This window comes from Tachysurus fulvidraco, chromosome 7, assembly GCF_022655615.1.
Source record: "Tachysurus fulvidraco isolate hzauxx_2018 chromosome 7, HZAU_PFXX_2.0, whole genome shotgun sequence".
NCBI lineage: Eukaryota > Metazoa > Chordata > Actinopteri > Siluriformes > Bagridae > Tachysurus > Tachysurus fulvidraco.
The window spans coordinates 10952489-11089783 of NC_062524.1; the positions used below are offsets into that span (position 1 = coordinate 10952489).

Genomic DNA, 137295 nt, shown 5'->3' on the forward strand with positions numbered 1-137295 from the left:
TCATAGCTGTGAATTATGAATGCAGCAGTTATATGGCATCAATATCGGATAAATACTGCTTTATTTACTGTTCGCATATATATTATTGTTTTGATGGACCATTCTGGATCATAATAACTGGGCAAATGGGCATTTTGAAGAAGTTTGACAAGGGCCAAATTATTAGGGCTAGATGTCTGGGCCAGAGCAACTCCAAAACTGTGGCTCTTGTGGGATGTTCCCAGTCTGCAGTGGTCTGTATCTATCAAAAGTGGTTCAACACTGGTGAACCGGTGACAGGGTTGTGGGCGGCCAAGGCTCAGTGAAGCGCATGGGGAGCAAAGGCTTGCCTGTGTGTTTTCCGATCCAACAGACAAGTTACTATAGTTCAAAGTGCTGAAGAAGTTAATGCTGGTTCTAATGGAAAGGTGTCAGAATACACAGTTTTACAGTTTGTTGTGCACATAACTGAAGACCAGTCTGGGTGCCCATGCTGACTCCTGTCCACTGCTGAAAGCACTAACAAGGGGCAAAGTTTCTTAGTATTTGGGTCAACCCAATTTTGCTTTAAAGCCAGTGTGCACTTGAAGTTGCATGAAGCTCAAAATTTGAGGTAAAACCTTCCGATCCATTTTAGATCAATTTCATCACATGTTCTCTGCCGACACGCTTTGTTAGAAAAGCTCAGACTTACGGTAAAGAAAAATCTGGTCTTTTGTACAAATCAGTTAACATGCTCAATACAACACATTTACTTACATTTATATAAAGACCTAGCAATAACCTTCATTTTTAAAATCCTTTGTAATGTGCAGTAGCAGTAGTACAAGTGAGAGTTGTACAATTTTTTTCTATTATTCAATGGGCTGTAAAGAATGTTGATCCTAATCATATCTTATTAAAAGAAGACATATCCTACCTATTCTAACATGCTTTGAATCGATCAATATGTTCCCATTTGTGGCGCTTTTGCTCCTACCATCTTTACAGTGTACTTCTTTTGGCTTGTTAATAAACAAAGCTGCTTCAAAGCTTTTTACCCTAAAAGCCATCTTTCAGGGTGGCCGTATTAGCATCAGCGGACGAGTGTCTGTAATTAGGCTGTGCTGCTCCTCCCAACACGCACATTCATGCTGTTCAAAAGAGCTCTCGTGTCTCTACCCACTCAGTGTTATTTATCATCACACACACCAACACAACGTGATCTGTTGCACTATGAATTGACCAAATGTGGCAAATAGGTATAGAGAATAAATCGCTGTTAATCACTAATGTTTAGCTATTGGTCTTGATCAGAAGGTGTGATGTGCAGCAGCATTTTCTTTCCCTAAAGATGGTGATGAGTCTAATGATGTATGCTACAAAAGAGAAAACACTGACATGCTTCATGCTGAAGTCTCTCGAATATAAATTACAGCTCAAAAAAAAAAACAGATAGATTAGACATTATTATTATTATTATTATTATTATTATTATTATTATTATTATTATTATTATTATTATAACGAGAAATGAAAAAGATTTTTTAAGTATACCAGTAATGGTAGTACAGAGTAATACTGCATGTCACAATGTTTTATTTAGTTACATTCATCCAGAAAATGTTCTTCACATAAAAGAACACAGAAGTACTTAATATTCCCCAAAAATATAAACTATAACGTCAGATGGAAAATGATTATTCATGCTTAAAGACATGATTAAAGAACCATGGACCAAAAGGTTCTTTAAGGAAAGTGATTGGCTTTTTAGTGAACTGACAGAACCTTTACTGGCACCTTTGCTATTATCCACCATAGGGTTGGAAGCAGTTCAGAAAATTTGTGACATTAAGACAATAGCTTTTTTGCAAAAACGCATCAGCAGCAGATGGTAAAACATATAACACACTGGAGGGGGCTGATTGATCCATCAGTGATGCTGCTCAGCATGAGATGAGACTCCTCTGTGAAACACATACACACACCAGACAGACTTTCTCAAATCTGTCATATCCGTTAAAAATCAGAGACCCGTGGGGGCATCCAGCCAGACAAACAGACACACAAACACAGCACCATAAGGGCTTTTGCTCACTGGAGTCTGTTTTTCGCCATCACACTGGCCTAACCCCAGACAATTTCGGTGGCTCTGTTCACTCCTGCTGTGGACTAGACAGCCAGACAGCAGACAGTCAATTCATTTATTCCTTTCAAATATGCACGGATGGACAGAATGAATGCCCTTTTTCTTGGATGTCAGCATGAAGCTTTTGGAACCTGTAAAAGTGCAGCCTGTCTTATTCACTTCCAAATCTGGAGCTTGTTGTGATGATGATTTAAGACATCAAGTGTTTCATAAGAGTGTTTTGTTGATTCAAAACAACCATTTCCTTTTCACACAGACCTAGTTTAAAAATTTCTAAGAGCCTTTGGCCAAATATCAGATTTACCTAATGGGACTCTAGGTATGTTGCTAATGATCCTCACAATTTGTAATTCTTTCAAAATAATGGACCTGAATGCAGTGACCATACTTTCAAAAAGCTCCTCATCAGTACACAATTGTCAAAGTGTATATTGATAATCACACTCTCCAGTGTCACCCAAATGAGGATGAGGTTCACTTTTGAGTCTGGTTCCTCTCAAGGTTTCTTCCTCTTCCATGTAAGGCAGTTTTTCCTCACCACAGTCACCTCAGGCTTTATCATTGGGGATAAATACAAACACATTTAAATATAAGTCTAATTTTAATCTTGAATTTTTGTATTATATTAATCTTTGTATAATATAATTTTTGTTGTATTATGTTTCTTATGTTCTGTAAAGCTGCTTTGAGACAATGTCCATTGTTAAAACTCTACAAATACATTTGAATTAAATTGAATTACATTTCTCATTTAATCCTGTCATACATTTATAATGGGGGGTTTAAAAATTCTACACAACCTCGGTCCAATAGGTTTCTGTTATTAATCATTATAAATTATATACAATCTTTTCCCCACATTTAATATGATAGCGCAAGCAACAAGACTGAAGTAAAAGTAAAAAGGTTAACATTTTATTGTAGAAAAAAAAACATGTTCACATCACATGATTCTGTGATGTGAACATGATTTTATTGTAGAAAAAAAAAACATGTTCACATCACATGATTCTGTTTAACCCCAAATAAAGACGATTTCTTGGTTTTATCTGACTTCTGAAGCCACGCTAAGAGAGCATGTACAGGATCTCTGTTGAAATGGATCAATCAAGAGAGAGTTCCTGAAGCATCAGATGTACCAAGGAACAGAGTGAAGGCCGTCATTAACAAGTGGAGAAAATGGAGCACAGCGGTAACATCACCAAGAACAAGATGTCCTTCCAAATTTGACAAAAGGACATGGAAGGCTGCCAAGAGACCTACGGCAACATGAAAGAGCTGCAGGAATATCTGGCAAGGACTGTTTACTGTCTGATCTATGGACTAGGATGGATAGATGGCCCTTAAACGGTCACCTAAATCAGCCCAAAACATGCAGTCTGATGAGACAAAAAAGATTTTTGCTTGTAATTCGGCACAAAAACCAGACATACTATTAGCCAAAAAACCACCATAAAACAGTGAAGCATGGTGGTGGCAGCATGATGGGAGCATGAGCTGCTCCTATTTAGCTAGCTAATCAAGATAAAGGGAATCATTGATATCTCCAAAACCAATTAATTTGAACACAAACTCTGTAAAAGACCTCTTTTAGACAGCTGAAAAGAAGGAGAAAATTCACACAAGCACAATTATAATAGTAACTTAATCCTTAAAGGCGAATGTTTAAATGTTAATCCGTTCAGACAATTTATATCAGCATAAATGAGTGAATTTAAATGAGCATTTCCAACATTGAATAATTCCTGTGTATTTACAGTATTACAACCCCATTATCACATCTATGGAACGCTTTTCTTTTTTTTTCTTTCTTTTTTTTTTTTTAATGAAAATCATTAAGCATTGATCACAGGAACATCAATGCTGGTTTGCATTTTGGTACGACAAATCCTTTAATAAGCTGTGTGTGTGTGTGTGTGTGTGTTTTAAAGATTAGAGATGTGTGAAAAATCTAATTAAAGACAAGTAGTCAGAACAAACAAACTAAACACAGACGATTTGAATTGAATTTGTATGTTGTGCTTCTTTACTATCACTGGCTCGTTTCTGCTGAAGTGTGATGGTGTGATGGTGTGTGTGTGTGTGTGTCTTTGTATCATTTCCCCCTGATGAGAGCCTCTTGTATTTCAGTGTCTTTTTGTCATGCTTTTGTTGATGTCGTGTGGTGTTTGTTGCTTTGCCTAACATCGCCTTGCTCAGTCGGTACATTCTGCTGTTTATTCATTCACACACTTTGTTATTTGTATGCCGTCCACAATAAAAACCCGCACTCGCATCCGCCGCCTCTGAAAATCCCTGACACAAAGCCATTTGGCATCTTTACATGCTAAATGCTGGAAATTATTTTTTTTCATTTAGATTTCTGGCATTTGGAACAGCCTTCTCCACAGAGACATAGGGCCCTTTTACACCTGGTCACTTCGTGCGTTTTCTCGGATCAGATAGCTATCCGATTTGTTAAAACTGTTCCATTTACATTAGGCCACATAAATGCGTCTTGGCGAATCGGATATCAATCTGATCTTTCTACTCCCGCCCAAAATGCAAATATATTTTACCTCATTTCTGGGGTAATTGAAATGGAACACGCTTTGGTGTGTGCGGTTGCTACAAAAAACAGCATTTACTGTACGATCGGATTTATATCCGTCTCGAAACCGTTTTGGAGGGCAATTAGACCTGGTCTTTTTACCTTCGGATAGCTATCTGATCACAGAAAATGCATGAAGTGACCAGGTGTAAAAAGCCCCTTATATACCTGTACGTCTCATTTGTACAACTCAGCAGTGGAGTGTTAAGGGCCTTGCTTACGGGCCCAGGGGTAGCAGCTTAGCAGTGCTACTGTAGAAATTGTAGTATTCCAAAATCACAACCATTGAGCCACCACAGAATTGCCTCTCCTGTGAAAACCACAGTACAAAAAAAACACACTATGATTAATCAAATGGCTTAAATCAAAACACATCCTTTATTTAATTTGTCTTATTATATTTGGAGTATGGCATGCAAAAAAATTTTTTATTTATTTTTTTTAATGCATAATGCAAGCGACTAAACGATTTCAGGGAGTTTGGAATCATTCAGAAAAGTGAGGACTGAAAGAATTTACAGGATTCTGCCTTTTGCTAATATGTCCTCATGTGTGGATGTGGTAGCCTAGTGGTTAAGCTGTTTGACTATCAATCAGAAGGCCACCAAGGTCCAGGAGTGGTATTTACATTTACAGCATTTGGCAGATGCCTTTATCCTGGTTTTATATAACTGAGCAATTGAGGTTTAAGGGACTTGCTCGGGGACCCAGGTCCACCAAGCTGCCACTGCTGGGACCATGAGAAAGGCCCATAAACCCACAACTGCTCAGTTGTGTAAGTCAGTATAAGGGTATCTGCCAAATGCTGTAAATGTAAATCCCACTCACCCCAGCCTAAGCATAACAATCTTATCCTCCATGTGATTTAATCATCATAGGTTCATCCAGCTGTTTCAGGACAACCTTAACAACTGTTCTCAGACCAAGTAGCGACACTGATGGATTACAGTGGACCATCAAGGACAAAAGGAGTTTCAGGTGCCCGGTAACCTACAGTAGAGAGCGTAATCTCATTAAAATTACAAGCTTGAAGTCATGATTCTGATGGCATTTAAGGTTTAGGTTTTAAATGTTTTGGTTTTAATTTAACTCCACTGAACAGAAGCTGTTTGTATCACAGGAGACTGCAATAAAGATTTCTTCATCTCTGCACCAAGAAAGACCGGCGTCTTTAAACAGGAGCCTACTGTGAAATCCAAGGAGAAAATCTTCTACTATGTACTGTAGATACTCTGTAGATGCCTACTGTACAGGATTATTCAAATCCTCGTCTGTGAAAAGACATCATGTTCGCATCACAACTCGCATTTGATCACGAACACACAGACTATAGGGTGCTTCATATCTGTGCAGCATCTTTGAACTGAGGTGTATTTAAAGCATAGAGGACATTTTCTCCTTAGCAAATACTTACACTTAAAAGTGCAGTCAGCAGCCCAACCCATAGCGTTCGAACTGTATTACATTAGAATAAAATTTCGTATTAGCAGTCACGCTCTCAATCGATATGCTTCCTGACGTGTACTGTATTTCTTTCAGGTCTATAGAGAATAATCTATGCATTATAGTCCGTTACAGATTCTATACTGGCTTCCAAACCTTGGTCTCTTGGATATTTCTCTCTCATCTCTCAGGTTATTTTATTGCCAGATGGATGCTTGATGAATATTTCTCTTACTTCTGCTAGCTGTAACTCGTTCTAAAAGATTTATAATAAATAAATAAATAAATAATCCATCCACACAATTCCTTTTATCTGTGAGTCTGGTAATTAATAAATCATAAATCATGACTAAATCACGCGTATGAACAAGTTAGCCGAATCTACCTAGGAAATGTTCTCGGATGCACGTGTCGCTGTATACACTGGAGTGAGTGCTGGTTAGAGAATTAGTCATTAGACAGAAAAATGGCTTTGTGTAGCCTATAGCTGAGACATCACTCAAACATCATGGGCAAAAAAAAAAGACTAAATGATCTTAGAAAGCATGCTTGCTGTATAGAGCACCATTAGGAAAGAGAGATAGAGAACATAGCTATGAATCACACATTTATTCATTTGTGTGTAACGTATTGTCCTATTTATTCAGCAGGAATTTGATGTTCAGTACAGACCTTTTGTTCCTCGTGCTCTGAACCGTGGGGCAGATTTGGGTGATGTCCCTACCAATATTTTTAGCAATATAAAATCTTATTTCCCTAGAAATACAAAACCTAGATATAAAGATATAATGAACATTTGATGGTGTCGGTGGGAATTTATGTGAAATTTATGATTTCACATAAATTGAAATCACACTTATTTATATATTGCTCAAAAGCTCCTAGTTACACAATTCCACCTGAATATAAACAGTTATAGAAAAGACATTATTTAGAAATCACACTATCCGGGTGTAACCAGTGCGGTTGCGATGCCCAGTGGGACTTATGTGGTAACACAGTCGTAGACAGCTTCGAACCACCAGTTAAAAACTATCACTTCTGCATTGTGTTGAAAAACCTGACACAAACAGATACTGTACTGAAGGGATTTGCTCATCTGAACCTTTTATTCTGTGGCCTTCTTCTCCCATACTATCACACAAAGGAAAGGGTAAATTTAAGTAGAGGGGAAAAAAACATAGGTAACAAACACACAGATTAGCAGCGTCTTTAATCGAACTGCCTTCGAAATGTTCTGCCTCAAATACTGTAGCTTCATTTCCATGTGCCTCAATTTTCCAGACTTGGTAAAAGGGTAAAACATATCTTAAACAGGGTGAAATTACTTTTATGAAGGTACTGAACTCTCTGAAATAGGATTATTAAGAGCAAGAATGAAACCTTACCACTTCCATACAATCACACAATAAAAAGGGAAAAGGTGGAGCTAAGACAGGAAATTAAATACAGCCATAATTTATATAATTTAAGGGAAAGCACACATTCAGACATTCACATTTTGTGTGGATTCTAGGCACATTTAGCAATATAATTTCTATACCAGTCACCCAGGTGCGGATGGGATCTGTCTGGAGTCTGCGCTATACAAATAAAAATTGAATATATTGTATGTGAGTGATGGAAGGAGAACTGCTTAACTCCTTAAAGACATACTGTGTCTTCTGGAAGCAGTGACACAAAGATCTGTTCATTTGTAATGAAGCTCTGTAGCTGTAGCTCTTTAGCTTCAAATCAGCACGTCTGCTGGGATGATGACATTTTTCTGGAGATGCTGAAGGCACTGGATGGTGTTGCTGTTGTCATGTCAACGCCTTTTGTTTGCCGATTATGAGATCTGAAGCCTGTTTCTTGGTTGCCTAGCGTGAACTCGTTCGGACCTGTTTGCCTGTCTGTCATTTCAATTACAGCCTTGCTTACAACTGCAGCTGTGTCTGCTGCCTTACATTCAATTCAATTCAATTCAATTCAAGTTTATGTGTATAGCAGCAGAAGGTAAACATAAGGAATGATAAAAGAAATAACAAATAATTACGAATAATAATACATCCATTTATAGGAGTCCCTCCATCTCTGTGGTCTCTACTCCAGTGCTCCAAAGAGGAGCTGCAGACTAATATTGAACCTAGCATTTATAGTGTACAATATGTCTTCCAAGCATGGACCAGGGCCACTACTTTATGTGATCTGGTCTCTGTTTGAGTGGCATCTATCTGAAACAGAGAGATGTCCATTATGTTGGGGTTTTCAGGTTAACAGGTGATGATGTTCTTTTGGCTTTATGTTGACCTCTGACAAACACAAGCTTTTCACGGTGTGAAACGACAAGAGTGAAAAGCACCAAGTCCATACTGTAGTTCTCTCAGGGTCTTCAAAACATCCACAAAAGGCACAAAAATTTATTTCTTCAGGTTTATTAGGTATATACGATTTATAAGACAATAATTATAAATGTGTATAATGACAATGTGCAGTTGCAAAGGATAGACATTCTGTGGCAATTTGGTCTCTATCTATCTATCTATCTATCTATCTATCTATCTATCTATCTATCTATCTATCTATCTATCTATCTATCTATCTATCTATCTATCTATCTATCTATTCTATCTATCTATCTATCTATCTATCTATCTATCTATCTATCTATCTATCTATCTACTGGAGAGAGTGAGAGAGAGAGAGAGAGAGAGAGAGAGAGAGAGAGAGAGAGAGAGAGAGAGAGAGAGAGAGAGAGATTGCTTTGCAAAAATATATTTCAGAAACTTTAAGGATTAAAAATAATGAATCTGTGAGACACATTTAGTGGAACACAGCCAGTGAATAAATCCTCTAATTAGATTGCTGTACAATTAGAAATCTCTGTTTTCATTAAATCTACTGTAGGACTAGTTTTTCATTTCCAGTAGAACATTTAATGAGTACAAGGATTCTTTCTGCCATATTTAAAAGAACTTACCATGTAAAGATGAGACAGAGATAAAAAAAAAAAACAATGCTCCAGATAACTAACTGCAATTCTACTGCAATGTTGTTGATGTTGTTATTGTTTTTAAATCAGGGATGCCGCTAAACACTGTGATTTTGATTGAAATATAATTATTCTACCGATGAAGGGATATTATACGTACACTACATTAATTCAGTAGCTAATATGAATAAAATTGTAGAGATCTGGCAACCGTGTCATATTTCACATCAAATGCTTGATAAGTTGACTGTGTTAGTAAATATGTTATAAAATATTCGAATTATATAAAGGAAAGCAAAAATAATTCCAAAAGTTCTAAAAAATAAATGAATAAATTAGCAAATATTTAAATTAATTAGCTCATTTAAATAATCAGATTGTAATAATGACAAAACAAAATGTAATAATAATAATAATAATAATAATAATAATAATAATAATAATAATAATAATAATAATAATAATAATAATAATAATTCATTAATTCATTTTCTACCGCTTATCCGAACTTCTCAGGTCACGGGGAGCCTGTGCCTATCCCAGGCGTCATCGGGCATCGAGGCAGGATACACCCTGGACGGAGTGCCAACCCATCACAGGGCACACACACTCTCATTCACTCACACACTCACACACTATGGACAATTTTTTCAGAGATGCAAATCAACCTACCATGCATGTCTTTGGACTTGGGGAGGAAACCGGAGTACCCGGAGGAAACCCCAGAGGCATACAAACGGGGAGGACATCCAAACTCCACACACTCAAGGCGAAGACGGGAATCTAACCCCGAACCCTGGAGGTGTGAGGCAAACGTGCTAAACACTAAGTCACCATGCCCCCCCATAATAATAATAATAATAATAATAATAATAATAATAATAATAATAATAATAATAATAATAATAATAATAATAATAATAATAAAATCTACATATAAAAATCTATAACAAAATCTGTTGCATAGCCAAAGTCCGAGAGACACAAATTCACTTCCTGATCAGAGGCTTCACAGGAGATGAATTTTACAAAATGTGAAGGAGGAATAACATTAAAAACAAACAAATAAATAAACAAACAAAAACCTTTTTGACAATAGGTAGTAGGTTTGATATGTTGTGTTGAACTCATCTTGACACAGAAAATCCAGGGATGGTGGCGTTTAAATACGTTTTGCCACACGGTTCAAAATTTATGACTATAAATGTACATCCATATTAGACCTTGTGAAGAACTGGGGCTGTTCTGGTCCTAGCCAGTATTAGCGTGCTGTATGTAGTAACGTTTCATCTATATCCTCCATGGGAGAGGAGATTTTATAAAAATAAATAATAAAAATAAATAAGTAATAATAATAAAGATGGCACTGCTTTCATGGGACCAGACTGCAGTATCTAGTTCTATCTGCACGCATGGAGAAATAATTTGACGCGTTTGATCAGTAAACGTTTGGCTGGTCTCACAGCAAACAGATCAGAAACTAAAGAGAACTGGCATAGCTGTAGTGATGCTTTCCTTGGGGGATGTGGCTTATGTAGCGAGTATAATTAACTGAATTTGGAACTGTGCAGCAAAAAGTTTTCTTTTCATCTCATGGGAACACACTTGGTCAAAGCTTTGACAAAGACACTTTCGTTGTATATTCATTTCTGGATCTTTTGTTGTTGTTGTTTTGTTTGTTTTTTCTTTTTCATGCATGCAGTCACTTTTACTTGAGGAAATCCTTGACCGCTTAGAAACAACCATGACTGCACTTGTCATTACTCCTTACATCTAGAAAGTTTTATTCCATAAAAACCTCCTGTGTGGTGAAGGAGATGAAGGAGACCCAGCTGAAGAAATGTAGAGAAGGATAACGGGGGAAAAAATGATAAATCCACGAGACACAATTAAACCACCTATTAAACCGAATATTTAAAATGAGATAATTAGTCCCTCTGCTAAAAACAAAACAAAAAAAAACATATTGTCACATCCATGGTTGTCCTGGTCTCACCCAGTAACCACCTGCACTTCCTCCTTCCCAGTCGCTTTCTTTCTAATTATTCCACCTGAGTTTGATTAGTATGTCATGGTTCATCCCTGTTTGTTCCAGGCTTTTAGACTTTTATTATATTTTCCTTTTCTGATGATGATTTTTGCCTAATTGCAGTTGTACCTCATATTCTGACCTGTTCTGTTATCCCCTTCCAGATAAATGAACGCAGCGTGATTCCGTTTTAAAATAAATTCTTACATAGATAGATACAGCGTGTTCTTATCTGGAATATGAACATAACGATAAAGGGATATTGTCTCAGAGTTGGACATCTAATATTCTAATAATCAAATTCTAATACCTGCTCGACTAATTGCAGAGCTTTTAATTTTAATTAAGTTAAGTCATGGCGCATTGCAAGATCCTAAATTCCCTACAACATATTTCAAATATTTCACGATCATATGAAATACTTCTGTAAAAATGACATGGGTGCAGTGGAGATAGAATCCATATACAGAGCTTTAATCAGTAATCTGAGCATACAAATCCAAATGGTGAGACAGCAAGAACAAACAGGTAGAATCCGAAACACAAAAAGAGCAATCAGTGTGGCAACAAATCCAAATAGACGCAAAGACAAAAGCACAAAACAGGAAAACCTGGTCACACACGGAAAGTAAAGGAGAATGGTGCATACAAACGGATTGGTGATGAAGGTCAACAAGCAAAACTGTGAGTCTGTGGTACAGTATATAAGCCGCACAGACAGGAAGTGAAGCCTCATGTATTTGGGCTAGTAGGAGAAAGTGCCCTTGATGTCAATAAGAAATATTTCAGCAACTAATATGACTAAGATCTGGCAACTCTGGGCTGTTCTGAGAGTAAAACTGGGTAAAGCCGTCACTTCTTCATGAAAACCTCTTTGTGAAGCCATCACTTCTTCATGAAAACCTCTTCATGAAGCCATCACTTCTTCATGAAACCTCATCTTCCATAGATGACCTGGAGGAAACGTTATGTTATATACAGAATGGAGATTTCATGAAGAAATGATGGCACTGCATTTGGACTGAATTATCTAGTTATATCTGCATGCTAAAAGTTTGGCTAATTGCACAGCAAGCAGATGAGAAAATATAGAGACCTGGCAAAGCTATAGTGTGGCTTATGTAGCGAGTTTAATGACCTGAAACTTTGGAAGTTTTCTTCTCATCTCACGGGAACACATTTGCTCTTTCAACGTCACAGTAAAGCGATCATATGTTTCCCAAGGCAATGACAAACAAACAGCGTTGACAAAGATGTTCCACAGCTGTTTGGTTAAATGTGTTTCATTTTTTATTTTTTTTATTTTTTAATTTCAATCCATGCAGTTACTTTCACTTGAAGAGAATCTTGACTGATTCTAATTAGTCCAGAACTAAGAGCATTGTTTTATACGTATCACCTAGAAAAATGTCTCATGACCCTTTTGTGTAACATGATGATAAATAACGAGAGAGAAGGTGAAAGTGCGGAGGCGAAAGGAAACATCTTTCCCGTATTATTTAATCTGCAGATGGAGATTAAGAAAACATCTTTGATTAAAAAAACAACATGTGCACCAGACTATGAGACTTATTTTCTCATCTTTTCATTTAGCCAGAGATGGAAATTTAGAAGGAGATGGAATCTGCTTCATCCGCTTTCTGATTAGACCAAGACGAAATAAAGGGGCCTTTCATTTATTCTATGATTAGTGCTTCAGTACATTTATACAAGTATTCCATTTTCCTCCTCTGCTTTTCACTGGTGCTTTAGAGAATCTCATCTCCATCCCTTAATGTTGCTTCATTGTCATTTTTCAGCTGCTTTACAAAATCCTGTCAGTTCCCAAATCCCACCATATCCATTTATTTCGTCTACCTTTTTATAATTAAAGGCTATGCAGAAATCGTTATTCAACAAATATTACAAAAGAATATTGATGTATTCTGTTTATATAAGCTTGGTTCAAGGGGGAAAAAGTATAACCAAATTCAGTTTGGATAAATTTGTCCCTGCATAAACATTTTCGCTTTATTCTTCAAATTGAAACTCCAATTTTATTTGTCACATGCACAATCATGCACAGTAGGACATGTAGAGATTGTGGTGTCTGTGCCAGAAAGGAGAATACAAATGGAATAAAAATAGTTACACTTAAGTTAGAAATAGAATAATCTGAATTTATAGAATTAATTGAATATACTGTACAGATCCCTTCATCCATTCACCTATCCATACATGCATGCACTTTTTTGTCCATCTGTCCATCCATCCATACATCTATCCATTGATCTTTCCATCCATCCACGCATCCATACATCCATCCATCTATCCATCCATCAATCCATCCATCTTTCTGCTTATTCAACCATCAATCCATTCATCCATCTTTCTGCCCTTCCATCCATCCATCCATCCATCCATCCATCCATCTGACCACTGATCTGTCCTTCCATACATTTACCTTTCTGTCTATCTATCTATCCATCCATCCATCTATCCATCCATCCATACATCTATCCATTTATCTTTCCATCCATCCATGCATCCATCCATCTGCTTATTCAACGATCAATCCATTCATCCATCTTTCTGCCTTTTTGGTCTATCCATCCATCCATCCAGACATCCATCCATCCATCCATCCATCCATCCATCCATCCATCCATCCATCCATCCATCCATCCATCTATCCTTCCATCTGACCACTGATCTGTCCTTCCATACATTTACTTTTCTATCTATCTATCTATCTATCTATCTATCTATCTATCTATCTATCTATCTATCTATCTATCTATCTATCTATCTATCTATCCATCCATCCATCCATCCATCCATCCATCCATCCCAGATCTCATTCTATCTAGCCACCTCATCTAGTAGCTCCACAGGGATACCCAGCACTCTGAGACAAGAGACATAATCTCTCTATCTAGTACATATTCTGCCTCTGGGGTCTTCTCAATTTAGGACAAGCCTTGAAACATCTCTCAAAGGATTTAAATACCACATGGAGATGACTATGGACTGAAATTATGATGAAGTTTTGCATGTAAATTCATATACTTTACTATACTTACAAAATTAATCAGGCACTGTTTGTTTTTTTTTCTCCAGAGGCACTAACACATAAGGCAGACGTCTCGCCCACACAAAGCAAAAGGAAAAGAGAGCAAAGGGAGGTCCAGAAAAGTTCCTAGTAGTAAGTATGTTGTCCTGGTTAAGATTACGAAAGGCCTTCAGGAAAAAGCTCCTCATCATTCTCTCTGTTGACCTTCAAGGAAAAGACAGGATTCAATGACTGAGAAGATCCCATTGTTTGGTGGCTGTGATCCTTCACTATCTTCCTGGCCTCCGTCCAGCACCACTCGCAGTAGCTTCAGTATATTTTTAATGCTGCTCCAGCTTTTCTGGTTCATTCATTAACTTCACTGAGGCAACAGAACTTAAGGATTAAAGCCAGTGATGTTCATTGGCCATGTCAGAATGCTTGCAAAGCCCTTTTTTAGCAACCTGCAACCTAGCAGGCTAAAACTGTATGTGTTATTATATATACATTATAATGGACACCTGATCATGAAGCACAAACACACAGAATGTGCATTATTTTATGGACATCCCATTCAAGATGTATTCCCTCTCTCAGTCTATGAAGTCTTTCCACTAGATGTTGTTGTGTGTCTATGGATTTGTGTTCATTCAGCTACAAGAGCATCAGTGAGATCAGACACTGATGCTGTAAGAATGAGGAGGTCTGGGGTTCAGTCTGTGTTCCAGTTCATCACAAAGGTGTTCAGTGGTGTTGAGTCAGAGTCAGGGCTCAGTGCAGGACACTCGAGTTCTTCACTCCAACCTTCACACAGCGTGTCTTCATGGAGCTCTGTGCTTTGTGTACAGGGACTTGTCATGATGGGACAGGGTTTGGGCTAGGACAATTAATTCCTAGATAGATATCATATAGAAAATATGGGTACATATAAATATGTTATAGAAATACCTCACATTGATACAAGAATATTTAAGGAAACTGAAGTGTGTAACTGATGAATGGAAACATTTCATAACAGAAAATCATCTGATCACTGAATATAAGGATGAAAAACATTTTCTTCATGATAAAATAGAACACTTTCTTAACTTTGTATTATAGATATTATGTTCTATTTTGTCCATAACATATGGCCTGAGATTTTGTCATAGCATTTTGATTGTTAGCAATGGAGCAAACTTGCACTGGTAATATGGTTTACTTCTATTAGACATTTCAGTCATAACTACAGCAACATGGTTCAACATTGTGCTGTTCAGGGACGTGACCGCTCAGTGACCCTGCCGTCTCTCTACACTCGTCCCACACAGACACAGGATTGTACCAGCCTGAGAGTTTGTGCTGAGGGCCTCTCTCTTAGGGATTTGATCAGTAAGAACTTTACTGGCTTGTTATAGGAAACTAATCAACAGCCAGGTGGTGAGAAACAGACAGATTTATTAGAAATTACAATATGAATGATTTGTTTTGTTCCCACACACACGTTATTGCAGGGTAAGTGGGCACTCTGTACTTTTGAACAGCCCTCATGGCTCAGAACATTCATTGTACGATTAGAAAGAGCCCTGCAGTTCACAATCCATTAAACAGCTTCCACTTACACATGTCCTTTCATCCATCCCTTCATCCATCCATGCATCTTTCAGGTTATCTGTCCATCCTTCCATTCATTCATATTTCTGTCCATCCATCCATCCATCCATCCATCCATCCATCCATCCATCTTTCTGTTCTGTCCATCTCTCTGTCTGTCCATCTGTGTCTGTCAGTCCATCCATCCATCCATCCATCCATCCATCCATCCATCCATCCATCCATCCATCCATCCATCCATTCATCGCTAATTGTTCTGTCCATCCACCTGTTCATCCATCCCTCCATCTGTCTATTCATCCATCCTTCCATATTTCTGTCCATCTTTCCACCCATCCATCCTTCTAGCCATTCATCTATCCTTTCTGCTTTCTGTCTATCCATCCATTCAGCCATCCATCCATCCATCATCTTCTGCTTATCAGGGTTTTGTTGCAGAGATGTCCAGATCTCCCTCTCCACTAGCCACCTCCTCTAGCACTCCCAGGCCAGATAAGACATATAATCTCTCTGTCTAGTCCATATTCTCCTTCTGAGGTCTTCTCAATGTAGGACCTGCCCTGAAAAAACACCTCTCAAAGGAAGCTTATTTAATGTAAATACCACTTAGAAAGCACGGACATGACTTTGGACTGCAATTGACATGAAGTTTTTCTCTAATGTCTTTTCTATCAGTATCTCAATTCTAACCTAGTAGGAACAACTCAGCCTTTTTCATCTAAACGTTGCATGTAAATTCATATCGTTGAAAATAACGTGTAAACCAGTAAGCTTTTTTTTATACAGAGGCACTAACACTTAAGGCAGACGTCTCGCCCACACAAAACTCTCACCTCACCCTGTTTACTCCCACTGTCTGTCTCCCACAAGCACAGGTAGTTGGCCAGATGCTTGCTCACCACACAGAAGGAGAAAGCTCTACTATAACACATTTAATATTCTCTGTTCCTTTATTAGGAACACAGTGGAAAGTTTGGAGGAACATTTATCATTTATTTACTTTTCTTGTTCTGGGCTGACGGGAGTGAGAGGAAGCTCATGCTTGTACTTTATCACCACCTCTTTCACCCACAAGGCATTTTATATTCCCTGAACTGATGATCACTAGTGCAATAGATCCAAACATGGAACAGTCAAAGCTGATAGACAAGAGAAGAAATGTGATAGAATTTAATAAATATAAATAATTTTTATTTTATTTGATTTATTTTTAGTTAGTTTTGTTTTCTTACAGCTGAGCACATGATAACATGGATCTCTGATCTCATCAATTGCAAATGAGCTTGAGCATAAAGAACAACGACTCCAGCTTGTTAATTAAAATTTCAAAAGCTTTAAAGTGGTGCGAGCCCAAGCACAAGCACGAGCAGGAGCACAACTACACACTGTAACTCAAGTGTTCAAAGACTCACACTCATAAAAAAATATATGTGCAACACACTGAGCACGTATTGACTTGAAACGATGGTTGTAGCAGAGAAACGATTTATAATCACTCTGTCTGATGTCACTTAGAAGATAATAAGCTCTATTTTCTCTCTCTATGGTTGCTCTCGAGATGTCTTCCTCAGGTTCCTCCTGTTAGGATTTAGATCTAGAGGAAATCTACCATCAGGTTTCTTCGTGACAGCGTCTGTGGTTGAAAATGTAACCGAAATCAAATTAAACTGAATTGAATTTGCTAACAGAAGAGGTTCAATTGAATACTGAGAGATAGAAGAGACTGAGAGCTTCAGTCTCGTGCAGAGATTAATCTCTGCATCCGGTTTCATCTGGGAACAGATCGGCCGCAGGAGAACGGGTTTATTTCGAGTTGGATGGAGGAAGCTTAAACTAGAGCTCCCTCAACAGACTGAGCAGAGCATAACTTCTCACGAGCAGGACTTCAGCTTCACATGTTCATCACCTGCTGGAAAAATGTGCTGTGTGTTTAAACCAGTGCTTCTTAAAGATTTCCCAGCTAGAGACAGACAGAAATAAACAACTAAACTACATCAACTAACTAAATAATTAAAATAAAATAAACAAACATTAATAATAAAGTGAATGCATTAATTAATAAATAATTAAATAAAGATAAAAAAAAAATTGGAAAAAAAAGTTACACAGTAAAGATTTATTTTATGATTGTTCAAAATATTAAACAATTATCCACATGTAAAGTCTTTTTTTATTGCCTTTTTATTCATGGACTTTCCACCAAGGTCTAAGTCAATATTAACAGCTGAAAAGCTTTGCATTTAACCTGTTTAATTTTATCCACATCAGATAAGAATAACTACAACAACGAAATAATACAGTAAACATAATGACGAGGAGATGTGATCTCTATGGTTTTAACAAAATGAAACAACCCAGCGTTTTCTTCTCAGATATAACTTTATTTATTAAAATGCACTTGAGAGTTGAGAAGAATTCAGAATAAAGTACAGCTCATTTCCACTGGTTTTAGATGCACCTTTGTTTTGAGGTGATACCAGTGACCTGTCGCATTCAGACCTCACTAACCGCTTACCTTAAAACGTTTTTTTTTTCTGCTTTGTCACTGTATTTATTTTACAAACGTTAATGAGTCAAGAACAGCGAGTGATTTTCCTTCTGATGTTTGATTTACATTATTGACACAAGGCAACAGCGGCTTTATTGGACTGCTTTCGCTTTATAACCTCTGGATCACGGAACACCCTTTAAGGGAATATAGAGTTTGTTCAAACACAAAAAGCAATACAGATGCATCAGGTAAGTTAATAATAAACTAATCTAAACTCTGTGTGGATGATGATGACCATGTGTTTTTAGCAAGGTGCTGAGGGCACGCCACTTTATTTATATAAGGGGAGCTGAGCCATTACATATAGACCTGCAAAACAGGTCTTGGGCTATTCTCTTTCCACTAACATTGAAATCTGAAATAGTACTACGAAGTCCCTCATCTGGCACAAGAAACTGCTCCAGCCTGGCTGCAACGCAGGTCATGTAATGTGACGTTACGCATGCGTTAAAGTAAATAACATCACAGATATTAGTGGAAAAGCTGTCATTAAAGGTAGAGACTCCGAGGTTTGAGAAATGCTTCAGAGCGGGGGGTGGGGGTGGGGGGGTTTTCTTGTCAATATAGGCAGAGATAGTGTATGAATGTGTGGGCAGAGCTATCAGTACATTGGTGGGACCCATTTGGGTTAGGGGCGTGTTTGTTTTGGTGATATCAAACATCAACATTAGCTTTAAAACATCGGAGACCCCACCTTTAAGTAGAAGTCTAACAGACAAGTTAACAGAAGAGTAAATTTGTCCACCAGAGGGCACAAAAACTCAGCCATACTCATTCAAATACACAACAGGACACAACAATGTACCGTATCTGAAATTAAGTTTTAATCAATTCATGAAGTGAACATTTCTCAGTCTTTTATTTCACCATAAAAAATGACTAGAATAAAAGTTTTACGGAGTACCATTTCACTCTACACTGTTATTATATCTTTTTTTTTTACCTTGTATCTTTTAGTAATACCGTAAATACAATAAAAACATCTTTTAAACATTTGGAAGACATAATTACACAATAATCAAAATCTACAGTGTATATCTGTACAAAAGAGGCAACAAACGGCCTTGAAAACAGTGTCATAAAATTAACTCAGGACAAAAAAAAAAGCATATAAATGTACAAAAAAAAGTGTGCATCATTGTGTCATTTGTCGGTTCACTACCAGTTTGTGCTTGTAACAACAATTTTATAAGATCACTTTAGACTAAAGATCTGTGTTGTATTTAAGCTCATTTCAACTCAGGAGAAGAAGTGTCGTCACGCTGCTGTATGGCAGCAAGCAAAGGAAATGAACATGACAGTGTTGTACAAATCTGAAATTAAAGAAAAGAACAGTACAATGCACATTGAGAGAAGACGGTACCCTTAAGCATTAATCCTGAGATTCATACAGATGTGTGTGATAAACAGAAGTAGGAAATAGAATGTCTTTATTACTTTATTTACAGGCTCTTTCTATTGATTCGTTTGAAATTGTGTGCACCAGTTTGTCAGCATTTATAAGGCAGAGGGTTAGAGCATGTGAGCACACACAGGCTCAAAGTGACACCTACACACCCTCCGACACACACCCACACACATTCACCCACCCACAACACAACTACCCATTCATCCACCCACCCACCCACCGACAAACACAGGTCCAAAGTGACAGACACACCGAGAGAAACCCCGTCATAATCTGTCACACACACACACACACACACTGACACACACGCACTGACGTATACACGCACAGACACACTTGTGGGCACACACGTGAACTTTAGCTCATACGTTCACTAGTCACACTGTGAGGATATAACTTGTATGTTTATGTGTACAGGACTGTTCATTACTCAATGATCAAGTTATGATGATTTAGTTAGTACAGACCCGTCTTTAAACATTACTAATGCTGCTCATTCGACATGTGCCTTGATGTGAACCTCGAACACTGCGGATCCAAGGACCGGATCCAAGGAGCACAGGCACACTGAGCTATAGAGCGAGCTCTGCTCTCTCTGTACGTGAGATTTAGTGCTGCGTGCTCTCAGTTTCAGAATCAAAGGTTCAGCTTAGGCCACAGGTTGGCCTTTATATGTTGTAATAAGATACACAGATCTAATGTTTACTCCTGTATCGTGTCATTCTATTTAGTTATTATTGTTCTACCTAAAAAAAAAAAAAAAAAAAAAAAAAACCTGGAATTTCTTATACTGTATAGCCTGTGCATGGTTGTTAACTAAAGTGCAGTTGAATGCATTTTTGTTTTTGAATCTAACCACAATAATAAAACAGTCTAAAACTAAAATAAGAAAACTAGTCAACCATTTTTTAAAATCATTAGTTGACTGGTAAAAATGAATGGTAATGCAAGCCCTAACCCACAATACGTTGATGCCACCGTCACATTTTGTTCATAGCACAAAGATCACACCTCACCATAAATAAAAAGAAATCGATATGTTGTAAATAAATTCCAGATTGTGAAAAAGGACAGTGTTGCTTGTGTCTGTGCATCAATGTAACCATGAATCAAGGCTGTTGGGGCGGTGAGGTGAGCAGACCGAGAGACTGATGTGGCGTCAGCGCACCAGAGCTCTGTGCAGCTTCCTGCGTGCTGCCTTAAGTCCTAGCACCAACTGATATAAAGTCAGAGTCCATGGTAGCGTAGATCCTAGTAGATTGGCACTGCACACCAATCCTCAACAGACAAAAACGACACACAACAGCAACAGTTTGTATGGCTTCCATAGCTTCCTTGGATTTCCAATGTTTTGTACTTTCCACGTTCTCGTGTCTCCGACGCTGTCGGCTAAGGCCGATGAAACCTGGAGGACGAGATAAGAAGACACACAGGAGACTGTTTAAAAACAGAATTACATGAGTGCTGCATGGTTAATGGTGCATGGTGTGGCTTTTGATGCAACTCTCCTGTGGATTGTGTGCATTCTGCAGAATCAGGCATCAAAATGCATCTGATATTCAAGCACACTGCTGACTTCACAACAATCCCACTGACTACTGAGCTGCACAACATCTCTGTTAGTCTCTCTAGGATCCAGACTCCAGGGCGTGTATTCATAAAGAGTCTAAGATTGATCTGAGAGAGCTCCTAATTTAGCTTAAACGTTACTAACTAGGAATCTTATCTTAAGAGTGATTCAGGACCTCAGATCAACTCTGAGCACAGAAAATACAACAACTTTTATCTTAGAGAGGGGGCGGGGCTTAATCTGTTACTAGGTATGACACATTGTGTTGAAGACTGTGATTGGTTGTCTAATAAAAAGGAGCGTTTTTAAAATCTGGTCTATTATAAGCCTTCACTTTGTCTCTATGTTAAGATGTTTGAGACTATTTCGTGAGGGATTACGTTCATAACCGATCATATTAGAGATGTTGTAACATCTGTATGTTATAAATGTAATTAATGTCACGTAAATGTAAGCATCAACACAGCACAGAAATGTCACAGTCAAATTACATCAGTTCTGCTGCTATAGCGGCAGAATAAATGTACAGTCTACAGTCGTGTGAGAAAATTAAGACACCCGATGAAAGCCTGTGTTTTTTTTAAATAGTTCAACATTTGATCTTCATTTTAACAATATTGGAGGATTAAAGTAACATAATTAAACAAATAAAAGCAAAAATAATTTATCTATAAAAAGTTCTTGTAAAGAAAAAGTAAAAACACCTCCACATAGATTTGTACTTAAAATGAAAGAAAAAAAAGCGTCTCACATCAAGTGCAAATTATTAGAACATTGTTACAGAGCATTTTGAAGAAGGCTTGAATTATTTAAACCTGGTTTATGCTTAAATGTTGAAGTGAGAGATCTCAACATGGTGAGATCCAAAGAGCTCTCTGAGGCCATCAGAAAGAAGATTGTTGATGATTATGAGTCTGGGATATAAAAAGATCTCAAAAGAATTTGTAATCAGCCATTCTACTGTCCAGGAAACATTTACAAGTAGAAAACATTTAAAACATCTGCCAACATGACCAGGTCAGGACAGCCAAGCAAATTCACCCCAAGAGCAGGCAGTAAGATGCTTAAAGAAGTCTCCAAAAACTCTGCTTGAGCAGAACTGGACCCTGCAAGATGACAACCATCTAAAACATAATAGTAAATCCATCAAAAGCACTATTTGGACGGGACTAGTTCTACATGGGGACGTAGGGGTAAAGTAATTATTACCAGAGCTTCTCTGTGATTTTTAGTCCCGTCCGAATGTGCCATCTCGGTAATCATTACAGACAATGTCAGTAAAGATTACGGTGACTTTTACCTTCTGTAAAAAGGTCCGGAAAAATTACCTCAGGTAATGCTAATCCCGTCCGAATAGACCCACTGTAAATATGTACGGTAAAATTCCATCATTTCCTGTTTAAAAGTAGTTTTTGGCACGTTTTTCAAGCATGGAGGCGCCAAGTTGTCTGTTTGCGCACGTGATAACAGGAAGCCACGTCATACGCACATGACGACAAGGAGGTTACTGTGGTGCGTAAAGTGAGTTACCCCTCCCACTTCTGCTAGTTTTACTGAGATGTCTTGTCCCGTACGAATTGGCCAATTAATATTACAGACGTCCTGAGGTAAAATTGCATTACTCCACGTCCCCACGTAGAACTAATCCAGTCCGAATAGTGCTAAAGACTGGCTGAATTCTGGAGAGACCTAGTCAAAGCTCAGATCTAAATCTTATTGAGATCCTGTGTGGTGATGTGAAACAGCCTGTGGATGTAAGAAACCCCTCAAACATCACACAGCTGAAAAAAAAAAAAGAATTCTGCTTTGAGGAGTGGGGGAAACTTTCTTCCAGCTGATGTCAGAAACTGGTTGATGGCTACAAGAAACATCTCACTGAGGTTATTTCAGCCGAAGAGGGAAACACTGGCTATTAGGGCACAGGGTGTACTAACTTTTTAAGTGATTTTTTTTGTTGTTTACGTGCAATAACATCACTTTCATCTACAGGTATAAATTAAAACAGGATCAGAAATTGACATGTTGACATTTCTTAATAAAGACTGAATATTTAATGGGGTTTCCTAATTTTTTTCACACGACTGTATATAGATGTACAATTTCTGTGCTGTGTCTGAGATGTTATCTCTAATCAAACTGCTGACAAAAATAATCCCTACACGATCTAATCTGTATCTTATTAACTCACTATCATTATTAAATATTGTATATGACACATTTCTTCTCCCTCGTCACCTTTCAGCCATTTTCTCCTCTGATAAAGAAACTCTTAATCCTCTTAAATGTCCTCCTCACTTCTCCTAACCCTGCTGTTTGACCTTCTGAGCTCTTTTAATGGTTAAGATGTTCTTAGTATCTCATCACTAGTAGAAGGTCTTTAGACAAAGAATTGTCATGAATATGAGTGCAAGAGTTCCCTGTTGTATTACACACAGACTGAACAGAAATGCAGGTGTAGATGTTTCACCTGGTGTATATCCGGCTGTCCTCATGGACCTCCATCTCTGAACTCTTAAACTCATTCAGCTCCTTTCTGATGGCAGCCTGCAGGGGCAAAAACAGAAGGCAAACATCCTGAGTGAACAAATTGACATGCAAACTAGGCGACATTCATATTCATGCTCAGGGATCAGTGGAGCGTGTGAGTAAGTCATAATCTATGCTAGTGTGCAACACAGAGCTACGATATCAGCCACAGCTTCTCTCATATCTTGTGGTCCAACGCTTATTCAGATCCACTCACACACCATTAGCCCCTACCTACATTAGTGACTATTTACTGATTTAATACACAGAAAAATCCAATTAAATCAGACATTATGTTGAAAAATGTACATCATAGAAGAAAGCAGCAGAGAGCAGGGCTGCAGCATAGGCAGCTAGTTAGCTCTGACTATCTGCAAACAAAGCCTGGGATGTTACATGTAAATCCATCCATCCACTTTCTCTACTGTTTATTCCACATGGGACCCTGGGGTCTATTACAGCTGACACAGGACACAAGGCAAGCAACATACAGAGCACATTCTCTCTCTATCTCTAATGCGCACACACAGACACACAGACACAAACCCAGAGACACAGACACACACACACACCCAGAGACACCCAGACACACACACACAGCCTCACACACAGAGACAGCCACAGCCTCACACACAGCCACACACAGCCACACACACACACTCACAGCCACACACACACACTCACAGCCACACACACACACTCACAGCCACACACACACACTCACAGCCACACACACACACACACACACACAGCCACACACACACAGCCACACCACACACAGCCACAGCCACACCACACACAGCCACACCCACACACACACAGCCACACACACACAGCCACACCACACACAGCCACACCACACACACTCACAGCCACACCACACACACTCACAGCCACACCACACACACTCACAGCCACACCACACACACTCACAGCCACACCACACACACTCACAGCCACACACACACACACACAGCCACACACACACACACACAGCCACACACACACACACACAGCCACAACCACACACACACAGCCACAACCACACACACAGCCACAACCACACACACAGCCACACCACACACACACACAGCCACAACCACACACACAGCCACACCACACACAGCCACACCACACACAGCCACACCACACACACAGCCACACCACACACACACACAGCCACACCCACACACACACAGCCACACACACACACACACAGCCACACACACACACACACACAGCCACACACACACACACACAGCCACACACACACACACACAGCCACACACACAGCCACACACACACACACACACAGCCACACACACACAGCCACACACAGCCACACACACACAGCCACACACACACACACACACAGCCACACACACACACACACACAGCCACACACACACACACACACAGCCACACACACACAGCCACACACACACACACACAGCCACACACACACACACACAGCCACACACACACACACACAGCCACACACACACACACACACACACACACACACACATCCACACACACTCACACACACATCCACACACACTCACACACACATCCACACACTCACAAACACACACACATCCACACACACACACACACACACAACCACACACACACACACAGACCCCCAAACACACACACACACACAGACCCACACACACACACAGAGACCCACACACACACACAGAGACCCACACACACACACAGAGACCCACACACACACACAGAGACCCACACACACACACACAGCCCCACACACACACACACAGCCCCACACACACACACAGCCCCACACACACACACACAGCCCCACACACACACACACAGCCCCACACACACACACACACAGCCCCACACACACACACAGCCCCACACACACACACACACACACACACACACACACACACACACACACACACAGCCCCACACACACACACACACACACACACACACACACACACACAGCCCCACACACACACACACACACACCCCCACACACACACACACACACACACCCCCACACACACACACACACACACAGCCCCACACACACACACACACACACAGCCCCACACACACACACACACACACAGCCCCACACACACACACACACACACAGCCCCACACACACACACACACAGCCCCACACACACACACACACAGCCCCACACACACACACACAGCCCCACACACACACACACAGCCCCACACACACACACAGCCACACACACACACACAGCCACACACACACACACAGCCACACACACACACACACACAGCCACACACACACACACACACACAGCCACACACACACACACACACACACAGCCACACACACACAACAATCTATAGATGCCAGTCAGCCTACAACATGTCTTTGGACTGGTGGAAAAAACCTGGAAGTCGGGAAACTGGTAGAACTCGTAGAAGTCGGAAAACTCGCTGGACATTATTAACTATTAGGTATTTACCTATACCTAGCTACTGAACTATGTCATTGGATCTGTAGTGCAACAGTATAGAATGTGGAATAGCTCAAATCTGTGTGTGCAAATCTCTGCTCTTTCTATGTAATATATGTGATATATACGATGCGAGCTCTTTCATTATTTTGGCCCGTGATTGTTTTGAAAATACCAGACAAGTCTCCAATTTCTGTCTGGAATGTTCCTGTGGGGTAGAAAGCACTTGAGCATGCACAGAGATGCTGCAGAGCTTATTTTTACCCCTCTTCCTTTTTCCCCAGGCACTCTGAAGGTACTAAATGTGCATTAAAGAGCACAATGTCACCGTCAGTCTTCAGAAGCACCTGATTTGACATGATTTTACTGCACATTATATCACTCATCTCTCTGAACCTTTAGTGCAACTGAGCTCCACAATCAGTTAACCCAGATGTCCTGTTGCCTTAGGAGTGAATCGGATGTACACTGGCATACACACAAAGAAAAGCAGGTCTAAAGCTACACACATCCTCACACACAAGAACACCTGCTACACTACATCCTACATAAAGAACAGTGCACTGGTCACACACAATTAGGAGTAAGACTGGATGAGAAATGAGATCCCTAGATGAACTGGATCTGGCTCTGATTAGGACTAAGCTGTGTAGAATCCCTGGACAATTACGATGCGTCGTTGTGTACCTTGTCAGCGGGTGTGAGTTTAGTCCAGGGTTTTTCTGCACGCCGGTCGTAGTCTTCAGCATGTGTGCACTCCACATACTCGTGGAAACGGAGAATCTTTCTGGCCTGGAGCTCTGCTACTGTGGGCCTTTGAGACAACTGCAGGAACAAAATATATAAATGAATGCACTGTCTTCTAGCAGTACACATAAAGGAAAGAGGGGGGGGGATCTAACCTTTCTTGTAAGTCTGCGTTTGATCTCGCTTCGCTCAGCTCGTCTGTCTGCCTCATTCTTGGCTAAAACAAGAAGCAAACAAATGGTTTATTTGAGGAAAACGTGCATGCTCTCACACACACGCACACTCGAACTCACACACACTTGCGCATGCACGCACTTGTACTCTACACGTTCACACACTCGAACTCGTACACACATGCACATACACACAAATGCGCACTCATACACTCGTACACACTCACACAGACTCCCTCTCACACACACACACCAAAAGAACTCTACAGAGATTCATCTGAAGCTGTGGAGGTGTTCTACAGAGAGTAAAAAGAGTGTGAGGACACAAAAAGCGTTTCGTGAGGGGAGTGTGTGTGAATACTGACCTAGCAGAATGTTTCTTTGCTCAAGTTCTTGTTGCGTTGGCCTCTGACTCAATCGCCTGAAACCAGACGATGATAAACCATTAATATGTTAACACATCTTCATGCTTAATTAGCTGCAACAGTGTAATAGTGCTGATAGGTAAACAAACACACGTGCAGACACACTTTACATACATACCGTGTGAGGGTGGAGCCAATCTTGCTACGCATCGCCTCCCACTGCTCCCGGTTCCTCCAGGTGCTGTTCTCTTGCCCCTGCTTCTCCTCCTTTTCCTGCTGTTTCTCCAGCTTTAGAGCCAGAGTGTCCTTCCGTTTCACTTTGCCTGCCAGACCGGCTAGAAGACACAAAAACATTTTAGGAAAAAAGAATAAACATTTTTGATCAAACTTTACTGCAAAGCTTATAGCATTATGTTATACTCGATCCCTTCAGTCCGTCATTCATTTACAGATGGTGCAGATTTTCTGATATTCAGGTCATTAACTACGGTCATCTAGACCTGTATCTGTAAGAAGTCTCTCTGCTTATCTACGGGTGTTTTCACACCTATCAGTCTGAATTACAGTAAAAGTGATAATCTTCCAAATATCCAGAAGACTACAACTATATCTACTGAAACCGTTAGAGTGGAATTAATGTCATACTCATGGGCACATCTTCGTCGTCATCATCCTCTTCCTCCTCTCTGTAGAGAATGGGTCCATCTGAGTCGTTGTCGCCCTCTTGCTCACTGTCAGTGTCCTCGAAGATGACCATGGTGTCTCCCACTAACCCCCGCCTGCTCCCGGCCTCCAGCTCCGGCTGGAAGGTCTGATGTGGTGTAGGGTGCAGCTTTTGTAGCTCTTCCTCCATGTCGAAATCATCATCCTCAGGCCTGAGAGTACCAGCAAGAAAGTGTTTAAATGTGTAAGGGATAAAATGCTGCTTGCGTGTGTGTGTGTGCTTCTGCTTCAGTACAATAGCTAGTGCATTGTGTCGTGATTTATATTTGTGTGGATGTTTATGAATTAAGTTAATAAAGATGTCTCACAGTCTGAGTGGCTCGATGGTGACAGGAAGCGAACGTCGTCCGCTCGTCTCGACTACGATCTCAGGTGGTGTCTCAAACAGCAGAGAGTGAGCTCTCTGGTTGCCTTCTGGGCTGGGGTGGACTGGTCCAGGGCTGGTAAGTGCACGCTGGATCAGGATGTGCAGAGGTATGGATGGAGGCTGGCTCGGCGGCTCAGTGGTGGGGCTCGGAGGATCAACGTTGATGCCAGGTGGAGACGGAGGGATATGGGAAGGTGGAGGAGACACCACTGTAGCTGTATAGCTAGGGTGTTTGCTATCCTCTGACTGGGAGGGGGGAGGGTTAGGGGAAGAACTTCTGGCAGAAGGCTCACCCTGATTGGATGAGATGTCCCCCGAGTTGCGTTTGTTGATCGGCGTCATCCTAGCTGGCGGAATGGGAGGAGAGCGCTTTGCAGAAACCGGGTTTGAGACTACCAGGGGTTGGGGTGCATCTCCTGTGACAAAGCAAATAGAAACCAAATAAAGTTTTCTCATATTAGACATTTTAATGGAAGGAAAGAAAATATGACTTGATGCTGATGCCATTAGGGCTGCAACGGATAGTCACCACAAAGCATTTCATTGCAGCAGATCTGTGAAAATACTACAAATGAAATGCCTCTACACATCGACTTCTTATTACTGAAAGATTTATGGGCAGAGGAATATCTAATCTTTTATTTCAAATTCAAGATTTGTACAAAGTCTTATGATTTGTTGCAGCCCTATCTGACATCATAAATACTGTTAAACCATTACCGCTACATAATTAAGAATGTACACGTTAGTACCTAGGACGCTGCAGTAATGATTTGTGAAGTAAATCTACTGGTTTACACTTCAGTCAGTGTCAAGTACAGAAGATTAAATTAGAAGCCAAGATTTTTTTCCCCTCAACCTATTTTTAGTTTCATGGGGGTTGATGATTGGAATCATCACACACAAACAAATACACACAAATACATTAAGTGTAGTGATGAGCGGAATTATGGGTGGATTTTTAGCTGGGATGATCATGGAGTGTTAGTTGAGTCTCATGTCTTATTCCAGTGCAAAAGAAATTCCTGGCATCTCTCCTCTATAACCTTTCGGCTAAATCGAACGTAAATGATGGCACCTTTTTAAAACAGAATGAATTTAGGAGAGGAAACCATGACTTATAAGAACTTCTTCTGTGCTTTGGAACAGGACCATAGAGACAAACTATAAGCTTGATCTGAGTCTGGATAGGAGTAATGCACTGTCATGAAGAGCCTCGATGGCAGGGGCACCTGGATAAGGCTGAGGGTGATGGGGATAGCTGGGTAGAGAGGGGAAAGTACCATGTTCATTCTGTCGTCTCTTGCTGGTCCAGTACAGAGGAGTCTGAGCTTTACCGTGCCTGGGTAATGTTGTGGCTACAGGGAATACATCAAGGCAGTTCATTAAGTTTGGTGCCTCACACTACTCATTTACAGGTAACAGGCTCTTCACAAAGGTTCACATTATATTTGTATTTTCAACCAATTTGTCAAAGACTGATCAAACTCCCCTATCATCCAGGTAATCCTCTCACAACACATGATCACCTCCATATGACAACGACCATCAGCAGCAGATGACCCTCTCAACTGCTCACCACAGACAGTTCTTCACATCTGACCAGGTGAAGAGTCCAGCTGTCTTACAGTCGAACAGCTAATAAAGTTACAACCAGGGTTCTTGTTCTTGGGTACAGAAACCAAAGCAACAAGACAATTTCAACTAGCTGTCTTGTAAGGCTTTACACATTTGAGCACTTTTCACAGACTGTCAGACATGAAGGACTATCTGAGGTGCACAGCCAGTTAAAAGGTTCTTGTTGCTTTGGTTACTGTTTGTAGGGAAGAGCCAGTTAAAAGGTTCTTGTTGCTTTGGTTACTGTTTGTAGGGAAGAGCCAGATAAAAGGTTCTTGTTGCTTTGGTGTTTGTAGGGAAGAGCCAGATAAAAGGTTCTTGTTGCTTTGGTTACTGTTTGTAGGGAAGAGCCAGTTAAAAGGTTCTTGTTGCTTTGGTTACTGTTTGTAGGGAAGAGCCAGATAAAAGGTTCTTGTTGCTTTGGTTACTGTTTGTAGGGAAGAGCCAGATAAAAGGTTCTTGTTGCTTTGGTGTTTGTAGGGAAGAGCCAGATAAAAGGTTCTTGTTGCTTTGGTTACTGTTTGTAGGGAAGAGCCAGTTAAAAGGTTCTTGTTGCTTTGGTTACTGTTTGTAGGGAAGAGCCAGATAAAAGGTTCTTGTTGCTTTGGTTACTGTTTGTAGGGAAGAGCCAGATAAAAGGTTCTTTGTTGCTTTGGTTACTGTTTGTAGGGAAGAGCCAGATAAAAGGTTCTTGTTGCTTCAGTTCCTGACTGTGGAGAACAGCCAGATAAAAGTTTCTTATTGTTTTGCCTAACGTACCCAAAACGCCATATAACTAGCTATATTGTAAGATCTCCTACAGCTGAACTAATTTCACCTTGTCAGACGTAAAGGACTGTCTTTGGTGAGCAGACATAATAAGGGTCTTTTATGCTTTGGTTCCTGTACCCAAGAACAAGAACCCTAGGGTTCTGAAATCTACGCACCTCCCAGTTGACAACGTCCCTTCAAAGACTCATTCTAGGTCACCTCGGGCAGATGTGGTCATGGCAACAGTGCCTTACGGTTTGCATACCAACCACACATGGGGGTGGAGTGTATGCTCAGCTGCAGATCACAGGGAACGTTGTGAGTGTCACAAAGTGACTTCTCAAGTGCTTCTGGCACGATATTTCCCACAGTGACCAGGGTGATACTGCCCTTGAGTAAAGGATCACTGACTACCAGACATGGAACTGCATGCCTTATCAGAAGGTGAAGCATGAGCACTTCACAGGGACTGTTCTTTGCTTCCTTCCTTTTCACCTTGTACACCTCTGACTTCAGGTATAACTCAGAGATATGCCATCTATTACAGTGGTGTCTCTACTCTGGTGGAACACGTTCACGGCAACATGTTATTTAATAAAAACCCACCAGACTCTGTACAGAAGATACATTTTTTCTAACATTAGACCTCGATAGAATCAGAACTCTAATTAGGACAGAATTCCTTTACAAGTTGGCAGATTTCTGAGATTTGGGGTAAAACATGTCAAGTTCACAGGCAACGATTGTCGTCAATCTGAACGAATTAATTCTGACTTCTTTGCAGATCACCATTAGCAGGTGTTTATAAACAATGTGTAAGACAGCTCTCAGAGATCATTCATCTGCACAAACCTGGCAGAGACTGTACTTGCCGCACCCTCACACACACACACACCTGTATTGTTCTCTCTGCAGATGGTTAACTATGGGTGCCGCTGAAATTCCTCGCAGAAATATGCATGTGCCTTGAGCAAGCATTTCCAGTTCTGAAGAGTCAATCGTATGTCCTGAAGAGTCAGGAAGCTGCATTCTCTGTACTGTACATCTATACTGTATAACACTTACGCTCTTTTCTATTTCTCTGATGTTTGCTTAAAGATTAAGAATCTGTACTTACAGGAACCAGATGAGCGTTCGAATGAATACAAACTACACTGAACATGCACAAAACAAAGAGCTGGAGGTTTTAAAAGACTGGGAGGAACACGAGTACGTATTTATCCTGTCAGGACTAGCATGCAAGACTACCTAGGGTTAATGCTGGTATATTTCAGCTCCTAACCTATTACAGCTGCTTTCAAGTCAGTTTTAACAAACATTAAGGAAAATATGTGGCTCAAGTGAACACAGTTATCCAGACACTTATTTAGTAAACACAAGGTGTAAAAGGTTAAGCCTGGATCATATTACGTCCTCCCAAATTTCTCACAAGAACACAGCATTAAGAACGTAATTGCTCCAAAGTCCAGAAATTTATGCCATGTCATAAAACAAACATCAGCTGTAGGTTTCTGAGCAATCCCTGAGGGAACGAAGCATAAAGCAGACATGGCTCACCTTGCAGTGATAACGTACTGTTACGGTTGGTGGGTTTGGGAGGGGGAACCGGTGGCATTTTAGCATGTACTGGGGCATCAGGTGCGGTGGAAGGAGCAGCAGGAGTAGGAACAGGAGCAGGAGCAGGAGCTGGGGCAGGAATAGCAGGATGATCCAAGACAGCAGGTGGGTTGTCCTGGTTTCGTATCAAAACGACTGGCAAGGAACTATGTCGAGACGAGTCGTCCACCAACAGAGAGACAGTGCGAGGAGGGGGCTTAGCAATGGGTGGAGCTGAAGATGAGGATGATGATGACAGTGAGGAGGAGGAAGAAGATGAAGATGAAGCCTGACCAGATTCGGTGGAGGACATCAGCCATTTTGGGGGAAGTATGGCCTGTTTGGCTGTAGGCTGCTGCTCCTTTAACTCGGGGACAGGAGTGAAGCGCACACCCACAGATCCTAGCAGAGTTAAAACACAAACACGAACACAGACACACGACAAAAATTAGTGACCAAAAATATTTTTGACTGTGCATCAATTCATTAGGTTTGTTTGGCACGACTGAGTGAAAATATACATCAAACGTACTTGCTTCTCATGGCAAAGCTCATTATTAAGATTATTATTAATTAACACCAAATTATGGGGCAACTCATACAATCTGGAAACCTTGAGGATGTTATATGGTTAAAGACAACAGCTGAAGCCAGAGACTTTTTTGGGGGGTTATTTTTAAACAATTACTTCTAAAATTGTAGTTTGTTTGCCTGATCAAGAGGTCCATTTTGCACCATGCAATAGATTTTTATGACAATGCTGACTTTCCAAATACAAAAACACAATCTGAAGATCAATTGAAAAATGTACATGTCTGTGTATGTATATTCATATATTCTACTCTGTATTACTGCCTGGCTTGTTAGATGATGCATCTTTGCTCCTTTGCCAGTGGAATGTGATTATTATCATCTCCTGCAAAATAAAAGAATCAGGTGCTGTGCGGTGCTTTACCTGTGCGTGCCCTGGGGTCATCCTGTGTTTGTATGTATCGTGGCAGTGTGCTCCTTTGGTCAACTTCGGAGACGGGTCGGATTTTCTGGACCACGTCAGACGAGCTGCTTTGCACACGGCTCCTCATATCCATCTCAGACTGAGGCCTGATCAGCTTTGGCATCTCAGGCTTCCTCACATCTTTCCTCGTAAAGTCCTCTTTTCTGTCTTGCGCCTCGTTCCTTTCAGATAACTCTCTTCTTTCCTTGTCATCTTTCCTTTCTCGGTCATCTCTTCTCTCGCTTTCAGGCCTCCTGTCTCGGTCGTCCCGCCGAAGAGTTTCTTCCTTTCGATTGTGATCGTCCCTCCTTTCTTTTAACTCTCTCCTTTCCCTGTCCTCTCTCCTTTCTCTTTCATCCCGATCGTCCTTTTTTTGGTCCCTGTCCGCTCTCGCGTCTTTCTCTACTCTGCCGTCTCTCTTCTCTTCTCTCTTCTCCTTTCGTTCTCGTTCTTCCCTCCACTCTGCTCTGGAATCCCGTTCTTCTCGCCTATCTCGCCTCTCCCGGTCTTCTTTGTCGTCCCTTCTCCCTCGTTCCTCTCTATCGTCCCTGCGGTCTCGGTTTTCGTCCCTCCGTTCACGGTACCTTGCCTCATCTCGCTCTCGTTTCTCAGAGTCTGACGGGATGCGCGTGCGAGCGTCCACGTCTAGAGGCTGCCGGTTACGGGTCACATCTGATGGTATTCGGCTTCGTCGCTCAGGTTCTGGTACCAAACCACTCTTTCGGTCCTCGCCGTGTGACCTGCTCTTGACCTCTGATCCTGCGTTGGGCCCCTGGTCACCGGCTACAGGCAGCGTATGTCCGTTGTTTACGGAGGGCGCTTTCACATTATGACTCTCTGCAACACACAGAGTGCATATTAAACACATATTCCTGGCAGATTCTACAGCACAAACAATTACAATTAGTGGATACATATGCAAAATAAAACAAAAAAACCTTAAATCCATAGAATGTCTCTTTAGTGAAACTGCACGGCTAAAGCGGTTATTATACAGAAGTACCAAAGTAATTAGTCCCTCCAGTGTCTTGTGATTTTGCAGAAATGAAAACTGAACCAAAACAAACTCTGATCTTCTGAGGGTACCTCTGAATAAATATTGGCACCCCTGTGTCATCCTTCTATTCGCAAAACCAGAATGTGTCATGTCGCTAGGGACCTAGTCTCCAGATAGTTGGTGATGTTGATCTCTGCTTTGGTAAGTTTTAGAAATAACAGATATTTATAATATATATACAAATATACTAGATTATTTAAATTGCATTTAAGTCAGTGTATGCATTGTTCCGAGCATATTCCCATGGTTGTAAGTTTGATGACAACATGGGGGTTAGATGTGCAGTGTTCTTGTATGGGTTCCTGAATGGGTATACGTCTTGATTGATGGTTGTTGTCTTGTTCTGATTTTTGGGGATGTTCCCCCTGGGAATGTACCCCTGTGTTTAATCCAACGCTTGTAACAATCCCAAGGTTAGAAAACAGTTTTCCCCTCATACTCGTGAGCGACCCTTATCCACAACCTGCAGACACAGTTTGCCCTCTGATCTTTAGAGGTGCCAAGCTTTACGCCTCCTTGCCTAAACTTTTACAAATGAGAATGCTATGATGGAGCGCTAGTGTTGGTACGCGTGCACTTTTTATTGTCTTTATGTTGTTTTCCTCTCCTTTCCTCTTACACCATTTGTGCTTCATGTATTTTGGGTGTTCGGAATGAAAGGACATCAAATGATGAAACTCTCGAATCTTGAATCTATAGATCTAATCTTCGCCATCAATGATCTTATGGTCTGTAAAGCTGCTCTACCATTCTCAGAGATCTCCTTTAGTACTCCTTTGTCTATCAGCTCCTGCCGGGGTCTTCTCGTCGAGATCTTCCTCTCCAGAACTGAACACAGATGATAAAGGAGATGAATAAGACAAGAGAAAGAGAGAGAAAGAGAAAGAGAGAGAAAGAGAGGACACAATTTTTAAACATGTAAAAAAAACTTCTCTTCTTTAACTTGCTTGTAAAGAGGAACAAAAATGAAATACATGGAACTTGATGCCCTGATAACCCTCGCTGCATTAAACATGTTCTGACTGCAATCTTGTAAGTCTAGCGTGCATCATCGTCCCTCCCATAACAGAAAGATGTAATGTTAGGAATGTAATATATTTCCCGGGGAAGACTTACCATGAAACAATGTTAGATAGGAAAAGAAGTAACACGGTGACTGTCGTTAAAGATGCAAAATACAGAGCAACAAACTACATGAGGGATTATAATCGATGAACAATATAAGCGCTGCAGAAACTACGCTATGAAATCTGAGAAGATGCACGATGATGAGAAGCTGCACACTAAGAGAGTATATATAATGCTGATGTATCCCCTGGGAATACAGACACACAACAGTCTGTAGCATTTACACAGAATAGTAAACCCTCCTGTGAGTAGAGGATCTGCAGACTGAAACACCTTGTTGATGATGGAATTATTTGAGCTGACAGGAAATCTTTAGTATCTTACATGCAATGGAAAGCAGAAAAGCGGTTGAGCTACAACAGCCGAAGACTACATCAGGTTTCACTCGAGTCAGCCACGAACAGATCATGGTCTCCGTGTCACCGGTCACCGTGTCCCTAGGATGCTGGGACCAATCTAATCACTCTCCTGTGATCTCTCTCATCAACAAGGTGTTTCATTCTCCCGACCCTTCACAAGTCTACAGACTGTTGGGTGTGGAAAGCAAAAGAAACCAGCAGCTTATGAAATACTTAAAGCAGGCCATCTAGCACCAGCAACTGTGCCACGATCTAAGTCACAGACATCAGACTTTTTCCCTCACGGGGATGTTTGATGTGATTGTTCACTGAACATCTTGACCTGGATGAGTTCATGACAGTGCTGCTGGCACATGATTAAATAAATAGATTCATTTATGGAATAGTGGATGGTGAGTATATAATGACAATGTATACCAAGTGAGTGTGAATTTGTTTCAATATGAATAGAAGATATAAGGAACAGCAAAGGCAGCAAGATAGACATTGCAAACATTTCTATCTAGTTTTATCCTAATGATCACTGCTGAAACAACCGGTCTTCGGTGATGGCTGACCGACTTGGTCATCCACACACAGAAAAGAGTACCCTAGTACCCACATGATCCGCAAGCTCAATATTGAGAATAAATGTTAAATTTTAAATAAATACAAAGAAACAGTGCGTGATTTTTTTTCTTATCCTATTTATTCATGAATAATCACTGCCAGGCTAGATAGTAAAGGAAAGCGATTACAACTTATTTTACATGTAAACATCATCGATACCAAAGTATATTTGAAATGTCAAAGGTATCACAATTTATCTATTTATCACACTTACTTTCTTTTCTTTCTTTTTACTTTTCACAACATTTTCTTTATGTTCTTCTAAGAAGTAAGGATTTGTTTTACACCGATTCAGACACTGATGGGCAGACCAATTGCTTTAACCATTCATTATAATGAATCGGCTCAAAGGAGTCATTAGGTCGCGAATCGGACTTTAGGGGACGTGTTGTGTGGGAATCCTGGCTGTTAGGACATCGCAAAAGATTTGTCAACACACACGCACACAAAACACTTCATACCTGGATAGATTTTTTTTTGTGTTTATTTAAAGTTATGTCAGCTGCATGTGTGGAATGCTTGTCACAAGTTGTAAGAGAAGATAAGGCAACTTTTTTTTGACTGCAATTCACACACAGCGGTAATTCGGCAAAAATATTCTCCGAATGCTCCATGGATTCGGTCTTCCGACCTTTAGGATCAGTTGATTTTGATGAGAGGCAGAGAGCAAAGACAGAGAGTTGCTGTGCTCGTTCTCTCCGTCACGCCGTTAATAGCCTGCTTCACTCACAAAACCCAATTACAACATCAAATATGGCTTTGGCAAGACAAAAAATCGTTTTGGCGGCCGTCAAAAAATTTTCAAATGTAGGAAAAACCGTGGGATAGAAACAAAACGGTTCTGAACAGGATCACCTTTAAATGCCATGAACGTGATTAGCATACGACTGAAAAGAATGAAATTATAGAATCAAATTTTTAGGAACATTTTCACAAATTTTTATAGAAAAAGTCAGAGAAAATTGAAGAGAAACTCTATATACAAAACAATCAATTATAAGAAATAAAATAAAATCGATCCCAGGAGACTATGAGCACAAGGTGTTCCCTGAATACACATCACAACACAAATCTTTGGATTGGGGTTGGAAACCAGAGAAACCAGAGGAAACCCCCAAACCACTTGGAGAACAAGCAAAACTCCACACACACAGAATCAATCCCCCAGCCCCTGAGGTGTGAGGCAACCGTGTTTGCCACTAAGCCACTATACTGAAAGCAAGTAAAACCTAAGGGTTTAAACAGTTAGAAATCCATACCCTCTGACGTCTCCTTAAACTTCTCGCTGCTTTCCTTCTTCTTTCTCCATTTCCAGGGTTTGAAGATCTTGCCCAGGTTGGAGAACTTCCCCTTCTGTTTGGATGGAGGTGTCTCTCTGCCGGTGTCTGGTTTGTCGTTCCCTATTGTGCTGTTCTGGTCATCGCTGTCATCATCTAGAAAGAAAAAAATGCGAGAAAGGGAAAATTATCAATAATCAAATAGCACAGTTTATCTCTATAAGCCTGTAGAAAGGAATGTACCGGAGGAAGTGCGTGTTTTGAGTCTAATCACATCTTCACTGAGTGCCGCTGATTGTAATCCTGACTGGGGTTCATCTAAAGCCATGTTCACCCTGTGGCTGTACAGTACCATGAGATTAATCATAGTGAAGGAAGTTGCTTCGCCTTGCTAATAGAAGCCCTAACACCAACCTCTGAATAAAACTCGCATCTTGAGGTTATACAGATCAAAAGAAAATATCAGGATAGAACACCGCAAACCATAGCTGAAAAGCTTCACCAGTGCCTTTTTGTATCCTAATGTCCCGCATGTATGAGTCAAATCAAGGAGCTTTTATGGGTCATTTCAACCATATATGGCAGACGCAGTACAGTCGGGTTTCTACAGTACCATTGCACTACATAAAACAACACAGTGCAGGACTAGAGACACTGCAGACAGACAATACGATACACTAGAAGTCTTTATTATCGTCACATATACAGCACAGTGGAATTCTTTCCTTTGCCTATCCCAAATAAGGAGGTTGGGGCTGGAGCGGAGAGGTAGTTATGATACAGCACCCCTGGAGCAGGGAGTGTTAAGAGTCTTGCTCAGTTGCCCAACAGGAGACTTAACCACATGAGACCCTTAACCACTTGAGGAGTGTTCAACAGAGAGTGGTCACTCTGTGTTCTCCTGAAATCAACAATCTCTTTAGCTTTATCAACATTCAGAGAAAGGTTATTGGCTCTACACCAGCCTGTTAGCCGTTTCACCTCCTCTCTGTATGCTGATGAGACCCACCACGGTCATGTCATCTGTGAACTTGATGACATGGTTCGAGCTGTGCATTGCTACACAGTCATAGGTCAGCAGAGTGAACAGCAGTGGACTGAGCACGCAGACCTGAGGAGCCCCAATGCTCATTGTCGTGGTGCTAAAGATGCTGTTCCCGAGCTAGACTGATTACAGTCTCAGAGTCAAGAAGTCCAGGATCCAGTTGCAGAACACACAGACCTGAGGAGTGTAAATGAATGTTTTATAGTTTTTTTGGATTGCTTACACACTAAAATTAAAAGTAGTACACTATTAGCAAAACCTTACACTCAAGAGGCAAAACATCAGCCCATATTTGCACAACTATAAGCACATTGTCAACCTCACACTTGTTGCAAAACTCTACACACAGTGATTTGCAAAACACTAAACACACTTAACATACATTGTTAATGTAAAGCGTGTAAAGCGTCAGAGAAAGAGTAATACGAGGAGGAGAACGAGCAGAACGAGAAGGAGGAGGAGGAAGGCGACGAAGAGGAATCAGAGGAAGAGGAAGAGATGGAGGCCATGCTGGAGGTAGAGGTAGAGCAAGAGGAAGACAAGAAGGTGCTCAAAGAGGACCGAATCTGACAAATGAGATCCGCGCAACACTTGTTGACCACGTTGTCAACCACGGCCTGACGCTGAGGGAGGCTGGACTGCGAGTACAGCCAAATCTAAGCCGATACACGGTGGCAAGTGTGATAACATTTCGACTGGAAAATAGGTACAGTGTATTGTAAAAATATCATCATATCAACATCATATCTACACTGAACTACACAATTTTGCATGACATTGTTCCTCAGAGAGTTTTACGAATGGATGAAGAGGAGATCCAGCATGAGTTCATATACGTAGATGAGGCTGTTTTCAACCTGATGAGAACACGAAGGAGGAGAAGAAACATCATTGACCTCAGGGCTATAGTCAATGTCCCAGGGCAATGTGGGGGTAATATACTATAACACTCTGTGCAGCCATTACACAGAATGGAGTCGGTGGAAGGTATATGATCTCCGTCTCCAGGCTGAGGTACCCCTCATCCAAGCCATGAAGGAGGCCTGTGACCAGATGGAGGTAGCAGCAATGCAAGGATGGATTCGTCATTCACAACGTTTCTTGCTAATGACAACATTGCCTTTTTTTTACAGTAAACTTACAGTACATGTGAACATTTTGGGCGTGTTGACAAATAAATGAGTTTCTTCAGTCTGCAACATTGGTCTTGTGTAGTGTTTGGTGAATTTACATTATATTTGTACTTTATTGATGGTAGCCTACTCTAATCATAGGGAAGTAGAAGTGCTAAAAGTGTTTTAGGTTTATCACAGCAGAGTGTAACTCGTGCAAACAGAGTATAGTAATGTGAAACGTGTGTGTTTCATATGGTAACAAAGTGTGGTTTTTAAACAGAAGTGTATAGTTTTTACAAGAGTGTTTAATTATGCAAGGGATCTGTAGCGTTTTGCTAATTGTGTGTGTGGTTGTGCTAATTGTGTGTAGTGTTTTGAAAACACGGGCCCTGTTTTGAAAATCGTACTTAAGCAATCCAAAAAAACTGTAACATAGCTATGTTTCTATATTATGTTAACAACCACTTTTAATCAAAGTTAATTAGGTTTCTGTTAGGCTTGTGAGACTATGTGCTATTTTGTACGTACAACCTTTCACCACCATTGCTGATAATATAACTTGTGGCTTTAGAAATAAAGTAACATCATCATCATCAGCAAAAAAAAAAGATGTGCGGCCAGACAAAATATTTAATGCATGCTGTGTAAAAGTTACGATGTTACAGTGAAAACAAAGCTGTTTACAGGTTGCTAGTGCTTCTCTGTGTGTGTATGTGTCTGTGTGTGTGTAAGAAGATCCTTTATGAATTCCTACCTGGTGAAGTCACACTGATAAACAACACATTGTTTCAACTTCTTCATTTAAACCTTGTTCATCTCTTGTGAGTGAAAACATTCCCAACTTTATCTGTTTGGCAGCACGGACAAGGGAAGATAAGCTGCGTCAGAGAAACAGGCTTAGTTGCTCTGCCCTGCAGTCAGACAATTCGTGTAGGACAAAAGACGTAAAGACGAAAAAGCACAAAACACGTCGTCTGGAAAAAAAGACGCTTAAAATGTCCATCCTGATCGTTTCAATTGTCCCAATCTGAGTCTCCACACAGCTAAAAAAAAAAAAAAAGACTAACTCAAGTATTTATGACTTTATTAGGACCAGTTCAGGTGTTTTGTCTACTGTAGATGGGGCAGACAAACCAATTTTCGAGAAAATGTTGGGAAAAAAGCATGCAGTCTAAACATCGGAGCACTTTAGATATTGAGAGAGTGACAGTACAAGTGTGTAGTAGTGGGAAGAGGCCAGTTGTCTCTCTTACAACTTTGGCAATGGAGCCAAAATTAAAAACAACAGCAAATTAGTCATAACATCTCTCTTGAATCCCAGACCAGTTTGCTCTCTCTCTCTCTCTGCTTAAAAGAGAGTTTTGTTAAAGAAGCCAATGAACACGGATTTTTTGTAACTTTATATTGCTAACATATCAAACATTGCTTTAAATTAGAATAAAGCTAGTCTGTCTATATAATAAAGTATTTTCTGCTCTTTCTGATCAGCTGTAATTGGACATGAAGTCACTATTGTGTAAATACAATGCATTTTTATTGTGCCCTGTCCATTTTTTTAATTTTCAAGTTTATCCTTTGATTAAATTTGCCCTTGTCTTCAGAGTGACGCAGAAGAAAAGCGCATGCAGAAAGCAATGATGTATTTCTGTAGTCAACTCAAAAAGTTAGCAGATCCCTGCTTCCCTCGAAAAAAGCCAACCAGTTTTGAACAACTTTTAAGGATTTTAAGCCTAAATGTGACTTTCACTATATTTAAAAATGTCTTCCCTGTTAATGATCCATTGTGCTTCTGTGGGTAAACCTGAACAAAAAAAGTTTCTGGAAGTTTGCAAGAGAAAGTTACTACTACAAACATAATGAAGCTGTTGTTTTTCTGTTCATCGTGATTACGTTTTACGTCCCGGACGTCTTCTGCAGTCCCGTTTACGGATGTATTTTGTCAAACTGTGAGTACATCTTGTTAAAATACCTTGAGCTTGTTTTAAACACAAACCCGTTTTTAAAAGTCCTGACCTCAGGGTGATAAAAGTCTGAGTGCTAAAATGTCAGCACATTTCCAGGTTTCAAGACTCAAGACATGGAAAGTTGCGACCTTGACAATGCCGTAAGTAGCTTGATAATCCAGGAGAGATCTATAGGCGGTACTCTCTAGGAGGGAGAAATGGCATTATTCTGTCTAGACAATCATGAGCTCTTGGGAGATGTGTATTACACCACCCCAGTGAGGAAGCCTGTGGTAGCTTTTTGGTAGCCTCTGGGATTTGGCCCGAGAGACTACATTAGGGAGAAAAGTCAAGCTTGTATTCATTGTGCTAAAACAAATAGAAAATCTAACAAATGTTCGCTGCAGGACATCTACAGGATCGAGATTTGGAATGAAGACAGAGCTTTAACATGTGGTTTCTCTTTTTTCTTCTTGCCATGTGTGTGATACACTGTACAGCCACAAAGGGCTTCAAAACTGAAGAGGACTGTGGAAGGATTGCGGTGCTGCTTGACTGGGCAGTGTAGTATGCAAGCTGTGCCATTCACTCTGCAAAGGGCATTTGCTTCAAATAAATAAATAATTTACGAAAGAGGGGGTGGAGAGAGAGAGAGAGAGAGAGAGAGAGAGACCAAACTGGTCTGGGATTCAAGATAATGCAAGTCTTGCATAACCACTCTAGTGAGGTGTGTGTAGGAAAAATACACTGGAAATGGAGTTGTTTCAGTGTGTACCTGACTCAAACATTCTTCAGGAAGTGTAGTAAAACATGCACACACAAGCTCTCACTGTGAGAAAAGCATTTCATTTTATTTTATGTTGAATACTGAATGAGGAAGTTTGGCTGGTGGTTCAACGGAAGGAAACCCTGCGCTCGTCGCTGTGGCTCGGGTTTGATTTTACCCAGCCGCTTACCTAGTGCCAGTCCCAAGCCCAAATAAAATGGGTGGGTTGTGTTACCTGTTTGAGGAGCAGCCAAAAGAAGAAAGAAAATAAGACTGAACGAGGAAGAAGTTTCCTGGACGCACAACACTGCCTTAACACAACTTTACTTTCTAACAGAATGGATTAGTCATCGAGCAGGTCGGCCTACATCTTTATGGCTACGTGGTCAATAATCAATGTACTGCGCAGGCACTGGATCAGGTGTAGTGTGTATAAACCGCTGACAGAGCAAAGACTCTGCGTTAAGGTGTGTGGAAGGTGTGAAGTCAGAGACTACAGCGCAGCCTGTGTTTCCATGGCACTATTATAGGATCTGTGTTACAACAGAGAGCGTGGCATGTGAGTAAAGGAGTATCAGAGTTCAAGCAGAAGAGAACGTTCAGGGAGCCTTAATCAAGTGAGGACAGAGACATGTGCAGATGACATGACTGTTACACACACTTACACACACACACACACACACTCTCTCTCTCTCTCTCTCTCTCTCTCTCTCTCTCTCATTCTCGCTCTCAGGCACACAAGCCTGTAAAAGAAACACACACACACACACACACACACACACACACACACACAATTGGAAGTGGGAATTACACACAAGTCTAGAAGAGGGACACACACACATCATTAAAGAGAGAGCACACACACATATATAAGCTTGAAAAACAAAAACGCACACACTCCTGGAAGTGAGTAATACACACATCATTGAAGAGAGAGATGTGCACACACACACACACACACACACACACACACACACACACACACACACACACACACACACAAATATGTGAGCTTGAATGTGACCGAAACACAAATACACACCCAAACCACACACAGCAAGCTGAACCCAGGAGAAATACAAACAAACATATGAGCTTGAAAGGCAAACACAAGCGCACACACACAGCGCTGGTTATTAATACAGTCTAGTAAAACTGCACTTCAGAGATTAAAGGCAGATTCACACAGGTATAACACACGGCTTACTGCACTGTTCACATCCTCCGTACTGTCAAAGCAAATAAGAGACATACGAATCCAGGCATCTGAAGACACAAGACTCCACTCAGAGTCTACATACAGACACTGTTTATAAGGAAGTCATGGAGGTCTGAGCACAGATAAATCCTACATCCATGTTAATGTACGCTCCACACACACACACACACACACATCATAAAGACTCTCTGGTGTGTGTTAGTTACACAAACATACATCGCTTGTCAGGTGCAAATCAATTCTAATGACTACAGGTGTTCTGAGGGAAAAGGACTTAACAGACCAAAGCTTTCCAGTGGATGAAGTTTCCGTTTATTTGTATAAAGCTTTCTACATCTGACGTTGTCTCGGTGCAGCTTTACAGGAGCATAGAAACAGAATAGAAATTTTAAAGCTTAAAATCTATCCCTAATGAGCAAGCCTGAGAACATAAATGTAAATAATGTCCTTTCTACAGCAGTTTGTAGTCCAGTGGAATTGTGGAACCAAGAGCTCCTGAGGAACTAACAGGTCAGCGTCATTTCTGAGTTCACCACAAACACAACACTAAATCCTTCCAATGTTCACTGGTGAAGCTGGCCTCAGATAACCAATAGGTCATGGGCTGTCCACGCAGATCAATCCCAGCAGAGTCTCCGTCATGAGACGACACTCCATCCAGATCTTGGGATTTGTTTTTTGGTAGCTTCGCCCCTCTTCCTGTGCTGCGAGTGTTGAGTGCATGCAGCGTCCAACAACCCGGTGCAACATCTGTGTGCCTGAAGTGCATTTCATCTTGGAAGGAAACATTTCAGTGTGAACGCACTGCTTACTCTGTTTATACTCCAAACTGACAGAGTAGTGCATAAGTATAGGATTTAGGGTGCACTTTATGCGTGAACACGTCTGTGCACACTTTTCCGGCTAATACTGCCCACGAAGTCACCCTGCAAACATTTACATTTACATTTACAGCATTTAGCAGACACCCTTATCCAGAGTGACTTACAACTGAGCAACTGAGGGTTAAGGGCCTTGCTCAGGGGCCCAGCAGTGGCAGCTTGGTGGACCTAGGGTTCGAACCTGTGACCTTCTGATCAGTAGCCCAACACCTTAACCACTGAGCTACCACATCCCCGGATGTGGGATGAGTGCGCAACACGATGACGGAGCCAGTGATGTGTTAGTATCCGTATTGTCCTGAGGTGTGCTTCCTCTCAAGAGTGAATTGGTAGGTGGCATAAGACTCAATAATGATCAATAAGAATTATTCCTCTTAATTACTGAATAAATAAGAAGTTACAGAGGTCATAAAATTATACTGATGCTGAATGATTTTAAGAGAACCTATAAAAAGTTTTTACCTACATTCGTACCACAGCGCTGCTGAAATTTTGGTTTGGTCAGCAGTTGAATTTGTCAGGTTCACAGCCGTTTCTGTAACGCCTCCCGCCCTTGGGTTTCGCACCCCGCGTTCCTGTTCGCTCGTGTTGTTTGCGGTTTGTCCGGGCTTCTTGTGGCGGCTGGCCCGCTTGTCGGCTGGCGGCTGCGACTCGCGCAGGGTCTCTCGCGGCCACCTTAGGCATATATATGCTTGTGTTGTCTGGGTCTCCCCTGCATGTTTTTCGTGTTCCACAGGTTACCACCTTTTTGGTAGCAATTTCGTGATTCAGTATACTTATCTCCACTCTTTCCGTACCATTAATCTGGCCACACGTCTTCCCTTCTTACATGACCATTATTACCAACGACCATTCTTCCCCCTACCTGCCTCTGCTCCTCCGCTCCTCTCAGACACCTCCTCCCTCTTAGCCCGTCCTGTATTCTCCTCTGATCTCCTACTCCCCCACAACCCTACATAATAATTCCACGGCCCGCCCCTTTTGTCCCATCACAAGGCACAACTCAGCGACCACTCCACCTAACTCTCTCTCTCAAGCCCTCTCTCGCCATTCGACACAAGGGCATATTGGTGTCGGACTAACGCCCTCGGCCAGTTTTTTGTTCGGGTCCATACTTCCGCACCGATCCACGAGCCGGCAGAGGACCTGCTGGCCGACGGCACCCACAAAACCCACACCTAACCTTCAACATCATTCCGCTAGGATTTCCTATATGACCCGTGGCTAACCTTACCAACCGCACAGTTGACGCCCACGACAGCGGCAGACCGAGACCTTCCCCCCACCCCCAGACCGCAGGACTCCTCCCCCGTGCACGACACGCCCCCCACGGCACACGCTATCATCCTATCCATCCTGCCAATAGAGTGATGTCTTACTGACGAACGAATAAAAAATATACATAAAGAGATACATGCGGATAAGAGAAGGAGGAGAAAAGGAGGAGGAAAGAAAGATGGACTCAGTGTCATCAATAAAGAAAGTGGTAATTATGATTAATCAAAGCCTGGGAGGTTATTATTACTCTCTGTGTAACAAGACGAGGACAGTGATAACGAGAGAAACTCTGTGTACAGAACAGCTTAAGAACACACTTAAGATACTAGTGTGTGCAGGAACAGTTGGACGGAGCAGCTCAGAGGGTGTAAAAATGTTTTTAAATGACAATACAAGAGATGAATACTACATTGTGTGCTGCATTCCACATCGTCAGTCAGCTAATCACTGTGTGTGTGTGTGTGTGTGTGTGTGTGTGTGTGTGTGTGTGTGTGTGTGTGTGTGTGTCTCACCTGTACTAAGAGTAGAGTGGTGTGTGTGAGCCTGAGTGCTAGCTCCCTGGCCCATGCTCCCAGGCCTGAGGCAGGGAGGGTAAAAACACGGTCTGCTTCTTATCCTCTCTCCTTTTCTGTAGCCAGCGATTGAACTTTAACAGTAACCCAAGCCTCTTGGCTTGCTCGCCGTCCTCTGTTTCCTTATCTGTCGTGCCTTCATACACAGCACAACTCCCTCTCTCTCTCTCTCTCTCTCTCTCACTGTGTTGGTCCCTCCCTCAGAGCACCTCTGACTTAGTAAATAAGTTACTCCACAAGCTTGAGGTATTCCAGCAGGCTCAGATGCCTGTCATTCCCGCGCTGGAGTTTTTTCTTTTCTTTTTTCAGTGCCTAAGTTCCTTTAGGCAGCGTAACAGCCACGGGAATAAACGCAGACTTGCCATAAGTGCAGCGAACGACCCTCGAGACATCACGCGTCGCGCTACATGGACGAGGTAACCCAAGAGCTCGCTGCAAGATGAACTGCGGCTGAGGTGGAATTTGCAGGCAGCAGGAAGTGACATCAGACGAGCATCTGATTACACCGAGAGGCACAGCGAATGGCAGGTGTGTGAGAAAAATGCCTCCCCTGTGGCCAGTGCGATGGTGCACATTCCTAAATGCTTTTATGAGCTGATATCATCGTTTAATGTTTTACTGCAGCTGTGGGTTTTTCGTTATAGTTTAGTAATATGAGAGAATTGCTGAGAGGTGCCAATACTTTGCAAGGTTCTGTATATGTAAAAATAAATAAACGTACAGAAGGCTTTAGTCAGAAAAGCCGGTCCCAGGTCCCAGTCGATATGATCGGCCTGATGTTTCACTGTGCACATAAATGCAAAAGGACGCTATATGAAGAGAATAAACTGTACCAAAGTGACGCTAGACTAAGCCGACCATCTGACTCCTAAATAAATCACTGTAACATTATCCTGTGTGTTGATATTGTGGAAGTGATTCATCAGCACATGCCTAATGACAACCTTATTATAAACAGCAGCTTATTATCGTTCTCTTAGTCACCTGATCAAAAACAGCTAAAGTAAACCGACATGACCATGAACTGTGTGCGCGAAACATTATGTAAAGAATGATCATCAGGTGAAGACAAATTCAGGAGTTATCGCTGTTCTGTTAGTTATACGCTGGGATAATAACAGAAACCAGGAAGCTTTTTATTTTCCATTTTCTCTAAAAGATAATAATAAATGAATGAATAAATAAAATGAATAGAGCTGGGGTTCAGTTTGAGTTTTGTACAGCCAACGTGATTTGATCGTCATGTAATTCGTTTACTCCATGTGGTCACCTGAGCTCAGGATCAAACCCGAGGCTCTGAGGCTGTATCCTGAACCACTCCACCTCATTAGCATGCTCGTGGTATCCTTCTTCTAGACATAGTTCTTCCAAACAAGTGTAATGTAAGCTAATGTAGTGTGTGTGTGTGTGTGTGTGTGTGTGTTTTTTTGCTCTTTACATCGCCAATTCATCTGTTAAATTTACCTCTGGACTGTGAACCAATCATTTGACTACAGACTTTTGTGCCTTTTCTCCCGACCTGGTGAGCGGAGTCAAAAAGATTCAGTCAAAGCTTTGATAAGAAACTATCTAATATATAGTCATGAACCAAGCATGAAAAATTAAAAGCGTTAAATATATAAAGCATCGTCATCATTCAGTCATGGAAGCTGCTTATCCGGGTGTCTGTAAATAAGCTGGACTTTCTTCACCACCCTCATAATAAAAATAAATCTGACAAATAAATTCATCGCATTTTCTATTTTAAAAGTACTACTGAGTCGATTAAGTCGAAGTGCGATTAAGTTTGGAACAAACAAAATGTTTTGGGAGAAAATGGAACGATTATGATCTAATGCTAAAAAGAATTTCTCAAAACTTTACATAGAGATTTGGAAGGTCAGGAAAGTGTGCTGTGTGTCTCGTGCCAGCCAGAGACACCGCTGTTTACACACACTTAATCTTCCTAAAACAATTAGATGTGCACTTGATGAAGTTCAAATCATTCGATCGATCCTTGAAACTCATTTTCTGGTTTTTTTTTTCCCCAAAATTGAACACAGGTCAGTACAGTGGTGATGATGATGATGAGGCTCATGTGTACACTACCAGTCAAAGGTTTTTGGACACCCCGTTTTCTCCATATATATTCTACAAAACAAACATTTTTGATCTGCTATTTGAAATGAAATAAATTCTTGAACATAATTCTTGAACTTTTCCAAACATAAAGTATGGCCTAATTTGTGGCCTAATGGTTAGAGAGTTTGACTCCTAACCCTAAGGTTGTGGGTTCGAGTCTCGGGCTGGCGATACCATGACTGAGGTGCCCTTGAGCAAGGCACTGAACCCCCCAACTGCTCCCCAGGTGCCACGGCATAAATGGCTGCCCACTGCTCTGTGTGTGTGTGTTCACTGCTGTGTGTGTGCACTTTGGATGGGTTAAATGCAGAGAACGAATTCTGAGTATGGGTCACCGTACTTAGCTGTATTAATATGGTGAATGTTGTGGTGAATATAAAGTGGTGAATTTTCATGTGGTGAATATCATGTGGTCATTATGAAGTGGTGAATATCATGTGGTCGGTATGAAGTGGTGAATATCATGTGGTCAATATGAAGTGGTGAATATCATGAGGTCAGTATGAAGTGGTGAATATCATGAGGTCAATATGAAGTGGTGAATATCATGAGGTCAGTATGAAGTGGTGAATATCATGTGGTCATTATGAAGTGGTGAATATCATGTGGTCAGTATGAAGTGGTGAATATCATGAGGTCAATATGAAGTGGTGAATATCATGTGGTCAGTATTAAGTGGTGAATATCATGTGGTCATTATGGTGGTGAATATCATGTGGTCAAATTTAAGATTTTCTGTACAGCATAGCAGAGAAATGCTGGTGCACTCGGTACCGTAGCTGAGCCCTGATGTGTTACGCCATATTAGCTCTCCATTAGGCTTGTGATTATTGCTCCAGTCCATATGCTGTACGGTGTTGAGATAAAGAGCGTGTCGGAGTTCAGCTCCTTCAGGATCGATTGCTCTGATTAACATTCAGCTTCACGGACTCTCTGAACAGCACGGAAACGTAATCAAGCATCAGCAGCTCAGAATCTGAGCACTACCCGTCTTTTCCCTTTCAATAAACACCTCAAATATATATGTTCCATTTTAGAACAGAAGCAATATTGTCACTTTTTTCTTGTTTTAAAAACATTATTATGAGCTGATATCAATCTTTTAATGCAGCTGTGGGTTTGTTGCACTGTTTGACTTTTGTGACGTTATTATAACGTCTGGATCAGATGTCCGTTCAGCAAATAAGTTAAACTGGAACTCAGTGCCATAAACAGTCATGTGTGCAAATAATGGGTCATGTGACCCGTCTCTTTTTGTTTATATATGTCTATATCTATATATGCACACAGACACACACACATTCAGTATTTCAGTGTTAATTGTAGATGGTAAGTTATACTTCAGTAATATGAGATAATACTTCACAAGGTTCTGTATATGTAAAAATAAATAAAATAAAATAAATAAAAACAGTGGACTTGATACAGCTTGATATAATCTAAAACAAACATTCTTTTGAACATTTTGATTATTTACATTATTTTACATATTCTCAAAATAAAGCTTGAAATACCACAATATTTTCTCAAAATATTAAAAAGTATACATTTAGTTTTAGTGTTTTTTAAGGCCCTAAAAAGCTTTATATAATCCAGAGAACAAAAAATACCATCTAATGTACACAAACTCTCGGGATCAGAAGGCAGATAAATCTAAAAGCAGTTCTATATTATAACTGAAGTGTTTAAAGTATTAGAACAATGACAAGAAGATACACAACTAAATAAAAGCACCATGCAGGATGAGCCTCACTACAGCCACATGACGTCAGTGTTTAAGGACACAGAGCGTCACCTCGGACACACAGTGAGAGGAGGAAGGTGAGTGTGCAGATTAAAAAAAAAAGTGTCATAATTTATCTGGGAAGAAACTGTTAGTTCATGAAAGAAGACTTCAGTTCTTGTTTAAAAGCTCCCTCTAAAGCACAACCTGGTAACTGCAGATTCAGCTACACGTGCACTCTCTCTCACTCACACGCGCGCTCTCTCTCACTCACACGCGCGCTCTCTCTCACTCACACGCGCGCTCTCTCTCACTCACGCGCGCTCTCTCCGTCTCACACACGTGCACTCTCTCTCACTCACACACGCGCGCTCTCTCTCACTCACACATGCGCACTCTCTCTCACTCACACATGCGCACTCTCTCTCACTCACACATGCGCACTCTCTCTCACTCACACACGCGCACTCTCACTCACACACACTCTCTCTCACTCACACATGCGCACTCTCTCTCACTCACACACGCGCACTCTCTCTCACTCACACACGCGCACTCTCTCTCACTCACACATGCGCACTCTCTCTCACTCACACACGCGCGCTCTCTCTCACTCACACACGCGCGCTCTCTCTCACTCACACGCGCGCGCTCTCTCTCTCACACACGCGCGCGCTCTCTCTCTCTCACACGCGCGCACTCTCTCTCTCACACGCGCGCTCTCTCTCACTCACACACGCGCGCTCTCTCTCACACGCGCGCTCTCTCACTCTCACACGCGCGCTCTCTCTCACTCACACGCGCGCACTCTCTCTCTCACACGCGCGCACTCTCTCTCTCTCACGCGCGCGCACTCTCTCTCTCTCTCACGCGCGCTCTCTCTCTCTCACACACGCGCGCACTCTCTCTCTCACACACGCGCGCACTCTCTCTCTCACACGCGCGCACTCTCTCTCTCACACACGCGCGCACTCTCTCTCTCACACACGCGCGCACTCTCTCTCTCACACACGCGCGCACTCTCTCTCTCACACACGCGCGCACTCTCTCTCTCACACGCGCGCACACTCACACAGAGAGAGCAAGTGCGCGTGTGAGAGAGAGAGAGTGCGCGTGTGTGAAAGAGAGAGTGCGCATGTGTGATAGAGACAGAGTGAGAGAGAGTGCGCGCGCGTGTGTGAGTGTGCGCGCGCGTGTGTGAGTGTGCGCGTGTGTGAGTGTGCGCGTGTGTGATTGTGCGCGCGCACACTCACACATGCGCGCGCACACTCACGCGCGCGCACACTCACACACGCGCTCACTCACACACGCGCGCGCACACTCACACACGCGCGCGCACTCTCTCTCACTCTGTCTCTCTCTCACACAAACACGCACTCTCTCTCACACACACACGCGCGCACACTCTCTCATACACACGTACTCTCTCACACGCACACTCACACACACGCACACTCACACACACGCACGGGCGCACTCACACACGCACGGGCGCACTCACACACGCACGGGCGCACTCGCACGGGCGCACTCACACACGCGCGCGCGCACTCACACACGCGCGCGCACTCACACACGCGCGCACACTCACACGCGCGCACACTCACACACGCGCGCACACTCACACGCACATGCGCACTCTCTCACACGCACACACAAGCACTCTCATACACACACACTCTCTCTCACACACACACACACACGCACGCGCACACTCTCTCACACGCACGCGCACACTCTCTCACACGCACGCGCACACTCTCTCACACGCACGCGCACACTCTCTCACACGCACGCGCACACTCTCTCACACGCACGCGCACACTCTCTCACACGCACGCGCACACTCTCTCACACGCACGCGCACACTCTCTCACACGCACGCGCACACTCTCTCACACGCGCACACTCTCTCACACGCGCACACTCTCTCACACGCGCACACTCTCTCACACGCACACTCTCACAAACACGCGCACACACACACGCGCACACTCACACACACGCGAACACTCACACACACGCGCACACTCACACACACGCGCACACTCACACACACGCGCACACTCACACACACGCGCACACTCACACACACGTGCACACTCACACACACGTGCACACTCACACACACGTGCACACTCACACACACGTGCACACTCACACACACGTGCACACTCACACACACGTGCACACTCACACACACACGCACACTCACACACACACACGTGCACACTCACACACACACACGAGCACACTCACACACACACACACACACATGCGCACACTCTCACACACATGCGCACACTCTCTCACACACATGCGCACACTCTCTCACACACATGCGCACACTCTCTCACACACACACACACACATGCGCACACTCTCTCACACACACACACACACACACATGCGCACACTCTCTCACACACACACACATGCGCACACTCTCTCTCACACACACACAGACACACGCACACTCACACACACGCGCACACTCTCACACACACACACGCGCACACTCTCACACACACGCGCACACACACACGCGCACACACACACGCGCGAGAAAAAGAGATGTATTGCTATCTTTAGTATTTCTATTAATAATAAAAATTAGCTTACATATCGAATAGTGCAAAAGTATTAGATAAACATTCAGTTACAATATTTGATTTAGAGCACTATTAAAAGACATACAACAGATATGAGCAGTGCCACTAACCACATCACACCCTAAACAGAAACCATAAACAATGTTGTATTTAACAAGAGGCTTAAAAAGGAAACAAGAATGATAGAAATGAGCATTTAGCTATCAAGCTAGCTCTGAAAATGTAGGTTATGAGGAACAGAGATTTTGTTTCAGACTTAAAGCGTGTAAGAAAAAGGAAGAAGGTTACTCTCAGGTATAAACGACGACAACAACACGTAGCATGGTGTTTCACTGCTTCAGCACTCCCAGCTTAATTAATCGGGTGTGCTGTAACAAAGCACTCAGGCATGAAAGAACAAGAGTCATGTGACAGGTTCAAGTCTGCGAGTGGAAAAAAACACACAAGTTCATAACAACGTGAAAGACTTTCCTCAAACACTCAGCACTGAACCTCCTGAACAGGATTTCTCCTACCTGACATAGTTCCTTGGTCTACAGCATGATCCGCTTCATCCATCGAGTCAACAACATGAGACATAAGTACACACACACACCCCAAAGCACATACGCTCTACAGCACAGCACACCTGAAAGTGTGTAGGCTCCGCAACGTGAGATCAGGTATCGCCTACTCAGCAAGACGTCAGCGTCACATGATCATCTGTAACAAATCACGTCCCTCTCTAATGCATTTGAATTTTGATGAGGTCACCGAAGGCTGGAATTTTCACTTTGATAACTTGCAGCCAAGAAGGAAAAACCTAACTATATTCATTAATGAGTTTAAAGGTTTAGAAAAGAACTAGTCATGCTGAAGGACAAGAAGAATAAACACTGTCTTACCTCGCTTTTCCATTCCAGTATCACAGCAGCTCTGAGTTATCTAAAACAGAGAAGATGAAATTAGGGGAGAAGCAGAACAGCTTTATAAATAAGTTTCAGCACATTCTCCTATATTTTGAAGCAATGAACACAGAAATAAATGAATAAAACCATGAGCAAAAATGGCAATACCCATTTTACCGCTTAAATACTACTCACTAAACCTTAACCACTCAACTTACTACTGTGTCCACTATTGCTAGTATGGTTATAAATACTAATACAGCTATCATCAATATGCCATTATTTTAACTACTAAAGCTATTGTTACTTCAACCAATATTACTACTATAGCTACAACTATTACTATTTCAATTACTAGCACTTCCACTATTACTACTGAAGCAAATAGTACCATTCCATCCATTATTCTTACTATTACTACCGCACTTCTTCAGCCGTTACTACTACACAAATTACTCGAACTACTATTACATCCAACGTTACTACTGCTACAACTGTTATTACTCCAATCACTACTACTACTACAGCTGCTACCATTATCACTTCTACTAGTATTGTTATAGCGGTTACAACTACTTCAACTATTACGGCTACTACTCCAAAATGTATTCATTTAATCAATATCACTACTGTTAGTTAGCAATTGTAACATCTACGTACTACTATTTTACTACTTCTACAACAACTATTACTTCAACCACTACAGCTATTACTCATGTCGCTTCACTACTTTTACTATTACTTAAAAAAGTTAATACTTCGGCCACTAATACTGCTACTTCTAGTTAAAGCCATTACTGATCCTTCTTCTACAGTTCTTACTTCAACTGCTATTAGTACCACTGCAGTCATTGGTACGACTACTTAATCCAGTACTGGTATTACTTCTAACTTCTATCTACTACTACTGATAGTCATCAACTATTTCTATCACTATTATTCTATCTACTAGTAATACTACTACTGCTATTAGAACTACCATTACTGTTACTACTACAACTACTACCGCTATTAGAACAACCCCTGTTATTACTATACCAGCGGTGTCCAATCTTATCCACAAAGGGCCTTCTGCTTGGTTGGAATGAAAACCTGCACCCACGCCGGCCCTTTCCGGATAAGATTGGACACCGCTGTGCTACACCCATCACTGGTATTACTTCTAACTACTATTACTTCACCTATTACTCCTACAGTTATCACTATTATTACTGCTTCAAACTTTACTATAACTATTGGCTGTGGTAGCCTAGGGTTAAGGTGTTGGTCTACCAATGGAAAGGTTGTGAGTTCAAATTCCTGTTCCACCGAGATGCCACATTTGGGCCCCTGAGCAAGGCCCTTAACCCTAAATTGCTATAAATGTACTACTACTGTTATTAGAACAACCACTGTTACTAGTACAATCATTACAATTACTACATCACCTACTAAATACTAAACCAACTATTCGTACAACTAAACTACTTTAGTGATTACTTCAACTCCTATATACACTGCTATAATCTCCAGCTACAACTATTGCCATTATTAACTACTATTCCTCCAAACTACTAGAACAATGATATTTATTTATTTATTTTTATTAACGCCACTATAATGCTCGCTATCGTTGCAAAAACCCTTCCATTTGCACCGTACAGAAACAAATTGTATTCATATGCAAACATCTGTGGCAGAAGAGGAACGCAACACTTGTGGATGTGCTGATATTGGTGAATAATAATCTTTCTTCTGAGGGGTGTAACAGCTTCCTGCTCAGCCTCACATCACCTCAGCGCCGATTATACCAGTAAAAACAGCACACTCCTGTCATCTTATTGGCTGGGTATTAGTCTGTGGTTGTGTGTTGTGAGGAAGTGCAGTAGAAAGCTTTGCCTTTTGACCTTGTTTGAAGTCTCATCAGAGAGCTGATGGAAGAGCTGATAAACTGATGACTTGAAAGCAATGGGGGGGAAAAAGCAGAAGTGCAGTGCAGTGCAACCAGAAACTGAAGCTTGAGCTATAAAAAATAAGGGTGAATAAGACGAGGTATTTATATCCACTTAGCTGAAACTTGCACATTTAAAACTGCATGAAAATCTTCCAATGAAAACTGAAGCTTAAATCCAGAAGCCTAAAGGTGTTTACACTAAGACGTGGACATGTCCGACATGCAGCGGTGATGTCAGAGACACAGAGCCGAGGCAAGCAACAGAGTGACAAGTGACATGTATGCTGAGATTTTCTCAACTTACTAACCCTAAAATCCAGTCGATACATTCCTAGACCCTGGTTTACCTTCTTTTTTGTACATTTGTGGTGTCAAAAAAAAAAAGGACCAGACAAATACAGCGCACAACCGCTTTAGATAATGGCTGGTCTCAAGCTTTTTTTTTGGCCTGTTTAAGTTTGCTGTGTAGTTGACCAGGGGTTTGTTGACATCCGACTTTAAAAATAGAAGCATGACAGACATAGCAACGTTTTGCTATCTGATGCCGGCGAGCCGTTAATTAATTGTTGCTACGTACAGGGTTTCATGTGCTACGAAGCAGGGTTTCAGGGGCCACAGGCTGGTTAGCTTCTGCTAAGCATCTTCTAACACCACGTGGTAATAACATTTAATAACTCAGGCTCTACATCACAAACCTGAGACGTCCCGCTAAACTGGTTAAAAGCAGGGTTTAGGTTGACGAGAACCCAGGATTAAGCCCGGTGTGAAAAGTTTCACCTCTTGTGATTTTTTTAATGACCGTGCTTGCTGATACAGCTGTGCACACTCAGATCGGCCAGCTTTGCTCTCAATAACCTTAAAGAAGTTACTCAACACTTGTATACTTATGTGTTCTTACAGGTACATGTACTAAAAATACAGTGAGGAAAATAAGTATTTGAACACCCTGCCATTTTGCAAGTTCTCTCACTTAGAAATCATGGAGGGGTCTGAAATTGTCATCGTAGGTGCATGTCCACTGTGAGAGACATAATCTAAAAAAAAAATCCAGAAATCACAATGTATGATTTTTTAACTATATATTTGTATGATACAGCTGCAAATAAGTATTTGAACACCTGTCTATCAGCTAGAATTCTGACCCTCAAAGACCTGTTAGTCTGCCTATAAAATGTCCACCTTCACTCCATTTATTATCCTAAATTAGATGCACCTGTTTGAGGTCGTTAGCTGCATAAAAGACACCTGTCCACCCCATACAATCAGTAAGAATCCAACTACTAACATGGCCAAGAACAAAGAGCTGACGAAAAACACTAGAGACACAATTGTACACCTCCACAAGCCTGGAAAGGGCTACGGGGAAATTGCCAAGCAGCTTGGTGAAAAAAGGTCCACTGTTGGAGCAATCATTAGAAAATGGAAGAAGCTAAACATGACTGTCAATCTCCCTCGGACTGGGGCTCCATGCAAGGTCTCACCTCGTGGGGTCTCAATGATCCTAAGAAAGGTGAGAAATCAGCCCAGAACTACACAGGAGGAGCTGGTCAATGACCTGAAAAGAGCTGGGACCACCATTTCCAAGGTTACTGTTGGTAATACACAAAGACATCATGGTTTGAAATCATGCATGTCACCATTTGGATGATCCAGAGGAGAAAGGCATGTGGTCAGATGAGACCAAAATAGAACTTTTTGGTCATAATTCCACTAAACGTGTTTGGAGGAAGAAGAATGATGAGTACCATCCCAAGAACACCATCCCTACTGTGAAGCATGGGTGTGGTAGCATCATGCTTTGGGGTGTTTTTCTGCACATGGGACAGGGCAACTGCACTGTATTAAGGAGAGGATGACCGGGGCCATGTATTGCGAGATTTTGGTGAACAACCTCCTTCCCTCAGTTAGAGCATTGAAGATGGGTCGAGGCTGGGTCTTCCAACATGACAATGACCCAAAGCACACAGCAAGGATAACCAAGGAGTGGCTCTGTAAGAAGCATATCAAGGTTCTGGCGTGGCCTAGCCAGTCTCCAGACCTAAACCCAATAGAGAATATTTGGAGGGAGCTCAAACTCCGTGTTTCTCAGCAACAGGCCAGAAATCTGACTGTGAAGAGAGAAGATCTCTGTGGAGGAGTGGGACAAAATCCCTCCTGCAGTGTGTGCAAACCTGGTGAAAAACTACAGGAAACGTTTGACCTCTGTAATTGCAAACAAAGTCAACTGTACCAAATATTAACATTGATTTTCTCAGGCGTTCAAATACTTATTTGCAGCTGTATCATACAAATATATAGTTAAAACAATCATGCATTGTGATTTCTGGATTTTTTTTTTTAGATTATGTCTCTCACAGTGGACATGCACCTACGATGACAATTTCAGACCCCTCCATTAGTTCTAAGTGAGAGAACTTGCAAAATGGCAGGGTGTTCAAATACTTATTTTCCTCACTGTATACTCAAAGTTAGGTCTGGAAAACAATCCCGTACAAATTGTAGCTTGAGCACACTTAAAACACGTCCTGTTTTTCAGGAGCTGAAGCTTGTCAACAAATAAACAAACCCAAAAGCTAATTTAAAGTCAATAATATTGGAAAACAGGGTTTCCCGCAGTGCTTTTCAGTTAAGGCGGCCCGCCTAAGCTCGGAAGCCATACCGCCTTAACTAGGTTGCACTAAATTCCGCTGCACAAAAGGCCGTCTAGTGCATCTCGGAGAATAGCGCAGACACGCTTCACACCATGAGCGCGCACGCGTGCCACACAGCTGAAATGAGAGAAAGACGTGGTCCGTCACTGTCTACAGGATAAAAAAAATCACTAGCCAGTTGATAAAATACGTGTCCACAAAATTTGGAATGTTGTTTTGTTTCTTTCTTATTTATTATTATATGTTATTTAACTTTTATATTTAGTGTTAAATAAATAATTGTTAAATGTAGTACAGAGTCTGTGGTCTCTCTCACAAAGAAGCGCCGCCTCGCCTTAACTAACAAATGTTCTGCGGGAAACCCTGGGAAAATTGTGAATTTCACATTCAAATATGACCGTAAACGTGTCTAAAGAGTGTGTCACTCAGGTCTCTCATACTTTATTGTTCCTTAAGGACAGATTCCTGCAATCTCTAGCTAATGCGCTTTAAAAGGAGTGTTTGAATAGCGCTGTGCCACGCCTAGGGCACTTTATTCATGACTCACATGTTAGCCAGAGACAGAGCGCTGTGTACCCTGAGCAGGGGCGCTGTGTCACGCTGCACTTTGGAAAGCCGTTTCGAAACCTAATAGAAGCATGTGTGGCAGTCATTTCAGCCCCGTCCTCCAGTCTGTGGGGCATAGGGTTAAAGAGTAAAATGGCTCGACTGTTGAAAGGAACACTTGAACATAAGAGGAGGATTTGTCTGCTATTGTGTTTTGTTTGCAATGAACAGAAATCACAAATATTCAGTGTTTAATGTATTGAACTATTTCAGTGCTCTGTTCTTCAAACAGAATCAAAAGTATTACACTAGTTTCCATGTTAATGCTCTGGAGTTTCATTAAAAACAAAAATCTGTTCTTTTTAAACTTTTAGGAGTTTAGGAGTAAAAATCAGTTAAATAACCGTTTCATGTTTTCGGTTGTTTGGTATAATGTTTATTTTCTTTTGTCTGTTGTGTTTGTTTTCCTTTTGTTTATAATGATCGTTTTTGATTGCGGTTTGTTTTTCTTTTCGTTGTGTTACGCTTCCATTTGTTTCGTCGTCTTTTTGATTTTGCTTTTCATTTCTGTTGTTCGTTTTCTTTTTGTTTATTTTTTTCTTTCTCTTAGTTATTTCTCTGTTCTTTAGTGGTGGACTGTCTTTAGTTGTGTTTTGTAGTTTCCTTTTGTTTGGTTTTATTTTCCTCACTTTTTTTATTGTGCAATCGTTTGGTTTTGTTTGCTTGTCTTTTAATTATCGTCATTGTTTAGGTCCCGTTGGTTTTGTTTGGGTTCCTTTGTTTCTTTTCTTTAGTGTGATATTTGGTTTTGTCGTGTTGTGTTTGTGGGTAGTTCAGTCATTAGATTTATTTTTGTTTTGTTTGTTTTTCTTTGGTATTGTAGGTCTGATTCCTACAGACTAGGCCAGTAGAGTATTTTACTCTCTTTACTGTAAAAACTCACAGCATTATTATGGTATAAATTGCGGTAGTGGCCGTATTCAGCATTAGAGACTGTACAACTGTCCAATGGAGTTACAACAGGCGTGGATTTAATTAATCAATTCTATTATTGGAAAGAAATGCTGAATTTTCATCAACCGACTGCTCCAGACAGCCATGGACAGTAATCGTGGCAATCCCACATGAGGTTGCGTAATCTCCAACATGAACGGTCGAAACTAGGCTGCATCAATGACATCACACTTTCTGGTAGACAAATAAAACACAAGAAACCGAATCAATCCTGGCATCGTAAAACAAGTCTTAAGACTCATACGCTACATAAGCTACTAAAGATTCAAACATAGTATACAGAAACATTTAGAACAGGATCCAGGCTATTAACATAACCTACCTTATTACGGTTCTATATTTGTAACTTGACGATTATTTTTTTAAATTTAATGTTTACTCGTCACAGGAACTGAATTCTTTTTTTAAATTTACAATAAAACAAGCTTACACAAGACTTAATATCAGTAGATCTTTCTCTGCGAGTCAAGATGAGATGCCTCACCTCAGTGTCGCTAGCGATTGACACTTTTTCATGTGGTTTTTGCTCCTTCGTCATCACCATCCTCATCTTCTAACAACTAAGTTAAAGGTGGGGTCTCCGTTGTTTGAGAAATGCTTCAGAAAACTGCGTTGGGCCACCAAAAAAAAAAAACTAACGTGTAGCCAATGAGCAGAAAGGGGCGCGTCTTGTCAATATGGGCAGAGAGAGTGTTCATTGCGCATGTGTGACATTAGCAGAAAGCGGTTTTAACATAGACATGGAGAATAAAAAGAAAGAAAGAAAGCAAAGAAAGGCTTACGATAAGGCAAGAAGTAGGACCCGTGTTAATATAGGATCAGCTTTCCCGCGCTGGAGAAAACAAACTAAACGGAGATAAACCTTTCACGGTACAACACACAGTACTACAAAAAGTACTTCAATATTGTACAATACACAGCTTTAGCTTTCATTTCAGCTTAGGGTTTCAGCATTGTTAAAGTTTTACAGTGGATAGAATCAGTTATGGAACAAACTTTCAATAAGATTAGTCAAATGTTACGTTATTAACCAATTAGCGTACACTACCCCATCAGGGTTTCTCGCAACACTTTGCAGTTCAGGTGACCCGCCTAAGCTGGGAAACCCTATCGCCTTAACTAGGTCATTCAAAAAAAAAATTCCGCTGCACAAAAGGCCATCAAGTGCATCTCGAAGAACAGCGTGGACGCGCTTCACACCACGAGCGGGCACACGCGCCACACAGACGAAATGAGAGAGAGTCACTGTCTGGAGGATAACTAGCCAGTTGATAAAACGAGTGTCCGCAAAATTATGAATGTTGTTTTGCACTTTCATTTTTATTATTATATGTTATTTAATTTTTATATTTAGTGTTAAATAAATAATTGTTAAATGTAGTACAGAGTCTGTGGTCTATCTCACAAAGAAGCGCCGCCCTGCCCCCAGCCCCGCCGAACCCTACCGCCTTAACTAACAAATTTTCTGCGGGAAACCATGCCCATACTGATCACCGTTCTTTAAGACTTCTGGGCCTGGCTAGGTCACGGTTCAACTTGGCATATTTTCTAGTTATGATGGACATCTCCTTAGTAACTCGAGGACTAGCTGGACTGTGAATCTCCATCTTGCTCCAACCCAAGTGACTTGAACGAACCCACATCTCGTAAATACAAATTTCCCAGGAGGACGTGAACTCAGTCGGTTGTGAGATGATATTTCTCTAAATTTACGATTTGTCCATCCCTGTGGTTTGTTTCTGAGTGCAGGGAAAAGTTGAGTTGTTGTTTTGTGTACATCATATTGGAAGCTGAGTGTTTTTCCCCTGTAGTAACTCTGTGTATACTGAAAACACAGGAGAGTTATGGTATTGCTTTTGGTCTGTTACCTGAGGACAACGCAAGCTCACAGCACAGCACAACACAACACAAGCTCGTCTGTGGTGCGCTTTATCTCTCCAGCTAAAACCAATCGCTCTGGGAATGAGGAAACAGTCCAAGCAGTCCTTCATATGGAAGCCAACGCTTCCTGAAAGATGAAGGTGTGTCCCAAATTATATTCCAGTACAAATATTGTAAGTGTATAGTGTAGTGTTCATGCTGAAAACTCCAACAAGAGAAAAAAATGAGATGACACTGTCCTTTAAAAATTCACACAATAAACACATTGCGCAGTAAATCACAGTGCGAATGTGTAGTGTGATTTGGGAAGCAGCTTCTTGTCTAATTCCGATCACGGGTCCTGATCCCCAATTTGTGGGTACAGCTTCGAGTTGTGTTTGGACAGTGACTGCATTTTGTTTTGGTACGAATGCATGGATGAAACTGACATGAAATGACACAGAAGTGTGTTTAATTCGGACTTAAGCCGGTTAACAGTAAAAACAAACCCACAAATCACTGCTGCTTTCTCCACTACAGAGCTCATTAAGAGCTACGCAAAATTGTGTTTATTTATTTATTGTTTTAATATTAATGAAAAGCAATGCAGTTTGTGCAACTCTTCATATTCCCTCTTCACGATCACTTCCTCACATCTCCGGGGTTGTCTTTAATGGATTCGCAGCTCTATTTTAACTCGTTTCCTGCACGAACCGCCCGATACGCAGCTTTGCTAACTGTGACCTGTTCTGTGGGAGACAGACAGGACATCTGTTAAACCTGTTCTGCTGCAGTGAGCTATTTATGTCATCAACCACTGGAGCAGATGAGCCATTAGTGCGGTGTTCTCACGGAGCACCGCAACTTACACACACAATCACACAAGTTTAAACACGTCGAAATGCCCCGGAGAGCAAAGCAAGCCCACTTCATCCCGTGCAGAGATACGATCTAAGTGATACGGTCATACACCCTGAATGAATGGATCGAATGTGACTGAATAACATGCTGAACTCCTGTCAGGATGTTTACAGCAAATCTGTGCTCTCTATTCACTCGCTACCTTCTTAACCAGGACACCAGATTACTCACCTTTCTGCTCCTGCTTTTGGAACAGAAACCACAACAGTCGAGCTGAGGTGAAGGAGTAAAAATGTCGGCTCCAGAGAATTTCACACTGATGTGATTTTACGCCCAAAGACTAAGACCTGATCTTGTGCTGGGTTTCATTTTGCTGTTGCTTTATTACTTTTAGCTGAACCAAATGGACCAGGTGATTTTCTAACGCAGCTCGAGCTTGTCTAAAGCCAGGCTCGCACTGGGCGATTTTTCATAATCCTTGTCGATTGTTGCTTTCAGAAGGTGCGACCATGATCCCCATGTCACGCTGTAGGATCTTAGTTGTCGTCGTGTCACACTGTACCACAGTAAGGACGCGTCATAAGGGGATGCACACAAGAAGACTTGTCCGGGGTTTTACGTCATAAATCCGTGACACGTTCGGCTCCGCATTCTCTCTCTAAAATGGCAGGTAGCAGCAAACAAAAACAGTTTGTAGCAATTGGATTTTTGTCCTGCTGCACTGTCCACATGAATCGTTTCGACGTCTTCCCTGAGGTGGTTTGAAGTTGTCACGTTTGTCGTAAGAGATGTCACACTGCAGGTAAATGTCTGAACCCTTCAGACACTGCCAGAACTTCATCAGAGAAAAAACCATTAAGCCATGTCAAACCAGCCATAAGTGACTACAGATTTTACCCTGGGATTCTAGTGTGAGCCCGGCTGTGAGGAATAAATACAAAAATACGGTAAAGAAGATCGCTCACCAATCCGTGTGCTAAGCAACTAAACGCTGTGAGAAGCAAAGGAATTTTCGTGTGAGAGACGGGCTACATTGCTGCAGGACCAAAGTATAACAAAGCCCAAGGATAAAAGTTACAACAGTGTGGAATCTGAGCGGAAACTGCGCAGATAAACACACCTCTGTTTGAGACGGCTGACTTTACGAGTTGGTGTAACTCCCACAATGCCCCGGTGTTCATTCCACCCTGCAGGCAAAGCGAGTGAACACAAGCACGAGCAGAAACACTTCAGGAAGCCAAGTCGGTATTTAAATGATGCACAGGCCCTTCGCTGCGTGCTACAGCATGAACCAATGTCAGTGCGCGTGAACGTGGGGGGTTTGGGCTCTGAATCGACTCGGCGCGTTTTTTTAAAAGTAACAAATAAAACAAAGAAAAACGCGGAAATGGAAAGAAGGAGCTGGACTGACAGGTTTGGTGAAGTGACCCGATCCCGCTTTGGAATATTTACATAAGCACAGACAGGTGAAAGTACACACAGGGCTAGTAGACTACATGTGTTAGCATGAGCGCAGGGCAAAACAGAGAAGACTAAGACTCCGTCATGTTCTCTTCCTTCACAAGCACTAAAACAATCTCACTTAGTCCAATTTAAAGGAGTTAAAGCAACATACAATAATTTCTTACTGTATTTAATGTGATTTAACAGTTTTAGCAACTTTACTTACTGTTAAGGACAACAACATGAGAAAGCTGAGGGAAAAAATACAAAAATGTGTGTGTGTGTGTGTGTGTGTGTGTGTGTGTGTAAAGTGAATGTGAGACGTGAGTGTGTGTGTGTGTGTGCGTGTAAAGTGAATGTGAGATGCGAGTGTGTGTGTGTGTGTGTGTGTGTGTGTGTGTGTGTAAAGTGAATGTGAGAGAGGGAGAGAGAGAGTGTGTGTATGTGTGTGTATCTAACCCTAAGTCTATACTCTTCCACATCACGTCTCTCTATAACTCCACGCGTCTCGGGCCCCGGGCCCTGACTTACACTAAACTTTGCCATACTGTGTGTAGAATCATTACTCCATACTGTGTGTAGAATCATTACTCCATACTGTGTGTAGAATCATTACTCCATACTGTGTGTAGAATCATTACTCCATACTGTGTGTAGAATCATTACTCCATACTGTGTGTAGAATCATTACTCCATACTGTGTGTAGAATCATTACTCCATACTGTATACTGGGATAAAGTCATTATCACACTCAGACACGTGGTTACTCCCAGTTTCAGAACGACTGATAATGGAGTAGAACTGCACTCTTACTTGTGCTGATATATATATATATGTAGCATTTTAAACAGCTAATAAATATGGACTAAAGGCTAAGTTTTGTGGGCTGTTACGCCTATCTGGCCCCGCCCCCTTCTTTTCTTTTCCCCCTTCATACTGCATACAGCCTCATACATGAGCAGCAGCTGTTCTTCAGCTAAACTTTACATCAGGTGATCAGCGAGAACTGTCGTTTCTGTCGCTACTTAGCGCTGGAAGATTTTACGCTAGCACAGCTGCACCGCATTAACATCTCGTTCCGAAGGCTGCGGATGGAGGGAAGCGAGACGGCAAATCGGTACCGAGCTTTTCACACTAATCGCTGGAATCCTTCTATCTTGATGGGCGTGGCCTCTTACAGCTCGACTCCGCCCCCGTTCGATGGCAGGACACGAGAGCTGACAGGATGGAGTATAAAAATGCATTTAAATTATATGGCATCTTCGTAGGCGAGACTGAAGCTGCTTAGCAAGTTCAGCTGGGCTTCTCTTACGCCTTGCACAATAACTGGCAGAGATTATGAAATGGATTTTTTTTTTCGTGGCCTGAAATGGTTTTGTCGATGGTTTCAGTGTTCTGGGTGTTGTAGTGTAGACACGTGATGGCTTTTGATTACAAAAGTGCTTTCTCTCTCTGTGTACCGTGTGGCTGTAGTACAGACAGAACAAAATGAAAATTTTGTTCGAACACCAAATAAAATCTCTGCATCCACCCGCTACACTCTGAATCTGAAAGCTATTATTTCTGCAGAAGTGATGATTCTGACCTTGATGATGTTACATGATGCCTCTCAGAATACTGTCAGGTTTGCTTGATCACAAAAATCATGGAATCCTGTAAAGACTTGTACATTTACGGAGCATCTCGCACGGTAAAGACGATCCACAAACACGTTTGTCCGGCACGATCTGATCTTTTGTTTTCTTTCTGTGAACTCTTCTAAAGTGTTGAACATAATGATCAAAAATGGAATGGAAGACTCATAACGTTTAATTGTTACATGAAATTCTAAAAAAATTTAGGAATGTCAAAAAATACGAAGCACTAAGCGGACAATGCATGATTTAAGATCTTCTCTGAAACTAAAAACACGCAGCTGCATTTCGAATGAACAGCACATGTAGAGCATGAGAGCTTTTCTGTAATGATTAACTTTTCTTCTGCTGAGTTTAAGTTTGTTGGTGGTTTTTCCATGGCTCTGGGAATGCGCTGCGGAACTGCAACCACTTCCTGTCTAGATAAACATGATAAGAAAGACAGATACCCGGGACAGCCGTGTCCTTTGAGCCGTCTCTCGATCTACACTTTCAGCCACGTATCAGCACGTCGTTCGGAATAAGTCGCTTACCTTTGGTAGAAATCTGTCTTTAACCGGATACAGCGAGAGTCTGCTCCATATCTCTAGTTGTGTTTTTAAAGCAGAGTCTCAGGGAGCTCATCATCCAGCTTTAAACCTGTGTGCATCGGCACAGTTGGGCACGGAGCTTGTTCTGACTCGCTGGTGACACACACGAGGAACGTACAGGAATGTGCAGAACGAGGGGCTGGCTTTGGTTTCAATCCAAAACACCAATCTCGATGATTTGCGTGATTCCAGTTTGTCCCAGAAATCATCGCGCTGAAAGATGCTTGAGTGTTAAACTAGTATGTTCTTTCAATATTCGGTTTAGAGGGATGTTGTACTTGAGAGCATGCATTTAGATCTCAGAAGTACAAATTTGTGACGAGACGAGACCATACCGTAGTGAAGATTCCCGTTACGACTTGCTCTCACTTCAGGAGTGGATTTCTTTCCAAATAAAAATAAAATCCAAGTTGTATAGTTATGCACTATTCTACACCACTGTGTAGTATAAACAGTGTATACACCAAGTACCCGGAAGATGCACTTATTATCTTGATGCACTCAGCTCGTTTACATAGTAGATAAGGGGCGGGGCAACGAGGCACTGATGAGGCAGTGGATAAGAAAGATGTTAAAGATGTCGGACAACACACCAGTTAACGAGACTTCTTACAAATGCTCTTTAAATCAGCCCTCGGTATGTGATTTATTTTTCAACATTTTAAAGATTCTCCATATTCTGCTTATTCTAGAGTCATCGCATTACACGTGCTTGATGTCATCTGCAATCGACTGTCATTACTTGTACTTCCTGTTAATAAAACAGATACTACACGTATAAAATCCATACACTAGGTGCTGAAGTATATCGTGCATAGTGTAAACGCAGTTACGGTTGTGTGAGGTGGCTCACTGTTGATTACATTCCAAACAGCATCAAACCTCTGCGTGTTTCACTCTTCTGATACTACACAATTCCAATTTTTTTTTAAATTAACATTCAATGAGGAATCATTTATATTTATATTTATGTTGTGAGACATTTACACAAGTTCCTGCTATTATTTGTTACAGCAGATCTAAACCTCACCAGCCTCTCAGTTTTCTTTTCACTGTACATTAGCAGGACAAAAATATGCACCAGTGTTCCTATTGACCTATCGACCAATCACCGTCCACCAGTGTTCCTATTGACCAATCACCGCCCACCAGTGTACATTTCGGACAATCACTGACCACCAATGTTCCCTGAATTCAGTGTTCAATACCTAATCGCCAGTGTTCCCATAGACCCAATACCTAATCACCAGTGTTCCTATCGACCCAATACCTAATCGCCAGTGTTCCTATCGACCCAATACCTAATCACCAGTGTTCCTATGGACCAATACCTAATCACCAGTGTTCCTATGGACCAATACCTAATCACCAGTGTTCCTATCGACCCAATACCTAATCACCAGTGTTCCTATCGACCCAATACCTAATCGCCAGTGTTCCTATCGACCCAATACCTAATCACCAGTGTTCCCATAGACCCAATACCTAATCACCAGTGTTCCTATCGACCCAATACCTAATCGCCAGTGTTCCTATCGACCCAATACCTAATCACCAGTGTTCCTATGGACCAATACCTAATCACCAGTGTTCCTATGGACCAATACCTAATCACCAGTGTTCCTATGGACCCAATACCTAATCGCCAGTGTTCCTATGGACCAATACCTAATCGCCAGTGTTCCTATGGACCCAATACCTAATCACCAGTGTTCCTATGGACCCAATACCTAATCACCAGTGTTCCTATGGACCCAATACCTAATCACCAGTGTTCCTATGGACCCAATACCTAATCGCCAGTGTTCCTATCGACCCAATACCTAATCGCCAGTGTTCCTATCGACCCAATACCTAATCACCAGTGTTCCTACGGACCAATACCTAATCACCAGTGTTCCTATCGACCCTATACCTAATCGCCAGTGTTCCTATCGACCCTATACCTAATCGCCAGTGTTCCTATCGACCCAATACCTAATCGCCAGTGTTCCTATCGACCCAATACCCAATCGCCAGTGTTCCTATCGACCCAATAGCTAATCGCCAGTGTTCCTATGGACCCAATACCTAATCACCAGGGTTCCTATGGACCCAATACCTAATCACCAGTGTTCCTATGGACCCAATACCTAATCACCAGTGTTCCTATGGACCCAATACCTAATCACCAGTGTTCCTATGGACCCAATACCTAATCACCAGTGTTCCTATGGACCCAATACCTAATCACCAGTGTTCCTATGGACCCAATACCTAATCACCAGGGTTCCTATGGACCCAATACCTAATCACCAGGGTTCCTATGGACCCAATACCTAATCACCAGGGTTCCTATGGACCCAATACCTAATCACCAGGGTTCCTATGGACCCAATACCTAATCACCAGTGTTCCTATGGACCCAATACCTAATCACCAGGGTTCCTATGGACCCAATACCTAATCACCAGGGTTCCTATGGACCCAATACCTAATCACCAGTGTTCCTATGGACCCAATACCTAATCACCAGTGTTCCTATGGACCCAATACCTAATCACCAGTGTTCCTATGGACCCAATACCTAATCACCAGTGTTCCTATGGACCCAATACCTAATCACCAGTGTTCCTATGGACCCAATACCTAATCACCAGGGTTCCTATGGACCCAATACCTAATCACCAGGGTTCCTATGGACCCAATACCTAATCACCAGTGTTCCTATGGACCCAATACCTAATCACCAGGGTTCCTATGGACCCAATACCTAATCACCAGGGTTCCTATGGACCCAATACCTAATCACCAGTGTTCCTATGGACCCAATACCTAATCACCAGTGTTCCTATGGACCCAATACCTAATCACCAGGGTTCCTATGGACCCAATACCTAATCACCAGTGTTCCTATGGACCCAATACCTAATCACCAGTGTTCCTATGGACCAATACCTAATCACCAGTGTTCCTATGGACCAATACCTAATCACCAGTGTTCCTATGGACCCAATACCTAATCACCAGTGTTCCTATGGACCAATACCGACTTGTAGCTACTTTCTGTAATCTGTGGCCTAATCTGTAGAATATCTGATACAAAGTGTAACAGTAATTATTAAAAGTATAAACCTCACAACCGACTGTTTACAACTCACAAGGTAACAACTCACAAGGTAACAACTCCCCCCCCCCCGTCCCTCCCTCCCCTTGTGACAGGTGCACCAAGTTATACGAGTTAAAATAAACCAGTTAAATCATACAATGTGTTCCTTTAACTTTAAGCTCAGCTGGTCCAAATAAAAACAATAGTCATTAAGGGATGTGTGTAAACACAACACAGGACATACAGTATAAACAAGCTAACGTGCTAAACAGCTAGCACCTTACCTGTGCTACCAAACCAGCCCTTTTCTCCATTATAACTATTATTATAATCACTGCTACTTCTCTTCTTTTATACAGCGGTGTTTAAAGACCACCTTATAACCTTGTGTTTTATCGCTGTGTGTCACTGTCTTCTGGCTTAACTTTCTGATTCACAAGCGCCCGCTAGCGTAGTTAGCGTAGTTAGCTTAGTTAGCAAATAACCTTATATAAGCAACAGGTAGCACTCAAAGTCTCACGGTTCAGTTTACAAAGTGCCCGTTAGTACATGATGACCATATAACAATGATCTGTACGAGGAGATACTTTGGAGATACTTTGGAGAAACTTTTCAGGCTCTTACCTGCTCACGGAAACATATAGTTTGTGTAGCTGACGACAGTCTGGAATAATCTGTCGGATAAATCTGTGTTAAACATCCACAAACTCGTAAGACAGTAGATAACCCGATAAGACACAAGTTGTACTGGTTAGTAATCAAAGCAGACGTTAATCACGTTTATTACAATAATCAGTCAGCCTACCTGTAATGTTGGTTACACACAGGGAGACGAGGTTGATAGGGTTGCCAAATTGACCTGAACTCCCCTTGTTACGGTGTAGCAGATCACCTGGAGGCTGGTGGACAGAAATGTGTAGCGTGGATAAAATAAAATAAAAGTTAAAAGTATATATATATATATATATATATATATATATATATATATATATATATATATATATATATATACATTAAATCATATAGATATAATATATATTTATTAAATATACATTTCATTATATATATACTATATATATATATATATATATATATACATTAAATCATATAGATATAATATATATTTATTAAATATACATTTCATATATATATATATATATATATATATATATATATATATATATATATATATATATATATGTTTGTTTAGCAGGAAACCACATTGGGTGTTTGAGTCATGTCTGCTATCTGGTGGACAGTTTTTGTACTACTACTATTACTACTGTTAGTGCTTTTGGTGATACCACTAAGTTTGTTATCAAAATGTTAACACCTGAAACGTCTTTTCCAGTTTGGTCAATAAAAACTAGAGAATGAATTTCCACCTTGAAAGCAATATCACCCGCATTATCTTAAAGTCAACATATTCAGTGCTTGTGCAAAATTGTTTGTTTACAACAGTTCTATGAACAAGGCATTAATATAATATCCAGTGATGTTTTAAATACAATATAAACAAAAGTTCTATCTATATTTGCTTCTTTAGCAGAAATCGGTCAGGTTCAAACCACACTCACTTTGTAGGCTGTATGGTCATATGGATATGGATATGGATATTCGTGTTAAAGCTGTAAAATCAGTGTCACCTTTTCTTTTTATCTTCAACTGACAGGCTTTCATATTATAAACCAAAAGAAGTAACTGTTGTATAACATACTGTAAAGAAGCACAGTGGACACTTAGGTCAAGACTCATCACCATTTTAATAGAAATGAACGGCATGTCATTCACAACAGTACTTTTGGTAAATAAGGCCTTACTTATGACGTCACTATGAGCTCCCTTTATGTTTTTTTTTTTTTTACTTCATATGCTTGAGTTGCAACGGTTCAGTTCTAGACATTAATCCCCTATCTAGTGAAAATAAACCTGGATCATGAAGTTACACTCCGTGTGAATGTGATTCATGAGACTTGACAGCAAAAATGCAGACTGAAAAATCAGTCAAATTTGGTGTCCTGGTCAATGATGACAAACAAGTGTACCAACCTCTTCAAGGCACTATGAAATATGGTAGCTTAGTGGTTAAGGTGTTAGATTATTGATTGAAGGGTTGTGAGTTCAAATCTCTTGGCCACCCAGATATCCCTGCTGGGCCCTTCAAGCAAAGCCCTTAACACTCAGTTGTGTAAGAGCATCTACTAAATGCCGTAAATGTTTTATTGATACACTGAGACATGAAATCCCATTTCTAAAACAGTGTTTACAAAATGCTGAATATTTTCCAAATTCATTATCAACCATGGTTTTAACATCTTAAATCAAAGGAGGAAGTTTTACTAAGTAAAATAAAATAATGCATAATGAGTTATGTCTACATTAATCCTTATTGCTTCTTAAGGGTGTTTTGGGCCCCTTGAGAGATTTTGACATGCTCTTACATTTGGTTCTTTTTAGTTGCTTTCAAATATATTATTGACAAAAGACTTATTTTACTGTATTCAGCACAAACTGGGCTACCATAATATGTAAACAACTTATGTGTGTGTGTTTGTATTTTTGACAAAATAAGGTTTATGTGTGGTTTTTGGAAAAAAAAAAAAAACTCATTGAAATAAGGCCACAAAACCTATAGTAAACATGTTTTCACAAGACTTTTTGAGAACAGATCTTCTAATGTAGGGGTTTTTTTTTTGTAATCATGTGAAAATCATCCTTCCTGCTCATTCGCATTAAACAATACATTGATTTAAAATTTAAAAGACACTTTCTACTTTGAAAGGCCATATGCGAAGAGGTGTTGACATGCTGTGACTGATAGCTTTGTAGACAATGGGTCACATAATGAGCTGTGGATTACATAATGACCTGTGGATCACTGAGCCAGGATCTGAATGAGAAGTAGAGTACAACCAGAATGTGTTTCCTTTGTGGTTTATTTAAAATACACATTAGCAAGGACAGCATTAAAAAGGGAATTGTGTAACAATAAAACAATACAGTAGAGTATGTATAAAAAATAAAAAAAGGAGCATAACAAAAACAATAACACAATACACTAGAGTAAGGTTCCTCAAATCCTAGCCTGTAGGGCTACAATATTATGCATTATATATATAGAGAGAGAGAGTGCAAGAGTGCAACAATAACAGTAAAACAATACTATGCAAAATCCCTGTGCCACTCTTGAAAGCAGTTCCTGTTCAACTGAAGACACAGGTGAACATTGCATGCCAGGCATTTCCATGGTGTTTTGTTGTGCTTATGTACATAGCTCTTGCGGCCAGCAGTGGCAACATTTCTGACATCAGAGGACAGTTCAGCTCCTGGAGCTGGTACATGATCAGAGTCGGTCTGTTTTGGCACTACTTTCTGTGTGACGCTACAAAGCTCTGCAATAAGTTGGAACAACTTATTGCAGAGCTTTGTAGCGTCATAATAAATAAATTCTTTATTGGAAACGTCACCATACAGTTCTTTATGCACAATGAAACTGTTGGTGGCAGCGATGTCCAAGAAGTCTAGAAAAATCTTTCTGTACCACTTCATTGTTTTGTGCTGTGCTGTGCTGTGCTGTGTAGTACTGTAAAAGTTGATCAGACAGGTCAACACCCCCCATGTGCTGGTTGTATGCAGTTACAAGTGCAGTGCATGGAAATGTCTTTGTTTCCCATGTACCTTGTAATTTCACCCTCCTCTGCACAGAGTCTCCTGTATATGCAGAATGAATGGTGGAACACAATGAGACCTCTCGTGTGTCCATCCACTTCACAAATACAAGAGGCCCATCCCGAATCCACCTGATGGATCGCCTAGGAGAGTTTTTAGAGAGAATTATCTGCATTTCGAGAGCAATCTTTCCTGTTCTCTCTGTACGTCCCACATGCACCAAACTGCATGGATAGCAAGTCTTTTAAGAGCTTTGGACTTGTGTAAAAATTGTCCATGTACACATGGTACCCAGAGCCTAAAACTTTACCATCCAAAAGAGATGTCACAGCATCATATGATAGTCCATGGTATGTGGGAAAGTTGTTCTTTCCTCTGTATACAGAAAAGTCCATGGTGTATCCATTTGAGGAATCGGCAAGAACTTGAACCCCCCACTTAGTTGGCTTGGCTTTCATGTACTGTCATCCCAGTGTTACCTTTGCATGCTACCATCCTCTCTTCCACAGCTAAATGTCTTCTAGGATGATCGATTGCTTTGCAGGTCTTACGGATTGTGTCCATAAGCGGTTTCATTCTGAACAGACGGTCATGTTTAGATGTGCCCCTCTTTCTGTCGTTTTCTTTGTCTGCATCTGGGTTACTCATAACTGGGTTATCTACATAACACGAAATATTCCTGTATCTGTCCCTTGACATAATTGTTGCTGGAAAGGGAACTGTGAAAATACTGCTCTGTCGCCAGTAGTCTATAATGGAGGGCAACTTTACCAGTAGTCTATAGATAGAGGGCAACTTTACCAGTAGTCTATAGATAGAGGGCAACTTTATCAGTAGTCTATAGGTTGAAAATAGCCCAATGTAGCGATACATCTCACTCATGGTTACATCTCACCATTTGTATTTTCGTCCCACACACAAACATGACCATCAATAATTGTGTCATTGGTAAAGTTGTTTGCATATGTCATACAATGCAATAATGATTCAAACTAAATATAATTTAATAAAATATAAAATATGTGCTTACTCAGGATGATTCTCGGTCGAAATCAAAATGGAGCGACCAGTGTGTGGCCTGGTGTGAGTTTTCAGTGAAGGCAAGGGTGATGCAGCAACATTCCCAAAAATAACCAAACAATATATTTTAGGATGATGAATACACGTGAACAATATATATTTGTTAGCATGCATTGTAGATATAGCATTTGCATGTCCGGTCGCAGCTCATTATCAGATAATGACCTGAGCTGGGAATTCTGTGCCTCTACTTCGTTTCACATGATTTCTATTCATTGGGAACATGTTTTTTATTTCACCAACTTATTCTAAAATTACATACTTTAAGCTGTCTAAAGATATATTTTTTATTTCCGTGTGTCAGATATTGGCCGAGTTTCAGCGCTTTTTAGTGACGTGTTTCTAAATGAAGATCATGCAGACAAAGGGGACAGACGGCGCACCCGGATTATTTTATTCATTAAAAAAAATACAACGTTTTGTTTATATAGTGAGCATACACAAATGAAAGTAGACCCTTTACAGATTTAAATAATGTATTACTTTTACATGTTTGATCAAAATATGACAGAGCAGTTTAAGCTCTTTTTGCTGGCATCTGAAAAAAAAAAAAGCACGTTTGGGCGCCGTCAGCAAATCAGACTCCAGAGGGTTAAGATGGTTCATACTAACAGTTTCATGCATCCATTATAGTTCTTATAACTTTTCCTATCTCTACTCTCTATGATACCAATTAACCTGAACCATGTTGTCTGAACCATCTTAAACATTGTTAACTTCTACATTCTACATGTACAATAGACATGATTAGAACTCTCTTTCTACTTATTTTGTTACTTATATATGGCTATATTGGGTCAACTTCCTTTTTGCTTTTGATCACATTCCCTTCCACTGCCACACAAATCATAATAATCTGTGGGAATAATTGAACAAATCAATATTTACAGTGTAATAAAGGAAGTAGCAATAAAAACCAGGTCAGTTGTGTCTTGTGAAATGTGCTGTAGTGGTTTATTGGGATATAATCTACATCCTCAGATTGTTAAGTAAATTGTATCTGTATTATAACATCGAATATATCTTTCATGTTAGTCAGTAAGTGTGTATTTGTACTGTCTCCAACTCTGTCTACAATTTATGTAACATGTCTGCCATGGTTGGGGTCTAAATAATGTTTAATCCAGATACAGATCAAGAGCTTCAGTTAATGATTACTGATCAAATACCAGAATAAAGGAAAATGTGATCGCTGGGACTTTGACTGTGGCATGAGTGCTGGGATGTTTATGCTCAAAAAACTGGAAGTTAGAAGGTTACGGTAACTCAAACAGCCACTCTGTACAATCCAGCTAAGCAGAAAATCATCTCAGAATGCACAAGATGTCAAATCTTTAGGTGAATAGGATTTAAAAAAGAGCAGAAGACCACAATCAAGCATCAATCCCATCATTCAAGTGAAGGAATCTGAGACTACACTGGGCACAGGATTAATGTACCTGGACAGTTGGGAATCTGCTTGATCTGGTGAATCTTAATTTCTGCTGTGATACACTGAATTGGAGGTAATACTATTAATCAACAGACCCAACCTGCCTCATGTCAAACTTTTAGCCTGGTGATGATGCTTTGTTCAAACCCACGGTCTCATCTTATAAAGACCAGCACTCCCATCACTCCCAGCACCATATCACAAAGCATTTTCAATGTGGAAGAGCAAGAGACACTCAGCTGACAAATAAATCTTCTAAAATACTAATTATGTCAAGCAAATGTGTAAACATGGTCCAGAATTACAAAGAACTTTTTTTCTTGTGGAATCATGGTCATGAGGAATTTTTTGTGCTCGTTCTGAGAGCAACGTGGGATCCTAATGTAATGTGCCTCATAATGTTTCTCTGGTGTTCCTAATAAAGTGCTTGTTGATTGAATATTTTATTTTGGTCCTTTACACAATATTATTGCTAGATTGATATGATAAAACTTTGACCTGGCAGAATTTCATTGTTATGCAGGTACATTATTTATCTTTATGGTATCGTAATAGTTAATTTTTATTGACATGGTGAACAAGGCTCTTTTGTCACACTCTGAGGCTGTACACTGTTGTTCTAGTCCATATCTAGGAGTCAGATATTTTCAATCAGTATAAACAAATGCTCTCTCAAGTCAGAAATAAAACAAATCAGTTTTAAATGCTTAGGAAGAAGCACTTGGAGCATCTCATTGAGCAGAAATCTCTCTCTTTCCTGCATTTGTAGCTTAATGTTTTGTTTTGTTAATAAATTTCCTATTATTGCATTTTTTTGTTTGATTCTTATGTGCAATCATGTATTTGTATTTTCTTGTATTTACTTCTAATTCGACTTTGTATGTGTGTTTGTGTGCAAGATGCTCTGCTTTTGTTTTTAGGGTGATTTTTATTAATCATTCTGTCCTGGGATATAATGTATAATATTTATGGACTCTAGATGCTACAAATTAGTATTTTACAACGTTTCTAGCCACTAGATGGCAGTAGCACATGGGAATTTAAGCAAGAGCAAGTTGGAGGAAATCTTCATGGACATGAAGAGAATATCACAGAGATTCCACACAGGCAGTTAGTCGAGCTCAGGACTGAGGCAGGGACCGAACTTAGTAGCTGTTTTAGCTCAGATTTTGGTCTACAAAAAGAAATGATGAGCATTATTTCCTTTTGCACTGTTTATTCCCTCAGAGAGGTGTGAAATATCACAGCTGGAAGCTCACACGTGGAGACATCATGTGGCAGAGAAACTGAATAAAGAGTGAGACATACTGGACACATTATTATTAGTTTCATGCTTTTGACAAAACAAGCTACAGTTTATTTGATGAACAACTCTAAAGTTATAGCTTGCTTTTCTACTTCCAAACTTCCTGAAGCCTTACATTTTTAGGATCATTTGCTCAAATAAGCTTTTTTGTTGTTGTTGTTTTGATTACGTCCATTTTTTTAACATTTACCTTACACGGCACGGTGGCTTAGTGGTTAGCACCTTTGCCTAAAGTAAAAAATTTGTAATGTCCGCAACACTTTTTAAACTCCCATCTTTATTAATTAATTTAAAAAAAGCAACGTTTCGACCCTGTTGGGTCTTCTTCAGGCAAATGAAGCACATTTGTCAAAAGGGGAGGGGGGGGTATATAGGCCTTGCAATCAACTGCCCCACCCTGTGATATCAATTAACTTAATTGGGTCTAAACAAGCCTAATATCCCCACCCTTTACTCAATTAAAAGAACACATTCATAGAAGAACAATACAATGAAAAACCACTGCAATGGAAGAAGCAGCTCCACACCAGCATACATGCTCAAAAACAACATGAAAACCACCCTACATTTACACAAAAGACCACAGAAAAATAGTCAATAAAAAAAAAAAAAATTTTTTTGAGTAAAGGGTGGGGTTATTAGGCTTGTTTAGACCCAACTAAGTTAATTGATATCACAGGGTGGGTCAGTTGATTGCAAGGCCTATATACCCCCCCCACCCCCACCCCCCTTGACAAATGTGCTTCATTTGCCTGAAGAAGACCCAACAGGGTTGAAACGTTGCTTTTTTTAAATTAATTAATTAATAAAGATGGGAGTTTAAAAAGTGTTGCGGACATTACAAATTTTTTACTTTAACAGTTTCTTTTGTCCTGCACCTGCCGGAAGGTGGGATGTGCACACAATTACTGATGTAGCACCTTTGCCTCACACCTCCAGGGTTGGGGGTTCGAAACCCGCCTCCGCCTTGTGTGTGGAGTTTGCATGTTCTCCCTGTGCCTTGTGGTTTCCTCCGGGTACTCCGGTTTCCTCCCACGTTCCAAAGACATGCATGGTAGGTTGATTGGCATTGTTCATAGTGTGTGTGAGTGAATGAGAGTGTGTGCCCTGCGATGGGTTGGCACTCCATCCAGGGTGTATCCTGCCTTGATGCCCGATGACGCTTGAGATAGGTACAGGCTCCCCGTGACCCGAGGTAGTTCGGATAAGCGGTGAATGAATGAATGAATGAATTTACCTTACACATAGTCTCAGCCAACCTGGAGTCTATCGCAGGGGACACAAGCACAAGGCAAAAGATGTGAAGATTGAGAAGATGTTAAGTACAAGTATAACGGTGTTAAGTCTCAGATATAATATTAAGTCATGACTCAATTGACTTTCAGTGCGAGATGTTTTTCCTTCTGTTGGGAAAACCTTACACAGAATAATCTTCATCTTCATTAAATGCCGCTGCCAGAGTTCTTACCAGGACAAGAAAGTATGATCATATAACCTCAATTTTATCATCTCTACACTGTTTTCATATTTAGCTTCCAAACTTTGGATTAGTCTTCCTGATCTTCCACTTTCCCAGATTAAATGTAGATTAAAAATGTATCTCTTCAGTCAGGCATACACATAATACATCCCATAATATTGTGCTCTATTACATCAGACCAAACGCACATTATAATCTAGTGCTTGCTAATATTATGAACAGCAGCTACATTAGTTCCTCTCCACTTCTTCTCTCTTTCTACCATCCGGAGGCATCCAGAAATTGTACCAACTCCGATTGTCTTCCGTGTCATAAAGATTTTGGACCTTCACCGAGATGAGACCAACCATGTGAGGATCTGGAGGCATCTAGAGATTTACCAGCTCCAGCTGGACTCATGAAGTATTCGGACATACTAAGAGCAGATGCCACCTACATGTGGCCTATAAGAACAACAAACTCCTCATCAATACAACATTTTTGGACTGTATATTGAATTAGCGTATATTTATAATCACACCCTCCAATGTGCTATACAAATAAATTTGAAATGGTATTTGAATAACAGATGCTTATGAGCAAGCACTTGACGAATCTTTGAAAGCAGGAATGGGTTTGATTTTTTTTTTTTTTTTTTGTGTATTCATTTTAATAAATTTGTCACCCTTAGTAGGCTAGATAAAAGCAGAAATACCTACGAAATACCACAAATTCTTAAGAAGCCATTAAGCACCACTGTGGAGTGTAACATGACAAAAACATTCAATTAAACATGGACACAACAACAACAGGTGCAAATTCCATTTTTTGGGCTCTGGAGGGGGAAAAAATACTCTTTTTCTTCTTCGTAGAACCGTATACACCTTGACAAAGAGCCATTTAAGAACCTTTGTGTGTAAGAGTGTAGGGAACAAAGCGATCTGGTCTGTCTGCCTTAAACGTCGCGGTTTATATCGTCCTGTACAACAGACAGGTTTCCTTTCCAAGAATGTTTTCTGTAAACTATTTGAGCAGAGGAACTTTTTTTTTCTTTAAGAATGTAGACTTTGTTTTAATATGCACTCACAATACCTTCTGCCCTATTCCTGCCTTTATCTGTATAAAGCAGCGTAGACCTGAACAAACAGAAAAGAATGCAGGGCATACAAATGTTGCTATAATTATGTCTTTATCTGAGCGCACCAAGCGTTTCTACAATAGAGTTCCTCCCACTGATATTTGACTCTATAAATATTCCATTAAAATGGCACCTTCGCTGTGTGAATGCTATGAAGCAAAAATTCCTGTGAACTAATTCAGAGCTACAGAGTTTGGTTAGCCCTGAAATCCAATTCCCTTCCTTAAGTAGTGTGTTAAATGAGCCCCAACTGGTGTATTATTACAAAGTGTATTTATTATACATTCTTATACAGGAGCAAGTTCGTTAACCTTTTTCACAGTGGCATTCGGGACATTTTCATCCAGGTTAATAAATAAATTATTATAGCTCCACAAGTCTGATAGTATGTGCTAGCCTAGTGGTTAAGGTGTTGGGCTACCACTTGGAAGGTTGTGAGTTCAATTCCTATGTCCACCAAGCTGCCCCTGAGCAAGGCCCTTAACCCTCAATTGCTCAGCTGTATATATAAAAAAAAATGAGATCAAAAATGTAAGTTGCTCTGGATAAGGGCATCTGCTAAATGCTTTAAATGTAATGATAGAAAATTAGTCAGGACACTTTTAGCTTTCTGCATATCACCATATCACAATTTATATGGAAGATTTTTCAAGTTTTTTAATATTTTGGAGCTTTTAACTCATTGCTTAGAAGAAAACAGAAATACTTATGAATAACTACAAATTATTAAATCCCTGAGTGTCTACTGTACTTTCGTCCTATTTTTTAAGCACCGAGCTGGAGTTTGACGTGCCAAAAACATTCAAAGCTGGATGTGGAAAATCTAATTTTTTGGCATCTGATAAAAAGAGTTAAACTAAAATTGAGTAACTAATAAGACTACAACACTGTATTTTATATTCACAAATGATCGCATCTGATCTTAATCCTTTCATGAGATTTTTAGTGATCCTGACACCATCATAATTCTCATGACCTGAAAATCACTTGGTGCTGATGAGGACCTGCTGATCATGCATGAAGACCATCATGAGGTTACTGTGACATAGAAACCATAAAGTTAGCTATGGATGTTGTTTTTCTGGAGAACATTAGGACTGTAGTCACTAAGACAAGTCTCCACTCATGTCTCCATCACTGAACAGTATATAATATAATAACTTCAGTTTGCTACAATCAGCTTAAAGTTCTATTCAAAATTAATTCAGAAATGTCTCTGGTGCACATAATGATGTTCCTGTAAATAACAACAAACTCTTTTTGGCTCAATAGACAAAACACAATTATAGAAATGATTTACAATCGTGCTCTCTGGTGCCCCCTCCAGATTCCTCTCAAGGTTTCTTCTTCATATCATCTCAGGGAATTTATCCTCACAACCTAGTTCCTCGTTTCCTCCGGCTTGCTCGTTAGAGATAAATGTATGCGTTTAAAATGTATATCCTTACTTTGAATATTTGTTGTAATGTAGCTTTGTAAGAATGTTAATTGATAGAAGTGCTACACAAATAAAATTGAATTGAACTGGATTGTGTCCAGTCAATTCTTAAATCTGATTGGTCAGCCGTTCCAACTGCAACATAAAAGACGGATTTATATGAAAGTGTTTTTTCTGATATGTTTTTGTTTCTATAGTAACAGCTGATAAATAGGGACTTGTGTAGTAAAAGGATTTTAAAAAAAACAAGACAAAAGCAACAAACAAACAAAAAAGCACATGTTACCAGTCACGGTGCTTTGCAAAGTTTCCCAGCACAAGAAAAATCTTCAGGACAAAGCAGTTTTCCGGTGATTTCCGCATTCTTGCTAAAGTAACGAGCTGCTTTTTTTGAGAAAGAAAAAGAAAAGTAGAAGCAGATCAGGGAAGGACTGTTTATTTTTACAATAATGTAATGATAACAGGAAATTACTTGTCTCATGTATGTTCCACAACATTTAACCTGACTATAAACTTCCAGACAGGAATTCTTTTTAATTCTTTTTTTTTACCTTTCACCTGCTTCTGGTTCACAAAACATACAGAACAACAAGCTATCAAAACAAGTCAAGTAAAACGTGTCAGTCATGGATAGGGTGCTGGGTGGGTGTCAATACATTTACACATAAAGTATATATACAGTAGGACTTAGAGCTATAAGAACCTTATTCTCAGCTCATTAAACTTTAAAGTGGGCTACAGTTTCTATGGTAATATTTATTATAGGTTGTAATTCTTTTTAAATGTCTATTATTAGGATTGCCGGTGAGTCAGTATATAGGATCATTTCCAGGAGTTACTAAATTTGAGTTTCATTTTATGATAAAAAGAAAAGAAAAGAAAATCACCTCCATCGGATAAACCGCACATTCACATTCTTGGTCTGAATGATGCAGTGTTGTATTGTTGCAGATTCATACTGGTCTTATCAGGGAACTGTTTAATGTAAACAATGCATTCCTCTGAAGTGGAACAATACGGGCTATTTAGATCATCACAAGGTTTCTAAAACACCTTCTCTTTCACTTATCCACAGAGGAATGTGTTGGTTTGAAAGAGTCGAAATTTCTGATAGCGCCTGAATACACTGTACGTTTCAATACATACGAATCTGAACCGAGAAGGAAAGTTAAGCTGAACTTTTACAGATCCTCCTGTACTAATAGTTTTGTTATTTAAATATCATCTCATGACCCGTTTAATTGTTCAGGAGCATGTTTAGTACCGGGAATAACCCAACTTTTGTGTTTTGTTTTTATCCAGCATCACAATTTTCTTTTTAAGGTTTTATAGCTAGTTACCCATAATGGCAAACCAACAGATACTGTTATATACTGTCCATTTTATTTACTTCCTAATTGTTTTAAACATGTAAAACTCGAAACCATTGGCGTCAAACGTAGATGCCTCTGCCGCCAAAATGTCTAGTACTTCTTATTACTCATTCGTATGCCTGAAATTCCCTTAAAATAAACTTCAAACAGGAAGGAGGCTATTAAAGAAAGACATCTCAGACATTTGACCTTGATGTCACCTTGAACCTGTTTGGATTGATTCCAAAATTTAATCAGTTCTGCTGTTTAATGTAAAGAATCCACAGGATATTGCAAATAGTCACGCACTCTTTCTTGAGATATATATTGTGCTGAGGTGAGGAGAATCTCGAATGGATGCATGCACAGACAGCCTGAAAACCTACTGTCTATAAAAAACCTGCTCTTCATACAAGTATTTAATTAGCTGTATAGACATTTAGCTGGGAGGCAGTTCGAGTCATGGACAGGTATACGTACACTGCATGGTAAGACTATGTACACATCTGACCATAGTGGCTCAAGCAGTTACAGCTCTGGGTTGTTGTTTGGAGGCTCGGAATTCAAGCCCCAGCACTGCCAAGCTGCCACTGTTGGGCCCTTAAGCAAGGCCCTTAACCCTCACTGCTCCAGGGGTGCTGTATCATATCTGTCCCTGCACTCTGACCCCAGCTTCTAAAGTTGGGATATGTGAGAAAAAGAATTTCACTGTGCTGTAATGTAGATGTGACAAAATAAATACTTGTTGAACATCTCATTCCAGATGTATTCCTCCTTTGTTGTTATAAGCTTCACTCTTCTCTTGGGTGAAGGCTCTCCACTAGATGTTGGAGGTTGCTGTGGGGATTTGTGTTCATTCAGCAAGAAGGCATTAGTGAGATCAGACATTAATCTCTGGGGAGGTCTGGGGTGCAGTCAGTATTCCAGGTCTGTATTCCAGGTACATTGTTATGCCGGAATGGAACAAGTTTTGAGCCTCAGTTGCAGTGAAGGGAAATTGTGTGCTTCCAAATATGTGGCAGCAGTTTGAAGAAGAACCACATATACTGTAGGTGTGATGGGCAGGTGTTCAAATGCTGTAGGCTATATAGCAGATGCGCAGGGTCTCTTTCAAAGGGCAGGGCTGTTCCAAAGGTCATGATCCAGCAAGTGTTAGCATACCAGTAGAAGTGATTATTTATTACACATTAACTGCATTGTTCTGGTCAAGGTTGCGGTGTTTCTGGAGCTACCAATGCATTATGGATGGGGTGCCACTGTTTTTTGGGAGGAGATAGGAGGAAAGAACTTGAAGGAAAACTATATGGACATACAGGTTCTCCAGATTATAGAGACACAGACAGATACTGAGCTCAGGATAAAACTCGACACCCTTGAGCTTTAAGGCAGCAACATTACTCGTTGTCCCATACTGCCACCCCCACCCCAGTGACTATGGCATCACTAGAACAAATACTATTTTTAAATTAGACCAAATATGCTTGAAAAGAGGAAAGAAATGTCACCGGGGCTCTGGGTTAAACCAAAGAAACAAAGACAAATAATAACCACATTCAATTGAGGAAAGATTACACCAATAGTTTATTTATGACAACACTGTGACCTTTCAATGGCGAGATTATTCACCCACTCACTGTGATAAGACATGGTTTACAAGACAGAGGAAAGAATGAACCGTGTTGATTACATTCAAGAGAAGGAGGGATGCTGCTAGGCGTTTAAGGCGTGGGATGAAGATACAGCTGAAACAATGAGACTGACGAAAGAGTGAACCACTCTTTCAGGTCACTATTTCTCCAGATAACCACAGATGACACTTTAGTACAAAACCCTTTAGTACAAAAACCTGACTCTAAACAAAAATCGCTTCCACATTCACATTTTCTTAAAAGGGTACTTGCAGTAAATGGGGTAAAGTGACCTAAAGTACAGTAATGACGGTCCTTATCATCTTATCATTTCACAGCCACAGATGCTTACAGTGCATGAACGCTGCATTGTTCTGTTGAGGAAATGAAACAAATGATTGTCTAAGTAATTTATCACGTCACTGTCACCTAAACAACATTTAATGAATTATACTGCAAATGCCAAACATTTTAACAGTAATAGATAAACATTTTGTAAATCTGTACCATGAATGATCATAATTACAGTGAAGTTATTAGTTAATTACAGTCTGTAAACAATGTAATAGTTATATACAGTGAGGAGAAATAAGTATTTAGACACTTTTTTTATGTTTGTTCTTATTTTACATGCTTCCTGTGCATAGATTCACGTCATCAGATTTAACACGTGTTCTTTGAAATCTAAACAAACAAGTATATATTCGTAACTATTAAAAAGACATGTATACACAAAGGACAAAAAGTAAATAACCCTCTCGGAACAACTGGTTAAGTGAAAAACAATTTCAAGGCACGTTCTAAGACTTATAATACGGACGGTTGAATGAAGCCAGCAGTCACTTAAAAAGATTTGCAGGACGACTTGAAGGCAGCATGAGCAACGAGAATAAAACACAATAAACTTTAATCACCTCTGTTCCTACACCCAAATGCCAAACTTTTGTCATTTAGACATTATACTCTTTTGTAGTTCTTTGGTAATATTTAAGCTTATCATTTTTGGAGATACAGTAGAAGGGATGCACATATGATCCAAAATTCAGCATATGCACAGTAGAGTATGCAGGTGGGAGCATCAGGATACAACATATATAATGAAAAATAAACGTATCTCAAATTTCTGTCTTATTTCCACTCATTATAAATGGTGTGTCTCACTTTACAGTCTTCGGTGACTGAGAAAGAAATAATTAGCATGAAAATATTATGCAGGGGAAAAAAACACTGGGAGAGACCTTAGGGAGAAAAGGAACAACCTGTCCTTCCTCAAAGACTTGCTCTCCTCCAGAGGCAGGAACTGAGCAGAAAAATATATCATCCTGACGTTTCACACCACATATTTAAACACTCCAACAGGCTCATCAGACCAATGTGTCAAAACCACTATACAGGAAAAGCTTCTTTCCTCATGTCATCAGACCTGATGACCGTGTCTCTGAAAGCAATAACTACAATCTGTTCCTACTCAAAGCAAATGTTTGTTTTATTTCCAGCGCTGTCTATGTCCTTGTCTTTGTTATCTTATAAAAAATATTTAATGTCTATAAGCACAGTGAGAGCTCAACAGCCGAGTCAAAGTTAACTTTCATTTCATAATGTCTGATTGGCTGAGCTGCATAAAGCCATTGTCTATATACATTAACAGTATGCATGTTTTACAAAATCATTAAAAAAAAATCTGTCTTGATCAAACTACGTTTTCTTGTTCTGTAGATGGACAAGAATACACACAACACCAGCAACTGCATAAAGGCTCATATACAGTACCACACAACCTTTCACCTTGTGTGATCCCAGGCAAACTGTGCTAGATCCCCAAATCCTACTTTTTGCACTCATACTTTCACAAAAACAGAGATGGATGATAGAATTAGATTCAGGGATCTGCAACACATCAGAAGATGCATTTGATTTCCTTTTAGAGTCTCACTGGCTGTTTCTCAGTGGTGTACATGCCACTTGATTAGATGTTGATTAGAAACCATAGCTTGCTGTTAACAGACTACAGACCAAAGGGACACAAATAAACATCTGCGATCAACCAGTAGCTCATCTGGCTCCAAACCACCGCAAACCTGACTTCAGTAAAGTGGTGACAAATGATGAATAAAAAAATCAGATTGAATTGACTTATATTTATATATCAGTCATTTGGAAGATAGTCGTGAGCAGCCAGATTGAAAGATTGTACCAACTGAAAGATTGTAGTTTGAATCCTGCTGCCATTGCAATGCCCCCGAGCAAGGCTCATTTTTTTTTCAATCAACTTCCACTCAAAAGAATTAAGGTTTATGGATTTTATCAATGTTAGCAGTACAACAGCTACTGCAGTGTCAGTGCATGCACATCTGCATCAGCATATATCTAGAGGTATTGCTTAATGTGGTGATTCCATCAATGGTGCAGCAGATATGTGGCTTACAGTGATCATGTGATATGACATATTAGCTAGAAAGCAGGACACAGAGATTGAATATACTTGAATTATCTGTTTTAAACTGTTTACATGCTGTTTTGCACACTTTTTTTTTTTTTTACTTTTTTGCTCTTTGCACACACTCTGTCTAATCATTTCCGTCGTTGTTTTTGCACAAATCCTATACATTATCTCAGGGACCTGATGCTGAGAAACTGTGTTCATTCTAGTATTACTGCACGCAATATTGTCTGATCATACAGTATTTACACTGGTCGGCACTGTTTCTGTTTCTTGTCTTTTTTTGTATTGTCTTGTAACTTTTCGTCTGCGTCTTTTGTCCTGCACTGTCTTGTCTGTCTTGTTGTCTTGTCCTGCACTGTTTGCCCCAGGTTGCACAGTTGCACATTATGTGGCTAAGACTATTTATTGTCTTTAGCCCAGTCTTTGTTTTATGTAGCACCTTGATCCTGGAGAAACAGCTATATATGGATGAAATGACAATAAAAGCTTCTTGACTTGACTTGACTTGAAATGCTCCTTTAAAGTTTTCTTACAGTATGGTATAGTAAATTCCAATGGGAATCATGACACATTTGGTTCTATGAGTTGAAGAGCACTATCCTGTCCCGATTGGGCTATCACTATTTAAAGAAAGACTGCCACAATGGTCCAACCCAGACCCATTTTCGAATGTTGCTTAGATCACTGGCGATTCAGCTGCCAGGTCATTATCATCTTAGAATAATCTCTCAAGTGCAGACCTAAAATGATCAAATTCCATCAATGCATAACAGGGATGATGATCAGTCACTGGAAGCATCTGTGGAAGGACCTTTGAGGCCTTTGAGGGCCATGTGGTTCACTCCTGAATCATCAAGTTCTGCATATACATTTTTATTACCAGGTCATCAGTTCATCCAGAAAGTAACTCTGTGCTTCTTGTTTATCAGCCATCTCAGGATGTGGGTGTCGGTGTTTAGCACGTTGCCTTGGATGCAGAGGTTGAATCAGATTAGACTCTAAGCCAAGTCAGCTGAGCACAACGGGCAGGAATGTCTGGGTCAAAAATTGTGCTCTAACATAGTCAACCCCACATCCAAGCTGGTGCCTAACTTCAGTTACCAAAGGTCTTTAATTATATCCACAATTTGCCAGTGTAGCTGCAGGCTGTCATTGCACTTGCTTAATTAGTTCATACAGACCACCAATCAATTATCAAGTGCACCTTCTATTTGGCTAGAATGAAAAAAAAAAACGCAGCTCCACTGGTCCTTTTCAGATATGATTGAAGAATTTCTAGGAGAATCGGACACTGGTGCATACATTTTAATCGTGAACAATGATCTGGTTACACATTTTGTGCATCCTGAGGGGTCCTCATCGAATGAAAAGCTACTGCAGCCCCAGAGCTGTGTATAAAATAGGGATCCAGCTAATCAAGCAGTCTAAACCAAGAATAATTTGTGGTATTGTAAAACAGTTACCCATGCTAGCGGTATCAATAGAATAGTGGATGCGAAATGCTCTGAGCATATAACACCAAGCAAGAACCCAGACCTGGTGACGGGAAACCAGTGATGCATGTTAGCACAATCAAGCTAAGTTGGAAGAATAAGAGCTGAGTGCAACTACTCTAATCAAAAACCCAGTGCAAGTTCTTTGAGAAAACTAGCACACAACACAGTGAGTGATGCTATCCAATGATAACACTAGAGAGAATAGTAGAAAATGAGGCTATCACCAGTTTCAGGGGACACTTGGGGCTTTGGCCAGAGTTTGCCCAATCATGCAAAACTAAAAGCTCCAGATGGAGTACCTATGGCCTGCCATGAAACAACACAAGAAGAATTAGAACATAATAAAATATTTGTTGTATAATGTGATCAGATATCACAAATACTGCATCATGTGACACATTGTGACTTTGGCGGTAGGTCTCAGTATGCATGTAAATTAGGGATGTACCGATACCACTTTTTCTCTTCTGATCCGATTTCGATACCAGAGTTTGCCAGTATCGGCCGATACCAATCCGGTCCGATATCTGTGTTCTTTTCTACCTTTAAAACTAAAGAATGTATACAACTCGCTTAGTTATTAGGATTTATTTGTTTATGGCAAAGAAATACAAAAATGCCCATTACTGGATGAAAAATGAAAACAAAAGAAACCTTAAAAAAAGTATTAATGCAGAAGCAAACAGTACTTTTAACAGTTAGTGGTACTGTATAACAATCTAAACCATCTATACTGCAATTATTAAATTATTTTCTGAAGAAAAGGCAATATTTTAAAGTGAATCTTATATTAAAACTCTTGAAACACAATGCAAAATGTATTAAACAGTAAACCTTGCACCCAAATGAGTGACATGTTTAATGCGCTGAGGTAAATGGAAAGGGCGCCTGCTAAACTTGCTTGTCAGTCGCAGGCAGTTGTGCAACATATTTCCTATACAATTTATTATATTTATTTACATTAATGTAATTTAATATATAAGTGTATTTTTCTTATAAGTTCAAGCAATAGTTAGTTACTGTAATTGACATTATTCAACCACAACGGGCATGGGCATCGGAAGCAAATAAAAAATGGGCGTGTCCTGTCCCACACCAAATAAAGGTTCAGATGCCCATGGATTTCAGGAAGCAGGAGCGTGGTCAATGCTGTAGGTAAACCGCGGAATTTAGTTTCATTTATTAGGGTATTGGATGGATTCGACTGGCGGCACTCTGAAAAGTGCAATACCCATGACCACAGGTATCGGATTTGGATCAGTCACGCACCACCGATACCCTATCCACTCAAAATGCTTGGATCGGCGCCGATACCGATCCGAGATATCGGATCCGAGATATCGGATCGGTACATCCCTAATGTAAATGCAAGAGGAAAACTTCCACTTGACTCTCACTGCCTCTGGCTGTTTGGAGGGGTAAAATAGACCTAAAATAGACCTGTCTTTCAACACTGTGAACAACTCTAAATATTGTCTTCAAGCTTTGTACCAGTCTTTTTAACCAACCATTGATTTGCTGAATATTAAGTCTCAATATACAGTACATCTGGCAAGTGTTGTCTTAAGTTTTTGTTAATTGAGGTACGAAGAATAAAACATCAATCTCTTATCTTCTCTCTTATGGACACTGTGGGATAATTTCTTTTTTCTCTTCACCCCGTTTAATTTAGTACTTGCTCAATTCTTTGGAGTACATTATGTAAACCTGTTGCTTATGTTCTTTATTTTTTCTTTTTCTGAGCATCATCTTACACATTATACTGATCTTTAAGACAGGTGTGTCCTTTGGCTACTCTACCTGTGTGGCATTTCAAAGAATGTAGATGAACATGATTATTGTAGCACGTGCATATCTGTAGGGGTACAACGAGGACGTGCCTGCAGAACTGTCCTCTGGCTTACACCACTGTCCCAGACTGTGATTAAACTGTGAGATAAATCAACTCCACGGGGTCTTGTATAATCTGCAAATGAATATAGAAGCATAAAGGAAGACTAAAGACTATTGTGTAAAATATTGTGTAAAACTCTTGGAGTCTCTCTGGACTCTTTGAATGCATGTCAATTATCTTTCCTTAAATTAAAAATAATTACAAAAATTATAATACGTATGTACCACATAGTGTTACAACACCTAGGAAGGCACTAATTAAAAGAAAGATGTGGCTCAATAAAACCTGATATCTCTGAACTTCATCAAGTCTAGAGATGGTAAAATGTTCACTGAGCAGTCACACTGTGGAATATAGTGGTGCATCATTGATGTTATGGTGATGTCTTGCTGATGTCATGAATAAGTGCCAGAATATTTAATATATTTATATATAACAATAGTTTTAGACAGAACCTCTATGGCCTCTAATACTTATACTATATATTATTATACTTTCAGACACTACTAGATGAAATTCATTGGAATGCTTTTAGAGATAAAACATTCTGTATTACAGCATACGCCCAAATACCCTCATGACTTTGTCTTAACATGTTTCTCACTGTTTCTGTTTATCAGTTCATTCTCGACCGCTTTAGTCACTGTCACATATCAATAACCAGTTCTGTGAATAACACAGAAGTTATTTCAAAGCTCAACAAATCGTTTTCAAATAAACAATCCCAGACATTTTAGACTGCTATGAACACATATTTACTGGTATCTCTGATACCAGTGTTCATAAATATTCTATATTTTCTCCAGCTGTCATTGGTTCATATCTCAGAGACATTTCAATGGTGTGATGTCATACGTACAGTACTCCTGTTACCACAGGTCAGGGACAGACATTTGTTGGTTTTTCAGTGATTCACCAACCCCATTTGCACCATTGTGACCTCGTACATAACCTTACAGAACAGACAGATTTGATTGGTGGAGCTTGTGTGACAGATCAAAGCTGCCGTGACATGCATGCGAAGGCGCACTGCACTCGTAATGACAGACAGGTGAATAAAGCATTATAGCAGCTGAAAGCATGACACAGGCATGTACTCATGCCAGACTGGGTTCTTCTCAGTGCGAGGAGATGACAAATAACTGGCTCACGGCCTCACAATAGCACAAATGCCAGTGTAATTAAACCATATTAGGCTCTTAGACCAAATCTTCTGCCTAATGAGATGTTTTGGAATGATTCATAACTAAACTTGTCTACTACAGTAAATGAAAGGAAAATGTACACAACAGGACAAAAACCAGGATTATAATCCACCAATCCACCAATTGTTTTTACATGGCTTTTTCATTTAAAGTGTAACTCTCTGTGTGAGTCTTAATAAGACAGTTAGGTTGAGTGTCTTCACTTTTATTATTATAATTTTTTTATTATTATTAATATGATTTTTTTTGTGCAACACACAACAGTCCTAAATGCTTATTATTATTATTATTATTATTATTATTATTATTATTATTATTATTATTATTATTATTATTATTAAAAAGAAAAAAAGAAAGAAAGAAAGAAAGAAAGAAAGAAAGAAAGAAAGAAAGAAAGAAAGAATGATGTTATATTTTAGAATTTTGTTCATCAACATTAAATTTTGCAGCAGTTTATAAACAAAATAACTTTTTTATATTTATACAAAATAATACCTTTAAAATAAATTCTTTTTTTTAAATATATAAAGTTTGACCACTTGAGTCAACTATTTCTCTAGTCTTTACGTATTTTTTCCTTTACAGATCAGCCTCATCTTAGCCCCTTACTTTACACCAAAGTGACCAAGGTACTTTTTTTATCCCTCCTTTGTTCATTCACATTTTGAGGATGCTGTATCCTCAGTCCGTCTTGGAAAATGATAAAGTTTTGTCTGTGACCTGTGATGGAGGAATTCTGTTTTGAACAGTGGAAAACAGGTCCAAATTTAGAAGTCTGGATAATCTCAGATAATGGTGTAGGTGCTGCTGACTTCAGTATTCTGTGTTCTGGCTGTAGTTCAGCTATGTAGTAAAGCAGCATATTTCATGAGAAACAAAAGCCTTGTACATAATTTGTATGTATTTCATAATTTATTTGGTCACACAAGTCAGAAATATAACTTGTATAAACTAAATATATATATGTTTGTAGTAAAGTGTATTAGCGCACTCAGTTATCGGTATAGCTAAAAAATAAATCTTTATAAAATAACAACTGATGAAAATAACATTGATGAATTGAGTCCTTAAATCTCTCCTAAACATGGTAGCAATGATACAGTATGACTTCACCTGAAGTAGAAGAATATAATGTGGAAAAATAAAAAACAAAGGAATCAATCATGTGTTTGCTTCAGGATGATTCATGACCAGTGAAATGAATCAGTTTAGTGTATTTTTACTGTTATAGATCTCTCTCAGGAATTGAAATTGCTTTATGATTCATTTACATTTACATTTATGGCATTTAGCAGACACCCTTATCCAGAGTGACTTACAACTGAGCAAATGAGGGTTAAGGGCCTTGCTCAGAGGCCCAGCAGTGGCAGCTTGGTGGACCTGGGGTCAATTCAATTCAATTTATTTATTTATTTATTTTACAGTTAAAGCATTTTTAGCAATTTTCAAAAACAAGAAATGATGTTACTACATACAGTACCTTTAACGCATAATGATGTCCCTGAGGCGACGGTGACGGGGAAAATCTTCCTGAGATGATATGATGAAGAAACCTTGAGAGGAACCAGACTCAGAACTGAACCTCCTCCTCATTTGGGTGACACTTTGGCTTGAAGTACCCTCTTCATTCAGATTGCTATTTTTGCAGTGTGCTATATAATATACAGTATACAAACTGTTTGGTGCTAATGTTCTTGTGTGTATTTGTCCTGTAGTGTTTTGTATTGTTTGTCTGCACTGTCTTTTGTCTCACACTGTTTGCACTAGGTTACACACGATGCACTTTATGTGCCTTGGACAACTTACTTTAAGTCCTTAGATCTGTGTTGTTTTATGTAGCATGGTGGTCCTGGAGAAACGTTGTCCTACTATGTACTGCGTCAACTACGTATATGTGGTTGAAATGACAATAAAAGCTTCTGGACTTGACTTAAACTCACTGGACAGTAAGTAATGTGAATGTAAATAATGTCCTTTTTATAACAGTTTGTAGCAAATGTTTGTTGAAATTGTGCAATCAAGAGCTCCTGAGAAACTATGAGATGAGATGAGATGAGATGAGATGAGATGAGATGAGATGAGATGAGATGAATTATGAATTCATTATATATATATTTTTTAGAAAACATCCACGACCCTAGAGAGCAGAGTTTCCACATCAGGGGATTCACAAAGCTTTGTTGAAAAGAGTTATAAGAAACAAGACAACTGGGAAACGTTGCTAGATGATAGACAATAAGTAAGATTGTACATAGTGCTACAGTACTGTGCTGTAACCTGCGATGTTATCAGCATAAATCAAACCTGAGCCAACATAATGTGAGAAAGATGGAAGATTTGGAGAGTTCAAACTCATTCCTGATGACATCATTGATGTGGATGAGGTGTTTCTGAGCATGTAGTATGTCCTGAGTTGAAGGTCTACAATGCAACAAAATGAGGGTTTGATGATGATGATGATGATGTCAAATGGAGGTTGCTAAAAATATCTAACCATTCAGTCATTAAACAAAGCATTCTTCACTCGCATCATGCAAAAAAGTCTTTGTGTTTGTTTTGTTAAAGAAAAAAATCTTGTTCTACAAATTTGGTCAACATTAAATAGTTTATTTTTTTTTCTTTTTAATGTATGGCAGATTTGTTTTTAAATAATGCATCCATTTTTATTTTATCCCTTTATTTATCCCTTACTTTATTATTATTTACATAAACAATCTATTAGCTTTTAAATGTGTGATAAATAAATAAATAAATAAATAAATAAATAAATAAATAATGTCAAATTACATGCAATTTTAAGTAATTGAAAATGTTCAACAAAAATAGAAAACAAACTGTATATATGTTCAACAAAATAGAAAATTTATATTTTAATCTTTTTTTTTTTTTAATGATGTGTGCTCACTTAGCCATAACAGTAAATTCCTCACGCCTGACTTATGTTGCCTCTGTGACTGTTTTGGCATTCCTCTGTAGTTCATGTGTGTGCAGTGTGTATAAATAACACAGTGTTTAGTAAAGTACAGGATTGGCGACAAAATGCACCAATATAGCATCTCTAATTTACTTAGTTTTTGATTATTGTTTACAAAAGTTTCCATGCTATTCTCGAGCCTGTTTGTACATTGTTTGTGTTTCATGCAGAGCTGTCAGCTTTCTCAACCATAATTAACCACACATTCTGTATCAGGATTAACTGAATATTTAATCACTTTTTAAAATAGTGAGTTATTTAATCCCAGATCATCAGTATGAAAGATTTCAAATAAATACTTGCAGAAATACTGCTGAGAATATTCTATAACTACACTGACAATTGCTTTGAAACTGGTTCAAGTTTCAAGTGTGTTGTTGTTTACATAAAAAGTGCTACAGCGTGAAGTTTTTTCATACTAGAAATCGTTAATGCTGACTGACTGTACACTCAGAGTAAATACAATCCTGGGTTATATTGTTTGACATTTCACACTGCTCATACTTTACCCAGGGTTAACAATTAATCCCAGTTCTTCATATTCTGATATTTCACACTGTCTATTACTAACCAGTGGATTAACCATCTTATTAGGTTTGGAAGTAGAACAGTGAGGTTACAGGGGGATGAGATCAATAAGGTGCAGGAGTTTAAGTATTGTGGGTCAACCGTCCAGTGGGATGCGAAAAGTGGGTTGGAGTGGGTAGAGAATAGTGTCAGGAGTGTCAGCAAGAATCAAATGAAAGGTGTAGAAGACAATAGTGAGAGCAGCTCTGCTATATGAATTAGAGACTGTAGCAGTGAGGAAATGACATGAGGCAGAGATGGAGGTAGCAGAGATGAGGATGTTGAGGTTCTCTTTAGGAGTGACGAGGATGGACAGGATTAGGAATGAGCACATCAGGGGGACAGCTCAGGTTGGCTGTTTTGGGGACAAGGACAGAGAGGATAGATTGAGATGGTTTGGACATGTACAGAGGAGGGAGATGGTTATATTGGTAGAAGGATTTTGGAGATGGTGCTGTCAGGTAGTGACAGGATTTGATTTTTTTATATCCAGGTTCCACTCATTTTTTAACATTTCTGCGATGTACTGTGTTCTTCTGCCTTACGCTACCAAAATGTTTTGGTTAAGTATTGCTATGTCCTGGTTTTCACGATATTTGGTCACACGCTGTTCAATTTGTAATTGTGGTTCTGTAACATAATTTCATGCTGTACATGTCTGCCACCACAATGTGGGGTTTCATGTGTAAAGTGTTCCTCTTCCTGCCGGGTGAAAAGCCTTATAGTGGGAGATATTACATTTGCAGAACTATAAATTATGCATGTAATATAGCAAGTAAATATAGATAAAGTTTAACAATGGTTGCAGACCAAAAGTGTTGAAAGGTTAAAGTGCAGGATATGGAAGATAGAGTAGAGTGGGTTGTGTTAATGGAGGATTTATTGCTACATACAGTATACACCTTCCCATCAGTGTACAGCATCATTTAATTTTTTTTTTAATAATAATTACTCTGATGGTTAAATCTGCCAAGATAATGGTTTCATCCATTCTTATACAATAAAAAGAACCATGGAAGTGATTTTCCTTTTACTTACATTGATATTTTCAATCCTAATTTCCACCCTAGATGAACCACAAAAACAGTGGACAAGTGCCTTACAACCTGTGACCAATAACAACAGCCTTTTACAGAGACACCAGTTAGCGTATTTTCTTTACAAATTCATCCAACCACGAAATGGTTATGGCGGCTACTAATTAAAGAAGAAGTTCTGCCTCAAGGGGAATTCAGAACATCATCATTGTTGTATAATAGTAAGTCGCAACCTCATAGTTTCCTCATTTCCTCATGGTTCCACTTGACCTGTCTTTGATAAAGACAACTGAAGCATCTTTGTACTCAGCAGTTGCCCCTGGCTGTCCGATCAATTAATCCTCTGGTTGTCTTTGAAAGAAAAACAGAGGGAAAACCCACATCTTCACCAAGCACTTAATTGGCCACTACAGTAGATCTATGTACTGTATAATCATAAAATATGAAATATGGATGCAACATTATTATCAGTTCAGTATCCTACTGGGTCATTTAAGGTTTATTTTAGACAAGCAGGGAAAACCCCATTCCAGCAAAGATACAGGAAAAATGTAATCTGTAAATCAGCATGTATACTGGTGACCATTTTAGAAACATGTTACATCAGGTCCTGGTGCTCAGAAACTTACAGGAACAGCTCAATTTTTTTCAAGTGCTTGACTGAAACAAGGGAAAGCCTTAACCTGTGTCTCACCCTGCTTCAGGCATTTGGGGAAAACATTTAGGTTTTGCAATATCAATACATCTTTAGAAACTGAAATCAATTTTTTTCTGTACAAGCCTTACAAATAATTCTTTCCTTGGCGTGGCTTCTAAGAATGTTGTGCATTGAAGCTGCAGAGAAATAACTGTGTAATGCTATAATGAGACCAGTCAGACTACACTGTAAAACATTTAAGATGGTTAAACTCAGAAACAAAAGTTCCGCCGCTGCCTCGATAACGTGAGGAACCTCGACTTCAAGATAAGCTTCGTTTTAACTTGAGAGAAACCGTATGAACTTGAGTTCAATATTCGAAACATGTCATGACAAGCAGAGTTAAAGAGAAGAGATAAGTTCACGTAACTTAATATAGTGATCAGGTTTTAGAGTTTAAGAGAAGTACGTGACTGTCATTAAAGATATGTTTTTTTTTTTAAAAAAAGGAATTTCTGGAATGTACTGTGCTGCATATTTACTGTATTATTCTGCAGTGCTTCACTTCACTGGAACGGCAAGATTGCGTTAATGTGATTGTATTGCCATCATCATTTCTTCACTGTTTCTAGTTAAAATACATTCATTTTAAACAATCAGGTTGTGGTCAGCTTGGTGTTGCAGCAGGTATTGTGTTATTGGTGCCTCACATCTTCATGGTCACCAGTTCATTCCTGAGCTTGACTTCGTTCCAGCGTGAAGTTTTACATTTCATTTTATTTTGGCTTTGCTACTTTCAGTGTATTCCTTTTACATCTGCACGACCAGGTTACTGAAGAAGGATGAATGATAGAAAGTTGTATAAAAATAGATGCATCTTGGACCATTAAGTTCAAACAGATTGGTTCCTTTAGAACATTAATTTTACAATGCTCAGTTTTCAATAGGAGATCATATGACTTAATATAATTATTATAATGAATAAATAATAATTTATAATAATTATTATAAATATTCAGTGAAGAGATATTATTTGGCAAGATCTGTGTCTTGAACATATCGAATTATAAACCAGTATTTTTATCTATCCGTTGTTTATTTATCAAGGTGGAGGTTATCGGTACTAAACCCAGCAGGCCCACACCTTCCAAACATGACCTTTTAACAGTCAGGCGTTTTGTTATTCAGTGCTTGCACTAATCATAAATCTGGTCATTTATCAACCTGTGTGAGTTGAACCGAATGATATAACACATGACGCATCTAACTAAAATGAGTGCATCGAGACTGGGCAAACATTTCCATAGACGTCTTAAGGCTGATTGTGGCAGTACCAAAGAGTTCCACAGAAGTGCAAATCTCCTTTTAAACATTAAACACATTTTCCATTCTTGGCTTGCTGTGGTTGCATCTATCTTCAGTTTGCTGAAAACATCTGGGCCAGTGGAACGTCCCTCTCCCCTCTGCTTCCTGCTCTTCTGCAGCGCTACGTCTTACAGACACAACACAAACAAAGCCGACTCCTTCTCTCCCGAGAGATGCGTGGATGCACGCGTGTGGGTGTGTACCGTAGGACGCATGTCACTGTAAACTAAATGCTGCAGAACGCTGTGACTCAATGCTGCACTATCTCTGTTTAACCTCCTGAAACAAAAGTGTATAGAAGTGTATGTACTTCGAAAAATGTACTTGGAATTAACATAAGGACAAACTTTATGCATACGTTAAACTTGAGAGCTCTAATAAGTTAAGTGATATTGCCATGAATTTTGAATATTAAATTTTTCAAAAATGTATATTTAATGTCATTAATTTTTCTTGACTACAACTGAGATTCCTCACGTTTTTAAGGAAGAGGGTAAACTTTTGTTCCTAGGATTAACCCTCAGATAGATAGATAGATAGATAGATAGATAGATAGATAGATAGATAGATAGATAGATAGATAGATAGATAGATAGATAGATAGATAGACAGACAGACAGACAGACAGACAGACAGACAGACAGACAGACAGATAGACTTTCTTGATCCTGGAGGAAATTCAATCTAGTGTATTATTATACTAAACATATTATCTTTACCATATCTACATACACTCAGCAGTCACTTTAATAGGAACATCTTTAATAGGAAGCAGGTTCCTGCAAGAAGTATCAGTGCAGTGCATTAAGCCCTGCAGATGCAAGTCACATCTGGAGTTTTTCAGAATCTGCTGATGACTGAGCTGGTCTCTTGAGTACTGCAGGCAGAAATGGCTTGTTTGTTAAGAGAATTCAAAGGAGATTGGTTGAACTGAGCTGACAGGGATGCTGGTAACTCAAATCATCACTCTGTACAACCGTGGTGAGCAGAAAAGCATTTGTAGTAAATAAACTACTGGGTTTATAAATGCACATATACATCAGTCTTACTCATAATGCAAATAAATTACACTTAGGTCAAATTTCAATGTCGATATTTCCGTATATACTTTTTAAAATTATAGTTTAATGTGTATTACTAGAAAAATGTTTTTATATTATTTTTTCTAAAGTACAGAAAAGTATATTTTCTAAGTCCACTATTTTTAGCTTGCCATTTTGTTCACCTTCAGAACAGGAGAATCTATTTACGTTTCTATTTACATGCCATTTCACTATTTCCATAGCTTTCCGTGACTTTGACTGCACAAAGAATTCCAAGTTTGTTCCAAACATTATCTCACACGCCCATTATTCATGTTTGAGCACCGCTCTGCCTGTAATTAATTCCACAAACTCCAGAGTCATTCATTTTCAAAAAGCTCATAAGCCAAAGTCATCACAGAAAACTGAATCCACTCCCTGGTGCAGCATTGTGTCTAATGTTGACTACTTTCAGTAGCTTGAATACTTTGGCTTTGGAATTCTTGGTTCAGAGTTCAGGCCTGTGGCTGGTTACAGCTTGTTTGGATAAAATTCTCAGACCTTCCTCTGATTCGGGCAGACGTGCCAGCCAACATTCACATACATTGTATATTGTACATCCCATGGCAAAAGATTGATATCTTCTCCAGGTTTGAATACAAAATTAAGATTGAGATGCACATCACAATAAAGAACTGGCTGTTTACAGAACAATCTGTGGATGGTTTATTCAGTGAATCTGGTCATCTAGAGAAAAGAAAATCAGGCTGTGGGTTTTTATCACATGTACGTGTTCAGTAACACACAAGAAACTGAGATCTTTATCTCAAAGCATTCTCAAATATGTCCCCATGACTTCAGGCTGCTTGGCCACTGTGCCAGATACTGTACTATCTAATAAGAACTGTTGTTAAATATACTGGAGCTAAACTAAGCCGTGAGCCGTAAACATAACCCGTGAGATTTTCCTTTTATTTTGCATGGTACGTATGCCATAGCAAATTGTAAATTAAATATAATTTCTATTTCTAAACTACTTTCAGTTTGTTGCAGTTATAGTAACATACAATACTGTACCTGTGAAAGAACAAAACACATACAAAGACTTCACTCAGGAACAAATGGTTAACATCAGTCATTCTATTGGCCCAACACTGGGTGCCAAACTTTCACCCAACGTCAGGTTGTCCTTATTTGTCTACAAATATTTGGACACCAGGACCAACAGACATATTAAAATCCACTTTGCCATTGGCCCAGTGTTGGCATGGTTGTTACAAAATGTCCTTCTTTGTTAATATAAGCTCAACATTGGCCTACCACAGGTACAGCTGTTATGAGAAGTTCTCCTTTGCTGATAATGCACCAGCATTGGCTGCTTAATGGTAAGGCTGTTGATAAAAATGCTTCTTTCCGGACATTGACCTGTTGTTTATAGCGAGTTCCAAAATAGCCACTCATAAATGATGGGCCAATGTCAGGTTGCTGCCAGGTTACCTAGTTTTGTTGTGGGACTCCTTTAATTGGCAAAAAAGACAACATAGCTAATAGAAAAGCTACATTATTTTGAAAGCAGCTCCATTCCTCTATGGTATTTAAAAGTTAGATAATCTAATAACCTATTATTATTATTATTATTATTATTATTATTATTATTATTATTATTATTATTATTATTATTGCTGCACATACAAATGATCAGACTACACTGATGTTGTTTGAATGTTCTGTAGCATTCAAAAAAACATTTTTTTTCCATTTAGTTAATGAAAATGTTTCATTTAGTTCCCTTTATTTCCCAGGAATGGTATTTGATGAAATATGAAACATTTGAGGACACACAAAAGGTACAGAATCTTTCTAACTCGCCCGTCTCACACACAGGCATCACATTCACTACACAGCAAGGAATGGAAGAAAGACATTTAAGCTGTGATGAGAGATCCCTTAACTTATTTGTCCTTAAGGGAGACAGCCGTTTGAAGACATACTGTATACTGTCTGGCTTTTACACACACACACACACTCAGCCAGCATTCCTAACAAACAAAACCAGGAAGGGAAGGAATGTTCAGATATGGGTTCATACTGTAATCTGCTTACTGAGCTACTGAGCTTGCAGACTGAAATGAATCAGACAGGAGCAAAACAACATCAAATATGACCTCTCTCTCTCTGTCTCACTCTCTCGCTCTCTCTCTCTCTCTCTCTCTCTCTCTCTCTCTCTCTCTCTCTCTCTCTCTCTCTCTCTCTCTCTCTCTCTCTCTCTCTTGCACTTTCTCATCCACCTTTGTAATGCTACCTCAAAGGGTGCCGTGTGTTCTCTGGAAAAATACTTACTTACAATGTTTACATACATTTTAACCAACATTCCAAGACCATGCTTACAACCAATAACCATACATGATAGATAGATGATGCATGATACATGAATGCTAGGAGCCTGGAGTCTATCCCAGAGGACTCATAGTACAAGGCAGGAGGGACAATGGACAGTTGTTTACACACTAATGACAATTTATAGCTGACAATCAGCCTTCAACATATGTTTTTGACTAGGGGAGGAAATCAGAATGCCTGGAGGAAACGATGAAGTCATGCTAACCATTAAACCACCATGCCAATAGAGTCATATATGAACAGTCATCAATGGTTTGTTACCTCAATCAGTGATTTTGTTTACATGCCGAGGGACATTTTGAAAGTCATTATTCGCTTCGACCTTCGGATACACCACTCACAAAATAGTTTTGAGACTATATGATCTGAATTTAATGTTATACCACTCTCACATGAGGTTGAATCACACAGTAAGGACTGTGCGAAGGTGTAGCTACAGGACAGGCATGGCAGGTCATTACTTGGGCCCTGAGTTTTGTGGGGAAGTGGTAGCTCAGTGGTTAAGGTGTTGGACTCCTGATTGGAAGGTTTTGAATTTGAAGCCCAAAAACATCAATCTGCCACTGCTGGGCCCTCAAGCAAGTCCTTTAAACCCCTAACTGCTGTGCTGTATAAATGAAATGGATCTGGAAAGCCAACACCATTACCATGAACATGCCTCACTTTTCCAAACCATCTGATGGGTTATATACAATTCTAACTAAGTTTATTTAGAATAGGTTTTCATAAGTGTCAAAATGAAGAAAAAATAATGATCTCAGCTTAGGAAGCTGGGGTCATCCATGATATAGCCTTGCTCAAGGGCCAAACCGTGGCAGCTTGAACCCCAGACCTTCAGAACAGTAACCAAGTACCTTAATTGTTTGCCTTAACAGAAACCAAGTGCCTTAATTGCTTCTGAAAGCTAAGCCATAAAGTAATTGAACACAAGCCCAACATCATTTTATCAAGCTTAAGCTGAACACCTTTGGGATAAATCATAACACTAACCAATTGTAAAACTGATGGAAAGAGTGGTGTCCGTTAGAGCAAGAAAAGGGTAACAAACTCTGGATTGGGTTCAACAAGCACATATGACTTTGTTGGTTTGGTGTGAACATACATTTGGCCATATAACATTATAACCTACATTTATAATGTAATGTTTTTATATTAACGGGAAGCTTGATCCAGAATTTATACACTAGTTACTAATAACATTTTGTCGATTAACAGGGCATTGCAACACTGTTAGCTGGACAGGATATTAATAGAGTGGATTAAGTCATTTATACCTAAAGATGATCATAATTAACGGCACTATACATATAGAATCAGGTGGATGTAAAACGGTGCTAAAAATTAGCAAATGTTCATGATTTTTATTCTCTATTTAGCAATTTAGACATAGAGACCAAGGCAAGGTACACCCACAATCTCACACTTGTACAAGAAAAGTACAAAGAAGTGCACATTCACCTGCCGCCGTGAACACACCTATTTTTGCATTTGGCACAGTTAGATCAGTGAATGCAGGAATGTATGCAGGGAACAAAAAACAACACGTATAACAAAACAAGCGGTGTTTTGACAGCCTCAGTGATTAAGCAAGCTCTTAATCAGTTTCCATGCTCTCCATATCACTTCCTTTAAACCAGCGGAGACATGGCTGTATTTTTCCAATGTTTTCCTTTTCCTACTGTTAAGCGAGACTCTGCAGGAATGCGAAGGGAATGTGCAAAGAGCATCCTGTTTTTATTTTTTGCACTTGTCAGCTAGTAACACACTGAAGAAGAACAGAGGCTGAAGGAGCATTCCAGGCCCAAGTGACATCAAGGAGCAGATGGAAAGGAAGACACTGATGCAGGTGCACCTACAATGCATTCCAGCATAAGCTCCTAATCATTAGCAGAACTAGAAAATGTGTAACTGTACTAAATGTGTATTTTTTATTTTTGGAACTGCAAACACCATTCATGACATCATCAGTTTGTGGTGCTATATATTTATTTCAGGGGTTGAACCGGTTAAACAATAAAAAGCACTGATAATCAAACTGTGTGACTGGTGGAAATATAGGCCTCTAGGAAATACAGAAAATATATGTGAAAATGGAAAGCGTGTATATTTTGAAAAACGGTTCACCTGAGCTGTACTATCTTTGCTCCCATTGGTAGTCACTGCACCGAGTCGCCACCAATACCGGTGTCACCAGAAGTCACCAGACGTCACTGAAAATGAACGATCTCTGATCGCTTTGTCACTTCGAGTCGATGTAGGTGTGGACGCAGTATGAGTTAGAATCTCAGCACTGCCTAGTGGTTAAAGTGTTGTAACACTAATTGGAAGGTTGTGAGTTCAAATCCCAGGTCTACCAAACTGCCAATGTTGGGCCCTTCATCATTAGCTGGGGATGTGGCTGAGGTGTTGGTATACCAATTGGAAGGTTGTTAGTTCAAATTCCATTTTCACCAAGATGCTGCCTCTGGGTCCGTAACAAGCAAGGCCCTTAACCCTCAATTGCTAAGGGGCTTTTTACACCTGGTCACTTCATGCGTTTTCTGTGATCAGATAGTATCCGATGGTAAAAAGACCAGGTCTAAATGCCCTCCGAAACATTTTCAAGACGGATATAAATCTGATCGCTCAAACCACTTCAGGAGGAGGTCTGGGACGCATTTCAGATGAAACTGGACAGGTGTAAATGTATGTGGTTGTTCAAGCCACATACGTCAGCACTATACTCCTCCCAAACGAAAGTAAGTCACTCGCAAGGTACTCACGAGTCATGCATCGCGCCAGAAACAAATAACTTGGACGACACGCAGGGTTGGTTTTTTTGTAGCATAACCGTTGTAACAAGTTTTTCTGTCTTCTTTTTGATTGAATTCTGAAAACCGCATACACCAAAGTGTGTTCCATTTCAATTGCCCCGGAAAATGAGGAAAAATACATTTGCATTTTGGGCGGGAGTAGAAAGATCTGATTGATATCCGATTCGCCAAGACGCATTTATGTGGCCTAATGTAAATGGAACAGTTTTAACAATTCAGATAGCTATCGGATCCGAGAAAACACATGAAGTGACCAGGTGTAAAAAGGCCCTCAGTTGCATAAAATCAGATAAGACACAAGTCGCTCTGGATTACAGCGTCTGCCAAATGCAGTTAATGTAATTTCTCAAAGCTGCTTCCTAAAGATAAGAAGTATTTGATTGCGCTTGTAACCGTAAAGCCTATATGTTTGTGTTTTAATCACCAGATAATTTCTTCAATCATTCATTTATTCATTCATTCAGATTCAAGAATACACTTGTTAGGGTCACAGTGGATCTGGAGAGCCAGACAGGAGCACACTCTAGATAGGATGCTGGTCCAAACCACTGAATAGACACAGATTTGCAAACTCATCCCCACTTTGCTGATTCACGTCTGCGCTGCAGCTCCAATCACATTTGATAAGTTTGTTTGATAAGATACTAAAGTTGTGGGTCACAACAGAAAAAATGATGAATCAGAGTTCAGGGACGTTGTGGAGCAGATCACAGGTACAGTATTTTTCTGGAAGGTGGCAGGACATCAGAGGTCCTCACGCCATTGTGAGCGGACAATAATTAATCACCCAAGAAATATTCTAATAATTATATTGACTGTTTGTTAGGCCTTTTATTTGCAGGTTTATAAAAGACAAACAACTAGTTCTGGCATGTTTTGTGGTCTAAATATTTCATGTCAGTCTGTCAGCGTGGACCTTTCATTTTGTCAACAAACAGACGCACAAAAGAATATAGTCATTGTTTGCACTGCCATGCGGTAAAGAGAATAGTTTCTGTCATCTTTTATTAGTGATAAGAAAACAGCCAGACAAATGCTTGGTTCTGGTAAAACACACTCCAGTGTTCAAAGGGTCTTACTGTAATCAGGAGCATGAGAATCAGTTTGTTATTGGCTTTGGCATGTTTTTGACTTCTAGGAGAAACCTAGTCTGGCTGGTTCTGTCATCATATAGTTTGTCTACAACTGACATGAGTTAAAAAGCTTTCATTATTGGCAAATATTGATTTGCCTTTAAGAAGTAACCAAATCCTCAAAATGCATAGTTGTGGTTATTGTGTCATTAAAGGAAATAATCATGTTGACAGGATTTGTTGGAAAACTTCACAGAAATGTGTCATCTGTTAGCAGAAAATATTAATACAAATAATTATTAATATAGGATAAAATATATTTTATATATATATTGTATGATGCTTTACTGTTTTCATGTTTTTAGTCATTACTTAAATTTCTCCAAGTTTCTGGTTGCAGAGCTTTCCAATATAACTGAGTGCAGCATCAGTCTGATACTTTCAGATGTGCCATAAAGTTTGATAGCATCATCCTGTCAGGCCTCGAGTCTGCTCCTCTCTCTTCTCTGTGACGTGTATGTGCCAGTGCTTTGTGTTGCACTTGTGCACCGAGGTGATGCCTAGTGGTACCGTGGTCATATGGACTGTGTGAGCCGTACAAGTGAAATCCTATGAGCACCACTGCTATTAGGGTGTGCTTTGTTTGTTTGTTTGTGTTTATGACAAATTTGTTTAATTGTAAGGCAACTGTGGGTTAAAAAGTTGCGATATATATATATTTCATATGTTTATTATTTCATATAATACTACTACTAGTACTACAATGACTAATAATAATAATAATAATAATAATAATAATAATAATAATAATAATAATAATAATTTAGTAGTATTAGTAGTAGTATATAAAATAATAAACATATAATAATAATAATAATAATAATAATAATAATAATAGTAATAATAATAACAATAATAATAATAATAATAATAATAACAATAATAATTATTATTATTATTGTTATTATTATTATTATTATTATTATTATTATTATTACTATTATTATTATTATTATTATATTTTAATAAAAAATATTTCTTTTCTTTTTTTTTTCTTTTTTTTGTAAATTCATTATTATTTTACATTTATTTTTTTAGGTTTAATAGTTAAAGTCATGAACCATAAAAACTTACTTAAACAGAAAAGATGCAACAAAACAAATTTCAATCATTTCCAATAATTTATTCGAGACAAAACCTATAGATGAGGTACAAAATATAAATAAGTGATCTCAATAAATTAAATAAATATTTTTTTTCTAAGCATGTTATTATACAACATGATATAAGCCAAGCAGGCTGTGAAACTAAACATTCAAGTATTTGTGGTCAAGCTGAAGGCTGAAAAAATGCCTTTCCCTTGATATGAGTGAAGAAACAGCAGTTGTGGACATGGCACTGAGTTGTTCAGCAGACAAACCTCAAGCTATAAGCAGGAGTTAAAAGACCTCTCATTAAACACATTCCACTGAAACCCAGTGCTTGTTTTTGTATAATAGGAAAATACAAGGACATTATTTGGCCTGTTCTATTGCAGGAAAAAACAATTACTGCAGATTGTTGGCAAGCTCAGAGCCATTGAAACCCGTTTGCACATGTAACCGAAAACACGCAACAGTAACTATGTTAATAATATTTCCGTGTTTACAAAGAGGCCAAGAACAGAAAAAAAAGAAAAAAGAAAAAGAAAAAAAGCTCCCCAACGAGCCCTGAGTGATCGATCTATTTCATATAACAGTTAATATGTGGACCAAAGAATCCACTGGCAAACTTAGATAAGACAGCAAAGCAACCTTTGGTCATTGTTATCATAGATTAGAAACAAAAGCATAAACTCAGTGTTTATGACAGCTTCCTACATGACTGCAGTAAGGGCCTGCAGTGTTTAGAGGTATTTAACATTTTCAAGAGAAATGAAATCATACGAAACTCTGATACAGAGAAGTACAACTGAAATACGAGAAGAACAGAATGTAATAAAAGGAGAGGATAAAAAAATAAAAATAAATAAAGACCTTAGCATACAAAGACATTGCTGTAATATTTAACCTTTTAAAAAAAAAAAAAAAGCAGTATTGCACAGTCTTTCTTTCTTTCTTTCCTTTCCATTTTTTTTTTTTTTTTTTTTTTGCTTTTTTTTTTTTTTGCTTTTTTTAGTGCTAAACTATTAAACATGACTCCTACATGTTTTTACATTCCTTGGATAAGGCCTCTGTTTCACAGGTGTTCAAGGTGCTCCACCGTTCCTCCTTTGCTCCTCCAGTCTTTCTTAGTGTCCTTTAGATTCCACTGCTTCTCTGATCCTTGAAGTTCCTGTGTATTAATCCCTTTTCCCTTAACACTGCCAGTATCTTTAATAGACAAATTAGTTTTTGGTTTATTTTCCCCATGAACATTCTTAGGTCTTTCATTGTCTTCTGAGAGAATGTTCTCTCATCTGTCCTTCCAGTTATACCTCCACGTTTCAGCAGAAGAGATCCTCTCAAGGCCATCAACTTCTTACTCCTGAGAAGATTTTGACCCTTTGTTGCTTATCGTTCTGCATCTTTCGGTGACTGGATCAAGATTTGTTGTTCTTGATGAGCTTTTTTCTTGAAAGAGCAGAATGCTTGGCTGCGATGAGATTAGCCTTGGCAACTTGCCTACAAATGGAAAAAAAGGGACCGTCTGGTTAAGATCCATTTCAGGAACAAATATATAGTACATATGCATCTCTTTCTCTCTATCTCTATTTGTCTGTAATTTGCTTGTTCATATAAATGTTTCTTATGTTTCTTACCTGAGATATGGGAGGAGATCTTTTTTAGCTTTATCCACATTGCCCTCTTCAGGACCAAAAGGATTCACAACCACTAGGCTTGGATCCATGGAGCTGCAACCAAAACAATAAGTGGCATGTTAAATAACATCCATATCGCAGACACACATTGCAAAGGATTAAAATATAATTAGCTCAGGATTACTGAGCAAAAAAACCTTTTCCTCTCATCCTCTTTACGCCACAGCAGAAAAATGTAAAGCATGTCATTTAAGCTATGTGCAGACGTCAGTGTGAAAGGGTGGAGGTGCAGCTTCGGCGTGATGGAACTGAGCAATTGAGAATTTTTAAGAATTCCTCGTAACCCAACATGGTAATAAAAAAAAACAGTGCTTCTAATTATAATCTCATGACTCAGGTACTTGTATGAGTCATACGAAATCTAGCCAGTGTGGGTTAGTCCTAGTCAAGCTAGTGTGGGTTAGTCCTAGTCAAGTAAACAGCTACACCTTATAGCCGCACATCTCCTTAACCCTTTAACTATGGTTCACCATGCGTTCTTCAGGTGCTGCATGAACAACATGAGAGCTGCCTGGAGGTTCTCAGCTGATTTCTCAGTGTTCTCACCTGGTGTGACAGAAAGTAGAGCATGTCGAGTCGTTCGGGTCAGAACATTCACAACGGCCGGTGGAGCGCCGCCGACGAGACAGAGGGCTTCCCAGGCCATACGGCGTGATCTTACTGTAAAGATAAAAATATGAACTTTAAGAATAATGTGTAGATCTTTTTATCACTTTATATCAAGTGCATGTTGAAATTATGTTCAACTCAAAGTGACCTACCTTGGTGTGTTGACCCAGATTATGTCCAAGTGGCAAAAGTAGATGCATTCCTTATCCATCCAGTTACTGCAGGAGCAGCGCTTGGTGCGAACCCTCGCGGTCCGTAACGGAGAGCTTTGGCTTTCTGATGGTTGGAAGAGGGGTAGTCCAAATCCTAGAAACAGGGTACATAAAGAGCAAATAAATATAAAAGATGTAGGATATTAACCAGGGATCTATTGACTGCACACACGTGGACAGCTCAGTGAATGAAAAGTAAATATCTATAAACTCTTAATCAAACAGTGTATATGCCAGGCCCTGTAAAAGGCCATCCATTTAGATATGTTATCATTTAAGATAAAACACACTTACATAATCTTATTGTCTCCAATGTGGGTTATGAAATGAAAAGTGCAGCTCTTAAAATCTGTGCATTATTTCTCATTGCTAAAAGAATGAAACTTCAGCTATTTTTTGCTCATCACTTATCACCTTTGCAGTCTTACTATCATATATTGTTATGTTTACACTCAGTAGAATAATTCAGTGCATGCCATGTCGGTGTCATGCACACAAATTTGCATCCTTCACCACAGTATAACAGGAACTGACAGTCAGGGACTTACCTTCTTCAACAAACACACAGAACGTGGCAGAGATCAGCAGAATGGTGTGCAGAGAGAGATCCATTGCAAACACTAAATTAAACCGGGCTTTTTAAATCCAGCAAAAGCAAAGTGCACAGGTTCACTATGTGTTGAGCTTTAGTGCTCTTGCTAGAGACAATGACAGGTGCTCATGTGCAGGTCAGACTGCCGGCTTTCCTATTTATACTAGTTGAAGCACCGCCTCCATGTTTGTGACCACATTCTTTTTTTTTTTTTAACACAATGAGTCGCCTGCTCGCATTCTCAACAGGATCATCCGTGGGGAACGGAAAACTGGGGATAAAAAAAGAAGAGAAGAAAAAGAAAATTAAGGAGTGGAGAAGTCGAGATGATCCCTCTTTGACTATTATCATGACGTATCAGTGACAGGGTGTGAAATGAAAACTTTCCTGCCTTTTTCCCCCACAAAGACTCTATTATTTAAAAAAAAAAAAAAAAGCCAAGGTCTTGTTTAATGACTTCCACCCACTCTAGTTTTACTAGTTTTTTGCTTTGTCAATATCTGATTAAACATTAAACATTCTATATTTTCCTATCCATATTTCCCACAGTTATCGTTCTCTGTGATTAACGTGTACGTTCTCACTTGACTTTTATTCAAAATAGAAACATCGATCTAGTGCTACCGTATCTATGTTACCAAACTTCAAGTCAATTCAATTCAATGAATTTTATTTGTACAACACTTTTAAAACATTCACATTGTCTCAAAGCAGCTTTACAGAAGAAAAGACATAGAATAATTTTTTTAAGTTTGGATAAAGTTACTATTTATCTCTAACGTGCGTTCCTAATGATCAAGCATGGGGTGACGTTGGTGAGGAAAAACTTGCTGAGGTGATATGAGGAAGAAACCTTGAAAGGAACATCATCCTCATTTGGGTGACACTGGACAGGAAATGATGTCAATGTAAATAAGGTCATTTCTACAACAGTTTGTAGTCCAGTGGAATTGTGCAACCTAGAGCTCCTGAGGAAATAACAGGTCAGTGTCATGACTGAGTTCATTACGATTTCTATATACCATACTGTATATACACTATACAGTATAGCAGCTTTACTATCAATATCTTTATTATGCACATAGCATAACTCTACTCTTGTGCTCTTGCTACATAACTGGAAATCTGTTCCATGTTAATAAAAAAGAGTGCAGCTAATTTATCAGCGAATGAATCCATTCAATTCAATTCAATTTATTTGTATAACACTTCGAACAATGGATGTTGCCTCAAAGCAGCTTTACAGAAGCATAGAAACAGAATAAAAATGTTAACGTTTAATATTAAATTGCTATTTATCTGTAACATCTACTCTATAATACAGAACAGCAGTTAAATTACTAATGATTTCTCTCTTCTTTGACTTAAAGTCACTAAATTTACCCAGTGGATGAAAGATTTTAAAGATACAAGTACAAGCAATAACAAGACCTTCATTAATTCTTTTTCGATTTTTCTTCTGTCACTTTTTATTTTGCATTCTGTCACTTTTCTTTTTACTATCTATCTGTCTTTATTTATACTTATAGAATATAGAATATGTAAGTAAATAAGAATATATAATATATATATTCTTACTTATAAAAAATAGAATATATATATATATATATATATATATATATATATATATATATATATATATATATATATATATATATAAGAATATATACATGCTGCTTTATGTGACACACATGTAAAAAAAATCTAAATCTAAATGATAACATTTACACAATGAACTAAATAAACATTAAGTTATTCCCAAGCTGCATGCCATGTCATTGCATTATTATTCCTTCCGCTACAGTTCATGCAAATCATCTGCGTCCTCCATTACTGTTGGTCTTCACACTATCAGGTCTGGTTGCAAAGCCATAATGAATGGAATTCAGCAGAGGATATCTGATAATAAATGGCACTGGGTAAAGTATGTAAATATCTAAAGGTGAAGGAGGACATTTGTTTTCAGACTGGAAATGATCTCCAGTATATTTTGCATGACAGATTTTGGGAAAACCTATAACAGAATGACGCTTTTGGAATGACACTTCCTTAAGTTAAGTTATCTTTCCTCCGTAAGTAAACACTATCTTTTTTTTTCATGACTCAGTAAATCCAGATTGGAGGTTTGGGGAAAACAAATAAAAAACAGTGAAAGAATTTGCAAAATGAATCAAAAAGAATGACATATTTTGCTCTATTCTATTGTAATCGCATGATATATGTCAGGATTACTGATGCACGATGTGTATAGGAGTAAAAGTTGCTGAGGAATGAAAAACAATGTCCTTTTTGTAACAAAAGGGGGCAGAAAGAGCCTCTGAGGAACATACAGTCTGTGCAAGGGGCAGGAAATGCCAGAGTGACATCACCATCTTTTGAACAATGGCATCTCTGAAACTATTTGTCACATTAAAAATCAATAAAGAAATACAGTCAAAGCTTAAGCAAATATTTTTCTAGATAGATAGATACAGTACAATAGATAGATAGATAGATAGATAGATAGATAGATAGATAGATAGATAGATAGATAGATAGATAGATAGATAGATAGATAGATAGATAGAGTAGATGTAAATCCATGTTAAATGTTAGACGTACAAACTCATCCCACGTGCCAGTTTTCATCGAAACTATGCGTCCGACTGCATAAACGGTTAATCATTGCACAGGGGACCCGCATTAACCTGCTTTCATATCTATTGTCTGTCTCTGTTTTGTCTCTCTCCACTTCTCTCTCTCCGTCTGTCTCTTCCTGCGGTCACACTCCAAAAATGCGCTTTTATCCATTTCCTGTTCTGGATTGCTCGGCAGCATGCCACAAAGAGTGTGTCAACATACTCGCACAGTTAAATGACTCTGAGGAATTCCTTGAGTGGCCCTCCGGCATGCAGCGCCGTGCAGGACTTTGATACTTTTCCCTTTCCTGGTGATAGCCTCTGACCAAAACAGGTCAACAGAAAGAGCGCTAGCTGGCTTGCAACAGTTTAGTAATGATGATTAATTAGAGAGCAATGGTGTTATAAAAAGTCACTTCATTTTTAGAACACAATTCAATCCAGGCTTTGATCAGACACCATGGATTGCAGCCACGTTTTAATAAATTGAACAGAATCAGATTATATGATTTTATTAACCAAAGATATTAATCCAGAAGAAGTGAAAACAAAGTGAATCAAATAAAATATAAGCCAAGAACACAATGGCACTATCAGCATTTGGACCTATTAAGTACTATAAATAACTTTATCTTTATCTTTCTTTGTACTTATATCTGCATTCTGCTTTAAACTGGAAATAGGTGTGTCTAACGTTTTGTTTTTTTCCCATCATCTCTGGGATAGACATGCCGGCACTGTCAGAACAGTCCATGCCTTCTGGCTCTGAAAGTTCTTCAACCTCAGATATATCACTCCAGTTCATAATTAGTCTCAGCTGGAAATGTGTGCAAATCCTGCATCACACAGCTATTACTTTTCTTTGTACCTGTCTGTAATATTTTTTGTAACAATTGTGTTCTAAGAAAATTGTACATTGTCTTACATATTGTAATGTACGTACGAAAACAGCATGGTAGCACATAATGGGTTGCCACCGTTCCAGCTCCAGGGTTCTTGGTTTGAGTTACTGTTAGAGTTCCTGTCTGTGTTTACCTGTATTACTATTATTATTAGTAGTAGTAATTAGCCACAATATTATATAACAATGTGTTAGTGTTACACAACTAGGGCATATTTCTTGGTCTTTGTTGGTGCTGTAGTGGATTTCCAAACTTGTACATATTTTTATGTCATGCAATTGGGGAAGTCGTGGCCTAATGGTTAGTTTGATTCCTAACCCTAAGGTTGTGGATTCGAGTCTCGGGCCGGCAATACGACGACTGAAGTGCAAGGCACCGAAACACACCCCCCCCTCCATTAAATAAGATAACGCCTCAACTGATAAAGTACCCCATCTCATACAGCTCAGGGAAGGAAAGTATCTGAGGTTTTGTTTTCATGGTCCTGTATCATCTCCACCCAAAAGGAAGTGGTTGTAAACGTGTGCGGGTGAGAAGGGTCAAAGATAATCTTATAAAGGTGTATCTGATAACAAATGCCAGTGGATAAAGTATTCAAATGCATAAATGTATGGAGTTAAGGCATTTTGTTTTAGACAGAGGTGGACAGTACTTATGTAAATTCCACCTCACACTAACACCTGAGCAGGATAAAGAGGTTAAGAGGTTACTGGACATGAATTAATAGATCTTCTTATTCCTTCATTTAATCCTTCCAAAAAAAAAAAAAAAGACTCATGTGGGATCATTTCGATATCCAACATATTCATGCATCGAGGGCCTAAAAGACCAGATACAGATACAACTAAAGCACTGGATGTTTTGTATAAAATTTTTAAACATTGTTTGCAGGGTGAAAATGTTTTAATTATTAATTATTGAAGATAAATAAAACGGTTTTAGAATTTTGACTTAAAAAATAAAGGTAAACATTCAATATTCTGAATAGTTTATATTCAGGATACAGTTCTAGTTCTCTGTTTAAACGCGGAAACGTGAAATACTTTTTTTTTTTTTTTAACAAAAGGTCAGATTTTCCTCATTTCTAATCTGGTCTACTGAAGCATGCATCCAAACGACACGCCAAAGGATTTGGGTCAGGCCCTAGTTATGGAGAGGGCCATAAACAACAAGCAAGACTATGGTTCACATGGCAAGATGCTGATACACAGGAAACTATATAATGGCACTAATCAGGGTGAAAATGAGGCACAGGTGCCAGTGATTAGGACACGTGACCTGCTGGGGCTGATGGGAAATGCAGTATAGTGTCCTTTGGGAGCTATTATGACAATTAGATTTAAATGAATCATGAATTTTTACACAAGCAAAAAAAGGGGGACAAAAAACAAATATTAAGAAACTCTAAAAATAAAATCTGTAATATAATTTCTAATGGAATTTGTTGTAGTATATTATAAAAGAATATAAAATAAAAGTATCAAAGAATATAAAATACAGTAGAAGTATCTATAGCTCCCAGATATTTGTTTATTTGTTCATTTATTTATTTATTTATTTATTTATTCATTTTTGTTATTTTTCATTTTTTTGCATTGTACATTGTGAGTTGGTTTTATTTTTATCACTACAAATCCTGGCCTGGGCGGCACGGTGGCTTAGTGGTTATCACGTTTGCCTCACACATCCAGGGTTGGGGGTTCAATTCCCGCTTCCGCCTTGTGTGTGCAGAGTTTGCATGTTCTCCCCGTGCCTCGGGGGTTTCCTCCCCGGTCCAAACACATGCATGGTATGTTGAATGGCATCTCTGGAATATTGTCTGTAGTGTGTGAATGAGAGTGTGTGTGTCCTGCGATGGGTTGGCAATCTGTCCAGGGTGCATCCTGCCTTGATGCCCGATGATGCCTGAGAAGCGGAAGAAAATGAATGAATGAAATCCTGGCCTCCCCATCACTCCATGATTGGCTGAGAGAATTAGAAATGCATCAGAAATTTTTATTATTATTAAAGAAAAATCATTGCTAGATCGTGTTATTAGATCAGCAGATAGCACATTGTTGGTTTAAAAAAATGATAAATGGTTTTATTACTACTAGTTAGTCTACTGAAAAAACAAAAGGTCTCTGCTGGAGTGATTACATAAAGGGTATGAAGATAAAGATGAACACACAGAACACTTTTCCTGTTCCCTCCTCAGAAAAACAATGAAGAGACCAAGTAAGTCTATAGAACGCAGAATGCTTTGATCTGTTGAGGAAAGTGTGACGTCCAAAATGATTAAGCCACTACACATGATAATGCATCTGACTTCCTCTCTTTCATTTTATCAGTTCAATCAAATTGCAACACACCAATTCTGTGATGGTTGTTGTGGTAAACTTTTCTGAGTTGCTGTAGCAGCCACTTGGTCACCATTGCAAACCCTGCCCTCTTTAGTTTCAGTGGAAAAATGACTTATATGTATGTATAAAGAAAGACAAATAGAGAAAGCATGAGAGAGGGGGACAGAGAGACAGACAGAGAGAGAGAGAGAGAGAGAGAGAGAGAGAGAGAGAGAGAGAGAGAGAGAGAGAGAGAGAGAGAGAGAGAGAGAGAGAGAGACTTACAAACTTACTTGGTTTGGATAAGCAGGATGTTTACAAAACCAGGTGTGTACAAGGTCTGATCTCCTGAACACAATAAGACGTTAAAGAGCAATAAAACACTAAGCACACTGCAGAAAATAAAATATCTCTCTGGCTGTCTAAACAGAGACGACAAGCTGTGGCAGCTGCCACAATTCAAGTGTTGGATCCAAGTGTACTAATAAATTATAGCTCTAATCAGCATTGAGGATAAATTATGGGAATGGATTGCAGTGTTGTTAATTCTTTGTACATGTGAGTACTCCTGGGTGCCATTGTTTAATAGCCTATTTTTTAGCATGTTTAAATTCGTGCTTATTAAAATTAGTGGTGGAAAAAATAACTCTTGAATTTAAAATCTGCCCAAATAGAGGGGGGGGGGCATGTATTTAAATGTAGAGGACGAAATAATACTTATGTAAACATTTACTAATGGAGACTATTTAACTTCCTACTTATTGAAAGCACACTGTATCTTAGGCATGATAGAGTTCCAGCACCAGTTGGACTCCGCTTCATGAAGTATTCGGACATTCTAAGAGGAGATGCGGACTACATGTGGTCTTTGAGGACAACAGCCTCCTCATCAAAACACAATTAATGGAGTGTATACTGTATTTATAATCACACTCTCCAGTGTCACCCAAATGAGGATGGGGTTCACCTTTGAGTCTGATTCAAAACACTGATTCAAAACACTGTGGTGAAGAAAAACTCCCTTAGATGGAAGAGGAAGAAACCTTCAGAGGAACCTCTGAGACCTCTCAAAAGTGAACCTCATCCTCATTTAGGTGGCAAAAGTATATTGATTAGGAGGTTGTTGTCCTCAAAAACCATATGTAGTTTGCATCTCCTCTTAAAATGTCCGAATACTTCATTAAGCAGCATCCAACTGTAGCTCGTACATCTCTAGATGTCACAGGATCCTCACATGGTTGGCATCTCAATGAATGTTGAAAACCTTTATTGCCCCGAAGGGAATTTCTTTTGCACTCAAGGAAGCCACATTAACATCAACATCCAACAACTTTACAAACACAGAAGACACAAAAAACAAAACATAAACAACACAAACACAACAATGATAGTGACATACAATAATCAGTCCAATATCAAAAATTTTTTTAAAAAATTTTAAATCTTTAAAAATTCTATGTACCTGTGTCTAATCTGTTCAGTAACTGAATGCTCCTGGGTACAAATGATGTAACAGCACGTTTAGTTTTTTTTCTGGAAATAAAGACCCCCCCCCCCCCCCCCCTGCATGTCTGCATTAAAACTACGCAGTTTCCTTAAGAAATAGAGCCGTTGCTGTGCTTTTGAGTATCTTGCTAGTGTGTTAATCGATAATAGTGCCCAGATACTTATATTCCATCACAGTCTCAATAACAGTCCCTTGAATAGTAACAGGTTGCAGTGGATGGTGCTTTTTTCTAAAGTCGATCACCATTTCTTTTGTTTTAGAAATATTTAAAATTAGTGAGTTTTGATTGCACCATGCATGGAAGTGGTCAACCTCAGTCCTGTAATCCTGTTCATTATTATTTGTTAAAAAACCGACTAAAGCAGCATCATCTGCAAACTTAATCAGTGAACAGTTAGAATGGTGACTGACACAATCATTAGTATATAAAATAAATAACAATGGTGATAAAACACATCCTTGTGGCACTCCTGTGTTTGTCACAATGGTTCTTGACCGACCGTGACCTGCCCTCACATACTGTTGTCTCCCTGTTAAAACGTCCTGAATCCACTTTAAAATAGTGAGGTTTACACCCTGCTTGTCAGCTTCTTTATCAATATGTGTGACTGGATAGTATTAAAAGCTGAGGAGAAGTCTGCAAACAGGATGCGTACATAAGAAGCCGGTGTTTCAAGATGTTTGTAAATTCCATTCAGGAGGGTTATAACAGCATCTTCTACATCCCTTTTCTCTCTGTAAGCAAACTGTAATGTGTCCATGTGAGCCTGGGTTTGTATTTTAAGACGAGTTGAAATAATCCGCTCAAAGCACTTCATAGCAACGTAAGTAAGTGCCACTGGTCTAAAATCGTTCAGTCCAACTGGTTTGGGTTTCTTAGGAAGTGGTAGAATTTCTGCTATTTTCCATATCCTTGGGACTTTGTGTGTGTCAAGTGATTTCTGAAACAGTCCTTTAAACACTGGGGTCAGTTGTTCTTTGCAGCTCTTTAGGACGGTGCCTTCCAACCTGTCAGGGCCAGCAGCTTTCCGTGTCCTTATATGGGAGAAGATCCACCCCACTTCCTCACAGCTTACACTGATTGATGCACTTGCTCTTCCATCAAAGCTGATTGGAGTGGGTGGCACACCACTCTCCCATCTCGCAAAGTGTTCATTCAGGACATTTGCTTGTTCAACTGAATGTACCGGAGTGTTAGAGTGGTAATGGTTTTGACCTACAATAGTTTTAATACCTCTCCACGCCATACAAGAGTTATTTTCCTTAAGTTGTTGTTCAACTTTATCTTTATATCGTCTCTTACCCTGTTTAATTTTCATCTGTATTTCCCTCTGAACAAACATTGACCAGACAATCAGAGCCCATGTGCGTGTCAGCCGCTGAGCAGCGCCACCTAATGATTAGAATGTTCGATATCTTCATGACACGGAATACAACTGGAGCTGGCACAATCTCTAGATGCCTCAGGATGGGTACAAAAAGAGAATCAGTGGAGAGGAACTACAAACAATTTTGAGATTCCGATCAGCGTCCAACACTTTTACTGGGGCAGAAACCAGATGACCAAGAGAAATCCCCTGAAGCGCAGGGAGAACAGGTACACTCCACACAGACAGGGTGGAGACAGGAACCAGCTCAGACCAACCCCAGGGGTGATACCCAACACAGACACGTATTCAGAGCTAGTAATTTAAAGCATGGCAAGATCGCCGTATTAACATTTGACTTACCAAAATGCTTAGGTGGATTTTCTGCGTAGCTTCTTAATATTATTAACATTGAATGTATGAAGCTTTATTTTTTAGTAATTTCTTTATCCTGGTTAGAAATTACACTGGATCCAGAGGCTATACTGTCAATGTTAATAGTGTCCTTTCTGCAACCGTTTGTAGTTTTGAGGAACTCTTGGATCAGCACAATTCCCAAGTTCACAACAGACCCAACACTAATTCCTTCCTGGGAAAGTCTTCAAATGACTGCTGAAGAAGACCTGACCACAAAGCTGACTGACGCAACAGTAGTTCAAAGACGCTGTGACAGTCTGCAGGTGACGCTATACATAGCAGGGATCAATTTACCATGACCAATCCACTAAGTCCTATATTTGTGTAGGTTGTAAACCAGACAACCCATAGGAAACCCAAGTAGAGGCTAAGACCTTGCAAAGAAATTCCACACAGACTATTCAAGCTCAGAATTGATCTGGTCAACTTGGGACTGTGAGTCTGGAATGCTACCCAATCAAGCATCGCGTTAGTTCTGGCAGGTCATGTCGTCAAGCGTGCCTCAGCTGTTAATCAGCTGTCCATGACGTGCACCAATCCAGTTACGACATCCATATTACCCGAGCATTTAAATTCCTATTCATTGAGCCGCTTTGTAGCGCGTTGCTGCTGCTGCGATTTAAACTCCCTCCTCCAACCCCGACTCCACCATGTTGGAACCCGTGTCCGTTGTACTGTACCAGTTTACGTCTTAAATCTCCACATATTTTTCTCTCTCTCTCCCTCTCTCTCTAATTATTTAATTATTTATTTATCCATTCATTCATTTATTATTTGCAAAAAAAAATAAAAAAAACTCCATGCATGATTAATGGTTCTGTTATACGAGGGGTCTCTTCTATTTTCTAGTTGCTGCTCTCCCCGCTCAGTCCATGCATGCGCACGGACGGGCACATGGATTCCTGCCCAGAACAGAACCACACCGCCAATAAAAATGTAGTAGCTAAGTATGAGTAGTAACTTAAATAGACCACAGAAAATTGTTCAGTTTATGTTTATATTAAATGGTGTATGTTTATTTAATGTTGCCATGATATAATAAATCATTTGAATCAGATCATAATGTACAGGTTGTAGGCTGTTATCATGCTGTTAATTCATTCTTTTGAGTCCAATGAATAAAATAATTCCAATGTTTCGTTTAATTTTACAAATGTCTACACAGGTTTAATACTGTAACAAACTGCCGTAGCACTTATCTGCTACTCATACAGCTCACTATAAGTAAGTTAAATGTCTTGGACTGACTTATGTTTAACGTCAGAATTAGACATCGGCACACCTCGGTTTTTAGAAAACCCCACCTTGTGCACGAATCTCCTGCACAATGCACCACATTGCGTTTAAGTCCATAATTACGTCTGATGTCTGAATACCAATGAAGCAATTTCAGTTTTAACTCCTCATATGCGTAAATAATTCAGCCCAGGTTCTGCAGTATGTCTGTATCTGTTAAATGAAAATTCTTTTTAGGTTAGACTATTTATGTGGATGAAAATGAAACAAAAAAACATGATCACTAAGTCAAGTCTGAGGCAAAAACAAAAGAAAACATTCAGGTGTGTATAGTTTTATCTTTTATCTTGCTGTAAGGAATTTATTTGGAAGGCAAGCAAATGTAAATCAGCCTGTTCAACTTCATTGTAGAAAATCACTAAGGAGCTCATAATGAAAGTGTTCCACTGTTCTGGTTAAAGGAGAAGTAAACTTTAGTTGATAAGAATTCTGTAACAGTAGCGATTGCAGTGTATGTGTTCATAGGAAAATTGAAGACACTATACATTATAACACCATGCTATATTAGATAGATAGATAGATAGATAGATAGATAGATAGATAGATAGATAGATAGATAGATAGATAGATAGATAGATAGATAGATAGATATACAGACAGACAGACAGACAGACAGACAGACAGACAGATAGATAGATAGATAGATAGATAGATAGATAGATAGATAGATAGATAGATAGATAGATAGATAGATAGATAGATATACAGACAGACAGACAGACAGACAGACAGATAGATAGATAGATAGATAGATAGATAGATAGATAGATAGATAGATAGATAGATAGATAGATAGATAGATAGATAGATAGATAGATAGATATACAGACAGACAGACAGACAGACAGACAGACAGACAGACAGATAGATAGATAGATAGATAGATAGATAGATAGATAGATAGATAGATAGATAGACAGACAGACAGACAGACAGACAGACAGACAGACAGACAGACAGACAGATAGATAGATAGATAGATAGATAGATAGATAGATAGATAGATAGATAGATAGATAGATAGATAGATAGATAGATAGATAGATTTTTTTATAGCATACAACAGAATAAAAATGTAAAAGTTTCAAACTAGATTACTATATGTCTCTAACGTCTATCTAACATTCATAACAGACTTAACAATAATTCCTTCCGACTTCCTGCAGAAGTTTTCAAATGTTCACCGATGAGGACCCGAGCACAAAGCTGGCCGACACAGACGGTGTGATAGTCTTTGAGTGGTTCTGTCCACAGCAGTCCTATGGGTCACAGGTTGTAAATGTACATATATCCCAGCAGAGTGAACCACCAAGCAACGAGACTCCAATCAGGGGTAGGACATCACAATGGATCAGGAAGGTCACAGTGGGATCTCAGAAAAATGGGAGCTCGGGAGTAGTATGTATAGCTTGACATAGAATGTGTGTGTGTGTGTGTGTGTGTGTGTGTGTGTGTGTGTGTGTGTGTGTGTGTGTGTGTGTGTGTGTGTGTGTGTGTGAGAGAGAGAGAGAGAGAGAGAGAGAGAGAGAGAGAGAGAGAGAGAGAGAGAGAGAGAGAGAGAGAGAGAGAGAAATTATTAGGTATGCTTGTAATCATGTGATAGTTAAAGACAAAGTACATTATGTGCAAAGCTATGACAACATAACTAAAAGGGAGAGCCAGAAGATGACACAGACATGAGGGCATGAGGGCTTCCTGGGACATAAAGCTTCCAACCACTCCGCAGTCAGCAAACCTGAGCGACTTGCGAAGGTGGAAAGGCTACAAAACATCCCAGTACACCAAATACTCTATGCCCATGAACTCTCCAGGAAAAAAGATAGATAGTAAATGAAAAGTACATCATCAATTAGCAGCTGATCATCTGGTTCCTCTAACACATACACACATGCACACACATATACAGAAACACACACGCACACACACACACGCACGCACACATTCACACACACAAACACACACACACGCACACACACATTCACACATACACACACACATATACACACACACACACACATATACACACGCACATACTGTACACACACACATAAACACACACGGATACACACGCACGCACACAAACACACACACACACATTCACACACACATATTCACACATACACACACATGCCATATACACACATACACATAAAAAAACAAAACGCACACACACACACACACACACACACACACACACACACACACACACACACATACACACACATACGTACACACACACATACACACAGACACATGCACATACACACGTACACACACACATAGACATGCACATACATACACATACATATACACACACAGACACACACTCACACACACATAGACACATGCACATACACACGTACACACACACAAAAAAAAAAACAGTCAGAAGTTAGAACCACAGTCATTACTTTCATGTGCAAAAGACCCACTAAACATCTTGTTATATTTCATACCAGGGATGTAACTGAACTTGAAGATAATGTTCAGAATGAACAATGAGTTCTAAACAAAAACAGATGAATATAGAAGTGCATGATTGTTTTTGTTTGTTTCGTTCACTCGTTCATTCACTTTTCTTGGCATAAGCTTTACAGAGCATCTGGTTGAGATTAGAGAGACTGCTGTCCCACAGGACACAATAAATTAAAGAAATCTCTGCAAGTGAAAAAATCTAAGAAGAATGATTATCTTTCTATCTTTAAGATCTATCTATCTTTATAGATTGCAATGAGATTAAATGGAAATAAAACACATCTCCGACCGATTTCCTTTCAACAGAGATCAGAATGAAGTCTTCAAATCTAATGTTTAATTATATTTAACACATTAATGTTTATTTAAAGAGATGAAGAGTTTGAGAATTTGTTGATTAAATTTCAATAAAATTTTACATACACAATCCTACACAGTATAACGTGTACGACTCTCTGTGTTCTAGAGTCGTTAGAGTCAAATGTAATACAAATAGGAATCGAATAGTGAAACCTGAATTTAACACAAAAAAAAATAATACAATGCAATTTAAAATGAAAATAAAATACAATGGATCCTGCCTTGATGCCCGATGACGCCTGAGATAGGCACAGGCTCCCGTGACCCGAGGTAGTTCGGATAAGCGGTAGAGAATGAATGAATGAATGAATGAATGAATGAATAATATACAATGGAATTACTTGTACAATACAAAGGAAAAATAAATAGAAAAAAATATAAAGAAAAAAACAACAGCATTCAGTACAAATAGAATATAATGACTGATGATATGCATATGAATATGGTGATATGAATGCAGAATGTATTTATTATGTGTTTACGAATGTTTATGAATAAAGTACATACAGTGCCTTGCAAAAGTATTCACACCCACTGAACATTTCCACATTTTGACATTTTACAACCACAAAGAAAATGTATTTTATTGGGATTTTATTAAATAAACAGAAAGAATGTGTTACATAATTGAGAAGTGGAATAAAAATTATAAATGGTGTCCAAATGTTTTTTTTTTTAAATAAATATCTGAAAAGTGTGGTGTGCATTTGTATTCACCCCCCTTTACTCTGATACCCCTAATTAAAATCCAGTGAAACCAACTGCCTTCAGAAGTTACCTAATTAGTAAATAGAGTGCAGCTGTGTGTAATTTAATCTCAGTATAAATACAGCTGTTCTGTGAAGCCCTCAGAAATGTGTTAGAGAACATCATGAATCATGAAGACCAAAGAACACACCAGACAAGTCAGGGATAAAGTTGTGGAGAAGTTTAAAGCAGGATTAGGTTATAAATTAATATCCCAAGCTTTGAACATCTCACGGAGCACTGTACAATCCATCATCCGGAAATGGAAAGAGTATGGCACAGCTGCAAGCCTACTAAGACATGGCCGTCTACCTAAACTGACAGGCTTTTCAAGGACAGCATTAATCAGAGAAGCAGCCAAGAGGTCCATGGTAACTCTGGAGGAGCTGCAGAGATCCACAGCTCAGGTGGGAGAATCTGTCCACAGGACAACTATTACAGTAGTAGTGCACCCCACAAATCTGGTATTTATGGAAGAGTGGCAAGAGGAAAGCCATTGTTGAAAGAAAGCCATAAGAAATACCAGATGTTCACCTTCCAGCAAGACAATGACCCTAAACATACAGCCAGAGCTACTGTACAATGGAGTGGTTTAGATCGAAGAATATTCATGTGTTAGAATGGCCAGACCTAAATCTAATTGAGAATCTGTGGCGAGACTTGAAAACCACTGCTCATTGATGCTCGCCATCCAATCTGACTGAGCTTGAGCTATTTTGCAAAGAAAAATGGGCAATTTTACTCTCCAGGTGGTAGAGATGTACCCCAAAAGACTTGCAGCTGTAATTGCAGCGAAAGTTGGTTCTACAAAGTATTGACACAGTGGGGCTGAATGCAAATGCATGCCACACTTTTCAGATATTTATTTGTAAAAAAAATATTTGGACACCATTTATCATTTTTCTTCCACTTCACAATTATGTGCCACTTTATGTTGGTCTATCAAAAAAAATCCTAATAAAATACATTTTTGTTTGTGGTTGTAACGTGTCAAAATGTGAAAAAGTTCAGTGGGTAAGAATACATTTACAAGACACTGTAAAGAAGAAAATGCTCTACCGCCTTTAGTAGACAGATATTCTGGGAACTACCGGGAGTCCTGAATTTTTTGATAAGGCACTGTACTGTATGTGTGATGTGTGCTGTGCAAGAAATCCAGCTGATGTACAGGGTGTCATTTTAAAAAGGCTAGATAAAGTACATGCAGAAATGTATTTTTATACACTAGTATGTTTAAGTACACTAAGTACACTAGAGGGTATATTATATATACATCATCTATATTAGCAGTAGATTAATATTAGATTAATACATGTATAAAAAGTTTCTGAGTAAAAGTTTCTGAGTAAAAGCAGTAATGGCTTAAGTGGTTAAGGCTCTGGGATGTTGATCGGAAGGTTGAAGGCAATTGAGCAAGGCCCAAGGGCGCTGTATCAAAGCTGCCCCGGTGCTCCGACCCCAACCTCCTCAGTTGGGATATGTGAAGAAAATAATTCCCGTGTGCTGTAAAGTATATGTGGCTATTATGTGTGATATGTGTGTTTCATGTCGTTAAGATTTTGGACATTCATTGAGTTTAGGCCAACACTCAGGAGGATCCTGAGGCATCTACTGGAGAGTTGGACTACACTACATGAAGTATTCGGACATTCTAAGAGGAGATGCCGACTACATGTGGTCTTTGAGGACAACAACCTTCTCATCAATTCACAATTAATGGAGTGTATACTGTATTTATAACCACACCCTCCAATGTTACCCCAATGAGGATGAGGTTCACTTTTGAGTCTGGTTCCTCTTAAGGTTTCTTCCTCTTCCATCTAAAGGAGTTTTTCCTCACCACAGTCACCTCAGTCACCTTAGACTTGTTCAGTGGGAATAAATACAAACACATTTAAATATAAGTCTGATAATAATCTTGAAGCTTGGTATAATATTAATTGTTGTATAATGTTAAACTTTTTATATTATGTTTCTTATGTTCTGTAAAGTTGCTTTGAGACAATATCCATTGTTAAAAGCACAATACAAAGAAATTAGAATTAAATTGAATTGATTATAAATGCTTCTATGCCACAATTTCATTTCATGACTGCTATGTTAGTGCTCACATTAAATGATTTATGTTGTGATGTGAGCAAGTTTAATCCACTCTTGGTATATCACTATGGTTAAAATATCTTTAATCAATCATTTAAACTTTCTGTTTTACTCAAATATCTTTCTAACTTGATTGTGCTGTGCAGCTTTTCAGCCAACACCTGAAAAATAATAAACCAGTGAACAAAAGACTGGGAAATGTCCATGATGTGCTTATGACGTGCAGGTGTGTTTGTCTTATGATAGGCAATTGTTAAAGGTGACCTTTTAATTTCTGTTTGGGATTTTTTGAAAAAACAATTGTGACTAAGGTTTTCTAGTTAAATTCAGAGAGAGTTCTTGATATAAGGATATAAGGAAGTGTAAGGTTTAATCAAATACATTTTCCTCTGGGTTTTGAACCTGATTCAAAACCCATGCTCCATTGTTCTAGATGTTAACTGTGAGTGAGATCAGACATTCACAGTTTCCAATGGAAACTGTAATGTTACTGGAAACAAGACTGTGTTTTTAACATACATACCACATACAGCATGGGTGTGATGATCGGGTGTCCAGAAACATTTGGAAATAAACTGTCCGTTCTGGGCTTAAATGTTTAAAACCGACTTATATAAAAAGTTGTGCCAAATCTCGAGTAATGTAGATTAGGTAGAGTAAGTGTCAGGGCTAGCTGTGAGAATTGTTGTGCAATCAAATAGGAAAGCAACAAAGAAAGAAAGAAAGTGTAGTCTAACACCATTTTAAATCTTAAACTGATATTAATTTTAATGTTTAATATTATGTCTAATATTAATCTTGAACTCATATAATATTAATCTTCTTGTGTTATGTTTCTTATGTTCTGTAAAGCTGCTTTTAAACTGAAGTGAATTAAAATGAATTGAAATATTTGAGTTATTGTTTTCCAGAGAGAGAGAGAGAGAGAGAGAGAGAGAGAGAGAGAGAGAGAGAGAGAGAGAGAGAGAGAGAGAGAGAAACTGATATCCGAGAGAAAGAATGAAACTGATAAGCAGACACACATAGTGGCTTTGTATTAAGGCATAATTATAGTCACTATTTTTCTGGCTATCACTGAAAGAAGGTGTTTTAAAATTCGCAGACACCAAGAGAGAATTTAGAGTTCTAACCTTCGGGATGCTCAGGCCCTAATGAAATTAAAGAATATATATTAACACGGAAGTGATAGGTAAGCGGTAAAGATGTTGGACTACTGATCAGAAGGACTTCAGTTAAAACCTCTTTGAACTCTACCAGAGCATGGAAAAAATAAAACAAAATAATAAAAAAAAAAAAAAAAATAATAATAATAATAATAATAATAATAATAATAATAATAATAATAATAATACATGAATTAATAAACAGCCTCCACATATTTAAAGACAAAAAAAAATCCATTCAAAAAGTCAATTTGTGCCATTTAGTTACTTGCTTCATAATTCATTATTATTATGAATTGATCGGCTGACAAAATAGACTATTTTTCAGTGCTCTTTTTATTCATTCCTATTCTTATTTGACAAATTCATATGTGTAATGTACATCATTGATATCAGTTTTAAGCACTTCACACCCCTCAGTACTGAGTAAGTCAGTACAAAGTGTAAATAATCTGTTTATGCTAAGTGTTTTGGCCAAGAAATACGTACACACCTGGAGAAACTAATCTCAGTCAACTGTCACTCGGAAAAAGTGCAAAAAGTCAAGTGGGGTAAGTGACTCAAGATTCCTGTTGTTGAAGTGGGAATTACGATGAAACTCCCAGTGAGTCAGAATACCCAATATAGTTTCTTTTCATGTAGAAAACCGTTGGGTCTACCTGGAGATGAATGGTTAGCGTGAAAAGAAGAAGATCCATCAAATACTGTCAAAAGAACAGTGAAAATGCCTCAGAGACACTGAAGGTGTAGCTCATTGTTTTACGTACTGTACATAAAATGTACCGTATTTTTCCGAGTCAGAAAAAAGACAGGGAAGGGATAACACTATATGTATTTTAGTTTGTGTAGACTACTTAAACAATTTTTTTTTAGCCACGGTATCATGTTTTTTCAAAAGATTTCTTCACTTTGTGGTACCTGATTTTTCTGACCACAAAATATATCAAGAGAATACAGTGACAATTTTTTTTAATAATTATTGACTAAGTATATATCTTGCATACTGTCAACTATGTAATGAGTATATCACTTTTTATTAAGGTAAGTGTGAGTAAAACAATATACAAGATGGATATCTTGTACTTATATCTAAATGAATACACTGAATATACTGTATAATGGACAGTGTAGAATTTTTCCAATTACCATTGCTTACTGATTTTGTTAAGCTTATTCACTGTAAAAGGTGGCATCACTAGCAAAAATATACTAGCAGGCAAATTTCATAACATTTGAAGTCTTCGGCAGGAAGACATTAGTGTCGTGTCTGTAATGAACTCGGAAATTGCACTGACCTGTTGGTTCCTCATGAGCTCTCGGTTACACAATTCCACTGGAATCAAACTGTTGTAGAAATGACATTATTTACATTTACATTATTTCATGTCCAGTGTCACACAAATGAGGATGAGATTCACTTCGGGGTCTGGTTCCTCTCAAGGTTTCTTTTTTTTTCCTCATTGCAGTCACCTCAGGCTTGATCATTATGGAGAAAAATTAGAAGTATATAGTAACTTAATTTTAAACTTTAAACTTTAAAATTTGTATTCTGTTTCTATACTTATGTAAAGCTGCTTTGAGACAATGTGAATTGTTTAGCACTATACAAACAAATTTTATGAAATTGAATGGAATATAATTGGCTTTACGTGCATAGAGAATACAGGCAGCAGTACCAAACTTCTTGTTTGTGGGTGGTACTTTTGCTGCTCCAGATTTCCTACAGGTGACAGTTTGGTGTAGAGATATACAGATTGGCAGAGAGATACTGCTGTAGAGCAAATTCTAAGTTACATTATTTCCAAGAGAACATTAAGGTTGCTTCTTTGAGATAAGTATGGAGACACTTTATATAGCTGTGGCTTTGAAAAGGGGCTTTCCATGTATGAACCTGAGCAATGACATCTAATTAGATAGACTGTCACTACATGTTTTCTTAAACATGTATAAGGTACCAGAGCACCTTGGACAAAAGTCAGTGATTGCTTTTGTACTTGTTGCATCAGATAAGAGGCTATACATTTTCAACACTCAGGTAAGACAAAAGGCATATCCGTCAACTGATCACCACTTAAACCCACGACTGCCTTCCAGGTTCCTTCTGAGCATCGATTAGGAGCTTCTGTAAGAGATAAATTTATCTCCTACATATCAAAGGACTGCAAGAAGCTATGATTTAAAGGCTGTATTAATACAATCTTTACTTGTAAACACGAGCAACCCCTGCAAAAGCAGGTCCAGAGATAAAAGCAGAAAACTCATGAATTGGCAAACTGGTGGTCAGCTTTTTATGTGGAAATAGGAGTATGATAATACAGTGTAAATGTGTTATGTATGTATGATGTATCTCAGCAATTTGGGAGGTGCTGCAGTGATTGGGATATTTGTAGACCTGTAGCTGTATGAGTACCAAGGGTGAAGGTGCTGAAGAAACCATATTAGCCTAGTGGTTAAGGTGTTGGACTACTGACCGGAGGGTCATGAGTTCGAATCCCAGGTCCACCAAGCTGCTACTGCTGGGACCCTGAGCAAGGCCCTTAACCGTCAATTTCTCAGTTGTATAAATTAAAATAAATTGTAAGTCACTCTGGATAAGTGTCTGCTAAATGACCTAAATATAAGGTGGGCCTCTGATGTACAAGATGTTTGTTATTTCACTCCTGTCTGTGGTTTATATGGATGGAATATCAAGCTAGAGCCAAGATTGTAGTTGTCTTGTATGGAGAGCTAGATGAAACATGACTGTAGTTTGCACATTATGCTAAAGAGATTGGGATGCTTCTCTAAATTTACAAGAACAAATGATGTGGTATTGATATCTTACAAGGATTGGAATTGCTGGGGATCCCCTAAGAAGAACTGGAATCTGTGGCCAAGTCTCTGCTCAGCTCCTTGGCCTGTGGCCACTGGCTAGAGAAAACACCTACATAGCTTTGTCTTTCCACACCTTCCACACCTGGTGAATGGCAGCACCTACACTCATCTGCATGTCATCACATGCATCAGCATTGCTTTTATGGTTTATTCTGCATAGATGGACATTTTCTGAGCAGTTGAATGGTAAAAAAAAAATGGTACAAATTTGTTAAACTTGTTGTGAACTTACATTTGGTAGCAAAAGCAAAATGACTTTTTATTCCCACTGTAGTGGTAGTGTTCTAGTCATAATATGTGCATGGCAAACTAATAACCTTACAATCCTAGAAATACAGTACTATCACTTAAATAAGCTATAAGTTGACACATATCAACAAAACCAATGTAATAGCTAAGTCTAAGTCTTTATTTTGTCACATATACTGTACATTACAGCACAGTGAAATTATTTCTTCACATACTAACTTTGGAGGTTGGGGTCAGAGCACAGGGTCAGACATGATACAGCACCACTGGAGCAGTGAGGGTTAAATTAGAAACTTTGACAATAGGGCAAAAACGGGGATCATAGGAAATAAAATAAACTAGCAAACATGATTTAGAATGCTAAACATTAACAATGTGACATACAGAGTCTGTGCATATAAATAAACAGAAAGACATAATAAATTATATACAGGGGTGAAATGAAAACAAACAGGAAACAAGAGAGTCGCTGAACAGTGTTGCATTCTCAGAAATAACAGGTGGAGTTTTAATGTCAAAGGGTATAAGGACAGAGATCTGCTCTTTAATTAGATTCAGGAGATGTTGGGGTAGTGACAATAGCAGTAATAGATAATAGAGACAGGTGGACATATGGGCTTTGTTTTATGTAGAGCTGGGTAGAATGGTTTATCTATTAAGTGGCCAGATCTGGAATAGAATATGCATTTAAAAATAATGCAAGGGAACAGGGTTCTATGGACAAGACAGTCTAGACAGGATGTATTAATTAGCACAATTATGGATGGTAGTGGGACTGGCAAAACAGGGACAAGATAGCCCAGAACTAAGGACACTGCAGAGATGGAAGTTGAAGAAAAATTAACCAGTGCTGGAGTTGAAATAACAGATCAGATCATTCTCTTTATAGTAGAAGAGATTGGAATTCATTAGAAAAGAAACCTGCTGCAAACCATAACATAGCCATTAATCAGTATGATACTGCCATCATTTTATCAAAATGGATGCAGTTTTTTCTGGAATTAAATCAGTGAAAGCTCTCTCCAAATGTAATTATCTTTAAACTGGAGGAAAGAGCAGCTTTTGGAGTCCTTGAATTAAGCCATTTCCAAGATAAGAGGTCTTGGTCATGTTGTGCTCCATGCAGCATGACCTAAACACTTCCAGCGCTCTTCATAGGGAAAAATCACTAAAGATATATATAATATTTTTTTTACTTAGAGTATGTCATGACTCAAATGTGCTTTATATAAATAAATTTTAGATTAAAAAACTCAAACCGAAGGTCTAAAGTTAACTGGAAAGCAATAAGAATTCAGATTGAAGATATTTACATAGAGAGTGTCAACAATGGCTGTTGGGAGGGTGTAGTGGCAAAGGCAGCACTGGAACAGGATAAGCCAACAATAAAGAAACTTCCATTACAAGATGAAACTGATGATCAGGAGAGTGGATCAGGGTGGAGCTAGAGCACGAAATGCCCCAAGATGGTTGAACAAGACAGAGCGAGACAAAGCCATTTATATGTGAAACAAATATTAAATAAAAATAACTGCTTGATAGAACTACATTTGGCCACAGTTACAGCGGTACCTCTTCTGCGATAAAGTTCTACTAGCTATTAAAGTTCTATATCTGAATCCTGGTATGTTTGTCAGTTTTCTTGCCAAAATTGCTAAAGTTCTGGGGTTTGGGCTTTGTTGGGGTTCATTATGTTTTTTGAAGGCTCAAGTATTCTCTTTTTATTTTTCTAAAATTGCCATGTATTTGGCCTTTTTCATCCTGCCCGGAACCCTGATCAGCTTCCTAGTGCTTGCTAAGGAAAAGTATCCTCATAGCATGGTGCTACCACCAGCATGATTCACTAGGGAAATTATCATTTCAGGTGATGACTAGTGATCAAAAGGGAGATGACTAGAGTTCAGTTTCTGTCAAACACAGCATACTGTGCCATAGTTCAAACGTTCAGTTTTTGTCTCATCAGACCAGAAACATGTTTTCCACACGAGCCTTCAAATATGCATGTATTATTTCAGTAACATATTATTATATTATATTATTTCAGTAATGGCTTTCTTATCAATGCTCTTATTTACCCTGAACAGCTTCTCTCATTCAAGTTATGGCTTTTTCTGAGCTACCACCATTTAGCTGTGTTCTTTATCTCTTTTTCTGTTTGTTCTTGGTCATTGTCATTTGGTGGAAAGCCTCATCTTCTATTTTTCTAGAACTTTGTCCTGGTCAAATCAATATAGAGCCTTCCAGGAACAGATGCAGTTACTGTATATTGAGGTCACATGACTCTTTAATGATACCCTGATGAGTTTTATTCAAATAATTATGTGATGCAGTCATAACTTGTTTTATGTGTAAAATAATTTTGCAAAGATGCTGATCTCAGAATTACTGAACATTTTGTGTCGATTCATTGTTGTTATATTAGCTGCCAACAAGATATTGGGGTTGAAGATCATGAATGATCAAGAATGCATCAATGACTTTCTGAATTATGGAACCCATAGACATTAGCATATTCCTGTTTTTTTTTCTTAATGGTGTTCTGCTAGGTATGTTTTCAATTCATGTTTGTACTTGGGTTGTTTAACCATCAGCAAAGTGTGGGCTCAGTTGGATTTAGGTCACATGACTGACTTGAACTTTGCAAAATATTCCACTTCTTTGCATTGAAAAAATCTTGGTTGGCTTTCACAGTATGCTTCAGGTCACTGTGCAGATAATACATGCCTATAAACTGTCAGAATACATCCTGTTGTGTTTGTCAGCAATCATCTCATCAGTAAATAGAAGGAAACCGCGTGTTAGCCATATATGCCTAAATTATAAGAGCAGGCGGTAAGCTTCAGATCATTAGCAGTTCCTTCTCTTCTCTATACACTTCTCCTCTCATCTGCCCATCGGTGGTTGTCCCAGGACAGGTTTTATTTAATGGTAATGTTAATTAAATTTTAATTATTTAAAGTTTATGGCATATTGACAAGCTAGTTTTCTTGTGTTTGAGGCTTACTGATCGTTAAGATCTTGTGGTAAACTTACTTAATTTACTCCAGAGAAGCCTTCTCTTGTTTGTTGACTTTATCGTTGGCAAGTCTACCTGCTGGAAGGCGTTTCCGATTCTGCCAAATGTCATGCTTTTCTTTACCAGGAAAAGAATCCTTCTGATATCCACCCCAGTTGTTATCCATGGGCTTCCAGGACGTTCCTGAGCTCACCAGAGCATTCTTCCTTTTTAAGAAATTACCACAAGACTGATTTGTCTACTGTGTGTGTGTGTGTGTCAGAACTGTAAGTCAAAACCGTGTACCCCAAAACCTGATCCATATAATTTAATTCAAAATTGCTTTATAGGCTTTAATATAGCTGTAACATACTGGTCTTCAGCACAGATAGAGTCAGAATAACACTCAGAACAGTCTAAGGTCATATCCAAAAAAGAAAGAAATAAACAGGATGAGGGCAAATAAATCTAAAAATATACAGTCTTACAAGTAGACATGACGGGTACACAAAGATTAAAAGAAAAATAAAAGTAGCAAAAGAATAACAAGGACTAGGCAAAAGGCAAAAACGCAATCATGGAAAAAGGTCATACACAAAGTAGTTTTGTGGCTAATTAAAAGTGCATGTGTTTTAAAGGGTACAAACAGGAAATGGGTGTGAGGTTAAAGACTAAAGAGGGTTAGTCAGGAAGGGTGCCCTCTGGCCATCAGGAGGGGAAAAGTCTGAGCTGAAAAATAAATTAATTTTTTCAAAACATCAGAAAACAAACAAAAAATATAAATGACAAAAATATCAGCAATTGCAATATTAATTAAAAATAAACGCAACTAAAATAACAATAAAGTGTGTTTTATAGGAGAGGAGGCGCATCACTCATTGTCTCTGACGCCATGAGGTGAGATGTTTTTTATTGTATATTAATATATGAAATACATTCCAAAGGAGATTTGTAAAATTTGTAGAATTTGTAGAATTAGATTTCAATAAAGGTCACGATTATGGATTAAATTTTAACAGCTAATTAAATCGTTTTGTTTGTACGTTTAGATGTTGTTGGGGTTTTTTGTTTGTTTGTTTGTTTGTTTTTTTAATTCACAGTAGAGAAGGAAGTACATTTGACTTTTCAACCTTCCATTTTGAACAATGTGTAGACATTCGTAGACAGTCTGCTACGTCTCTCATCTGTCTGCTTGCACTTTTGGATGAATAGACTGTTGGCACTGAGCCTATGTATCACTCTGGATCTGTCTCTTCTTTCTATCTCTGACAATAAGGTAATATTTCAGCCAGTTCATATACTCTATTTACAGACTATAAATAGAGACATGATGTCTCATGTTGCCAGTCAGATATTTGTTTTGTATTTGTTTAATGATCCGGTTGCTATGTATATTGAGGTGTAAAACAGTTCAGATCTTGGCCCTGTGATCTGATCTCTTTCAGGTTTCTGCTCTCAGGTCTGCAGAACTATAAAATAATAATCTTCTAGTGTAGTTTTTTTTTTTTTTATTCTGTACACTGGTGAAAATTAAGCCAATTCTTTCTTGCGTGCATGGGTTGGAATGGATTCTTAATACCTCTTTACAAAGTTTTTCCTTCAGGGCTTCTTCTGGATGTTTGTTGTATCCCGTGAACTTGTGATGCCCGAATGAACCTCATACCTTTCATACACTGTGGCTGGGCTTCACGTGAAAAAATTTCACAATATTGGGATGGTATAGGTATGTCATTATTATGAAGATGACTTTCAATTGCATATTTCCATTAATGTATTCACTGTAATGCTGAAACTCCCTGAAGCAGTGTTGAACAACAGGGCCATGACCAGTGGTGGGCGAATAGAGAGACATTCCAGGGGGCAGGGGGGTGTGGCAGGTAGGGTACAATAGGGACAGGAGGTTGTCTATGAAATGGAGATTGCGTTACTCAAAGAGCACTTTGCTCTGTGACAAATAAAACAACAATGAGTGCACTCCTTTTTCCATCGGTTTGGGAGAGGCTATGATGACTGGCTAGAGAGGCATGCATATCTTAATTGGAAGAGGGAATATTTTTTTGTCGCCAGCAGAAAGCAGCAACGAAAACATGACATTTCTGTCAGAACATGTATGAAGAATTGTTGTCTTATTCACTATAGAGGATTAGCTGTTAATAAGAAAAACAAGAATGATCTCAGTTATAGCTGCTCTAGTAAATCTGAGGCATGTTTGTATTCATTCACTTAATTGCGATTACTTTTAACTATTGCATTGCTTTTAACTATGCTTTTAATACGAAAAATTTAATTGAACGTGAAAGATATCTGACTTCAGAGCTACATGAAGTATAGTATTAACAGACAGTTCTTTCACACACTCCTATGCCTCACCTTGAATTCTAGCTCATGCTACATAAACAAACACTGTTCAATATTAATATTAAATTATATGAAGAAGAAAAGTGGGTAAGCGAAGGTCATGAAAGGAGAGAGAGAGAGAGAGAGAGAGAGAGAGAGAGAGAGAGAGAGAGAGAGAGAGAGAGAGATAGCATGCTATTATATGCATTATATGAAAATGGCATATAATGAAGTATGCTGTTGGCATGTTCGATATATGTAAATCCTGCAGTATATATAATAGTTTTACCAGCATGTTGAAGGTATGAACAGAAATTCTATGCATATAGAAAGATAAGAATCAACATAAATATATTATTTTTACTGACTAAGAAAGCTTTGCCGATAAAGGTGTTGATTTACAGAAGTGCAAGGCAAGTGCAATGTAAGCTCAAATCTCTTCCGTCAGCTGAGTACCATGTTCTGTTGATGAACACGAACCAGTCATGCATGAAGAGACACTTAGAAAAGTCACTCGCAATTAAACAAGTTGCAGAAATGCCTCAGTGATGTTTATTTCTATTTGTGTATAGAGTTAGTCGTGATATCTAAGAAGATGATGCATTACAACTTAGGAACTCAACCAAATCTGCAACTTGATGTAATTATTCATATCAAGATAAATATATTTTCTAAAGAGTTTATAACAGCCTGGGTAACAATGGTAAAAGAAAATGAGTAACATTACCTTTACAGTTAAATAAATAATCTATGGATCTTTTAAGGCACTCAACTGTGATCATCACTATAAAAAGTAACACCATTATTATTATTATTATTATTATTATTATTATTATTATTATTATTATTATTATTATTATTATTATTATTATTATTATTAATAATAATAATAATAATAATAATAATAATAATAATATTATTATTATTATATACTTATCCTTATTCTTATTCTTATTCTTATAATAATAATAATAATAATAATAATAATAATAATAATAATAATAATAATAATAATAATAATAACAATCACCGTCATCATCAACGCTTTATTTAGTTTTATTTAGAAGAAATTTTATTTTTAAAAAATGGAAAATATTTTAAGTAAAATAAAATAAAATTCGCTTTAACATTCTGCCTCTAACTTTTAGATTAGAGGAATTACTATTTTATATAAACAGCTCGATACTGACATCTAGAGCACAAAAGATGAATATGTTAATTCTAAAATTGCAAATGCAAAGGTATACACATATATATATAATATATACAAACAAAAAGGTTTTAGTATTTTAAATAAATAAAGTACATGTTTATGATCTCAAAGATTCTGCACTATTTCTATATATGTGTGATATTATTTAGCATGTTATCTGTTTTGTACAAAACGTCAGACTTTCCTCATGTCTAATCTCCTCTACTAAAGCACGTGCTCAGATGACACACCTTTGAATTTAATCTAAAATTGATCATAATGTGACTTTACACACACATGGAGTGAACTATTGTTGTTGAACATGTGTATTCCTAAAACAATGGCTACTATTTACAAGTTATAATGACTACATCTAGCATGACAACGTACAATGTGGTGAAGTCGTGTCAAACACTATATGTTTACTTAGATGTAAGTGTACTTCACTGGCCTTCCACTTTCTTTCTTACTTTCACTTACTTACATTGTTTTAATTATACTACACTACACTACACTACACTATATTATACTATACTACACTACACTATATTATACTACACTACACTATATTATACTGTACTACACTACACTACATTATACTATACTACACTGCACTACACTATATTATACTATACTACACTACAATATATTATATTATACTATACTATACTACACTACACTATGTTATACTATACTACACTACACTATACTACACTACACTACACTACACTACACTATACTATACTACACTACATTATACTATACCACACTACACTATATTACACTACAATATATTATATTATACTATACTACACTACACTATTCTATACTACACTACACTATATTATAT

General features: G+C 39.1%; 2 protein-coding genes across 12 annotated transcripts; both read right to left on the reverse strand.

Moving 5' to 3' along the window:
• Nucleotides 1-19117: 19117 nt before the first annotated feature.
• phactr4a (phosphatase and actin regulator 4a) lies at nucleotides 19118-70756 on the reverse strand. Of its 11 annotated transcripts, none has more exons than XM_027143818.2 (16): nucleotides 70651-70756; nucleotides 70470-70519; nucleotides 54222-54261; nucleotides 38045-38218; nucleotides 35437-35517; nucleotides 33594-34469; nucleotides 32600-33040; nucleotides 29908-30033; nucleotides 28617-29091; nucleotides 28231-28460; nucleotides 27764-27920; nucleotides 27586-27641; nucleotides 27203-27264; nucleotides 26988-27125; nucleotides 23761-23837; nucleotides 19118-21128 (listed from the first exon to the last, which is right to left on the reverse strand). In XM_027143818.2, the coding sequence occupies exons 3-16, from the start codon at nucleotides 54232-54234 to the stop codon at nucleotides 21113-21115; spliced, it is 2922 nt and encodes a 973-aa protein (XP_026999619.2). In that variant the 5' UTR covers nucleotides 54235-54261; nucleotides 70470-70519; nucleotides 70651-70756; the 3' UTR covers nucleotides 19118-21112. The 11 variants fall into 11 exon arrangements, with proteins under 11 accessions (XP_026999619.2, XP_026999620.2, XP_026999623.2 ...); XM_027143819.2 differs by having other exon boundaries at nucleotides 70470-70532; nucleotides 70651-70673; XM_027143822.2 differs by lacking the exon at nucleotides 70470-70519 and having other exon boundaries at nucleotides 70651-70743.
• A 35685-nt stretch (nucleotides 70757-106441) lies between these two features.
• Nucleotides 106442-109673, reverse strand: edn2 (endothelin 2). Its single transcript, XM_027143796.2, has 5 exons — nucleotides 109482-109673; nucleotides 108874-109027; nucleotides 108659-108772; nucleotides 108053-108145; nucleotides 106442-107915 (listed from the first exon to the last, which is right to left on the reverse strand). Exons 1-5 carry the CDS (start codon nucleotides 109543-109545, stop codon nucleotides 107834-107836), a joined length of 507 nt encoding a protein of 168 aa, XP_026999597.1. The 5' UTR covers nucleotides 109546-109673; the 3' UTR covers nucleotides 106442-107833.
• Nucleotides 109674-137295: the final 27622 nt, after the last annotated feature.

Excerpts from the sequence above, each read along its gene's own strand:
- phactr4a (XM_027143814.2), bottom strand. The coding sequence starts at position 70,159 with ATGGAGAAAAGGGCTGGTTTGGTAGCACAG. Across the intron at positions 29,092-29,907 it reads TCACCCTCAGCCTTATCCAG|GAGATGCACCCCAACCCCTG; the intron begins GTGCCCCTGCCA and ends GCTTTGTCACAG. Across the intron at positions 27,921-28,230 it reads CGACGAAGATGTGCCCATGA|CCGGTCTGGCAGGCAAAGTG; the intron begins GTATGACATTAA and ends TGTGTCTTCTAG.
- edn2 (XM_027143796.2), bottom strand. The coding sequence starts at position 109,545 with ATGGATCTCTCTCTGCACACCATTCTGCTGATCTCTGCCACGTTCTGT. Across the intron at positions 108,773-108,873 it reads ATCTGGGTCAACACACCAAG|TAAGATCACGCCGTATGGCC; the intron begins GTAGGTCACTTT and ends TTATCTTTACAG. Across the intron at positions 107,916-108,052 it reads GATCTCCTCCCATATCTCAG|GCAAGTTGCCAAGGCTAATC; the intron begins GTAAGAAACATA and ends TTCCATTTGTAG.